Source organism: Erythrolamprus reginae, chromosome 6 (genome assembly GCF_031021105.1).
Source record: "Erythrolamprus reginae isolate rEryReg1 chromosome 6, rEryReg1.hap1, whole genome shotgun sequence".
Lineage (NCBI taxonomy): Eukaryota > Metazoa > Chordata > Lepidosauria > Squamata > Dipsadidae > Erythrolamprus > Erythrolamprus reginae.
The window spans coordinates 86461270-86605448 of record NC_091955.1 but is presented as its reverse complement, the minus strand read 5'-3'; the positions used below and the strand labels follow the sequence as shown (position 1 = coordinate 86605448).

At 41.8% G+C, this 144179-nt stretch overlaps 2 protein-coding genes across 8 annotated transcripts; one reads left to right on the top strand and one right to left on the bottom strand.

Moving 5' to 3' along the window:
- Positions 1 to 27309: 27309 nt before the first annotated feature.
- MGST1 (microsomal glutathione S-transferase 1) lies at positions 27310 to 41440 on the bottom strand. Of its 2 annotated transcripts, none has more exons than XM_070754308.1 (4): positions 41150 to 41440; positions 34573 to 34712; positions 32590 to 32684; positions 27310 to 29818 (listed from the first exon to the last, which is right to left on the bottom strand). In XM_070754308.1, exons 2-4 carry the CDS (start codon positions 34696 to 34698, stop codon positions 29569 to 29571), a joined length of 471 nt encoding a protein of 156 aa, XP_070610409.1. In that variant the 5' UTR covers positions 34699 to 34712; positions 41150 to 41440; the 3' UTR covers positions 27310 to 29568. The 2 variants fall into 2 exon arrangements, with proteins under 2 accessions (XP_070610409.1, XP_070610410.1); XM_070754309.1 differs by having other exon boundaries at positions 41154 to 41436.
- Positions 41441 to 78207: 36767 nt separating this feature from the next.
- On the top strand, positions 78208 to 131698 carry SLC15A5 (solute carrier family 15 member 5). Of its 6 annotated transcripts, none has more exons than XM_070754305.1 (11): positions 78208 to 78226; positions 78724 to 78762; positions 80499 to 81038; positions 81986 to 82208; positions 96563 to 96732; positions 102293 to 102513; positions 104983 to 105169; positions 113067 to 113255; positions 115493 to 115624; positions 127083 to 127191; positions 129896 to 131698. In XM_070754305.1, exons 3-11 carry the CDS (start codon positions 80672 to 80674, stop codon positions 130041 to 130043), a joined length of 1746 nt encoding a protein of 581 aa, XP_070610406.1. In that variant the 5' UTR covers positions 78208 to 78226; positions 78724 to 78762; positions 80499 to 80671; the 3' UTR covers positions 130044 to 131698. The 6 variants fall into 6 exon arrangements, with proteins under 6 accessions (XP_070610406.1, XP_070610408.1, XP_070610402.1 ...); XM_070754301.1 differs by lacking the exon at positions 78208 to 78226 and adding an exon at positions 80238 to 80345 and having other exon boundaries at positions 78365 to 78762; XM_070754303.1 differs by lacking the exons at positions 78208 to 78226; positions 78724 to 78762 and adding exons at positions 78774 to 78864; positions 80238 to 80345.
- Positions 131699 to 144179: the final 12481 nt, after the last annotated feature.

Sequence of the window (144179 nt, the reverse complement as noted above, 5' to 3'; positions counted from 1 at the left end):
GGGTCAAATAAGCAATGAAGAAGCGATATTAATAAAAATCTTAGGATACAAGCAACAAGTTACAGTCATACAGTCAACATGGGAGGAAATGGGTGATAGGAAAGATGAGAAAAACTAGTAGAATAGAAGTGCAGATTTAGTAGAAAGTCTGACAGTGTAGAGGGAATTATTTGTTTAGTAGAGTGATGGCGTTCGGAAAATACTGTTCTTGTGTCTAGTTGTCTTGGTGTGCACTGCTCTGTAGCGACGTTTTGAGGGTAGGAGTTGAAACAGTTGAAATAAATAAATGTTCATCAAGATCACTTAATAAAAGTGATAAACGTTTCCTTTCTCCAGTGATGTCCGAGTGTAGGAGGCAGTGCTCATCTTGGTAACTTATCTAAGGAAGCCAAAAATGTCCGAAGACGTTTTGGAGGTCATGTGGCCAGCACTCCAACACCACAGAGTGTGTGTGTGTGTGTGAGAGAGAAAGAGAGAGAGAGAGAGAGAGATTGGTGGGTTGTAGAAGTGACCAAGTGCACAGCTCTCCGGCGTTGAGGGAGGAAGAGTAGGGAAACCGCTTTCTTTGAGGTGAAGCCCCACCCTAACACTATACTAATGCTGAGATAAAGTTCTGCCTTTGTAAGATCACGTTTGGAACATTGCATTCAATTATTTGTTTGTTTGTTTATTCAAACACCCCTGCCCCCCAGATTTCCATTTTCTCTAGAATGGTGCTTGCCTCTCAGTGATGGGCTCCTACAGGTATGGTCAGATAGGCAGAACCGGTGGAATTTTGTTTTGGTTTGTTTGTTTGTTTGTTTGTTTGTTTATTCTTTGTTTCTTTCTTTTTTCTTTCTTTTTTCTTTCTTTTTTTCTTTCTTTCTTTCTTTCTTTTTTTCTTTCTTTCTTTCTTTCTTTTTTCTTTCTTTCTTTCTTTCTTTTTTTATTTATTTATTTTTTCTTTCTTTCTTTCTTTCTTTCTTTCTTTCTTTATTTATTTATTTATTTATTTAGTCCAATGCAAAATGAAAGTTAAAGAGAATAAAAACATGTAGTAGTAAGTATCAGGAAAAGGATAGAAGAAAAGATATGAGAATAGAATACGTCAATGAAGAATAGAGGGGAAAAATATATGAATGGAAGAAAAGATATATAAAATATAGGAGGGGCAATTGGACAGGGGATGGAAGGCAGCCTAGTGCACTTATGCTCGCCCCTTACTGACCTTTAGGAACTTGGAGAGGTCAATTGTGGATAGTCTAAGGGAAAAATGTTGGGGGTTGACACCACCGAGTTCTGTAATGAGTTCCACGCTTCAACAACTCGATTGCTAAAGTCACATTTTTTACAGTCAAGTTTGGAGCGGTTGATATTAAGTTTGAACCTGTTGCGTGCTCTTGTTGAGATCCTACAAAGAGCACAGAGAAGAGCAACGCACTGCTACAGCTGGTGATCAGCAGAAGTCGCTTGCAGTACTACACTCTAACACTGCACCACTTGAGACTCTTTTGTAATCTGTTAAGAAAGTATAATTCCAAGTTCAACCAAAATACGAAGAGCATCCCAGCTTGCCTTCTAAAGTAGGTAGGAATCTCTATTGGGCAGCAGTAACACAGGAAAGTGCTGGAGGATTTGCTAGTGGCATCATGTTAGAACTGCGAAAATAGTGAACCATCTCTGTGTTTTACCAAGAAATCACATGGGAAATCAAGGTACAAAGATTGAGGGTGTTTGTGGATGGTGGATCTCTCAAATCAGATGGCACTAAACATATTACTGAAGAATAGCTGAGGATCTTTTTATGGCATGACTACATAGATTCTGGATATTCAGTTTATTTTATTTTATCTGTTTGTTTGTTTGTTTGTTTGTCAATCAAGTATAGGATGATAGTTTATAGAAACATAACATAGAAGGTAATGATAAAGGAAGACAAATAGGACAGTAGGACAGGTTACTTAACCAATAACATTTTAAAGATAAATTATGAACAATTTGATTAGTATTAATTATATATTGTTTTTATCATTGCTGTAAGCCGCCCTGAGTCTATGGAGGGGGGTGGCATGCAAATCTAATAAATAATAATAATAATAATAATAATAATAATAATAATAATAATAATAGAGATATTGTAATATTGATTGATCTAAGGCAATTGAAAGCAAAACAAATATGCATATAAATTAAATAACTGGAATTCTTTTTTAAAATATCATAAATAGCCACTCCAAGTCTTCAGAGAGGGGCGGCATACAAATCTAATAAATAATAATAATAATAAAATAATCATCATCATCTGTAATAGCCGTAAAATTGACCAAGTAGACGTTGTGTTTAATGGACTGTTCATATGTTTTGTTTTTAATCTATATATTTCAATAAAAACTATTTTTTTTTAAAAAAAAATGTAAAAAAGGACAGTAGGGCAGGGACGGTAGGCACAATGGTGCGCTTATGCATGCCCCCTTATAGACCTCTAAAAAAGAGGAGAGGTCAATCTAAGGCTGAAGATTTTGGGTTGAAGATATTGTTCAGTTGTTGGTATTGTGTAGGAAAATAAAATCTGTACCTGAAACGATAGAATTACAACAAGAAGCTGAAGACGTCTGAACAGAGGACTGCTTGAGACAGCAAAAGATTAGACGAATTTTAAGCATTTCTGAATTGAAAGGGATTGAAATGTGGCACTTTTTAATCAAACAATCGAAGTTTACTACTCTGGAGACAAAAATAAATAAATAAATAATGCTTTCAGAGTTAGAAAAGATGCAGCAAAAATAGTACACCGGCACAATGCAGTCGTTGACCAAATAACATTAATTAGACATCATGGATAACCCTTAACGTGATGGTTATCTGAGTTTATGCCGCAGCCACTGATGCAGAAGAAGAAGAGGTTGACAAGTTTTATGATGAAGACTAATTTGAAACCGACAGAGCATGCAGGCAAGATGTGTTGTTTATGACCGGAGACTGGCATGTCAAAGTTGGAAATAGTTATGAGGAAAATGTTAGTTGGACAGTACAGTATAGGATCTGTGAACTCAGAAAGAGAGTCCAAGCTAGAATTGATAGGCAAAAAAAAAATAGGGAGAGAAAACAATAACTCCCTCAAGAAACAGTAGGCAGGTCAACATTTATTTATTTATTTATTTTATTTATTGGATTTGTATGCCGCCCCTCTCCAGAGACTCGGGGCGGCTAACAGCGACAATAAAACAGTGTACAATAGTAATTTGGTACTGATGATTAAAAATCAATTAATATAAAAACCAAACATACATACATACAACATCTAAGATACTTTAAAAGATATTCCTATTTACAACTCTAGTAATAGATGGAATTATGTTTAATCCAATTTTATTATGTTTACAAATCTCTCGAGGTGGCGAGAGTGTATTCAACACAACTTCCTCCTCCTATTTTCCTAATAATAATAATAATAATAATAATGTTCTGTCGGGCTCTCTGGTAGACTCCTCCCAAAAATTCACAAGTACAAATTTCAGACACACACATGTTTGAAAATTCCAAACAATGTTCTTTATAATGAAAATTCACTTAACCTAAGCCCTCTTTTGGTATAGCAAAGAGCACTCGTCTCCAAACAAACTGGTAATTTGTACAAGTCCCTTATCAGTTCTGTGATACTTAGCTTGCAGCTGTGAGGCAATTCACAGTCCTTCTTCTTTCACAAAGTGAAACCCACTTTGCTCTGGTTTAGTTTCAAAGCAGGGGAAAAATCAGCACACAAAAGGTCAAAGTCAGTAAAGCAGGCAGGAAACACAACGATCAGATAATCCTCCACAATGGCCAAACCCACAGGCTGCTATTTATAGCAGCCTCACTAATGACCACAGGCCTACCCAACCACAGGTGGCCTCATTTTCTTTGATAATAATCTCTCAGTTGTTGTTGCCTATGCATCGCTCTCCACATGCGTGGCTGTATCATTAACTCTTGTTCCGAATCCAAGGAGGAGCTAGATAATTGATCTCCTTCTGAGCTGTCTGCCACTCTCTCCTCCTCCCTGTCACTCATGTCTTCTTGGTCAGAGGAGCCTTCATCAGCAGATTCCACCGGGGGCAAAACAGGCCTGCAGCATGTGGATGTCTCCCCCACATCCACAGTCCTTGGGGCAGGAGCTGGGCCAGAGCTAACCACAACAAATAATAATGACAGTAATAATAATAATAATAATAATAATAATAATAATTCTGTGAGGTGAATTGGGCTGAGAGAGGATGACTGTCCCAAAGTCACCCAGCTGACTTTCATGCCTATGGGGAAACTAGAAATTATTATTATTATTATTTATTATTATTTATTAGATTTGTATGCCGCCCCTCTCCGAAGACTCGGGGCGGCTCACAACATAATAATAATACAACGCATTACAAATCCAATAATAAAAATTAAAACCAATATAAAAACATTTATAGCATAGCCAATATTATAATAAAATCGCCAACTACACAATCATACACATTCAACCCAATCCATCATACAGTAGAGGTCGAAAAGATAACAAAGGGGGGTGATTATCCCCATGCCTGGCGACAGAGGTGAGTCTTCAGCATTTTACAGAAGGCGAGGAGGTTGGGGGCAATTCGAATCTCTGGAGGGAATTGATTCCAGAGGCCCGGGGCCACCACAGAGAAGGCTCTTCCCCTGGGCCCCGCTAACCGACATTGTTTAGTCGACGGGACCCGGAGAAGGCCAACTCTGTGGGACCTAATCGGCCACTGGGATTCATGCAGCAGAAGGCAGTCCTGGAGGTATTCTGGTCCAAAATCATGGTCTCCTGGTGATTGGCCCAAAGTCACTCAACTGGCTTTCATGCCTAAAGGGTGACTTGAACTCACAGTCTCTTGCTTTCTAGCCCATTGCCTTAACCACTAGACCAAAGTGGCTCTTAAAATCAATGAAAAGCAAGTGATGACACTGGTGAATATTTATTTTATTTATTTAGTTATTAGATTTGTATGCAGCCCCTCTCCGTAGACTCGGGGCGGCTCACAACAATAACAAAGACAATGTAAGAACAAATCTAATAATTTAAAAAACACCAAAAAACCCATTATTAAAAGCAAACATACACACAAACATACCATGTATAAACTGTATAGGCCCGGGGGAGATGTCTCAGTTCCCCCATGCCTGACGGCAGAGATGGGTCTTAAGAACTTTACGAAAGGCAAGGAGGGTGGGGGCAGTTCTAATCTCCGGGGGCAGCTGGTTCCAGAGGGTCGGGGCCGCCACAGAGAAGGCTCTTCCCCTGGGTCCCGCCAAACAACATTGTTTAGTCGACGGGACCCGGAGAAGGCCAACTCTGTGGGACCTAACCGGTCGCTGGGATTCGTGCGGCAGAAGGCTGTCCCGGAGAATATCAAAGGTCTTGCTAAGAAGTAGGGATTCTACAGGGATGCGACATCCATATCTGCATAACATGGCGTCCCCCCCAAAAAGCTTTGATCCTTTTGTGTATACACACTTGCACAAAGCTACCTAGGTGATTTTCCCCTCCCCAGTCTGTCTTTCATGTGTAATGGAAGACTGGTGAAGCCTATCAATCTTTTATGCAACCCTTCTCCCCTATTCTCCCTCCCCCTCCCATTTATACTGATGCTTTATAGCCATTCTTGCTTTGCAATACAAATGACATAATTACTCTGTTTTGTCTGGAGGCGGTCCAGTTTCTGAGTTCATTTTTTAAATGCAAATATTTTAAGTATTTTATCCTAAAATGGCAAATGCAAAAAGGGTAGTTGGAGACTAAGATGGACAACCTATCGCCCCAAATAAATACGGTGCAAGTAATGGAACTTGCATTCCAATAGCATATGGCAAGTTAAATTGATTACTTATTGAAATATGTTAACATAGTATAATGGGGAAGTGCCAAAGTCAAGATGGGCAATAATCTTGCATGAATCACTGGGAAAAAACTGACCAGTTTTATTAATAACAAATAATGAAGCAATAAAGTATCTTGTTTCTCGGGAGTTATACAGGAACTAATATACAGCCACCTAGAAATTTACACACCGTACTTTTAAACGGTCCTTGGCCAGATAATTCTTAGAGCCCACACATGCTCTCAATTGGCAAAGCTGGCAAAATTAGAACTTCTGGAGAAAAAAGATGTATTTCAAGTCTTTCCGGTTTAAAGATTGGGCTTTAAACTTCCCAGTCCAGAAAACACTGAGACATTTAGAAAAAAAGCCAGTTGAAATAAGATCAGTGCTACTGCTAGCAGGCTGGTTTTTAGTTTTTTTTAATATTATCATTGTTGATTTGTCAATTATAATCGTAGTTATTTATTTATTTTATTTATTTATTTATTTTGTCCAATACATGTACAGATTGAAGAGAAAGATACGTTCCAACTTCGAATGAGAGCATGTATATTTATTTATTTATTTTATTTATTTTTTTATTTTTTTATTTTTTTATTTATTTTGTCCAATACAAAACACACATTGAAGAGAAAGATATGTAATAATACAAGTAAAGAAAAGAATAAAAGAAAAGATATAAAAGTATAGGTGAACACATTTGAAAGGAAGAAAAGATAAATGAGATAAGGAGAGACAATTGGACAGGGGACGGAAGGCACACTGGTGCACTTATGCACGCCCCTTACTGACCTCTAAGGAACCAGGAGAGGTCAATCGTGGATAGTCTAAGGGAAAAATGTTTGGGGTTAGGGGTTGACACTACTGAGTCAGGTAATGAGTTCCACGCTTCGACAACTTATGATTTGTTTTTACATGTTGTGAGCCGCCCCGAGTCTTCGGAGAGGGGCGGCATACAAATCTAAGTAATAAATAAATAAATAAATAAATAAATAAATAAACTCGGTTGCTGAGGTCATATTTTTTACAGTCAAGTTTGGAGCGGTTAATATTAAGTTTGAATCTGTTGCGTGCTCTTGTGTTGTTGCGATTGAAGCTGAAATAGTCATTGACAGGTAGAACGTTGCAGCATATGATCTTGTGGGCAATACTTAGATCGTGTTTTAGGCGACGTAGTTCTAAGCTTTCTAGACCTAGGATTGATAGTCTGCTTTCGTAGGGTATTCTGTTTCGAGTGGAGGAGTGAAGGGCTCTTCTGGTGAAGTATCTTTGGACATTTTCAATGGTGTTGATGTCCGAGATGTGGTATGGGTTCCAGACAGATGAACTGTATTCAAGGATGGGTCTGGCAAAAGTTTTGTAGGCTCTGAGTAGCATGAGATTGCCAGAGCAGAAGCTGCGTAAGATCTTCTAAACACCTCTCTGTTTTTACATCTCAGGATAGGAGGTAAGCAAATGAATGAAAACCGGATTTTATCTGTAACTAGAATGGATTACTTTGGGGAGAAAATGCTAAATCTGTTTTCAGAAGATTCTATAGTGAACTTCTTGTAGATCCCTATCTACAGGCTCAAGTCGACCTGGCCACAAAATCCACCGAGAGAAAGAAGAGTAGGGTCCAAAGTTAGTCCCTTTAAGCCATCTCCAGTCAATCTCAAAAAATTATTTCAATCTTGGCCAAGATAGCAATAGCACTTAGACTTACATACCACCCCATAGCATTTTATAGCACTTTCTGAACAATTTATAAATATCAGCATATCGTCCCCCACAATCTGGGTCATCATTTTAATGACTTTAGAAAGGATGGAAGACTGAGTCAACTTTGAGCAGGGTAGGATCGAAATCCTGGCTGTGGGCAAAGTTAGCCCGAAATACTATTTTTTTAACCACTGTGCCACCATGGCTAGATTTGTTTCTTGACTGTTCTGCCGGCGTGTTTCAACCGCCCGTAATTACAGAGTAATTAGTCCAAGAAGACACATACCACACCAATAACTGGGAAATTGAGTCCAATTCTAAAGTCCAGAGAGTCCACACACAATCTTGAACAGCACAAAAACCACGATCTTGACGAAACAATGAATCCGATAAACTGCCATGAGGCTAAAACACCAGGCTGCATGTTTATCTGTAGCACTAATTACAGCAGCCCCACCCAACCACAGGTGGCCTCATTTTCTCTTGGAATAATCCTTCAGTTGTTGTCTCCTATGCATCACTCTACGCATGCGTGGATGTGTCATTAATTCTTGTTCAGAATCCAGGGATGATACAGATGATTGATCTCCTCCTGGGCTGTCTGCCAAACTCCCCTCTTCCCTGTCACTCACAACATTGACCAAGCATCACAATTCCAGTCCAGTCTCAAATTTGGTCCTCTCTGAAGTTGGCTGTTTGCTAACTAGACAACATCAACAGTTATCAGTGCCGAGGTGGTTTCCTCCTCCTGGTTTGAACCAGTCGGCCCAAACTGGTAGCGACCCAGTGGTGATGTCACAATGATGTCATGGAACCGATTTAGTTGGGGCCAGTTCGTGGGCACTACCATCTCTTTTATTTTTGAATTTTTAAAAGTTTGTTTTCAATTAAAAAAAATAAAATTTGGTGAGTGTGCAGATTTTTCGGCACTGCCCATGTGTCAGCATCTTGTTTTTGGCTTTTAAAAAAAATCAGTTATTTGCCACTATACATTAGCTTCTTGGGAGGAAGTGAACCAGCAGTGAGGTAAGTTAGAACCCACCCCTAGATCAGTGATAGAACAATGCTTGAAGTTCTCCCTGCCTATCAATCTTTGTGGGCTTATAATCTAAGTCCCCCAAATTATGATGTTTAGTTGTCATAGTTAACCCAACTTTCTCCCTTTCCATGACCTGCAGAATTCTAAGCTTACTATGTGAGCTGGGTTTGAACAACACAGAAGGCTAATACAGTGGAGCTGCCCAGTGGAGCTTAGGATCAAACGAACCCAAGGAATAAATAAGGTAGTAGAATACATCATCACCATCTTCATCATCATCATAACACTTGAAAGGGACCTTGGAGGTCTTCTAGTCCAACCCCTTGCTTAGGCAAGAAACTGCCTAAACAGTTTTCTACCCTACTTCAGAAAAATGGTTATCCAACATCTTCTTAAAAACGTTTACTATTGGAGTATTCAAAAATTCTGGAGGCAAGCTGTTCCACTGGTTAATTGTTCTGTCAGGATTATCAGATTCCTTTCATTTCCTCCATGCCCATTTTAATGATTCTTCAAATTATCAATGTTTAGTTTGAGCATAGGGAATCTGTGACCACCCAAATATTATTCAACCATTACTTTCAGCATTCTTCCTCATTACTCATACTGGCCAGGATTTGTAAAATTTTTGTATCAGCATCATCTACAAGTCCACAAATTCCCCAATCCATCTTTAATTTCTTCTCAAGATTCCTCTAAATAAAATTTGGGCAGAAACGTAAAGCTAGTCCTTACAGGACCTTCCATCACCGAAAGGTAAAAATGCCATCATTATAGCCCAGAATTGTGGTCTTCTATGGTTGTCCCTATTTGAATAACAAATGCCTTTGAATATTTCAAACGCTTAAACGATTAGGTGAAGCTACAAATAACTTGTCTCCTCTCCCCAAGATAAATATTTATGGCATTTTTGAGTTGAAAAGCGACCTGACAATTTATGGATTTGTGATGTTCTCGAACGAAATCTGCAAAATTGGCCTGACAAATCCCTAATCCATTTATCCATAAAATTCAAACTTTACTTGACTGCTCTTAAAGAACTGTGCATAAGTTATCAGTTGCTTCAGGTGTGATTGAAACGCTGATAGCAGAAGGCAGCCTGGGAAAAAAAACACCTCAATATTGTTGGAGAAACGTTTGCAAGACTCACAATGTAGCCACGTTTGATTTAACTTAATGCTGCATTTTGGATCAAAAATTAGGTTTCAATAAGGTCGTTCGTGCAGGCAACGGCGATTGTAAACCCTGCTATCCTTTGACTGCCCGGTAAGGTAGGGTTGTTAATCGATAGGAAGTGGGGTGGGAGTGGCAACAGCCTGGTCAATGTTTTGGCCTCAGGGCCACTGGCCTGAATCCTTTGTGAAAAAGCGGGCATTTTTTACTCAGTTCTCAGAATGTGTTAAATTAGAAATAGCAGCATTTTGCTTGAGTCAGGTAAGTTACCAACAGCTTACAACTGGGACTTGTTACAAAAACAATACAGTGCTTCAGAACATTTCATCAGTATTCAGGCGCTAGCTTGCTGGCCATGCTCAAAGTTGCCACTCCACTCCCTTGCACATATTTTCCAGCCTTCTACAAAAGACAGTTCACATTACAAAGCTACACAAGGATTCCTACTTGGAAAAAAAATGGAGTGTGTGAGATGCTCTCTCAGAGCAGAGCAATCGCAATTAATGGGGAAACTTCAGAGAAGTAAACAATGCCACAAAGTCATCCCTTCCTTCTAAGACCTTTTTGAACCCAGAATCGTAGTAGCCAATCAGTTATACCTTGCCTCTATGAGGTGAAGAAACTCAACAAGGAGAAGTCCCATAACTCCACGGGGCAGATCTGTAGCGATGGGTAGAGGACTAATTGTCAAGACCTACATAGTCAACCAACCAAGGCAGGGAGAACCATGTGGATTTCAGGAAGACCTCACAAATGCTGGGGTGAAAATGTGTTGGGGGGGAAAAAACAAACCACGAGTAAATTGCCAGGCTGACTTATAAGATAGCAACAAAGTTGAAATCTTTTTGAATGCCATCTTTCCATCTGGATTAGGCTTGCCTTTCTTTCTCTATTGTAAATGAACTCTTATTTCTCCATCTTTTTTCTTACAGTCTCTCACCCAATGAATGACTCCTTTCAGAAATACTATTCCACCAGTGATGGGCTGCTGCCCACATGGGAGAGGGGGAGACCCAGTGGGAATAGCAAGATCATCATCATCATCATCATCATCAAAAATATTATTATTATTATTATTATTATTATTATTATTATTATTATTATTATGTCACTATAACACAGCAAACGAGATCACTATGCTGGATTTCGTATTTCATCACCAGTTGGGCGCTTCCCAAGCACCTAGGACTGCGTGATGTAGCGGCGAATTATGTTTGCCGATCCCAGTAAAGTGGCCTTTTGCAATTGACAGATGGAGATTTTGTCAATTCCGATGGTTTTCAAATGTCCGCTGAGATCCTTTGGTACTGCGCCCAGCGTGCCAAGTACCACTGGGACCACTTTCACTGGCTTATGCCAGAGTCGTTGCAGGTCGATTTTTAGATCTTCGTATTTCACTAATTTCTCTAGGTGTTTCTCCTCAATTCTGCTGTCTCCTGGGATTGCGATATCGATGATCCATACTTTCTTTTTCTCCACGATCACAATGTCTGGTGTGTTATGCTTCAGAATTCCGTCAGTCTGAAGTCGGAAGTCCCACAGTAGTTTTGCTTGCTCATTTTCGACCACTTTTTCGGGCTTATGATCCCACCAGTTCTTTGCCACTGGTAAATGGTAGTTCCAGCACAAGTTCCAGTGGATCATCTGTGCCACAGCATCATGTCTATGCTTGTAGTCAGTCTGTGCAATCTTTTTGCAGCAGCAAAAATTATTATTATTATTATTATTATTATTATTATTATTATTATTATTATTATTATATTATTATTAAGATTTGTATGCCGCCCCACCGAGGACTTATGCACTATGTATTGAATACTTAATAGGGTTTTTTTATTGTACTTCCTTCTCTAGTACCATAGTGTGATCCTTAATTACTTTTAAAATAGAAAATAATTAAATAGTATGTTTTTACCCATAAACGCTTTAATCATTTTAATCATTCTCTAGAACTGAACTTTTATAGCAATGGAAGAAAATTGAGCTACTTGCCTAATCAGTTATCATACTGCACCTTGGGGGTCCAGTGCAAAACCTTAAAATGTTACTGTGCTCCTCAACAAATGATGCTGTCTATCATTTGTCCTTTTGGTGGTTATTCAAATAATGTGACTGACATGGTCCATCTAGTCTGCCCTTATACTATTTCTTGTATTTTATCTTAGGATGGATATATGTTTATCCCAGGCATGTTTAAATTCAGTTACTGTGGATTTACCAACCATGTCTGCTGGAAGTTTGTTCCAAGCATCTACTACTCTTCCAGTAAAGTAATATTTTCTCATGCTACTTCTAATCTTTCCCCCAACTAACCTCAGATTGTGTCCCCTTGTTCTTGTGTTCACTTTCCTATTAAAAACACTTCCCTCCTGATCCTTATTTAACCCTTTAACATATTTAAATGTTTCGATCATGTCCCCCTTTCCCTTCTGTCCTCCAGACCAGCGTTTCCCAACCAGTGTGCATGGTCAGGTGTGCCGCGAAACTCCTAGGGAAGCTCCAGCTGGGCGGGGTGCTGCCGGTGCCTCCGACCTGGAGCTCCCACTCGCAGTTGCCCCCCGGCTACTGCCGGCGCTCTCCTGCTGGGCCCCAAAGAAAGAAGGCGGGGAAAAAGGAGAGCTCCATTCTTCGCACCGGCAGCAAGAGGAGGAGGGCGCCATTAGCAGCGGCACCAGGTAGTAGCCGGGGGATGGCGGTGGCAAGAGCTCCAGGGTGGAGGCACCAGCAGCGCCCCGCCCAGCTGGAGCTTCCCTGGCGGGGGCGGCAACCAATATCCTTTGGGGACCGGAGGGAAGGCACTGGCAGTGGGAGCAGGAGGGTGCCGGGCCACACACGCCTGCGCCAGCGCACCCCAAAATGCCCCCCTGCGCACCCTTTTCCAAGGGCGCACACGAAGTCGCGGCCGCCCCCCCCTGCACCTCTAGCCCCCTCGCGCCCCGGCTACTTGCTGCTGCCTTCGCCGAAAGCGCTTTTGTCCCGGGCTCTCAGCGAGGGGGCTGCAGGAGAGGCGGCGAAGGTGATCTCTCTCGTTCTCCGGAGGCTGGCGAAAGTGATTTTCAATGTCGGGCGGGCGGGCCGGCGTGCACTCTCCCCCTCCCCCTGCCACATTCAAAGTAAGCCGGCGAAGGTTTTACTTACTTTGAATGTTCCGGGCGGGCTGGCAGGGGGATGGGGAGAGAGCGCGCACCGGCCCGCACGCCCAACATTGAAAATCACTTTCGCCAGCCTCCGGAGAACAAGAGAGTCAGAGCGACAGAGCAAGATAGAAAGTGAGAAAGAGAGAGAGAGACAAAGAGGGGGTAGAGAAAGAGATAGCAAGAGAGAGAGAATGAGAGAGAGAAAGAGTGTGAGAGAAAACAAGAGAAAGTGAGAGAGAGAAAGGGGGAGAGAAAGCGATAGCAAGAGAGAGAACGAGAGAAAGAAAACAAGAGAGAAAGCAAGAGAGAGAGAAAGAAAACAAGAGAGAAAGTGTGAGAGAGAAAGCAGGAGAGAGAGAGAAAGAAAACAAGAGAGGGAAAGTGAGAAAAAGAGAGAGGAGCAAGAGGGGGAGATATAGAGAAAGAGGGGGAGAGAGAAAGAGAAAGAAAGAGAGATGAGAGAGGAAGGAAGAGAGTGAGAGAGAGGAAGAAAGCAAGAGAGAAAGAAAGAGAAAGAAAGATGAGTGAAGAAGGAAGAGAGTGTGAGAGAGAGAAAAAAGCAAGAGAGAGATAGCAAGAGACAGAGAGAGAGAGCAAGGGAGAGAGAAAGACAAAGAGGGAAGGAGGGAGAGAGTGAGCAAAAAAGAGAGGAAGAAAGAAAGAGGGATGGAGAGAGAGAAAGAAGGGAAGGAAGAGAATGAGGGAGGGAGAAATAGAGCGAAAGGGAGGAAGAGAGAGATTTTTTTGTCCAAACCTTTCTTTAGCCGCCCCCCCCCCCCCCCCCGTTCAATGTTCCCCAGGATTTTGAAAATATGAATAATGTGCCGCGGCTCAAAAAAAAGGTTGGGAAACACTGCTCCAGACTATACAGATTGAGTTCATGAAGTCTTTCCTGATAAGTTTTATGCTTAAGACCTTCCACCATTTTTGTAGCCTGTCTTTGGACCCGTTCAATACATTATACATATCTAAAATAGCATAAAAGTGTGGCAGGCCAAAGACCTCAACTAAAATGGATTCGGCCTGACACATTCAACTTTTGGGTGGTGAAGAAGGTTCCAGCATTTTGCAACAACATCACACCTGAAAGAGGCCCGAATTTACGCAAAGTGCAGATTTTCGTTCCGAGCACAAATTCTCCCTTTTCTTAATAAAATTATATGTTGTCCCAGAGAGTTGTCTGCTCATAATTTTTCATAATACAATTCATGTCTGCCCTCCGTCAGCCTGTGTGAGCCACTCAATTCATTTCTAGGGCCTACCCCCCCCCCCCCCGCCGTTTCTTTTCCTCGGCACCAGAAGTGCTTCTCTTCGAAGCGATAACCCCTTTTGGGTGAGATCGCTCTGAAAGCTAATTCTCCCTTTTGATTGTGAATAATGAATAGCGGGAGAAGAAGGAGGGGCGAGCACTTGTGTGTCATTTTCTTTCTTTCTTTTTTGTAGAAAATGTTCCTTCCAATTGCCATTCTCATTAAGAAAATTACTACAAGGGTAGGCTTGTAAAAGAGCGTATGTGTCACCAATACTCAAAGTGAGTAATAAAGAGAGAAACTGAAGGGCTCCGGTAGCTGTTCATCAAAACATTTAAGCACAGGCGTAATTTTCATCAACAGCCCCAATGAACAAGATGGCAGCCAGTCTCATGGAAAATCCAGAACTTTCCACCACTGGAACGATGCTAAATTTCAGGCCGGAAACAGCAGAAGGGAATGGCTGAAAGAAAGAAGAGTTTCTTCAAGGTTCCTTATTCTCACCTCCTATATCTTTTTTTTTCTTTTTAAAAAAATAATGTTTATTAAATATTTACATTTTTAAAAGGGGAGGGAACGAAGTAACAAATACATAGTATATTGTATAATTGACAAATCGTAATAACAAATATGTGTATTTGGTCATCAAAATAAGATAAAAAGAATATATAGAGTAAGAAAATGAAAGAAAAGACACAAAAGGGATAAAGAGGGGAATACCCTATTTCTTTAAGACGTTTGCTTTTGAAGTTCCTTTCAAAGAAGAAAAACTTCAGATCGTGCAGAATGCAGCTGCGAGAGCAATCATGGGCTTCCCAAGGTATGCCCATGTTACACCAACACTCCACAGTCTGCATTGGTTGCCCATCAATTTCCAATCACAATTCAAAGTGTTGGTTATGACCTATAAAGCCCTTCATGGCATCGGACCAGAATATCTCCAGGACCGCCTTCTGCCGCACAAATCCCAGCGACTGATTAGGTCCCACAGAGTTGGCCTTCTCCGGGTCCCGTCGACTAAACAATGTCGTTTGGCGAGTCCCAGGGGAAGAGCCTTCTGTGTGGCGGCCCCGACTCTCTGGAACCAGCTCCCCCCTGAGATTAGAACTGCCCCCACCCTCCTTGCCTTTCGTAAACTCCTTAAAACCCACCTCTGCCATCAGGCATGGGGGAACTGAGATAACTTCCCCAGGCCTATATTGTTTATGTATGGTACGTTGTGCACATGTTTTTTAAATTATGGGGTTTTAGTTTTAATTATTAGATTTGTATTGTACATTGTTTTTCTATTACTGTTGTGAGCCGTCCCGAATACAACATAGTATACAGAACTAAAGAAAACAAATACACGATTCCACATACTAGATACAAATATTTAATATTAGGTTGCTCGATAGAGATAATCAACAATATGGTTGACAAATTATGTCTTTTATAGAATAATTATATGCACATAAAGAAAATATTAATGGATGATAAGCAAATAACTATGTGCTTATATCGAACATCACTGAAATTGAATGCTCTATATGTTCTATGGGTTTATAAGCTGATTTGTCTATCTACTTTCTTCATTTTTCTTCCTTTTCTTTCTCTGTATGTTTTGTTTGTTTAGATTGTTTTTTATATGTAGAAACTTAATAAAGATTATTTAAAAAATAGAATAGAATAGAATTGAGGGGTTGAGCGAAGGATGAGTCATCTTTGAGCCGCTCAGTATCAAACTCCTAGCAGTAATTGAATGCCTGGGGAGGGCAAAAACAGCTTCCCCTGCCTCCTGGAGGCCCTCTGGAGACTGGAAACAACTGGGGAAACCAGAAATTGTCTGTTTCCCAACTTCCAGTGGGCCCAGTAGGCTCGTGTTTCACCCTCCCCAGGCTCCATAGGCTTCCCTGGAGCCAGGGGAGGGTAAAAATGCCCTCCCCCATCCCCCAGAGACTCTCTGGAAGCCAAAAATGCCCTCCCAGAGCCTCTGTATGAGCCAAAAATCAGCTGGCTGGCACATACATGCACGTTGGAGCTGAGCTAGGGCAACGGCTTGCGTGCCGGCAGATATTGCTCCGCATACCTCCTGTGGCACCCATGCCATAGGTTCACCATCACTGCACTATATCATTTCAGACAGGTGTTCTGTTCTCAAAAACCTCCAGTGATGAAGAACCTACAACTTTTGAAGGCAAGTTGTTCTACTGATTAACTGTCCTCAATGTTAGGAAGTTTCTCCTTAATTCTATGTTGCTTCTCTCTTTGAGTAGTTTCCATCCATTGTTGGGGTATTTCCCCCCCCCCCCCCCCCCGTTTTCTGATGCTTTGGAAAATAGGTTGACCCGTCCCCCTCTCCTTTGTGGCACCCTTCAAATATTGGGACACCGCTATCATCATGCAGGGTGCGTTCCAAAAGTAATGCAATATTTTTTTTTAAAAAAAGTAATTTATTGAACAGATTTGTACAAACACTTAAAATTCCTCAAAGTACTGTCCTTGGGCCTCTACACATTTTTTCCAGCAACTCTGCCATGACCGGTACACGCCCTGGAAGGTGTCTTCAGGGACCTCTTGCAAGGTCTTCATCACGGCTGACTGGATCTTTTCTATGGATGAAAAACACACCTTGCCACAACACGCTACGAGTCCGTGAGTTCCTGGCCAAACACCAGGTGCCAACGCTGCCCCACCCCCCTATAGTCCTGACATCGCCCCAGGAGATTTCTTTTTGTTCCCAGCCATGAAAGGAACCTGTTTTTCATCCATAGAAGAGATCCAATCAGCCGTAACAAAGACCTTGCGAGAGGTCCCCGAAGATGCCTTCCAGGGCACATACAGGTCATGGCAGAGTCACTGGAAAAAATGTGTAGAGGCCCAAGGACAGTACTTTGAAGGATTTTAAGTGTTTGTGCAAATCTGTTCAATAAATTACTTTAAATAAATAATGGCATTACTTTTGGAACGCACCCTGTATCATATCATATCATATCATTTGAGAGGCTGTCATACAGAAAGTTAAAAGAATGGTGGTGGTGATTAAAACAGGCAAGATTTTAGATTGCCCATGTTTAGCTATGACAAACCAAATTATCCCATGATTTTGCCATTCAAAAATACAGGAATTCCAGGTCCTTTTCTATTATTCCAAGTCATTGGGATGAGCAGCCTTGATTATCTGCCCTCCCATTCATCTTCATGGAAGGGAAATATTTGTAAAACTGAAAAGAAAAGGCGGTAACAGGGGGGGGGGGACTTTTCTTGGCTCCTGCCCCAGTTTACTCTGAATCCAGCAGCATTCACATAATTGGGAGCATATTAAAAAAAAAAAAGTATGGCATGTTTGGAAACAAATTTCGCATATTATCCTTTCGTTGAAAACAAACTGGGAAAGAACATTTTCACAAATTTATCTGAAAGAGGAGATTGATAGCACAGAGTGTTTTATTTAGACATTGCATGTTGAATTTCTGTTGCTAACCACTCAAGTGGTTCTTAAGTGTTCTAGGCTACATTAATAGAGGGATATAATCAAGATCACGAGACGTGTTAATACCACTTTATAATGCCTTGGTATGTCTACACTTGGAATACTGCATCCAGTTTTGGTCTCCACGATGTAATAAAGATGTGGAGACTCTAGAAAGAGTGCAGAGAAGAGCAACAAAGATGATTAAGGGGACTGGAGGCTAAAACATATATAGAACCTGTTGTGGTTAGCTCTGGCCCAGCTCCTGCCCCAAGGACTGTGGATGTGGGGGAGACATCCACATGCTGCAGGCCTGTTTTGCCCCCGGTGGAATCTGATGATGAAGGCTCCTCTGACCAAGAAGACATGAGTGACAGGGAGGAGGAGAGTGTGGCAGACAGCTCAGAAGGAGATCAATTATCTAGCTCCTCCTTGGATTCGGAACAAGAGTTAATGATACAGCCACGCATGCGGAGAGCGATGCGGAGAGCGATGCATAGGCAACAACAAATGAGAGATTATTATCAAAGAAAATGAGGCCACCTGTGGTTGGGTGGGGCTGTGGTAATTAGTGAGGCTGCTATAAATAGCAGCCCGTGGGTTTGGCCATTGTGGAGGATTATCTGATCGTTGTGTTTCGTGCCTGCTTTACTGACTTTGACCTTTTGTGTGCTGATTTTTCCCCGCTTTGAAACTAAACCAGAGCAAAGTGTGTTTCACTTTGTGAAAGAAGAAGGACTGTGAATTGCCTCAGAGCTGCAAGCTAAGTATCACAGAACTGATAAGGGACTTGTACAAATTACCAGTTTGTTTGGAGACCAGTGCTCTTTGCTATACCAAAAGAGGGCTTAGTTTAAGTGAATTTTCATTATAAAGAACATTGTTTTGAATTTTCAAATGTGTGTGTGTCTGAAATTTGTACCTGTGAATTTTTGGGAGGAGTCTACCAGAGAGCCCGACAGAACAAGAACCGTTGCTGGAACTGGGTATGTCTAGTTTAATGAAAAGAAGGACTAGTATCAGTGGGACAGCTTGCCTCCAGAAGTTGTGAATGCTCCAACACTGGAAGTTTTTAAGATGATGTTGCATAACCATTTGTCTGAAGTGGTGTAGGGTTTCCTGCCTAAGCAGGAGGTTGGACTAAAAGACCTCCAAGGTCTCTTCCAACTCTGTTGTTGTTGCTATTGTTGTTATTTGAGTCATGCCTTATTTTAGGATCTTTCTTGACACATTTAAGTGAATTCACCATAGATGTTAAGGGAATTGGGCTCTCCCCAGTGGTGATCGCATGACGTGGGATTGGCTGCAACCATTTTAAATAGATGCTGGATGCGAAACTCTACCCTACACTACACTTCTGTCTTCTTCTTCTTCTTCTTCTTCTTCTTCTTCTTCTTCTTCTTCTTCTTCTTCTTCTTCTTCTTTTTCTTCTCTTCCCATCCCTTCTACTCTACTTCTGTTCTGTTCTTCTCTACTTCTGTTCTCCTATTCTACTCTACTCTCCACTCCACTCCATTCTAATACAGTCCAAAGATGGGACCTTTCATGTACTTGGAATCCAAGACCCAGATTCTGTTATTCAGCATATGTTGCTCTCCCCCAAATTATTTTTATTTATTTTTATTTTTTATTTATTTATTTTGTCCAATACAAATTGAAAGTTGAAGAGAATAGAAACATGTAGTAGTAAATATCAGGGAAGGGATAGAAGAAGAGATATGAGAATAGAATACATCAATGAAGAGTAGAGGAAAGGATATATGAATGGGAGAAAAGATATATAAAATATAGGAGAGACAATTGGACAGGGGACGGAAGGCACACTAGTGCACTTATGCTTGCCCCTTACTGACCTCTAAGGAATCTGGAGAGGTCAACCGTGGAAAGTCTAAGGGGAAAAGGTTGGGGGTTGACACCACGGAGTCTGGTAATGAGTTCCACACTTCAACAACTCGATTGCTAAAGTCATATTTTTTACAGTCAAGTTTGGAGCGGTTGATATTAAGTTTGAACCTGTTGCGTGCTCGTGTTATTGCGGTTGAAGCTGAAGTAGTTGTTGACAGGCAGGATGTTGCAGCATATGATCTTGAGTCCACAGAGGTCCAGTTGGATTCTCTGTAGGAGAAATTGGGGGAACGGGAGACCTACTCATGTTTCCCACTTTAGGCAGCAAGAGGTTTTGGTGGGAGGATCAGTTTTTTGAAACTCCAAACAAATTAGAGACCCAGTTTGGAAGACTCTCTTTCTCCTTTCCTGTGAAAACAGAGGAGATTTTGAACGCTTTATTTCCAGGCAGATGGGAATAAAATGCCTTTTAAGTAATTGAGCCTCACCGTGAGAATTAAAAATAACTTTTCCATATGTCCCTGCCTCAAAGCAAAGTAATGCTAAATACATGTGAAAAAGTTCAGATAGGAACCGCCAATGATTAAAAATGTTGTCCCTTGGGTTGCTACTCGGGAAGGGAGGACAGAGATAAAGTAGCAGGCAAAAGGAGATGAAATACAAATAGGGATACGCTGGTGGTGTCCAAATGAGAAACAGGACTTTAAACGGAGTTGCATCGTTAGCAATTTCAACATCAAGTTTGTGCAAACTGGACTCTCTATTGCTTAGCTCGTGCAGGTAGCCCTCGATTTTCAACAGGTTTATGGTGACTGTTCAAAGTTCCAACAGCATTGGAAAATGTGACTTATGACCATTTTTCACAGTTGCAACTTTTGCAACATCCCATGTAACCAAAATTCAGATGCTTGGCCACCGGTTCATATTTATGACCGTTGCTGTGTCCCAAGGTCTTGGGGTCACTTTTTGCCAACTTCTGAAAGCAAAGTCAACGGGGAAGGCAGATTCACTTAGCCAAGTTATGACAGAGCCATGGTTGCCAGTGGTGAGAATGCAGTATTGCAGGTTAACTCACTGCTCATTCTTGCAAACTAACTCTGCCGACTGCCAGGAGTTCGATTCTGACTGGCTCGGAGTTGTCTCAGCCTTCCATCCTTCCAAGGTCAGTAAAATGAGAGCCCAGATTGTTGACTGACTCTGTAAATCACTAGTAGAGAGGGTTGTGAAGCACTATGAAGCAGTATAGAAGTCTAAATTGCATTGCTATTACTAACTTTAAAAGTTGAGAAAATAGAAATTTATTGCTGGTTCTGGTAGTAACACAATCAATTTTCTCCATTTTGGCATGTGAAGCTATCACAAAAGTCAGGAAAATCAAGCCAGGTGACATTTTAGGAGCTATAAATCCCCCACTGCTGTGTGATTCACTTAACAACTGTGGCAAGCAAGGTCGTAGAATGGGGCAAAATTCATTTAACAAATGTCTCGCTTAAAATGGTGGTCATAACTCATCCTGAGTTACTGGCTGTCCTAAGTTCAAGGGATTGAGCAGCAAAGAAGTCAAATAAATAAATAAGTGAGTAAGTAAGTAAGTAAATGATAGATAGATAGATAGATAGATAGATAGATAGATAGATAGATAGATGATAGATAGATAGATAGATAGATGATAGAGATAGATAGATTAGATAGATAGATAGATAGATAGATAGATAGATAGATAGATAGATAGATAGATAGATAGATATAGAGATGCTAGAGATAGATAGATAGACAGACAGACAGACAGAGACAGACAGACAGACAGACAGACAGACAGACTCTAGGACTGCTTGTAATCTGGGATCCAGGAGCTGTCAGTAATCATCCTTTTATCTCAAACGATCCCACCAAAACATCAAAAATAATGGAAGACGGTGTTTGGGGACCAGATGTTTTGCTCATAATACCTGCTGTTCAAAACTGCATCGGTTCTATTACTGAAGTTATGAAGTCTTCCTAAGTTCTTTGGGGATTATTTGGCTGGTGGAGTCCTTCATGCTCTTTGAAACTCGGTAGCTTTCTTGCAGATGTTTCATTACCTAGCTAGGTAACATCATCAGTTGGTTAATGAAATATCAATAAGAAAACCATCAACCTTAGAGCACACCAAGGGCCCCACGGTTCAACCGCGAGCAACAAATATTCTCATTAAGTTTCAGAAATTCATGGGTTGCTAATAAAAAAAACAACAATAATATGTAAGCAATGTACAGATAGACCAGGACTTGGGATCAGAATTTCCATTGCCAAGCAGTGTGGTTGTGCTTGATTTTATGACCTTGGTTTGCCACGGTTGTTAAGTGAATCACTGCAATTGTTAAGCGAAACCCATGATCCTTAAAAGGATTTGACTTCTCCTATTGACTTCGCTTGTGGGAAGCTGGCTGGGGAGACCCCACCCACTCCCAAATGGCAATTACGTGACCTTGAGATGTTGCAACTATCATAAATGCCTACAGGATGCCAAGTGCTCAAATTTTGATGATGTGACCATGGGGATGTGGTGGACTGACGTGCAAGGACTAGTCATAAAACACTTTTAAAGAAGCACTGTAACTTCAAAAGGGAACTAAACCAATGATTGTAAGTTCAGGACTACCTGTATAGCCTTCTTCAACTTGATGCCATCTATGGGTAAATTTAGATTAGATTACTAGAGTTGGAAGGGAGTCTGCGGAGAGGGGCGGCATACAAATCCAAATAATAATAATAATAATAATAATAATAATAATAATAATAATAATAATAATAATAATAATAATGAGGGACCTTGTAGATCAGGGACCCCGGGTTCGCCTGGTACACCAGTGGCGGCCCTATTTGGACAGGGAGTCTTTGCTCACGGTCACTCATGCCCTTATCACCTTGAGGTTCGACTACTGCAATGCTCTCTACATGGGGCTACCTTTGAAGAGTGTTCGGAAACTTCAACTTGTCCAAAATGCAGCCGTGCAAGCAGTCTTGGGCCTTCCAAGAAATGCCCACATCTCACCATCACTCCGCGGACTGCATTGGCTACCGGTCAGTTTCCGGGCACAATTCAAAGTGTTGGTTATGACCTATAAAGCCCTACATGGCACAGGACCTGATTATCTCCGAGACCGCCTTCTGCTGCATGAATCCCAGCGAACGGTGAGGTCCCACAGAGTTGGCCTACTTAGGGTCCCATCGACCAAACAATGTAGGTTGGCGGGACCTAGGGGTAGAGCCTTCTCTGTGGGAGCCCCGGCCCTCTGGAATCAACTCTCCCCAGAGATTCGCACTGCCCCCTCCCTCCTTGCCTTCCGAAAGAGCCTAAAAACTCATCTTTGCCGCCAGGCTTGGGACTTTTAGATCTTTCCCTGACCACTGAATGCCTTAAGTATAATTGCTGAATGTTTGGTTAATAAGTTATTTTTTTTTTGGGGGGGGGGGTGTTAATTTTCTGTTTTGTTTTTAAATTGTAGTATTAATTGGATCATATTATTGTTGTTTTTATATATGCTGTTATATATGTTGTTTTTATATAGTCCTCAGAGAGGGGCGGCATACAAATCCAATAAAATAAATAAATAAATAAAATAAATAAATCTAGTCCAACCCCTGCTCAAGCAGGAGTCCCTACACCATTTTAGACAAATGTCCGTTCAATCTCCTCTGGAAAGTCTCAAGCGTTGTAGCCTTCACAACTTCAGCAGGCACGTTGTTCCACTGGTTGATCGCTCTCACTGCCAGAAAGTTCCTCCTTATTTCCAGGTTGAATCTCTCCTTGGTCAGCTTCCATCCATTATTCCTTGTTTGGCTTTCTGGTGTCTTGGAAAACAGCCTGGCCCCCTCCTCTGTGTGGCAGCCCCTCAAGTATTGGAAGACTGCTGTCACGTCTCCCCTGGTCCTTCTCTTTGCTAGACTTGCCATGCTCAGTTCCTGCAACCACTCTTTGTATGTTTTAATTTCAAGTCCCCTCCTCTGTACTTTCTCTAGAGTTTCAATGTCTTTTTTTTGTAGTGTGGCGACCAAAACTGGATGCAATACTTTAGGTGTGGTCTAACTAAGGCTTTATAGAGTAGTATTAGTACCTCCCTAATCCTAGATTAATGCAATTTAGGATTGCATTAATTAGATAGGGACACTCGGAGCCCCTAAATGTCATCTCGGTTGATTTTTGTGATAGCTTCACCTACCAAAATGGAGAAAATCGACTGTTATTACCACAACCATCAACAGCTCTATATTTTCTCAAAACATTTCTAGTTTTTTTTGTTTTGTTTTTTCTTTTACGAATTGCAATTTCTGGAACAACTTGAGCCACGTTACTATATTGTCCACAACCCTCAAAGTTCTGGGTGCAGGATTGGAAACCCAAACCTATTTTATCCCACAATCTGGATATAGGCGGCTTTTGTGTCTGCAAAACACGAAAAGCCAAAGAGAGACATCTAGTGGCAGCTCTCAATCATTTAACAAAAAGTAGCATCAGAGTTTCTAAAAAGCGAACGAGAATCGGCAGATGTTTTGTTGTGTTTAGGAACAATGGAAAAACGATGCGATTTTTGAGCAGCTAATAACATTTCTAAAAATATAGTTTCAAAAAGAGCTTTGCATTAACTTTACATTGCATTCCAGCTGATCTGGAATCAGCTCCCCCGAGATTCACAATGCCCCCACCCTTCTTGCCTTCCTCAAGGGTCTGAAGATGCAATTGTACCCATAGGCCTGGGGACATTAGCCATCAGCCTCTGCCGATGAATGGAATGTATGTTCAGTTTGTTAGAAGTGACTGGGTTTTTAATTAAATTGGGGTTTTAGATTGTTAGTTGTATATTATAATAATATATAATATATAATATATAATATATAATATATAATATATAATATATAATATATAATATATAATAATAATAATAATAATAATAATAATAATATGATGATGATGATGATGATGATGATGATGGTGATGATGATGATAATGATAATAATCTTCTGGAACTTGTGCCAGAATTACCAACTTCCAGCGGCAAAGAAATGCTGGGATCATAAGCCCGAAAAAGTGATTGAAGTTCCAGTGGATCATCTGTGCCACAGCATCGTGTCTATGCTTGTAGTCAGTCTGTGCAATTTTTTTTTGCAGCAGCAGCTGAGAATGTGATTGATTGTTTCATGTTTCTTTTATTATTATTATCATTCATTATCATCATCATAATTCTTGGCTAGATAGCTAGAGATATAACAAGCAGGAAGAGGGAGATTGTGATCCCGCTGTATAGAGCGCTGGTGAGACCCCATTTGGAATACTGTGTTCAGTTCTGGAGACCTCACCTACAAAAAGATATTGATAAAATTGAACGGGTCCAAAGACAGGCTACAAAAATGGTGGAAGGTCTCAAGCATAAAACTTATTAGGAACGACTTAATGAATTCAATCTGTATAGTCCGGAGGACAGAAGAGAAAGGGGGGACATGATCGAAACGTTTAAATGTGTTCAAGGGTTAAATAAGGTTCAGGAGGGAAGTGTTTTTAACAGGAAAATGAACACAAGAACAAGGGGGCACAATCTGAGGTTAGTTGGGGGAAAGATCAGAAGCAACATGAGAAAATATTTTACTGAAAGAGTAGTAGATGCTTGGAACAAACTTCCAGCAAATGTGGTTCGTACATCCCCAGTAACTGAATTTAAACATACCTGGGATAAACATATATCCATCCTAAGATAAAATACAGGAAATAGTAGAAGGGCAGACTAGATGGATCATGAGATCTTTTTCTGCTGTCAATCTTCTGTTTCTCTCGCTATTATTATCATTATTATCATTATTATTATTTGTCTATGGAGATTCTGTCATTATCCCAGGTCATGGTTGTCCCAATGGTGAAGTTAAACTTCCTGAAAGAATATGGTTTCAAATGTTAACTTTAAAACCGTATGTATTCAAAAGTTTTGGAATCAGTCTATTTATTTATTTAATGTATATGCTGTACTTAGATTTATAAAAAATTAGGATCTATCAAGTCTGGATTAATGTAAAAAAAAATAGTGTGAGCTTGGAAATATTTATTTTATTTTATTTATTATTTGGATTTGTATGCCGCCCCTCTCCGAAGACTCGGGGCGGCATACAAATCCATATAGTGTGGGATCACAAATAGTGCGATCTTTGATGTCAGATACAAAATGTTGTGTACTCTCAGCTTTTGAACTAAGTCTTTTATTGCTGGAATAGTAAGATAAGGCAATATACAATATGCCATGTGGTCGAAGTACTGTACATCAATGTGTTGCTTTAGTAATTGAGTTCGTGACAGCTGTCACGACCAGAAGAGGTTGTGACAGCTGTCAGCCTGGATAGCTTCAAGGCAGGATTAGACAGATTCATGGATGCCAAGTGTATCGGTGGTTATTGAAATGGATGTCCAAGTGCCGCCTCTATGTTGGTTGAGGCAGGCAGGATTCCCTTGAGTACCATTTGTTGGGAAATGGACGGTTTTGCCTTCTCTTTCTGCTCAAGATCCCCACGGACAATTGGTGGGCCAGATCCCCATGGACAATTGGTGGGCCACTGTGTGACAGAATGCTGGACTCAATTGGCTTTGGCCTGATTCAGCTTGGCTTGTCTTATGTTCTTGAGTTGTAGTAAAAGTACAGTAATACCTCGTCTTACGAACTTAATTGGTTCCGGAAGTAGGTTCGTAAGGCGAAAGGTTCGCAAGACGAAACATTGCTTCCCATAGGAAACAATGTAGAAGAGATTAATGCGTGCAAAAGGGTGAGTGGAAATCACAAAATGACGCTCCACTAAGCGCTGCTGCCCGGCTGTCACCTTTTAAAACAGCCAGGGGGCTTCTCGGGGTCCTCCCGAACCCGAACCCCACCTCCTTTTCAGCCTCCAGATCGGCCGAAAACACCGCTGATTGCAAAAACGGCGCTCCGCCGGACACCACCGCCTGGCTGTAACTTTCTGAAACAGCCGGGCGCTTCTCAGCGGTCTCCGGAACCCGAACCCGAACTTCCGGGTTCGGCGTTCTGGAAAACGCCGAGAAGCCCCCCGGCTGTTTCAGAAGGTGACAGCCGGGCGGCGGCGCTTCTCGGCGGCTTCCCGAACCCGAACCCGAAAAGTTTGGGTTCGGGTGGACGCCAAGAAGCCCCCCGGCTGTTTTAAAAGGTGACAGCCGGGCGGCGGCACCCAGCGGAGTGCCATTTTGCGATCTGCGGTGGGTTCGTAAGCCGAAAAAAGTTCGTAAGAGGCAAAAAATTTCCGAACCCCAGGTTCGTATCACGAGGTACCACTGTATATTTTATTCAGTTATAACTTATGTGTAGCTTGCCCAGCACTGATTGACAATCAACTTCACCAGCTGTTGTGCACATTCAACTTTGTACAGAACAAAGTATTCAATGGGAATATTTCATTCATTCAAATCTAGGATGTGTTATTTGAGTGTTCCCTCTATTTTTTTTGAGCAGTATATTATGGTCATGTATGATTCTTTTAGTATATACATGTGAAGGATACAATTGCCTTTTCTGTTTTATAAGAAATATAAACAACAAGAGCTGCTAAGACACAGCAAGGCCACATAAAAATGTTCTCTTTTGTATAGGTTACATTAGACTAAGAGAAATTTCATTCCCAGTTTTACTCCATTTATTCCAGCACTTGGTTAAAAACACCTATTTGTATCAAAGTCTATTTTGCAACGAGGACTGGCATTGCTTGCAGTACCTTATTATGAAGGTAAATATTCTTCAAAGGACTTGATGCTCTGAGTCCCTGATTCTTTGTGACATCTTATTTGCTGACTGTAGTCAAGGAGGAGGGGAAAAAAAGAAACAGCCACAAAAATCCCAAGTTTTTTTTTCCTGCTGTTGTCTTTATTATTTACGCTTCAAAAAGATACATACCAAAATAGCATATGTAGAAAATTACTATTCATATGCTCTCAAAAGATAGCACAGCGCACATTAAAAAATGTAAAGCTTGCGTGAGCTTAAGACAACATGTGAAGGAGAAAAGGAGGAATAAAGGAAGTTTGCTCACAAGGTTCAAATCTTAACAAACAAATGAGAACAGAAACCGGCTTCAATTTAACCGAAGTATTTGGAATGCTGATAGAACACGAGGAACGTCAAATCCGGTGAAACATTCAAAGCTCATCCTCTCTGTGCAAAATCTGTGAATTGGTTTAGAGATTCTAGGCTCTGGCCTTTGGGCACCCAAAAACATAAAACAGGGGTGGGGAATCCATGGCTCTTCAGAAGGGGTGGAAGTATTATTCAGAACCATAGGCTCAAATTTACTATTCAGGAGCCCAACAAAGAACTCAACTCAGGATGAAAGTGAGAACCTAGCAGGGCTAAAGAGTTGGAACTAAGACGTGCTTTGTGAGCTTCAAAGGCACTGTTAACTTCCCAGACCTACACTCCTAGGACCTACCAAAATGTATGGCTTTCTGGATATTGTTGAATTTCCAATATTCATTGGTTAGCACAGCTAATCAGAGTTGTATTCCAAGGCCATCTGGAAGACCGTACCTCAACTACTCAAGATGGACCATAGAGTAAGCCATATTTGCTTCCTATATGTTCTGCATTATCACAGAACTAATGCAGTGTCTCAAAAATTGGAAACTAAGGAATACAATAATCCTAGAAAAACCAATACCCCAGAAAGAGATTCTACTATCATTTATTGTAGGCAAAATTCCAGGTCTTAGAAAGTCCTTTCTCTCCTAACACTGACACAAATAAGAAAGTTTTGTAAGCAAATCCAAGAAAGATTTACTGCAAGGGTCCTCAAACTCAGCAACTTTAAGACTTGTGGACTTCAATTCCCAGAATTATGGGAGTTGAAGTCCAAGTTGTCCACAAGTCTTAAAGTTTCCAAGTTGGAAGACCTCTGACTTAATGGATCAAACCAGATCCAGTTTGCCCTCGGGTTGTTGTTTTTTGCCAACAGCCATCAAACTGATGTAACTGGAAGGGCAAAGAGGGCTACCATTCTTTGTACTTGTCTTCTCCAGCTTGCAATTCTCTAAATGTGGTCTACACCAGTTGTGACTACCAAGCCAGAACCACAGATAATGATCCCAAGTTATCAGGATGGGCCTGAGTTGGAAAACCCTGGTTTATTGTCAGTCTCTGCATTCGAAACTTTCAAAGAAAACTGCCCCCATGTGTGTCGTGGCTCGCAACCTTGTTCGAAAAATAGGAAACATGAATATTAGACAACAGAGGATAAAGAGGCAACCGGCTTTAGTGAATTTGAAAGAAAAAAAAGGCCAACACTTTGGAGAGAAAGCCAAATGTTTTGTGTACATAACGGCCTCAGATTTAATCACTCACACTCAATTTCTCACCTATTAAGGGAGAGGAAGGAATGAGACAAATAATATAACCTTTGCCTTATGCATGACTTTTTATGCAAACAGAGGTTGTGCATAGGACATAAAGTATTTGCATTACCGTTAAGTGATGCTCCGTTAAGAGGAACTATCAGGGACCCTGGAGAAACGATTCCAGCATATAATGGCAAAAGGAGTTCCAGAGCTGAGGTCTAGAAGGCAGGTGAAAGACCCAACATCCCAGGAGGCACAAGGAAGCATTAGAAAGTTGGGAAGCAGATATGAAGGAGTTTCTCCGGGGAAGAATTAATGGCGGAGTCCTTGTTGAGCTTGGTTGTTTGCAAGTGTTTCATTACCCAATTAGGTAACATTATCAATGCTAGCAAGTGTGGGGCTTGCTCCATTCACATGCAGTAGTTTGTCCTGCCAGTTTTGGTTGGGTTGTGCTTTTTCTCTTTGGTAATTCCTTGATTTGGGCAGATTTATTTATTTGTCATGTTAATATGTCCTTGATAGCTTCTCGAATCAAGGAACGACCAAGATGAAAACTCCCACCAGAAAGCAACACAGGGAGAAAAGTCCACACTCGTTAGCATCAATGATGTTATGTAGTTGGATAATGTAACATTTGCAAAAAAAACCAAACAAGTTCAGAAAGTGCCATGGACTCCATAGTTCAACTCAGAGCTAAATACATTCTCTTCCATTTTTTTTGGATAAGGCACTCCCCAAAGTACAACAGGCTGAAAATAGTGCTCACTTTCTTTTCTAAGACACGGTGAACACAGTCATTATAACCCTGTACATCATTGAAAAGGTGACCAAGTAACCAGCCATCCAAGCCAAACCTCTACAAGGCTGGGGAAGAGGTACCAGGTAAGCAATGGTGTGGAAGATCCTAGAACCAGTAAAAATTCGGAAGTGCAGCAAAGCAGTAGAGAGGTTCACACCACTCAGAGAGTAGAAGAACCCCGCAAAGAGGAATGGAATAATGTTCTCCAAGTCGTTGAGATGGGTTCTAGGGAAAGAAAGGAGATTCACAGCGTTAGAGGCTTCCTCGTATTTGATACCAACAAAATGTCCTTATGAATAGAATAGAATAGATTTTTTTATTGGCCAAGTGTGATTGGACACACAAGGAATTTGTCTTGGTGCATATGCTCTCAGCGTACATAAAAGAAAATATACATTTGTCAAGAATCATATGGTACAACACTTAATGATTGTCATAGGGGTCAAATAAGCAATGAAGCAATATTAATAAAAATCTTAGGATATAAGCAACAAGTTACAGTCGTGCAGTCAACATGGGAGGAAATGGGTGATAGGAATGATGAGAAAAACTAGTAGAATAGAAGTGCAGATTTAGTAGAAAGTCTGACAGTGTTGAGGGAATTATTTGTTTAGTAGAGTGATGGCGTTCGGGAAAAAACTGTTCTTGTGTCTAGTTGTCTTGGTGTGCAGTGCTCTGTAGCGACATTTTGAGGATAGGAGTTGAAACAATTTGTGTCCAGGATGTGAGGGGTCAGTAAATATTTTCCCCGCCCTCTTTTTGACTCATGCAGTATACAGGTCCTTAATGGAAGGCAGGTTGGCAGCAATTGTTTTTTCTGCAGTTCTGATTTTCCTCTGAAGTCTGTGTCGGTCCTGTTGGGTTGCAGCACCAAACCAGACAGTTATAGAGGTGCAGATGAGACTCAATGATTCCTCTGTAGAACTGTATCAGCAGCTCCTTGGGCAGTTTGAGCTTCCTGAGCTGGCGCAGAAGGAACATTCCTTGTTATGCTTTTTTGATGATGTTTTTGATGTTACGTGACCATTTTAGGTCTTAAAATTTGATAGAACCTAGAAATTTGAAGGTCTCTACTGTTGATACTGTGTTGTCTAGTATTGTGAGAGGTGGAAGGGTTTCTCTTAAAATGTACCACCATTTCTACGGATTTGAATGAAGGCCAATATGTGTCCCAGGATAATGTTGCAGGATCATATCTGGATCTAGTCTTCTGAGCTTTCAGACTTGAGCTGGAGATGCTCCCTTTGAATTCTGAGAAACATGGCAATTGCACCAAACTCAGTTTGTGATTGCAAGGCCTGCTCCATTGCAAACCCTTGAAGGTGTCCCTCAGCATTGAATTTAGAGACATCTTGAAAAACCCGTGCTCAAGATATGGTAGTTCACAACCAGTGGTGGAATCCAGTGAAGGGTTGCAATTTCTTTTACTACCACACTGGGCGTGGCTTATTTTGTGGGTGTGGCTTGCCGGCCACGTGACCAGATGGGAGTGGCTTGATTATGTGACTAGGGAATGGTGGCTTGAAGGTCATGTGACTGGCATAAAGGTGGCCAACTTGACGTCACTCACGCCAAGGGTTAGGGTGCCTGGCCTGTCCTCACCTCAAAGAGATACAATTTCCCTCTCTATTTACTATTACTGAACATCCAAAATATACTATTTAATTCTATGTATATATGCCATATGTGTACATACATATTACACACAGGCACACAAAAATACATTATCTACTATATAAACTGTTTGTGTTATACTCCCACGCATGCATACACAGCTCTTTGAAATTATACACATTCAACCTCATTTATTGTGATAGGAAAAACACCCAGAGCTCAGAAGGGAAATAAAGAAAAAAAAATTCTATCGGTTCTGCATACTTGACTGTACCCGTAGGAGCCCATCACTGGTGAAATCCTTTTTTTTTACTACTGGTTCTGTGGGCGTGGCTTGGTGGGCGTGGCAGGGGAAGCATACTGTAAAATCTCTCCATTCCCTCCCAACTCCTGGGCGAAGGATACTGCAAAATCTCTCCATTCCCTCCCCATTCTGGGGCCAGCCAGAGGTGATACTTGCTGGTTCTCTGAACTACTCAAAATTTCCACTATTGTTTCTCCAGAACCTGTCAAAATCTGCTGGTTTTCACCCCCGTTCAAAATTCTACACGTCCATTCTGCAAACTCTTGGGAAAATTGTGGAGATAACTTTTCCTTAATGGCAAGGGGCCAGAGTCACTGAATAGGAGCTGTAACATTCCAAATGACCATTAGGGGGTCACAAAGAGCTGCTGCTACCATCTAGTGGCGGCATTGGTTTTTGCAGCCCAGATTTGCTAGTCCTGGCCTAAAGACAGTCCTGATCATAGGACTTCCCCACTGGTCACAGCTGTTCTTGAACTCACATTAATCTTCAAAAGAAAAATGGCTGATTTATTTTGTTTAGATTAAGGTCCCTCTATTCATGAGGTCATAAATATATCCAAATAAAAACACGAGCTTCATTTTTTTTCTATCTGAGTTAAAACAAGACAATCCCAGGATCAACCTTGGGATAATTTATCCTTCCCTCCAATTCATTTGTTTGTTACAAAAAGGGGAAGCAGCAAATTATATTCAAAAAATCAGCACTGGAAGAATAGCATGGCCAATTCATGCTCCTGGCCATTTCTGCTGTGAATTAGATGGCATATTAACTGCGGGAATTAAACATGCAAACTTCAGATGCTGCAATAGCACAGGCCATCATAAATCCAGCCAGGAGAGACAGTAGGGTGTGGAAGCAAATAGTCACGGAACATTTTGTTGACCCCTACAGAGGATCATCAAAGAAACGAGAGAGATATTAATGGAGCGAGGGACGGCGCTACCAGTATTTTTTTTCTAAGCCAGCGACTGAAAATAAAGTGCAGGCACTTTGGCGAGAGCCTTTTATGCTCTACCGTCCCATGTATTTTTTTTGTCTTTGTGTGTGTATCCTTGGTAAGAAGCTCCAGAATTACCTGCGTATACGTTCCACATCAGGATCGGTCCTTAGAAACTTTTTCGCGTTTTCTCCTTTTCCAAACGATGATGTATCTTCAGGATTAGCAAATGCCTATTTGGGAGGAAGATGAGAATACGTGACAAGGTACCATGCCAGAGTTGGCTGTGGTGGCACAGTGGTTAGAATCAGTTTTGCAGTATTGAATGAAATGCCACTCTGGTTTACTCCTACCCGTACTATTCCCATTCTTTTCTTTAATCACAAAAACCAGTAATACACAACAAACGAGATTGATATGTTGGATTTTGTATCACAGTATCACAGATTGAACACTTCCCAAGTGCCTAGGACTGTATAATGTATTTTCTTATGATGCACGCAGATTCATTCATTTCATTCATTCCATTCATTTCATTCATTCCATTCATTCATTCATTTCATTCATTTCATTTCATTCATTCATTTCATTCATTCATTCATTCGATTTTTATGCCGCCCTTCTCCTTAGACTCAGGGCGGCTTACATGTTAGCAATAGCACTTTTTAACAGAACCAACATTATTATTATTAATTATTATTATTAATTATTATTATTATTATTATTATTATTATTATTATTATTTATTAGATTTGTATGCAGCCCCTCTCCGAAGACTCCAACATATTGCCCCCACAATCCGGGCCCTCATTTTACCCACCTCGGAAGGATGGAAGGCTGAGTCAACCTTGAGCTGGTGATGAGATTTGAACCACTGACCTACAGATCTACAATGCAGTACAGCACTCTACCTGCTGCGCCACCCCTTTTGCAACCGACAGATCATGATTTTATTTTCAAATGCCAGCTGGGGTCTTTTGGCACAGCACCCAGTGTGCCGATTACCACTGGGACCACCCACTGCTTTATGCCAGTCATTGTAGTTCGATTTTGACATCCCGATATCGGCTAAGTTTTTCTTGCTGTTCTTAATCAGTTCGGCTGTCACCTGCTATGGCGAAATCAATGATCCACACTATATGCACTATTCTTAGTAATGCTATAGTTTTTAACTAATGAACTGACATTCTACCCATTCCTTTGCATCCTAATACTTTTTCAGATCTTTGGTTATTATCATTACCATAATTAGCATACTTAACAAGGATGCCAATAGAAGTGAATCTACCATGGATGCTTGATTTAACTTATTCTTAACTTATTTTCATATTATTACATTTATATTACACTCACAGAGAATCATGATTCAACTGTGGTGGTGAACCTGCACTATTTTGAATGATGCTTTAATAAAATATGTTTTATTAAAATTTATTAAAACCTAATGTTAGTCCATAATAAATTACAAACTCAAAGATATGATGTTTAGTCTAGTGATGGTAAACCTATGGTATGTATAATATTGTTTTTTATTACTGTTGTGAGCCGCCCCGAGTCTTCAGAGAGGGGCAGCATACAAATCTAATAAATTATTATTATTATTATTATTATTATTATTATTATTATTATTATTATTACTATGTGTATTTGAGGGCACATGAGGCATTGCCTTATGTCAGCTCATTTTTCAGCCTTCTTTTTGGCCGTTTTTGCTCTCGCCAGGCTTCAGGAAAGGCTCCTGGTGGCAAAAAACAGCCCAACGGGCAAACCGGAAGTTCGTTTCTGAACTTCCCATTGGGCTATTTTTTGCCATTCCCAGGCTTCAGGAGTCAGAGGCTTCAGTAATGCCTGTGCGTCTGTGCGTGTGTGAGCAGCACAGGGTGGGTTGTGTGCATGTGAAGGGAAGGACATGTGTGTGTTTGTGTGTATACACTAGTGCGCGAGTACCCTTTTGGCATGCAAGCCAAAAAGGTTTAGCCATCACTGTATAGATTAACCTGGAGTGTTTCAGATAGGTTTGTAAGCACAACTCCCATCAATCCTGGCTTATCACGGTCCTGCAAAGTGTCGCGCTAACACGTCTCACTCCATACATTGTAACTCCAACCTTCCGTCTCTCACCTTTTTCTTCATTCGGGTGAACCCCGTGATGGCGCTCATGAGCATCATTTTCACTACAACAACGACTGCATATCTTATAAATGCCATGGTGACTTCAAGATCCAGGACTTCATGGATGTTTTTCATCTTGGCACAATTTTCTGCCAAAGACCAGAAACACAAAGTGAAAGAAAGAATTAAACATCATGTACTGTAGTACATTCAAGTTGTAGCTCTCCAGTGTATGCAACGTGAACCTAAAACTACGGACATAAACTGAGTTGATCTGGAGGTTTTTAAGAAAAGATCGGGCAACCATTTGTTTGAAATGATACAGCTTGTCCTCGATTTACAACCATAATTGAGCCCAACATTTCTTTGGCTAGGTGAGACATTTGTTAAGTGGGGTTTGCCATAGTTTACGGCCTTTTGGCACTGCTACTAAGTGAACGACTAGGATTGCTAAGTTCGCAACATGGTTATTAACTGACTTTCCTTGTCAGAAAGTCACAAAAGGGATTTTCCATGATCCTGGGAGACTGCAACCGTCATAAAAAAAAAGTCAATTGTTTCCATGCTAGGATCCCCGGGCCGCAGAGATTCGGGGATCCCCCACAGGTGAAGGGGAACTTCATGCCGCCGGCATCATTGACCCTGTCCCTCTCCAAGACCCCTGTTATTCTGTTATCATATAAATGTAAGACTTTATCTTTTATTATCATTAAGCAAACATGATGGTTAAGCATTGTTTACTAGAGGGTGATTTTGCTGGAAAAAGGAGGTAAAGTTTCTGGTAAAAACATCCTAAACTAAAAAGCCATAAAAGACAAGGTTTATCTGCATTGCTACTTCTGCCACATGGTAGATATAAGGGAACTTATTTTGGATTACTAGCCAGAACCGGAAAGGGTATCTACAAGCAGTAATTTTTTGTATGTGCATGGAAAAAGAATAGGAAATCACTGAACACTCATACAAATAGCCTATGAGTTTTGCTTATCTAAAATTAAATGGCATCTAATTTAGATTTGCTTTTTGATCCTCATCTCACTTAAGCCAAACTCAAGTTAAACAGAACAGAAGAGAATAGAATTCTTTATTGGCCAAGTGTGATTGGACACACAAGGAATTTGTCTTTGGTGCACATGCCCTCAGTGTACATAAAAGAAAATATAGGTTCGTCGTCAAGAATCACGAGGTACAACAGTTAATGATTGTCACAGAATAGAAATAAGCAATCAGGAAACAATTAATATTAACATAAAGCATGAGGATACAAGCAAGAAGTTACAGACATACAGTCATAAGTGGGAGGAGATGAGTGAGGGAATTGTTTAGCAGAGTGATGGCGTTCGGGGGGGAAATGACCTTGTGTCTAATTGTTCTGGTGTGCAATGCTCCATAGCATCGTTTTAAGGGTAGGAGCGGAAACAATTTATGTCCAGAATGTGAGGTGTCCCGTTGACAAAACAATGTCTGGTGGGACCCAGGGGAAGAGCCTTCTCTGTGGCGGCCCCGGCCCTCTGGAATCAATTCCCCCCAGAGATTAGGATTGCCCCCACCCTTCTTGCCTTTCACAAACTTCTGAAAACCCACCTATGTTGCCAGGCCTGGGGAAACTGTCATTCCCCCAGCTGTTTCATTTTATGTATGGTCTGTTTGGATTGTATGACTGTATTATAATGGTTTTTTATAATTGTTTTTAATTATTTAAATTTAATTTACATGCTGTTTTTTGCCACTGTTGTTAGCCGCCCCGAGTCTGCGGAGAGGGGCGGCATACAAATCCAATGGATGGATGGATGGACGGACGGAGAGAGAGAGAGACAGACAGACAGACACACAGACAGACCAGACCAGACCAGACCAGACCGACCGACCGACCGACCGACCGACCGACCGACAGACCAGACCAGACAGACAGATAGACAGACAAACAAACAAACAAACAATATTAGATTTCCCTATATGATAACTCATGAGGAAAGCAGGAACCGGAGGAGTCCCGGCAGATGCGGTGAGCTCTTTTATCCTCGCACTGGAGCGGACCCCGACCTCCTACCGAGAGCGGCCGACCACAGAAACCATACAAACACTCCAGTGCAGTTACTGTGGCATACCGTGTTGCCATAAAGCAAGCAATTAGGGGTCTGTAGAGTGGGTCTGGGTGTTTAGGTCAGGCCAGGGTCTGGGTCTTTACAGTATTGGGTAGAACTGAGAGAATTATATTAGTCCGGCCCTCTAAAACCATCCCAATTTCTCATGCAGCCCCATGGCAAAATTAATTGCCCACGCTTGCTCTAGTGTGTGCCGCTAATTAAAGTGATTGCGCTGAATTCTGTCTTCCTGCCTTAATGAGTTAATCCTGATTCTAAGCCTTTGTCTTTCCTATCCTGGGGTTAAATCCTGTCAGGGAAGAGGAAAAGAGGAGTTCTTGGTGAGTTATTTTCAGCTGGTTTTTTTAGTATCTGCTTCATGGTCAAGCTTTGTAATCGCTGTAACAGTCATTAATGGCTTTTGGCTGTTGTGAGGGTTTGGTTTTTTGCTTTTTTTAACTGTTGATTTTGCTTTGGGATTTTAATTTCTTAAGGAGGGAAGGGCTTTTGGCACTGCTTTAGTGGTTCCTGGCACCGTCCTTTTGGTATGTACTTCCCAAAGAACCAATCCAATAACCAGACAGAAAGCTACTCCTCCCCTTTTTGGCTAGAAAATTATTTTACACAAAACCACTTTGTGATTTCGTCAGCTTCTTCTGTGATGTAAAGCCAGCTACTGTGGCCTGTAATTATTTTCTTCTCCTCACATTAGATAACACAATTTAAAATATATTTTACTTCATCCTCTCACTATTCCTGGCTCAACGGATGCTGCAATTGAATTTGCAAGGATGACAAAATCTGTATCTCGATTGCATGTTGAAGCTGGACCTCACTTTGGGTCAAAAGTGAACTAACAACTTGTGCAAATATGAATTCCCAATACCTTGACCTCCCTCCACCCATTTCTACACTCAAGGGCAATGTGAACCATCAATTGAGGTTGAAGCAGTTTGAGAGGGCATGGTCAACATCGCAACACTATGGGTGTATCCTGCACTCTGCGGGAGACCCCAAATCCCAGCTGTTTGGAGACCCGGAACTGGATTGGAACCAGGTGAGATACACCCTGGAGGGGCACTGAATAAGAGAGGCACCAATTGGTGATCTGGTTGGGCTTGAAAACCCCTTCAGGGAGCCAGACTCTCGACCAGCAGCTGTGAAAGATGATTCTGAAAGCTGAGTGTTTGGGCGATTTAATGACAAAGAAATTTAACATTCAAAAGTAGACAAGAATTATAGGAACAAGTTTAAAAGCCCAAATTTGAGGATGTCTTTAAAATTGGACTTGTTGAAAGTTAAAGAGACTATTTTTTTTAAGTTAAGGAAGAAAAGTTAAGTTTGAGGGGGAAAAAGAAGTTATTTCTATTTACATAGAAAATAAAAGAAAGAAAAACAAAAAGTTAAGAGAAGGGGTTGGAAGGGGAAAACCTACAAGAAGTGGAATTTTTGAGGGACCAAAAGAGAATGGATGAAAAGGAAAAAGTCAATAGAAGGGGGGGGGGAATTACTGAAATTGATGGAATGTTGTAAGAGCTGTATAATTATCATTTTTAAATGTCATTATTTAAGATTATATACTTTATAAATTGGATTTTTTGTTGTAGAGATTTTATATAATTAGGGGTTCTTTTTTCTTTGTTATTGTATACTGAAAGATGGAAGTGTAGTGATGAAATTAGAATTTGTTTACATATGGAGAATATCCATATATATAAATATGGAGAATATCCATATATATAAATATGGAGAATATCCATATATATAAATATGGATAAGGGAAAAGACAGAAGTTTAAGAGTAGCACCAATGAATTACTCATCTGTTAACTATAAAATGGATTAGAGATACTCAGGGAAAGATAAGAGGGAGGAAGAAGAAGTAGAAAGGAAGGGGGAGAGAGAGGAGGGAAGTAGGAAGACGGAGAGAGGGTAGAGGAAAAAGAGGTAGAGGAAGGGGAGTCGTATGAAATATAGAAGGAAAACAGATGGGAGACAAAAATATAAGAGGTGCAAATTTAGGATATTTGTTTATGGAATTTTGGACAGAAATGTATAATTACGTATGTTTTGATATTATGGTATATGTATGGATGTTTATATAAAGATGATGAAAATTTTTAAAACAAATCTTTTTAAAAAAGCGGTTTGACAGGTGGGCGAGGAATCTGCCTGCTTTCCAAGAGCACTAAGCAAAAACTACCTTTGGCTTTAAATCAAAGTAAGTTGATTGCTTAATCTCTGTACAAATGCCACTTGCATTTCACAATCATATCAGGTTTGATTTACTATCCAGTAATTAAGCTTGAGTTGGATTTTGAACTATGGCCAACTTGTGCAATCCTCCAGTGAGATGAAATAGGGTGCAAACCCTCATTTTCTGCCAGCACCTTCTGGAAAAAAAAAACCACACAACCCACCCTCTCTTCCTCCCCTATGGAAGCCATGCCACAAATCAGGGTTTCAAGGAGCTAAGCAGAGTCCTGAAGTCCTTGATCAGCTCTCCCTTAGCTTGGTTGCTTGCATGCAGAAGTTCCATTCTCAGATAGCCCTCAACTTACAATGGTTTGTTTTGCAACTGTTAAAAAGTTATAGCGGCACTGAAATATGTGAATTACGGCCACTTTTTCAGTTACAATCTTTGCAGTGTCCCCGTGATCATGTGATCAAAATCCAGACCAGTATTGGGTTCCTACCTGTACAGGCCATGCTGTACCTCCGGGAAGGAAAATTGAGCTATGCGCACGTGTCCCTAGCGCACGAGCGAGATTTTGCTTCTGGCATGTGCAGGAAGCAAAACCTTGGGAGGAAATGCGCATGAGAGCATGATTTCGGTGATTTTTTGCTTCTGCACATGCGCAGAAGCAAAAAAATAGTAGGAATCTTGCTCACATGCACATCCATGCATGTGCAGAAGCAAAATCTTGCATGGACGCATGCAGGCGCGGACTGGGGTTGCAGAGCTTTGCGGGAAGCACATCAGTAGCAGCAAGAGCCACAACCCTTCACTGATCCAGATGCTTGGCAACTGGTTCCATATTTGTGACGGTTGCTGTTTGCCAATGTCCCCTTTTGTGACCTTCAGCCAAACAAAATCAACAGGGAAGCCAAACTCACTTAATGACCAGGTTGCTAACTGAATCAACCGCAGGGATTCATTAGAAGGAGGGCAAAACTAAAACTCAGAGCCAGGGGGGGTGCCCTGGTTAGAGTGCAGCACTGCAGGCTACTTCAGCTAAGTGCTAGCTATAGTTCAGCAGTTCAAATCTCTCCAGTTCAAAGCTCAAGGCTGACTCAGCCTTCCATCCTTTGCAGGTGGGTCAAATGAGGACCCCGATTGTTGGGGGCAATTTGCTGATTCTGTAAACCGCTTAGAGAGGGCTGTAAAAGCACTATATAACTCTAAGTGCTATTGCTGTTTAACAAAGGTAGAGAATTATTTCCTCTAGATCAAAAGTCACCAACCGTTTGGCCCTCAGGGATCACTATACAGTATTCATAATGTAGGACCCCAGGACCACTAATACCAAAGATAGATACTATTTAGTGCAATAAAGAATGCAAATAATATTCCTGTGGACCACCAAAATTTTCTCACAGGCCACCAGTTGATGACCCCTGAGAGTAGATCACATCCTGATGGTGAGGGCAAGGTTTGTTCCCCAGCACCCATGACGGTCCCCTAATATGAATAGGATAGGATTAGGAATAGAATAGAATAGAATAGAATCCTTTATTGGCCAAGTATGATTGAACACACAAGGAATTTGTCTTTGGTGCATATGCTCTCAGTGTACATAAAAGAAAAATATACATATGTCAAGAATCATGAGGTAAAACACTTAATGATTGTCATAGGATACAAATAAGCAATGAAGAAACAATCAATATTAATAAAAATCATAAGAATACAAGCAACAAGTTACAGTCACACAGCCCTAAGTGGGAGGAAATGGGTGGTAGGAATGATGAGAAAAAACTAGCAGAAATAGAAGTGCAGACTTAGTAAAAAGTTTGCGAGCAAAATCCGTGGGGACCTTGGGTCACCCGGGTCAGAGTTGTGTCACGGGTGCTCGCCAAGGCCTTGCCGGTTCAGCCCTGACCTACAGAAACCGCAAAGCGCCAGCGTTGCTCGCGCGTCTCCATGCTGTGCAACTGAGCGGGTTTTCCACAGCCCCAAACGGGAGGCGTGAGGAGAGATTTTTTTAAGGGGAAAACCGTCCAGTTTTCACTCAACTGTCTCTCTCTCTCACACGCACACACACATACACACCACCCTCCCTTGTAGGAACTCGCGCTAAGCAAGCGGGCCGCAACTTTTGCAAAAAGCGCTTCTTCGCCTTCGCGGCGCAGCGGTCGAAAAGGAACCGCGCGCCTTGCCCCCAAAACGGGCCTCTCTTTTTTTTTCAGGCGCGCGGCCTTCAGACGCCTGCCCGCCCACCCAGGGATCCACTCGAGCCCTGCACCCGAAGAAAGAGAGAGAGAGATCACGTCCTGCCTTACCGACCTACGCCGGGCTGCTTCTGCTCCTTTGCACGCCTCTGCTTTCTGCCGACCCGTCGGTTGCTGGAAAACCTTCCCGCCCGCCAAACCGCACTTTTTGCTCAGCCCGGGCAAAGCGGAAAAACTCGCTCCTCCCTCTGGGCTTTGGGTTGTTTGCAGTGTGCAAAGTGCAAGGGTTTGCTCGCGCTTTCTCAAGCCAAGCTGCTTGCAACACGCGTGGCCCCGCCTGGGGCTTTTGCCTCTTTCGCCGCCCGCCCACCAGGCCCTGCAGCGGAACTTGCTTCCTTAATCAGAATAGAGCTGGGAAGGGATTTTTAATGAAGGGTCCAAAGACGGACTACAAAAATGGTGGAAGGTCTTAAGCATAAAACTTATCGGGAAAGACTTCATGAACTCAATAGTTTGGAGGACAGAAGGGAAAGGGGGAACATGATCAAAACATGTCAAAGGGTTCAGGAGGGAAGTGTTTTAAATAGGAAAGTGAACACAAGAACAAGGGGACACAATCTGAGGTTGTTGGAAAGATCAGAAGCAACCTGAGGAAAAATATTTTACTGAAAGAGTAGTAGACGCTTGGAACAAAGTTCCAGCAGATGTGGTTGGTAAATCCACAGTAACTGAATTTAAACATGCCTGGGATAAACATAGATCCATCCTAAGATAAAATACAGGAAATAGTATAAGAGCAGACTAGATGGACCACAAGGTCTTTTCCTGTCATCAATCTTCTATGTTTAGTTTAGATTAGATTAGATGACTAGACTTCGAAGGGACCTTGGAGGTCTTCTAGTCCATCCCCCTGCGCCAGCAATTTGTGACAAGCGGCTGTTAGGTCCCTTTCTTAAAAACTACTCCAGGGATGAAGCGCCCTCAACTTCTGAATGCAGCCAAGGGAGCTTTGGGATCATGGCTCAGTTTATCTTCAGTTATGCTGGTTTAAGCAACTGACATTCTTAATTTTCGGCTCTATAAACGATGATTGGGTATGTATGGTCTGGTGTGCCTGTATGGAGGTTTTTAGATGGTTTTATATTGACTCTATTGTTTACATTGTTATATAGAAAGAATCAACCTATTCTCCAAAGCACCTGAGGATAGAACAAGAAGCAATGGATAGAAACTAAACAAGGAGGGAAGCAACTTAGAACTAAGGAGAAATTTCCTGGCACTCAGAAAGGTTAATCAGTGGAACAGCTTGCCTTCAGAAATTGTGAATGCTCCAACACTGGAAGTTTTAAAGAAGAGTAGTGTAGGGTTTCCTGCCTAAGCAGGGGGTTTGACTAGAAGACCTCCAAGGTCCTTTCCAACTCTGTTATTATTGTTTCTATTGTAAGCCACTCTGAGTCCTTCGGGAATGGGCGGCATACAAATTTAATAAATAAATAAGGTGTAGGGGTTTTGTGCAAAGAGTTGCTTAAACCAGTTGTGTTTGTGGGGATTCTCATGCAGGTCATGGTTGGTCCCAAAGGTGCTTTTTCAAGAGTCAACTGATTCTTTCTGATTTTTTTTTTCCTTTCAAGGAGCTGCTTGGATGTCTGTAGAGATTCAACCCTTTGGATGGTGCAGGAGTAGGAATGGATTGAGGGCCTGTATGCTGCACGAGACAAAAAGGGGGCTGTGAAAATATTTACAGACCCCCTTCACATCCTGGACACAACCTGCTTTAACTCCTACTACACTGCGCACCAGGACAACTAGGCACAGGACCAGGTTTTTCCCCGAACGCCTGCCTTCCCTCTGCTAAACAAATCATTCCTACAACACTGTCAAACTATTTCCTAAGTCTGCATTCACCAATATTAATCTTCTCATCTTCCCATCGCTTCTCTCCTCTCACTAATGACTGTAGGACTGGAACTTTGTGGCTTGCATCCTTACAATTTATATTGACTGGTTCCTAATATGATTGGATTGCTTATTTGTACCCGGACTATCATTAGAATAGAATAGAATAGAATAGAATAGAATAGAATTTTATTGGCCAAGTGTGATTGGACACACAAGGAATTTGTCTTGGTGCATATGCTCTCAGCGTACATAAAATAAAATATACATTTGTCAAGAATCATGTGGTACAACACTTAATGATTGTCATAGGGGTCAAATAAGCAATGAAGAAGCAATATTAATAAAAATCTTAGGATATAAGCAACAAGTTACAGTCATACAGTCAACATGGGAGGAAATGGGTGATAGGAATGATGAGAAAAACTAGTAGAATTGAAGTGCAGATTTAGTAGAAAGGTTAGGTCTTGTACCTTATGATTCTTGATGAATTTATCTTTTTTTTAAATGTACACTGAGAGCATATGCACCAAAGACAAATTCCATGTATGTCCAATCACATTATTTATTTGTTTGTTTGTTTGTTTAATGTTATTGTTTTTTCAAGTACATATTGGTGGTATACAAAGATATAACAATCAAATCCCAGTAAGGGTATGGCTAGCTGATGAGGCCAGAACAAAGCCGAAATAGTGCTATCCTAGTCTCCCTTAATTTTAAAAATTCAGCAAAAACATGTGATACATACAGAATATAGTTTGAATAAATTAACCGCCTTTGAAATGGCCCTGGGTTGGGCCTAGAGGCAAAAAGGAACTGTGACTTTCCTTCAATATACCAGGGTGATCCGACAGAAAAAACATATAGCCCCTCCCTGGTACAAAATTGAAGGGGATCAGATCCTGTGGCCTAGAGGTTAATTCTCTGCCTTACAAGGCAGAAGCTACAGGATCAAATCCCAGTAAGGGTATGGCTAGCTGATGACGCCAGAACAAGGCCGAAATAGTGCTATCCTAGTCTCCCTTAATTTTAAAAATTCACCAAAAACATGTGATACAGATATAACAATGTTTATACACAGGGATGGGCTGCTGTCTGGACGGGGCGGAACGCAGTGGGGTAGCAAAATTGGAGCTCCACCCCAGAGCATCCAATTTACACTAAAAGACGTTGAAAGAAAATGCAGGGGATCCTGTAAAAGCCATGCTCACAGTGTGGTAGTAAAAATTTTGGTAGCCCTTCACTGTTTATATACATGATACAAGTAAAAGAGAAACAGGACAGGGGATGGAAGGCACACTGGTACACTTATGCACGCCCCTCACTGACCTCTTAGGAATCAGGTGAGGTCAACAGTGGATAGTCTAAGGGTAAAGTTTTTGGGATTAGGTGATGATACTACAGAGTCAGGTAGTGAGTTCCATGCATCAACTACTCGGTTACTATTTGGCCAATAAAGTATTCCATTCCAGATTCTCCCCATTGAATGGTGCCGGAGTTCAAATGGATTTCCAAAGCGGAAAAATAATTGCAGACTACAGGAACCAGGATCACCACTCAGGTGATCCTGAGGACACAGGTAAACCTCCAAGTGCTTTGACCCTCTGAAAAGGATGCAAATGGCCAGCTGTCTGCAAGGAGTATAAATCCTTCCATTCCCCACCACATTATCTACAATAGATTTCTCCCCTTTTCTAAGAGGTCTGTAAGGGGCGTGCATAAGTGAACCTTTGTGCGTACTATTCCGGTCCAAATGTCTTTTTTATCTTTTCTATCTCTATACTTATATTATGTTAAACATAGTACAATACAATACTATATTTTTATGACAAATAGATAAAATAAATAAATCCTGTCAGAGGTGAAGAAGAAGCTTCTTGGATGAGAAGCAAAACTTGTTTAAAACCAAGAGAAAACAAGAAAGTCCAGTTGCCTCCAGAAAAAAAAAAAGCACCTTTGGGACCTACCAGGACGCCCTGATTGAGCTAGAAGGGAAATTTGATGGCTGTGAATAAGTCTTTTTTAATAATGCAGAAGCTATCTGGTATGGTTGTTTATGTGCCTGTGGAGATTTTCAATCACCCTGGCTGTAGTTGTCCCAAGGGTGCTTTTTTCTTTTTTTCCCAAAGGCACATGGACTTTCTTGTTGTTTTCATTTGAAAACTCTTGTGACATGTTTCCAAAGCAGCGATCTCCAACCTTGGCAACTTTAAGACTTGTGGACTTCAACTCCCAGAATTCCTCAGCCTGCTGGCTGAGGAATTCTGGGAGTTGAAGTCCACAAGTCTTTAAAGTTGCCAAGGTTGGACACCCCTGTTCCAAAGGACAAAACCCCCATGAAAATCCAGTTGAAAAAAGCATCCTGGAGTTGTTTATGCAACTTAGTGGGTTTAACCTGCCTATGGTCCCTGTCACGTTTTAGTTTTGTTCTTTGGAATTTGTAATTGTTGTTTGACAAATAAGTAAAAAAGAATGTCTGCCCCAGGTGAGCAGTTCATTAGAAAACAGTGGAGAGATAATGATAATTCCCTTTCTCTTTCTTTTCTTTCTTTCCTTCCTTCCTCCTTCCTTCCTCCTTCCTTCCTCCTTCCTTCCTTCCTCCTTCCTTCCTCCTTCCTTCCTCCTTCCTTCCTCCCTCCCTCCCTCCATCCTTCCTTCCTCCTTCCTTCCTCCCTCCCTCCCTCCCTCCCTCCCTCCTTCCTTCCTTCCTTCCTTTCTCTTTCTTTCTTTCTTTCTTTCTTTCTTTCTTTCTTTCTTTCTTTCTTTCTTTCTTTCTTTCTTTCTTTCTTTCTTTCTGAGACCCTGTTTATTACGTTTTAAACGGGAGAGCAGCCAAGATATCAGAGAAGGGAGATCCATATAAAGCGAGATCCAGACATTTTAAACCCACATTAATGGGGTTTACACTACAATGGGGTTTAACACAACAACCCTGTTCACTTAACAGGCAGTGTCTAAATATTAACTCATACTCTGCTGTCTCAATGACACTGCTGTAAGAGGACAGATTATTTAAACAAGGCGCAGAGAGCAGTTTGCTTATGTAATACTTAGATTACATTGACAGTTGTGTAATAGTATTCTTGCTTCACCCACTTTTAAAATCCCTTGATTTACTCTGGCTCAGTTTCTTAAGGCCTGTAGATTAATAAAGTTTTACATTCTTCTTTTACTCCCTTTTCAATATTTCTACTTGAACCACGTCGATGGGTGAAGGTTTACAAAAATGAAAAATGTCAAGGAAAATTTCTTAAAACAACTGCCCAGAAGGCCCGGTGCCAAATAGAGTTGCATCATTATTATTATTATTATTATTATTATTATTATTATTATTATTTATTAGATTTGTATGCCGCCCCTCTCCATAGACTCGGGGCGGCTCACAACAGTGATAAAAACAATACATGGTAACAAATCTAATAATTAAAATCTAAAATAACGATTTTACATTAAAAAGTCTAAAAAGAAAAAAAACCCAATAGATAAAATACATACACACAGTCATATCATGTACAAATATTCACAGTGACTAGGTAGTTTTACATTGTTAAAGTTATATAATTCTTCGCTGTGCAATTTGGATATCTGACAAAATCAATATGGAAGCCAAATTCACTTAACAACCGTGTTACTAACTTAAAAAGTGCAGTGACTCAGTTAACAACCCTGGAGAAAAAAAGTCATACAAGATATCTTTAGAATAGTGTCAAATAGGGAAAAAGACCAGCTCCTCTTAGTTGTCCACTTTCCTTACATACATCTCTGATCACACCTAAAAAAAGGATCAATTGACGTTTCGTCCAAATTCCTGACTTCGAAAAAGGAAAATAGAAGTTGATGTGGCTTTGAAAAGAAAAGAAAAAACGCATGCATCTATTAGCTTCCATCTGTTTGATTTTAGAAACTCTCATTTAATTTATAAATTTAAATAGAAATTCAATGCGGTTTATGTTGACGGAAATGTCTGGGAGTTTAAGGGCACCAGATTAGGAAGTCTTGTTATATTCCAGTAGATCCATGTGAGTTACATGCCTAGCCACAATTCCCTGGATTTAAGTCATGTTCCACACTGCAAAACCTCATTCAGTCACAATCTATTGCTACAGCTGCCTCTCTGCAGATCTTTGTGAATGATTAAAAAATAGAGGGACCCTCAGTTCTTTCGCCCCCATTTTCCACCCACCCACCGCTAGCTAAGCCCATTAATTAAGCAATCAGCATGACTAATCAAAACCATTTATCAAAGATTATGACTGGGTCTTCCTAATTGGATTTTAATGGGCATTGCTCCTTGCAACAACAACAAAAAAAATTGTTCTCTATTGATAGCGTTATCTAGATCACCACACAACTGCTTGTGAGAACAAAGAATTTCAGACAATTTGCCTACAATCAAGCAGTTCCGGTGTTATCTCTCGCCCTGTCAACCTGCAATCTTAATTAAACATCGTTCTCATCCTATTGCTAGTTGGGCCACAGTTGCAGCTTCAGTAGCCTCTTCTGTTCTGGGATTTCTTACAGAAATTTAGCTACATTATTGTTCTGCTGTATGGCATTTAATCCTGCTGTTCTCCTCGGGTCCTTAGACCCAAAATGAAATTGTAAAAAATTATAATAAATTTTCCCTGCATATCTGAAACTTGAAATTACTTGACTTTGTCTCATTTGAGGGGGGTTTTCTAAGGGGTTTGGGTTTGGGGGGTTTTTTTGGTTGTTTAGTTTTTGCTGGGCAAAAATACTTATACAGTGATGCCTCATCTTACAAACGCCTCGTCATACAAACTTTTCGAGATACAAACCTGGGGTTTAAGATTTTTTTGCCTCTTCTTACAAACTATTTTCACCTTACAAACCCACCGTCACCGCTGGAATGCCCCGTCTCTGGACTTCCGTTGCCAGCGAAGCACCCGTTTTTCCCCTCCCAGCAAGGGGAGCCTCAGTGAAATCGCAGCATCGCAAAAACACAGAGGTCCGGAGGTGGGGTTTTGAGGACTTCGGTGTTTTTCCGATGCTGCGATTTCACTGATGCTCCCTTCGCTGGGAAACCCCACCTCTGGACTTCTGTTGCCGGCGAAGCGCTCGTTTTTGCGATGCTGGCAGTGCAAAAACGGGTGCTTCGTATGGCAAAAGGGATGAATTTTGGGCTTGCACGCATTAATCTCTTTTCCATTGATTCCTATGGGAAACATTGTTTTGTCTTACAAACTTTTCACCTTAAGAACCTCATCCAGGAACCAATTAAGTTTGTAAGACAAGGTATCACTGTACTTGTACTCTTCCTGGTCCTTTTAGACCCGGAGTAAAAAAAGGTTGGTTTTAATTCAATTCAATTTATTAGATTTGTATGCCGCCCCTCTCCGAAGACTACTGGAAGTGTTTTTTTGAATATTTTTTTCACTAGTATACTAATTTGAACATTTCTGAACATAATGAAATGAAAAATGAAATGAAAAAATTGATGCTTATTTGCTTATTTTGCTCAGAAAAGGACCTTCCCCACCCCCCACCAGGCTAATCTATATAAATTGAAAAAATTGCACACAGATGGTGGTGGGGCTTTTCTGAGCAAAATAAACAAATAAGCATCTCCAGGACCGCCTTCTGCCGCATGAATCCCAACGACCAGTTAGGTCCCACAGAGTTGGTCTTCTCCGGGTCCTGTCGACTAAATAATGCCGTCTGGCGGGACCCAGGGGAAGAGCCTTCTCTGTGGCGGCCCTGACCCTCTGGAACCAGCTCCCCCCGAGATCAGAATTGCCCCCACCCTCCTCGCCTTTCGTGAGCTCCTTAAAACCCACCTCTGTCGGCAGGCATGGGGGAATTGAGATATTCCTTTCCCCCCAGGCCTATACAATTTATGCATGGTATGTTTGTGTGTATGCTTGGTTTTAATAAAGGTTTTTAGTTATTTTAAATATTAGATTTGTTATACGCTGTTTTATTATTGTTGTTAGCCGCCTCGAGTCTACGGAGAGGGATGGCATACAAATCTAATAAATAAAATAAAATAAAATAATTTTTTAATTTCATTTTTCATTTCATTGTGTTCAGAAATGTTTAAATTAGTATACTAGTGAAACAGGTATCCAAAAAAACACTTCCAGTAGTTAAACCAACCTTTTTTTACTCCGGGTCTAAAAGGACCCGAGGACCAAAAGTATACAGTAAATGCGAGGAGAACAGCAGGGTTAACAGCCTCACTGTTCTGCAGATATGTAGATTTTCAATTCCCAGAATTCCATAACCAATTTCCCCATCCTGGAAAACTCTAGGAATTAATGTTCTTATAGCAGAAATAGAGAAGATTGGTGTGGCTCGTGGGCTATACCTCCATATCCGTAAATAAATACAGATAGTTCTCAACTTATGACCAACTCGCTTAGTGACTGTTTAAAGTTGCAACACATCTCCCGCTGCTATTTACAACTCGATTCTGAAGTTTGGTCAGCCAACCCCTCCGGACAGTCACAAGACCACAAGTCAGGTGTTCAACAACTGGCTGCCTTTATGGCCATTTGCAGCATTTGAGTCCCGGTGCCGCAGTGGTTAGAGTGTTGTACTGCAGGCTACTTCTGCTGCCTGCCGGCTGCCTGCAATTTTGCAGTTCACATCTCAACTGGTTCAAAATTGACTCAGCCTTCCATCCTTCCGAGGTGGGTAAAATGAGGAGCTAGATTGTTGGGGGCAATATGCTGACTCTGTAAACCGCTTAGGGCTGTAAAGCACTGTAAAGCGGACACATATCTGAGTGCTATTTCGCTATTGGTATCCTGCCATCACATGACTTGATTTTCATTGGTTTGGCCAAATAAAGGTATTTACTTCCTTGTTTTTGCAAAAGTGGTCCATATCAAACCGTTGTTCAGTTTGATGACTGTGGCGTTCACTTAACAACCATTGCAAAAAAGGTCACAAAAACAAATCGGTCACGTGGGTGACCCCATTTATTGATCATCACAACTTACAACCATGATGGGCAAGCTCCATTACAAGGGCTACTTGTATCAGTGTCATTTCCTATAGGTGGAGTTCTCAGCATAAAATTTCTCTAACGTCCCTGTAGAGCAGTGGTTCTCAACCTTTCTAAGGCGGCGACCCCTTAATACAGTTCCTTGTGTTGTGGTGACCCCAAACCATAAGTCCAGCGCCAATTCTCCCAACAGAGCTTTGAGCTGATTGGCTGGAAGGTCAGAGAGACATCCCCATTGTAAACACCTGATTGGTCGGATTGTAAAAATATGTTCCAAGATGCCAGAATAGAAGCTTTAGTTCCTAATGCCAGGGAAATTTGTCTTTTCCCAGGGTCTCAGGTGACCCCCGTGAAATGGTCATTTGACCCCCAAAGGGGTCCCGACCCCCAGGTTGAGAACAATTGATGTAGAGTGAAACTACAGCTCTACTTATTTGAAAGAGAGCAAATATATTATTTTTATTCAGCTGATTGATTTCCTAGCTACTGTAAAATGAAATATATGTTGATGCCAGAGCTGATACTTTTTTTACCCTGCGATTCTAAAACTTAACAAACTTGTGGGTTTTAACATTAATATACAGTGGTACCTCAACTTAAGAACTTAATTTGTTCCATGACCGGGTTCTTAAGTAGAAAAGTTTGTAAGAAGAAGCAATTTTTCCCATAGGAATCAATGTAAAAGCAAATAATGCGTGCAAATCCATTAGGAAAGAAATAAAAGCTTGAAATTTGGGTGGGAGGAGGAAGAAGAAGAAGAGGAGGAGGATAGTCGCTGCCGAAGGAAGAAAGTGAGGGGAATCAAAAAAATCCAAAACTTTAAGGTTTTAAAAAAAAAAAGAGGGACTCCGAGACAGCGAGGAGGAGCATGCGCCTCAGATACACCCAGCGCGAGGCTGCCTCCCATACACTGCGCCAGAGAGAGAAACCCAGGGAGAATGGCAGGAAACTGGCCGGGCCTTCATGCCGCTCTCAAATTTCGTGGGAAATTTTTCTGGGATCGGGTTCTTAAGTAGAAAATGGTTCTTAAGAAGAGGCAAAAAAATCTTGAACACCCGGGCCTTATCTAGAAAAGTTCTTAAGTAGAGACGTTCTTAGGTAGAGGTACCACTGTATCTGCCGTTCCTCAAACAGCCTTAAGTTTTGCAACTGTTTGGCTTGGCTGGACACATTTACGCGGTTTCTCTCTTGCAAGCCCCGTTCGCCAGCCTCTACCCCGTAGTGGTTCACCGATCTCGTAGATTCTCATTACACACTTGCATGCACAACCACATCTGCCTGTAAAAGCTCCGCATACAGATGGCCGGACACTCCGAGACCCCATAAAAAAAGCCCCTTCCACAAACAGGGTGCTAAAGAGCAGGAGACAGGCAGAAGAGGGAGAAAGGGTTGGAAGATTTATCTCAGACAGCTATTAACACGGAATATATTAATCCATTGTAGCCTCCTCCTCCCAGGGCCCAGCAACCTCTGTAGCCAACTGTGGGGCATGATAATAATTAGAATCTGCTTAGCCAGCAAAGGCAGAGATAGCTTAAAAGTGCAAGTATCTGTCTTCCCATCCTCACACACACACACAAGCGCTCCAAAGATCCTTTTCACCCTGAACTTTTCTGCTGGCTTGCAGGAATGTGTCTTGTCCTTTCTCGAACAGTTACCAGGTTGACTCGTTCGGCAGAGATTTCCTGCTGCCGTGTATCTATTGCTCCTAATGATTTTATGGGCCTGTGCTAGATATTAGTAGCCATGGGGGATATTCACTCTGCTCCCCCCCCCCCTCGTCCCCTCCTGCGCTTAAAAGAAGCTCCATGCGCTGCAAAACTTGCTTCTTTGGAATGACCCTACAAACGCTGAGCCAGAAGCAGAGATTCAGCTGTTTGTTGATTGATTGATTGATTGATTGATTGATTGATTGATTGTTAGAGTTGAAAGGGGCCATGAAGACCATCAAGTTCAATCCCCTGCCCAAGCAGCAACCCTATAGTACACCAGTCAAGTGGCAGTTCAATCTTCTCTTAAAAATGTCCAGAGTGTTGGAGTTCACAACGTCCGCTGGTAGGTTGTTCCATTGGTTGATCGCTCTGACCATCAGGAAGTTCCTCCTTATCTCCATGTTGAATCTCTCTTTGGTCATCTTCCTGCCGTTGTTCCTCGTCCGGCTCCCTAGTGCCCTGAAGAATAAAGTGATCCCCTCGTCTCTGTGACATCCCCTCGTATACTTGTAGACTGCTATCATGTCCGCTCTGGCCCTCCTTTTCTCTAGGCTATCCATGCCCAATTCCCCCAATCTCTCTTCGTAAATCTTGGTTTCCAGTCCCTTAATCATCTTGGTTGCTCTTTTTTGCATCTTCTTCAGGGTTTCAATGTCTCTTTTGAAGTGTGGTGACCAGAACTGAATACAGTACTCCAGGTGTGATCGGACCAGGGCGTAGTAGAGTGGTATTAAGACTTCCCTGGTCTTGGAGTGTATTCCCCTGCTGATGCAGCTTAGGATTGTGTTGGCTTTTTTAGCTGCTGCTGCTGTACAACATTTCAGCGTTGGAAAAAAGTGACACATGCCCGTTTTTTGCCCTTATGATTGCCATTTGATCGGCATTCCCCTGTGGTCGGTCCCGTGAACAAAATTCAGATTATTGGCAATTGACTCGTATTTATGATGGTTACAAGTGTCCTGGGATCATGTAATCCTGTTTGGCAACAAGGAAAGTCTATGGGGAAGCGAGATTCACTTAACAACCGTTGATTCCCTTAATAGCATTTGCAAGAAAAGTAATAAAATGGATCAGAATTCATTTACCGAATGTCTCACTTAGTGACAGAAATTTCAGACTCAATCGTGGTTGTCAGTTGAGGACTACTTGCATACGGTACCATAGTGCTTTGTAGCACTCGCTGTGGACATTTTACAATATGAGTATTTATTTAGTTATTGGATTTATTTATCTATCTATCTATCTGTCTATCTATCTATCTATCTATCTATCTATCTATCTATCTATCTATCTACCTATCTATTTATTAGATTTGTATGCCGCCCCTCTCCGTAGACTCGGGGTGGCTCACAGCAATAATAAACAATATATAACAAATCTAATAATTTAAAAGAAACACTAAAAACCCCATTATTAAAAGCAAACATACACACAAGCATACCATACATAAACTGTATAGGCCCGGGGGAGATTTTTCAATTCCCCCATGCCTGACAGCAAAGGTGGGTTTTAAGGAGTTTACGAAAGGTGAGGAGGGGGGGGGCAGTTCTAATCTCTGGGGGGAGCTGGTTCCAGAGGGTCGGGGCCGCCACAGAGAAGGCTCTTCCCTTGGGTCATTGTTTATTTGACGGGATCCGGAGAAGGCCAACTCTATGGGACCTAATTGGTCGCTGGGATTCGTGCGGCAGAAGGCAGTCCTGGAGATTTATATGCCGCCCCTCTCCAATAGGCAAATTTCCCTATTGCCCCCAACAATCTGGGTCTTTGTATTACCAACTTCAGAAGGATAGAAGAATGTAGTCAGGATCGAACACCAGGTTCTGGACAGAGATTGCTTGCAATACTGCAGTTTAATTAACTATACCACTAGGGCTCATAACAATTACACTGTCAGTCCGAAGCCATCGTTTTGAGTTGGAGACTTTGGCCTGCCACAAGTAGAATAGTACTGTGGGAATTGGAGAGGGGAAAATACTAGCCACAATTCTTTCCAGAAGTTTCAAGGTCATCCTTTGTTCAGCACCAGCCGGAAGTACAGTGGATGTTGAGAGAACCGGAGTGGTCCATATCATGAACTTGTGGGTGTGAGGACAAGGGATGAACCTTAACCTGGGTGGAGAACTGTAGGAAAAGTTAGTTTTGGGTTGCCTACAGTTCACAGCCAACATGACTCTGTTAATAAATTGGAACCTGGAAGAAGGCCAAGGTTTGGACTCTGATTTATTTGGAATGCTGATTGGAATGCTGACATTTTCCCATCATGCCATACTCATTTGTTGTGCCAATGTGTTTTGGGGAGCTGCACAATGTCTCGTCACGCATTCAAGCTCAAGCTCACCCATTCAGGCTGACAATGAGGAAAGTGATGTTTCTTTATTTCTTACCATAAACAAACTGCACTCTTGAATGAGCACAATTGGGTGAGATGGGTTGGCATAAAATCACCCAACCATCTTTCAAGCTAAGATGGGACTGGAATGATTGGCCCAAAACAATAAGTTATCTGTCAAGTTAAGGTGGGACTAGAATTCAACGTCTCCTGATGATTGGCCCAAAGACATTGAGCTATCTGTCACGTTAAGGTGGGACTAGAACTCACTGTCTCCTGCTGATTGGCCCAAAGACATGCAGCTTTCTTTCAAACTAAGGTGGGACTAGAATTCACCGTCTCCTGCTGATTGGCCCAAAGACATGCAGCTTTCTTTCAAACTAAGGTGGGACTAGAATTCACCGTCTCCTGCTGATTGGCCCAAAGACATGCAGCTTTCTTTCAAACTAAGGTGGGACTAGAATTCACCGTCTCCTGCTGATTGGCCCAAAGACATGCAGCTTTCTTTCAAACTAAGGTGGGACTAGAATTCACCGTCTCCTGCTGATTGGCCCAAAGACATGCAGCTATCTTTCAAACTAAGGTGGGACTAGAATTTACCGTCTCCTGGTGATTGGCCCAAAGACATTGAGTTATCTGTCAAGTTAAGATGGGACCAGAATTCACCGTCTCCTGCTGATTGGTCCAAAGACATGCAGCTTTCTTTCAAACTAAGGTGGGACTAGAATTCACCCGTCTTCTGCTGATTGGTCCAAAGACATGCAGCTCAGAGATGGATTCCTACCGGTTTGGACTGGTTCTATGGAACCAGTAGTATCTTGGCGGCCTGGGTCACTGGAACTGGCAGCAAACCCAGGACTGCCACACCCCCAAACTGGCTCTCTTGGTGCCACCATGGGTGTCACCATCTTCCTTTTTAGCACTGCGTTTTTTAGCACTGTCAATGCGCACGGCCAAGGCACACCACAGGCAGAATGCATCAAGGAGTGAACAAAACCAGAACCCACCCCTGATCCTGCTACTTTCAAGTCTAAGATGGAACTAGAACTTGTCTCCTGGTAGTCCCTATTTAGAGCAGGTGCACACTGTCAGATTATGTATTACCAATCACAGCCCGCGTGAGCTACAAATAGATCTAATCCGGAGGCGACGGATAAAAGTTACAGAAAAGGCTTCAAAACGAAGTTACTTTTATTAATAGAAAACAATAAAATCAGTTATGCCTGATCACAGGCTGTTACTGCACGTCTACATAGCTAGAGAGTTAAAAACAAGATGGAGATTCTCTCCTTCATCAGGAGGAGAGGAAGTGATGCTGGCTATCTAGACAGGATTTACATCACAGTGGGCGGAGCTAAATTAACATACAGAGAGTTAACTATTTTATTACTGAATGTCTCTGCGGCTGGCAATACACAGCGTGACACACACTCTGTTTTTAATGTCTTGGATATGACTGGGTGCTCATTTGTTTATATAAATATATTCCTCAGCTTGCCATCCACAGACCAACAACAACCTTCTTCCTGAAAGATATCCCACATTCCGAGTAAGATCGGCCTGTCTGTTCAATTCACACAACTGTAGACTAAGTCCCCTCCTGTGAGTCAACAAAGGTACCAAAATGCTTCCGCTTTGTAAGAATGTCGTAAGACATCTTGTACTCTCAATGCAGGGTTAACTAATCAGGCTAACCTTCCAAGAAAATTATCTTTCCTGGATCTGGAGTTGAGAGGGATTATCTAAATAAATACCAAAAGAACAAGGTTTCCAGTTGAGAAACTCAGATAAGTATGTCAGTCCCTGGAGGATCTATTCTCCAGGGAGAACAATTGTGTAGTAGGGCTTTGGGGTGAAAGAGATCTTGTAATCTTGCATTGCATCAGTGAGCTCGAATTTCAGGTGCTGAAATATGTGTTAAGAAAACAAAATAATAGTTAAGACATTTCAACCGGTTTATGAATCCGACGTGGATTTCAGCAGGTTCTGACCGGACCTGGAGAACTGGTAGCAGAAATATTGAGTAGTTTGGAGAACCGGTAAATGGTCCTATCCCCATCTATTCTCTGCCTCCTGAGTCCCAGCTGATTGGGAGGAAATGGGGATTTTGCAGTATAACCCCTCCCCTGGAGAGGAGAGGGAATGGGGATTTTGCAGTATCCTTCCCCTGCCACGCCCACCAAACCAGAGTGGGTCTTCTCTGGATCCCGTCAACTAAACAATGCCGCTTGGCGGGACCCAGGGGAAGAGCCTTCTCTGTGGCGGCCCCGGCCCTCTGGAACCAACTCCCCCCAGAGATTAGAATTGCCCCCACCCTCCTTGCCTTTCGTAAGCTACTTAAAACCCACCTCTGCCGCCAGGCATGGGGGAATTAAGATTTCCTTTCCCCCCTAGGCCTTTACAATTTTATGCATGGTATGTTTGTATGTATGTTTGGTTTTTTATATTAAGGGGTTTTTAATCGTTTTTAGTATTGGATTATTATTGTACGCTGTTTTTATGATTGCTGTTAGCCGCCCCGAGTCTTCAGAGAGGGGCAGCATATAAATCCAATAAATAAATAAATAAATAAATAAATAAAGCCACACCCACCAAGCCAAACCCACAGAACCGGTAGTAAATTGTAAATTCCAGACATGGAGAAAGATGTTAACTCCATAGACTCTTAGCAGTGTTATTCACCTAGTTGTAAAACCCACTTGGTCTTCTGTTCTAGGGTTTTGCAAAGCCATTTACTTCCTGTTATTACTTACACAGAACTCCAATTTATTGGCTGGATACACCCTGTGCTTTAAGCCATGCTTTGTTTTAACCTTGGTTTCTGGCATAAATCACCATGGTTGACTTCCCATATTAAATAAAGCCAACAAGTATGGTTTACAACTTTATGGCTGGATTCCCGCACAGTGCAAAACTGGCATGGATGGGAGCCGGTCTTAATAATTGTAAAAAAAAATACCCCTCCCAAAGGGCTTTAGAAAGGGAAAGAAATACAACATAAAAGAATATAAATGAAGTATAATATATTATTGTAGCAATTAACAGTTGTAATTCTATATAGACTAATGTAGATGTTAGTCGTTTAGTCTAGATATTTACATGGTGAAACGTAAACATTTAGGAAACATACGTAATTCATGTATACAACTACAGTGATACCTCTACCTAAGAACGCCTCTACTTACGAACTTTTCTAGATAAGAACCGGGTGTTCAAGATTTTTTGGCCTCTTCTCAAGAACCATTTTCCACTTACAAACCTGAGCCTCTGAAACTTTAACTGGAAAAGACAGAGAGAAGCCTCTGTGGGGCCTCTCTAGGAATCTCCTGGGAGGAAAGAGGGCTGGAAAAGATGGGGAGAAGCCTCCGTGGGGCCTCTCTAGGAATATCCTGGGAGGAAACGGCCTTCACCCCTCCCTGTGGTTTCCCCAATCGCACGCATTATTTGCTCTTACATTGATTCCCATAGGAGAAATTGCTTCTTCTTACAAACTTTTCTAATTAAGAACCTGGTCACGGAACGAATTATGTTCGTAAGTAGAAGTACCACTGTACTTTTTCTAGTAATATATTGTATTTGGAATAATTGAGTTTAATATTTCTTCATACTTCTCCATCCAGAATCTACATTGATTGGTCACCTGCTCAATCATAGGTCATCAATCCATTGAGTGAATGGGGCAGCCATACATTTACCTTTCTAATGTGGTAATATCGGTTCATTTAGCCTTAGCAAGGGCAGGGAAAATCCATTTACATTGTCCAGTTGTTAAATTCCATGTGGTTCATTGGAATTCCAGATTCCATGTAGTTAGTTCAAGGCAGCAGGGAAATCTACTTACCTTCCCTACTGGTTCGTAGGTGTATGCTTTTTCACCCTCTATGCATGCCCAGAAGACTGTGCAAGTACAGAGGGTTAAAAAAGAGAGAAAATGGTGACATCTGGACAGGTATAGTTATAGTTATAGTTTATTAGATTTGTATGCCGCCCCTCTCCGAAGACTCAGGGCGGCTCACAACATAATAGTGATACAATACATTACAAATCTAATAGTAAAAGTTAAATCAGTTTGAAAACATTAATACATATTAAAATCCCTAACTATACAATCATACACATTCAACCTAATCCATCATACAGTGAGGCCGAAAACATAATAAAAAGGGGGAGAAGGTGGTAATTATCCCCACGCCTGGCGACAAAGGTGGGTCTTTCGAATTTTACGGAAGGCGAGGAGGGTGGGGGCTATTCGAATCTCTAGAGGGAGTTGATTCCAGAGGGCCGGGGCCGCCACAGAGAAGGCTCTTCCCCTAGGTCCCACCAGCCGACATTGTTTGGTCAATGGGACCTGGAGAAGGCCAACTCTGTGGGACCTAACTGGTCGCTGGGATTCGTGCAGCAGAAGGCGGTCCCGGAGATATTCTGATCCGATGCCATGTAGGGCTTTATAGGTCATAACCAACACTTTGAATTGTAACCGGAAACTGATCGGCAGCCAATGTAGGCCGTGGAGTTTTGGCGAAATGTGGGCAGATCTTGGAAACCCCCACGATGGCACTCGTGGCCGCGTTTTGCACGATCTGAAGTTTCCGAACACTTTTCAAAGGAAGCCCCATGAAGAGAGTGTAGAGGTAGGCGGAGCCTTGCGCAGTCACCACTACCAGTACACCTGAACCAGGCTGAACCGGTAGGAGTGATGGACTCCTGCAGGTAAGGTCAGGTACGCAGAACCGGTAGAAAAAAAATGATTTTTTTTCCCCTTCTGGGCTCCGGATATGTTTTTCCTATCAGAGTAAATGAGGTTGAATGTGTATAATTTTTGAAGAGCTCTCTCTCTCTCTCTCTGTGTGTGTGTATACATACACATACAGTTTATATAATAGATAATGTATATTTTTGTGTGCCTGTGTGTAATATGTATGTACACATATGGCATATATACATAGAATTAAGTAGTATATTATGTATTTTCAGTAATAGTAAATAAATAAATAAATAACCCTCACCTAAACCCTTGACATGAGTGACATCAAGTTGACCACCTTTTAAGCCAGTCACATGCCATTTAAGCCAACCCCCCTGGTCACATGATCATCAAGCCACTCCCACCTGGTCACATGGCAAGCCACACCCCCAAATAAGCCACGCCCCACAGTGTGGTGGTAAAAAAATTGCAGCTCTTCACTCACTGGTAGCATTTCCCCCCTGGTTCAAGGGAATATCATCCCCTGAAAATGTTCGTTTTTACCACTACTTTCTCTCATGCCTGTTACGTATAGGACATTGTAAAAAACACACATTATAAACAATCATTATCTTTATTAGATCTCCAATAAAATTCTTTCTTAGGCAATCCTTTTAATGCAAATGTATCGGTATACCATAAAGAACCAATTGTATAACTTTGATTCTCAGGTTATTTTTTTCAATCTAACCCAAGGATTGCAAAACATAATTTTAATAGTTTAATTATTTCTTGGAAGCAAAAAAAAACCACAAGCCAGAACAAGCTAGCTAGTATGCTCCTGGCTGACTATTGGCAATTGTTAGCAGAAAACAAGTCACTGAGCATGTTCTCCATGCTTAGCAAGCAAGAACGAGACATGTGCAGGAGGGTGGTAGCTGTCCGTGATGTCACTGAGGAGCAGTTTTCCATAACTTGTCCTACTTTACTGTAGCCAAAATCCATGTGGGATAGACTTTGGAAGAAGTTTTGGGTTTGGTCTTGGTCTTGGTCTTGGTCTTGGTCTTGGTCTTGGTCTTCTTCTTCTTCTTCTTCTTCTTCTTCTTCTCCTTCTCCTCCTTCTCCTCCTCCTCCTCTTCCTATTCCTCCTCTTCTTCCTCTTGTCCTTCTTCTCTTTCTCTTCCTCTTCCTCTTCTTCCTCCTCCTCCTCCTCCTCCTCCTCTCCTCTTCCTTCTCCTCCACCTCCTCATCTTCTTCCCGTTCTCTTTCTCTTCCTCCTCCTCCTCTTCTTCTTCCTCCTCCTCCTCTTCTTCTTCTCCTCTTCCTTCTCCTCCACCTCCTCATCTTCTTCCCCTTCTCTTTCTCTTCCTCCTCCTCCACTTCTTCCTCCCCCTCATCTTCCTCTTCCCCTTCTCTTCCTCTTCCTCCTCCTCCTCTTCTTCTTCCTCCTACTCTTCTTCTCCTCCTCTTCCTTCTCCTCCACCTCCCCATCTTCTTCCCCTTCTCTTTCTCTTCCTCCTCCTCTACTTCTTCTTCTTCCTCCTCCTCCTCGTCTTCTTCTCCTCTTCCTTCTCCTCCACCTCCTCATCTTCTTCCCCTTCTCTTTCCCTTCCTCCTCCTCCTCTTCTTCTTCCTCCTCCTCCTCTTCTTCTCCTCTTCCTTCTCCTCCACCTCCTCATCTTCTTCCCCTTCTCTTTCCCTTCCTCCTCCTCCTCTTCTTCTTCCTCCTCCTCCTCTTCTTCTCCTCTTCCTTCTCCTCCACCTCCTCATCTTCTTCTCCTTCTCTTTCTCTTCCTCCTCCTCCTCTTCTTCCTCCCCCTCATCTTCTTCCTCTTCCCCTTCTTTTTCTCCTCCTCCCTCACCACTTCCTGAATTCTCTCCAATCTTCAGCATTTTGCCTGAATGGGGTTTCACAGGGCAGAGGAAAAAAATGATGTAATCTATAATAATCAACCAAGAGATGAAACTCTTTTTAAGGACAATCAGTCCCTTTTGCCAACTCAGTATACAAAGGTGAATAATTAAAATGAAAACAAATATAAAATAAAACCATTTTTTTAGCCGCTTCCATCTGCAGCCTTTGGAAAAATAACAGATGAGTGAGAAACCGCTATCTTATCTTTTTACGTGGAAGGAAGTAAAGTTTTCTGCTGTGAGGATGATTGCAGGAATCACAAAGTCCTCGATTCTAAACACTGAGCCAATTTGCTGAAAAAGGAGATAAGGTTGGTGTTCTTCTCGGGCTCTCTGGTAGACTCCTCCCAAAAATTCACAGGTACAAATTTCAGACACACACACGTTTGAAAATTCAAAACAATGTTCTTTATAATGAAAAGTCACTTAAACCAAGCCCTCTTTTGGTATAGCAAAGAGCTCTGGTCTCCAAACAAGCTGGTAATTTGTACAAGTCCCTTATCAGTTCTGTGATACTTAGCTTGCAGCTGTGAGGCAATTCACAGTCCTTCTTCTTTCACAAAGTGAAACACACTTTGCTCTGGTTTAGTTTCAAAGCGGGGAAAAATCAGCACACAAAAGGTCAAAGTCAGCAAAGCAGGCACGAAACACAATGATCAGATAATCCTCCACAATGGCCAAACTCACAGGCTGCTATTTATAGCAGCCTCACTAATTACCACAGCCCCACCCAACCACAGGTGGCCTCATTTTCTTTGATAATAATCTCTCAGTTGTTGTTGCCTATGCATCGCTCTCCACATGCGTGGCTGTATCATTAACTCTTGTTCTGAATCCAAGGAGGAGCTAGACAATTGATCTCCTTCTGAGCTGTCTGCCACACTCTCCTCCTCCCTGTCACTCATGTCTTCTTAGTGAGAGGAGCCTTCATCAGCAGATTCCACTGGGGGCAAAACAGGCCTGCAGCAGGTGGATGTCTCCCCCACATCCACAGTCCTTGGGGCAGGAGCTGGGCCAGAGCTAACCACAACAGTTGGGGTTTTTGTTTTTTGCCTTGGGAATGTTTCATTCCCTGGATAGGATTTCCCAAGTTTAAGGTTTCCCTGTGGGATATTTTAAAGAAAAGTAGAAAAAGGGTATATGCACAAGCAAATATAGCAACATTACTGGCTTTGCATTTTCCTTCCATTGCAGGATTTCCATAAATAATGCTGGATGTGTTTTGCAAAAATAATTCTGATCCTGTAAAAGCGCAGAAGTGGTACTTGGAATGCGGTCAGAAAAAATGGTTTGAAGATTTACAGTTTTGGTGCTGTCAGAAGCTTTATTCTCATCTCTGTGAGTGATGGAAACCAGGCTAAACAATCTGAATTATGCAAACTAGAGGAACAGCAGAAGCCTTCCCTGGACCCAGCAGTACTTAACAACTATCGTCCAGTCTCCAACCTTCCCTTCATGGGGAAGGTTGTCGAGAAGGTGGTGGCACTCCAGCTCCAGCGGTCCTTGGAAGAAGCCGATTATCTAGGTCCCCGGCAGTCGGGCTTCAGGCCCGGTTACAGCACGGAAACCGCTTTGGTCGCGTTGATGGATGATCTCTGGCGGGCCCGGGACAGGGGTTTATCCTCTGTCCTGGTGCTCCTCGACCTCTCAGCGGCTTTCGATACCATCGACCATGGTATCCTTCTGCACCGGTTGGAGGGGTTGGGGGTGGGAGGCACTGTGCTTCAGTGGTTCTCCTCCTACCTCTCTGGCCGGTCGCAGTCGGTGTTAGTGGGGGGTCAGAGGTCGACTCCGAGGTCTCTCCCTTGTGGGGTGCCTCAGGGGTCGGTCCTCTCCCCCTTGCTATTTAACATCTACATGAAACCGCTGGGTGAGATCATCCAAGGACATGGGGTGAGGTATCATCAATATGCCGATGATACCCAGCTTTACATCTCCACCCCATGCCCAGTCAACGAAGCGGCGGAAGTGATGTGCCGGTGCCTGGAGGCTGTTGGGGCCTGGATGGGTGTCAACAGACTCAAACTCAACCCGGATAAGACGGAGTGGCTGTGGGTTTTGCCTCCCAAGGACAATCCCATCTGTCCGTCCATTACCCTGGGGGGGGAATCATTGACCCCCTCAGAGAGGGTCCGCAACTTGGGCGTCCTCCTCGATCCACAGCTGACATTAGAGAACCATCTTTCGGCTGTGGCGAGGGGGGCGTTTGCCCAGGTTCGCCTGGTGCACCAGTTGCGGCCCTATCTGGACCGGGACTCATTGCTCACAGTCACTCATGCCCTCATCACCTCGAGGTTCGACTACTGTAATGCTCTCTACATGGGGCTACCTTTGAAAAGTGTTCGGAAACTTCAGATCGTGCAGAATGCAGCTGCGAGAGCAGTCATGGGCTTACCCAGGTATGCCCATGTTTCACCATCACTCCGCAGTCTGCATTGGTTGCCGATCAGTTTCCGGTCACAATTCAAAGTGTTGGTTATGACCTTTAAAGCCCTTCATGGCACTGGACCAGAATATCTCCGAGACCGCCTTCTGCCGCACGAATCCCAGCGACCGATTAGGTCCCACAGAGTGGGCCTCCTCCGGGTCCCGTCAACTAAACAATGCCGGTTGGCGGGCCCCAGGGGGAGAGCCTTCTCTGTGGCGGCACCGGCCCTCTGGAACCAACTCCCCCCGGAGATCAGAACTGCCCCTACTCTTCCTGCCTTCCGTAAACTCCTTAAAACCCACCTTTGCCGTCGGGCATGGGGAAACTAAACATCTCCCCCTGGGCACGTTGAAGTTATATATGGTATGCCTGTATGTGTGTATGTTAGTATTGGGGATTTTCTTAAACTTATAATATTTTAATTAATTGGATTGTATTGGATTGTTTTTCACTTGTTGTGAGCCGCCCCGAGTCTTCGGAGAGGGGCGGCATACAAATCCAAATAATAAATAAATAAATAAATAAATAAATAAATATAGGCAGTCCTCAACTTACGGCCGCAATTGAGCCCAAACTTTATGTTGCTAAGTGAGACATATCCCATTGTGCCACTTTTCTTGCCACAGTTATTAAGCCATCCCTGCAGTTGTTAAGTTAGTAACACGGGAGTTTAATTGAATTTGCCTTCCCCGTTGACTTTGCTTGTCAGAAGGTCATAAGAGGCGATCGCCATGACCATGTGTTCTGTCTGGGTCACTCCGGAAGCTATGACCAACCCAACAAGATAAGCCAGACACACCGGTTGAATCCAAACAGTTTTATAATAGTAAAGAGAAAAGAAGCCAACAGAAAATGTCCTTACAGATCAGGAAAACAGTGGAACTCCAAATAGATACACGAAGGCAATTGTTCATACAGAAACACAGGACCCTTAATGCCAGACGAGGCTGTTGTTAACAGACACAAACCTCCCACTGGTCTTCAAGGCTGCTGGGCCACGAGCCAGGAACAAAAACGCTGAGAGAAAATGCAGAGAACTCCAACTCCCCTTTGATAACACTCCACGCTGCCGGAATGGTTCTCATGCCTTATAAACCCTTCCCTGCTAATGAGGACCACACCCAACCCCCTGGTGTTTCTCATTCAACGCTGATAATATCTACGCAGCTGATTTCTCCTTTGAGCTATGCGTCTCTGTTGCATACTAATGATAGCTTGTGCGTCATCATCCAGGGACTCCAATGAATCACAGCTACTTGCTGGAGATAGCCCTTCCCCAGGACTCCCAGGCCTTGCATCACCTTCACTTTCGTGACTGCTGCCTGCACTGTCTGACTGCGAAGAACTCTCCTCTCCGCTCTCAGCTTCCCCCGGGCATGGAGCCAGCAGAGACGCAGCTGGTCTTTGATCTGCCTCAGGCTGAACCACAACACCATGTAATGGTCATAAATATGAGTCAATTGCCAAGTGTCTGAATGTTGATGATATAATCATGGGGATGTTGCAACGGTCGTAAGCGTGGGGATAAAAATGGTCCTCGGTTGCTTTTTTTCCCCCCAGTGATGTTGTAACTTAGGTCATGAAATAAACTTGTTTGAAGAGCCGAGGTGGCGCAGCAGGTAGAGTGCAGTACTGCAGGCCACTAAAGCTGACTGTAGATCTGCAGGTCAGCGGTTCAAATCTCATCACTGGCTCAAGGTTGACTCAGCCTTCCATCCTTCCGAGGTGGGTAAAGTGAGGACCCGGATTGTGGGGGTAATATGCTGGCTCTATTAAAAAGTTATTAAAAATTGCTAACATGTTGTTAACCACCCTGAGTCTAAGGAGAAGGGCGGCATAAAAAAATGGAATGAATGAATGAATGGAATGGAATGGAATGGAATGAATGAATGAATGGAATGAATGAATGAATGAATGAATGAATGAATGAATGAATGGAATGAATGAATGAATGAAATGAATGAGTGAGTGAATGAATGGAATGAATGAATGAATGACTGGATGGATGGATGGATGGATGGATGGATGGAATGAATGAATGAATAAATAAATAAATAAATAAATAAATTTGATGCAGTAATGGGCTGCTGCCCCCACAAAAGGGGGGGAACACAGTGGGGGTAGTAATTTTTTGTGCTATTTATTGAATAGTTAAACGTTTTTTTTAAATTGTCCTTCCTTCCCTAGTACCTTAGTATGATCCTTAATTACTTTTAAAATAGGAAATAATTAAATAGTATGTTTTTACCCATAAACGCTTTAATCATTTCAATCATCATCTAGAACTGAACTTTTATAGCAATTTTTTTTTTAAATGAGCTACTTGTCTAATCTGTTATCATACTGAACCTTGTGGGCTCAGTGCAAAACCTTAAAATGTTACTGTGCTCCTCAACAAATGATGCTGTCTATCGTTTGTCCTTTTTGTGGCTATTCAAATAATGGGACTTAATCAACTGAAAAAAAGGTCCAAGCATCTATTTAAAAACTTATCTTGGCCGGTAAGCCACTCCCACCCAGTCACATGACCTTTAAGCCACCCCGGGTGACATGATTGTCAAGCCACTCTCATCTGGTCACATGACCACCGAGCCACACCCACAAAATAAGCCACGCCCACAGTGCAGCAGTAACCATCACTGAGTTGAGGGCTGCTTGAACATGAACAGTACGCAGCCTTCCAGATGCTGAATTTGGACAACTGCAGTGGTGAATTTGGGTGAACTCACCCCATCATCCTTTTTTCCTTCCTTCTGAGATGCTGCCAGTTTCATTGCCATCTTTTCTGGGGGCCAACCTTGGTGCAGGCAGTTTAGGCATTATTTATAATTAACACAGAGCTGCTTTATCTCAAATGCATTTGGCCCAAGGTCAGTATAAAAATTTGGCGCGGTGGAGAGAAATGATGGATTGCTAATTACTTTGAATGAGGTCTTCTTCCAGGCTCGCTTGCCTTGCCGGGTCACTTATTATTATTACTACTTCCTACTTATCACTTATTATGTTTATATGGGAAGGGAAGGAGAAAGAAGCGGAGGTGGCGGCATTCAATTAATTCCTCCAAAGCGATTTGTATTTCTAACAGGCTACTTGACTGACAGCTGTAAAGGCTGCATCTTTCCCTGTTGTGCAACACATTTACAGGTGATGTTGTCCTTGAAGATGGTCCGGAAACTTCAGTTAGTCCAAAGCGTTGCAGCTGTCTGGAACTGGAGATTCAGTTCTTGGAAGATTGCAATAGATTCCCTTTTAAATTGAATGGGTCCAAAGAAGGGCTACAAGAATGGTGGAAGGTCTTAAGCATAAAATGTATCAGGAAAGACTTCATGAACTCAATATACAGTGGTACCTCTACTTAAGAACTTAATTCGTTCCATGACCAGGTTCTTAAGTAGAAAAATTTGCAAGTAGAAGCAATTTTTTCCCATAGGAATCAATGTAAAAGCAAATAATGCGTGCAAACCTATTAGGAAAGAAATAAAAGCTTGGAATTTGGGTGGGAGGAGGAGGAAGAAGAGGAGGAGGACAGTCGCTGCCGAAGGAAGAAGGTAAAGTGAGGGGAATTTTTTTTAAAAGCCAAAACTTTAAGGCTTTTTTTTTTTTTAAAGGGACTTTGAGGCGGCGAGGAGGAGCACGTACCTCCCATACACCCGGTGTGAGGCTGCCTCCCATACACTGCGCCAGAGAGAGAAACCCAGGGGGAATGGCAGGAAACTGGCCGGGCCTTCGTGCTGCTCTCAAATTTCCTGGGAAACTTTTCCGGGCTGGGGTTCTTAAGTAGAAAATGGTTCTTAAGTAGAGGCAAAAAAATCCAGAACACCCGGTTGTTATCTAGAAGGCATTCTTAGGTAGAGGTACCACTGTGCAGTAATTCTGCATTACACGAAGGAATTATATTTGTGAATATGAGCATTTTGTATTGTCATTTATCTAATCTGGTTATCTGGTTGATATTTATCTAATCTGGTATATTCTCCTGCTTGAGCAGAGGGCTGAACTAGAAGACCTCCAAGGTCCTTTCCAGCTCCTATCCCATCCCATCCCCTTTACTTAGGTGATAAATATATTCCCCATCACGTATTCTCATTCACAAATGTACAATTAGGTACATTTCCTATTCAATCGAAGATTGGGCTGCCTGCTACTTCCTTCCACGCTCATCCTGTTCTGTCAGCCCCGAGCACCACAAATGGAGGAGAGCATTTCAGGCACCACTCTGTCAATGAAGTGGTATATAATGATAGTAATCGTGATGATAATCATTTTTGCGACAGCCGTTTTAATGCTTTTTTTTTCCTCAAAGCCCCACAAATGCTGCTGAAGGACATCTTCATGGTTTTTTTTAAAAAGAAAAACTAGAAGGGATTAGAATTCCTTCTCTGGGGGTGGGGGGGGGTGCGTTAAAATAAATTTGTGCCTTTAACTATTTTTAAAATATTTCTTGGATTACCTATTTCGGATAGAATGCTTCCCCAAAAGGCAGGAGTAGATAAATACAGAGGTGGGCTGCTAGGGAGGGGGATGAGTTCCACGCTTCGACAACTCGATTGCTAAAGTCATATTTTATACAGTCAAGCTTGGAGCAATTATTATTAAGTTTGAATTTGTTGCGTGCTCTTGTGTTGTTGCGGTTGAAGCTGAAATAGTCATTGACAGGCAGGACGTTGCAGCATATGATTTTGTGGGCAATATCTAGATCATGTTTTAGGTGTCGTAGTTCTAAGCTTTCTAGACTCAGGATTGATAACAAAAAAACCTCCTAAAAACAGTTCAGAATTATCTAAAACCAACCGTTAAACAATTCAAACATTTCAGAAAAAATCATGCATTGCCCAGGCCTGCCATAAAAGCCAGGTCTTAATGGAAGGCCAGTAGGGTTGGGGCAATCCAGACCTCAGGAGGCAGCTGGTTCCAAAAGGCAGGAGTCAGGGGTGGGCAGCAGGTAGGACGGGGTGGAACACAGTTCCACCGGTGAAAATGAAGATGCTGTGCAGTTCCAGCTGATTGGCGGCTGTCACTTCCTGGATTACTGGTCTCGCCTCGCCTTTTTTTCCTGCTGCTGCTGCTGCTGTGTCTGTGCTCCTTGCTTTTTTCCTCTTTCCTCCTTCCTGGCCTTGGACGAGCCTCTCTCTCTCCTGCCTGGCTCCCCTCCAGCCTCACATGGCCACCTCCCGCCTGAGGTGCAAGCAGAAGGCGTGGGTGGAAGCGGCACTGGCAGCATTTATGCTTCTGGCAGCACCTATTCGCCTAGCTACCCACCCTGAGATGGATGGGCAACCCAAGAAGGAGAGCATGGGAAACACGAAGCAAATTGTCACCCCTGCGAGCGACACTGGTAAAGTAAGACCAGGACTTAACAGTTCACTTGAATAATGAACATGTTTATGTTTACGTGAAAGGACCGCCCTTTGCTTGCAGCGCCGCTGCGGTGTCCTTTTTCGTAAAAATAACAATGTTTATTTTTGCGTGAAGACTTCCCTTTGAAGGAGCTGGGGAATCCCTCCCACGAAGAGGGAATCCATGGAATTCCATGGAATCCAGGAAGTGATCACCTTGGCGTGCTTAGCAACTTGCTGGTGACGTCAAAGCTCTGCCCCTGGAATCTCTTCATGGGAGGGATTCCCTGTTCGGGTTCAAGTTCGGGTTCTGTTCGGGTTCAGCTGAATTTTGCGTAAAGTTTGTCCGAACTTGCCGAACCCGAACACCGTTGGGTTTGCCCATCACTAGTGGGTATATATATATACACACACATAGTAAAATACATGATGAAGGTTATAGAGGAGATACTCATAGTAAAATATATCTAAGAAAGAATAGAATAGAAGATACAGTTGTACCTCGTGATACGAACCCCTCGTCATACGAACAATCTGAGATATGAACCCAGGGTTCGGAAATTTTTTGCCTCTTCTTCCGAACTTTTTCCGTCTTATGAACCTGCCGCCCGAACGCCGAACCCGGAAGTTCAGCAAAAGTTCAGGTTTGGATGGCTGCTGAGAAGCCCCGCCACCCGGTTGTTGCTTTTTGAAACAGCCGGGGGACTTCTTGGCATCCTCCCGAACCCAAACGCCAAACCCAAACTTTTGCCGAACTTCTGGGTTCGGCGTTCGGGAGACCGCCAAGAAGCCTCACCACCCGGCTGTCGCCTTTTGAAACAGGTGGGGGGCTTCTCGGCATTCTCCCGAATGCCAAACCTGGAAGTTCAGCAAAAATTCAAGGTCAGCGTTTGGGTTCAGGAGGACACTGGGAAGCCCCGCCACCCGGCTGTTAGCTTTTCAAAAGAGCCGCGGAGCAGTCGGGCCGGACAGGAGGCTGGAAAGGAGGAGGAGAATCCCAATAGAGAATTCCATGGGCAGAGCTTTGACGTCACGAAGATGTCCTTCCTGGAGTCCACGTTTCGGCCGGCCAGGAAGGATGAAGGCTAAATGAATTCTATCCAGATCATTTTGAAGTTAAATCAAATTGCGCAAGGATAAGCTAGCCACCCTTGAAACCAATATTCTGCTTTAAGCTGGAGAGCTGAACTGCTATCTACCTTAACTGGCAAAGTTGGGTCCGTATTAAAATGTGTTGCCTCTGTGTGTTCAGAGGTGTCATTAGTAAAACCGTCTACATTAGCAGCCTCTGACGGAGCCCAATTATACTGTCAGGCTTCCCCTGAGAAAAACCAGTCAAAGACAATCAGCGCGTTTCAGAAGTGTTAAACGCTTTGCAGAACTGCACATAATCAGCAAAGGGGGAGGGGGGGAATGGGGAGGGGGAGGAGAAAGAAACCCTTGTAGTTGTATAGTTCCTTTAGCAACGAGGACACATTGGAAGCTGCTGTACCCCAAACCCAGTGATGGGCTGCTGCCTCTATGGGGGGACGGGGACAGACGATGCAGTGGGCGTAGTAAGTTTATTGATTGATTGATTGATTGATTGATTGATTGATTGATTGGATTTGCATGCCGCCCCTCTCTGTAGACTCGGGGCGGCTAACAACAGTAATAAAAAACAGCATGTAAATCCAATACTAAAACAACTAAAAAACCCTTATTGTAAAACTAAACATACATACAAACAAATATACCATGCATAAATTGTAAAGGCCTAGGGGGAAAGAATATCTCAGTTCCCCCATGCCTGATGGCAGAGGTGGGTTTTAAGAAGCTTACGAAAGGTGAGGAGGGTGGGGACAATTCTAATCTCCGGGGGGAGATGGTTCCAGAGAGCTGGGGCTGCCACAGAGAAGGCTCTTCCCCTGGGTCCCGCCAAATGACATTGTTTAGTTGACGGGACCCGGAGAAGACCCACTCTGTGGGACCAAACTGGTCGCTGGGATTCGTGCAGCAGAAGGCGGTCCCTGAGATAATCTGGTCCGGTGCCATGAAGGGCTTTATAGGTCATAACCAACACTTTGAATTGTGACCGGAAATTGATCAGCAACCAATGCATATGCTCTCAGCATACATAAAATAAAATATACATTTGTCAACCTAATCCATCATACAGTGAGGCTGAAAACATAATAAAAAGGGGGAGAAGGTGGTAATTATCCCCACTCCTGGCGACAAAGGTGGGTCTTCAGAATTTTACGGAAGGCGAGGAGGGTGGGGGCTATTCGAATCTCTGGAGGGAGTTGATTCCAGAGGGCCGGGGCCGCCACAGAGAAGGCTTTTCCCCTAGGTCCCGCCAGCCGACATTGTTTGGTCAACGGGACCTGGAGAAGGCCAACTCTGTGGGACCAAACTGGTCGCTGGGATTCGTGCAGCAGAAGGCGGTCCCTGAGATAATCTGGTCCGGTGCCATGAAGGGCTTTATAGGTCACAACCAACACTTTGAATTGTGACCGGAAACTGATCGGCAACCAATGCAGACTGCGGAGTGTTGGTGTTACATGGGCATTTTTGGGAAAGTTTATGCACTATTTATGGAATACTTAATAGTTTTTTCCCATTGTCCTTCCTTCTTTAGCACCTTAGTTTGATCCTTAATTAATTTTTTAAAAGGAAATAATTAAGTAGCATGTTTTTACCCATAAACTTTTTAATCATTTTAATCATTATCTAGAACCGAACATTTATGAGCAATTAAAGAAAATTGAGCTACTTGCCTAATGTGTTATTATACTGAACCTTGTGGGTTCGGTACAAAACCTTAATATGTTACTGTGCTCCTCAACAAGAGGATTGCGAGAGGAACCATGGGCTTTCCCAGATATGCCCATGTCTCGTCAACACTGGCTGCCGATCAGTTTCCGGTTTCAATTCAAAGTGTTGGTTATGGTTATGACCTGTAAAGCCCTACATGGCATCGGACCAGAATACCTCCAGGACTGCCTTCTGCCGCACGAATCCCAGCGACCAATTAGGTCCCACAGAGTTGGTCTTCTCCGGGTCCCGTCGACTAAACAATGCCGTCTGGCAGGACCCAGGTGAAGAGCCTTCTCTGTGGCGGCCCTGGCCTTCTGGAATCAACTTCCCCTGGAGATCAGGACTGCCCCCACTCTCCTTGCCTTTCATAAACTTTTGAAAACCAACCTATGTCACCAGGCATGGGGAAATTAGCACACCCCTTAGCTATTGAGGTTTATGCATGGTTTGTTTGGTTTGTATGATTGGTTTTTATAAGGGTTTTTAAACTGTTTTTAAATATGGGATTTGTATTCATTGTATTGTTTTCCTTGTTGTGAGTTGTTCCGAGTCCTCAGAGAGGGGCGGCATACAAATCTAATGTAATAATAATAATAATAATAATAATAATAATAATAATAACAACAACAACAACAACAACAAATAATAATAATAATAATAATAATAATAATAATAATAATAATAATAATAATAATGCTACCTATCATTTGTCCTTTGGGGGGCTATTCAAATAATGTGACTTAATCAACTGGAAAAGAGTCCAAAGACCTATTTGAAAACTTATCTTGGTCAGTAAGCCACTTCCACCCAGTCACATGACCTTTAAGCCCACTCCCCCCAGTCACATGGTCCACAAGCCACACCCACACAATAAGCTACACCCACAGTGATAGTAAAAAAATTTGCAGCCCTTCACTGCCCAAAGCCTTTTTTATTTCTATAATGTGGCCCCTCTCTACATGGGCTGCCTGCACGTATTGTCATGCAGCTGGGAGTTAAGCATTGCAAGGCTGCATCTGGAGACAAGGCAACTAGTTACATCTACATCTTCCAGCTGATATCAGTTCAATTACAGATGCATCATGTTCCCCCTATGAAGCATATTTTCTCAATAAATAAACCCCTCTCGGAGAACCTGAATGGCTTGAAACCAGCTCAGTTTCACCCCATTTCTCCTTGGGAAACATAATGGCTGGATGGAGAGCAGTTAATCTCATTTGAGAACACGGGAGCAGACATTACTCTAAAACAGACTTAAAAGTTGAGTCGTAATTTCTATTTAAACTACCTCTTTATAAAATGTGTATTGGGGAATTCACTGTGGGGAAGAACACAGTTTATTGTGTGAAGTAACTTAAAAATAGCAGAATTAGAGTCAGGACAAATCAGGAAGAAGCGGTGACAGCTGTTTTTCTTTTTTTTTCAGAAGAAGTGATAGTATAATTCAGTGGTGGGCTCCAAAAATGTTAGCAAGGGGTTCTCTGCATGGTTGCTGGGTGGGCGTGGCCATGGTAGGCGTGGCCTAGTCACCCTCCTGCACCATGGCGGGGGGATGTATTTACCAGGGGCAGATTGCTACTATTTCTGCTACTGGTGTGCAGTGTGCTCTGGCAGGAGGAAAAGCATGTAGGATGCTTGGCTGCATAGCTAGAGGTATAACAAGCAGGAAGAGGGAGATTGTGATCCCGCTGTATAGAGCGCTGGTGAGACCACATTTGGAATACTGTGTCCAGTTCTGGAGACCTCACCTACAAAAAGATATGGACAAAATTGAATGAGTCCAAAGACGGGCTACAAGACTGGTGGAAGGTCTTAAGCATAAAACGTATCAGGAAAGACTTCATGAACTCAATCTGTATAGTCTGGAGGACAGAAGAAAAAGGGGGGACATGACTGAAACATTTAAATATGTCAAAGGGTTAAATAAGGTCCAGGAGGGAAGTGTTTTTAATAGGAAAGTGAACACAAGAACAAGGGGACACAATCTGAAGTTAGTTGGGGGAAAGATCAAAAGCAACATGAGAAAATATCATTTTACTAAAAGAGTAGTAGATCCTTGGAACAAACTTCCAGCAGACGTGGTAGATAAATCCACAGTAACTGAATTTAAACATGCCTGGGATAAATATATATCCATCCTATGATAAAATACAGAAAATAGTATAAGGGCAGACTAGATGGCTCATGAGGTCTTTTTCTGCCATCAGTCTTCTATGTTTCTATGTTTCTATTAAGTGTCTGGAGGTTAAATCATATAATGAAGAGTTGAGGGAGCTAGGCACTTGTCTTTCAGAGTATAAAACACACCTTAGTTTTGGGAGAAGAAAATAGGGGGGGAAATAATTTGCCTACCAGGCATTCATCTGACTAGTCTTTGTGCTTTGTTCATTCAAACACTTTTCACACACACACAAACAAACATATATGTACATAAACACACACATTTGCACTGTCCCCACCCTCCTCGTCTTCCATAAAAGTTTAAAGACCTATCTGTGCCACCAAGCTTGGGGCCATTAGACCCTAGCCCCCTGGTCGACGAGTGTAGTGTGTCTTGCTGTGTGAATGGGAATGAATGATTTTAAATGTTTTTTAATTATATTAATTGGATTTTTAGGTATGTACAGTGATACCTTGTCTTACGAACCCCTCATCATACAAACTTTTCGAGATACGAACCCGGGGTTTAAGATTTTTTTCTTCTTCTGAACTATTTTCACCTTACGAACCGAAGTCGACGCCCCTGGGATGCCCCACCTCCAGACTTCTGTTGCCAGCGAAGCGCCCGTTTTTGTGCTGCTGGGATTCCCCTGCAGCATCGCAAAAACACGGAAGTCCAGAGGGAGGGAAGCCTCGGGGGAATCCCAGCAGCGCAAAAACAGGTGCTTCGCTGGCAACGGAAGTCCGGAGGTGGGGGTTTCCCAGCGAGGGGAGCCTCAGCGAAATCGCAGCATCACAAAAATCCGGAAATCCGGAGGTGGGGTTTCTCATGGAGGGGAGCCTCAGGGGAATCCCAGCAGTGCAAAAACGGGCGCTTCGGCCAGCAAAAGGGGTGAGTTTTGGGCTTGCATGCATTAATCAGTTTTCCATTGATTCCTATGGGAAGCATTGTTTTGTCTTGCTAACTTTTCACCTTACGAACCTCGTCCCGGAACCAATTAAGTTTGTAAGAAAAGGTATCACTGTATATTGTTTTGATATGTTGTGAGCCACCCCGAGTCCTCGGAGAGGGACGGAGTACAAATCCAATAAATAAATAAATATACATATAAGTGGGCTATCACTCATCCACATAGCAATAGCTACTTGTAAAAACAAACTCAATCCAATAACATTAATTGTAACTGAATTCAGATTCATTCGAGTTTGCAGTCCTAGCATACCTCAATGACAGCTGGAGAACCTCTTCTGAAATCCAGTGTCTTTGGACCAGAGGCATATCTCTTTTGAGAAAACAGCAAAGAACGTACACTGAGATGCAATTTGGTATCTCTGTACAGAGGTCATTTCACCTGGTCAAGATAGTGGAAATAATTCTGCAAACAACTTTTAGCACATAGCCCTTAGCCCAGGAAGAACGGCTATATTTTCAGACAAAACTCTGATCAGCATATCTGGGAGGTGAAATAGGGAGAAACAGAGGGGTTGTCCCTACTCTAGCAGACAAACTCTTCAGTCTATCATATTCTTAGTGCCAGGAATATAAAATGTGCAAGGATACTTATAGATGGCCCATGAGAGTTCAGTATATTTAATATTCACTAAACTCTTCCTTTGCTTTTCCACCAAGGTGCCCGTGACTTTCCTAACCTTATGTTAAGCTTCACAACCATCCTGTAAAATAGATTCAGTTGAAAGATACTTTGAGTCTGGATGAAAATCAATCAACGAGTTCTGCAGATGAACAGTGGGACTAGAAGCTGGCTCCCTAGATATTCTTTTGCAAGAATTGATGTTCTTTATACTACTACCACATAAAGGCCTCTTGCAAGTACAGTGGTACCTCTATTTACGAAATTAATTTGTTCCGTGATCAGGTTCTTAAGTAGAAAAGTTTGTAAGATGAAGCAATTTTTCCCATAGAAATCAATGTAAAAGCAAATAATGTGTGCGATTGGGGAAACCACAGGGAGGGTGGAGGCCCTGTTTCCTCCCAGGAGATTCCTAGAGAGGCCCCACAGAGGTTTCTCCCTGCCTTTTCCGGCCCTGTTTCCTCCCAGGAGATTCCTAGAGAGGCCCCACAGAGGCTTCTCCCCATCTTTTCTAGCCCTGTTTCCTGCCAGGAGATTCCAAGAGAGGCCCCAGAGAAGCTTCTCCCCGCCTTTTCCGGCCCTGTTTCCTCCCAGGAGATTCCCAGAGAGGCCCCACGGAGGCTTCTCCCCATCTTTTCCGTCCCTGTTTCCTGCCAGGAGATTCCCAGAGAGGCCCCAGAGATGCGTCTCTCCGCCTTTTCCGGCCCTGTTTCCTCCCAGGAGATTCCCAGAGAGGCCCCAAGGAGGCTTCTCCCCATCTTTTCTGGCCCTGTTTCCTCCCAGGAGATTCCCAGAGAGGCTTCTCCCCACATTTTCCGGGTCTGTTTCCTCCCAGGGGATTCCTAGAGAGGCCGCACAGAGGCTTCTCCCTGCCTTTTCTGGTTACAGTTTTGGAGACTCAGGTTTTGGTAACGTGGAAGGCTCAGATTCCTCATCCCGATGTTATCTACACAACTGCAATCCAGGAGTTTATCCATGTAATCTTCTCACTGAGCTAACAATTCCTAGGTGCCACTGGTAAGGCTTACTGCCATCCTTTCATGCTAGAGATTGCTAACTCAACAATTACCGGTAAGTTAATGAAGTTATCTTCATTGTCAGGAAGCATCTTCCTAAAGTTTTAGATTGGGTCTTTCTCAGCTTCAGCTAAAGATGCCATGGATCAAATCTGGAACTTCTTAGCAGAGCATGTTTACCATGGGAGTACAGCGGTACCTCTACCTACAAACGCCTCTACTTACGAACATTTCTAGGTAAGAACCGAGTGTTCAAGATTTTTTTGCCTCTTCTCAAGAACCATTTTCCACTTACAAACCCAAGCCCCTGAAACTGTAACCGGAAAGGGTGGGGAGAAACCTCCACAGGGCCTCTCCAGAAATCTCCTGGGAGAAAACAGGGCCAGAAAAGGTGGGGAGAAGCCTCCGTGGGGCCTCTCTAGGAATCTCCTGGGAGGAAACAGGGCCAGAAAAGATGGGGAGAAGCCTCCGGGAGGCTTCTCGAGGAATGTCCGATATTGTTCTATGTACAATGCTTTTTTTATTGATCGTATATAATATTCTGATTTTCTGAGATGAGGGATTTGGAGTTTTCCATGAGCTATACCCTATAATCATCACAATTATGACAAATCACGGCTTGAAATATCTTACCTTGCTTGTTATGAGTCTCATATGTTAAGTTTCTCCTTTTAAGTTACATTTATTTATTTATTTATTTATTTATTTATTTATTTTATTATTTAGATTTGTATGCCGCCCCTCTCTGCAGACTCGGGGCGGCTCACAGCAAGATACAACAATTCATGACAAATCTAAATATAATTTAAAATATTTTTAAAAACCCATTAACTAAACAAACATACACACAAACATACCATGCATAAATTGTACATGCCCGGGGGAGGTGATTCAGTTCCCCCATGCCTGACGACAAAGGTGGGTTTTAAGGAGTTTATGAAAGGCAGGGAGAGTAGGGGCAGTTCTAATCTCTGGGTGGAGTTGGTTCCAGAGAGTTGGGGCCACCACAGAGAAGGCTCTTCCCCTGGGGCCTGCCAACCGACATTGTTTAGTTGACGGGACCCGGAGAAGGCCCACTCTATGGGACCTAATTGGTGGCTGGGATTCGTGTGGCAGAAGGCGGTTTCGGAGATATTCTGGTCCAGTGCCATGAAGGGCTTTAAAGGTCATAACCAACACTTTGAATTGTGACCGGAAATTGATCGGCAGCCAATGCAGACTGCGGAGTGTTGGTGAAACATGGGCATACCTAGGTAAGCCCATGACTGCTCTCGCAGCTGCATTCTGCACGATCTGAAGTTTCCGAACACTTTTCAAAGGTAGCCCCATGTAGAGACCATTACAGTAGTCGAACCTCGAGGTGATGAGGGCATGAGTGACTGTGAGCAATGAGTCCCGGTCCAGATAGGGCCGCAACTGGTGCACCAGGCGAACCTGGGCGAATGCCCCCCTCGCCACAGCTGAAAGATGGTTCTCTAATGTGAGCTGTGGATCGAAGAGGACGCCCAAGTTGTGGACCCTCTCCGAGGGGGTCAATAATTCCCCCCCAGGGTGATGGACGGACAGATGGGATTGTCCTTGGGAGGCAAAACCCACAGCCACTCCGTCTTATCCGGGTTGAGTTTGAGTCTGTTGACACCCATCCAGACCCCAACATTACTGAAAGGAATAAATGTTTGCACGATAATCTAACTTTTCGAGTTTCACCCATATGCTAAGTCACAGAAAATAGAATAATAGAATTGGAAGGAACTTTGGTGGTCTTCTAGTTTAATGGCTAAACTCACAAGACAACCCGAAGCAACCCTATTGTGTCCTCCAGTAATCAGAAAGGAAGTTTATAGTGCGTGCATCTTCCACACTTATTTCCACACTTTTCCCCCTTTTAGTTTACACTGTTCTTCCAAGAATATTACCTAACACCTGAAACTCTTGTTCCTGGAAACACAATAAATCATGCAAATATATCCTGTTCCAAATTATTTAAAAATATACATGCTCTAAATCTGAAAAAATCCCTTTTGTTGGTTGGTTTTGCTTTCTAATATTCCAACTGTCTACTATAGTCTTTCACAACACTTTCTAGTAGTGTCGTCTGTAGAACATTTCCTTCTGTTGACCTAAATAGGCTAAATGTGTAAAATGTAAATTCTTGGGGGAACTAAGCGACTCTCCATCTTTGATGACTGTGTTCTGACCTTTGCATATTTATCTAGAAGAATGTCGTGTTGTGAACAACGGGATCTACTTACAAGTAAGTGTGCCTAAGATTTCTCCCATGGAGCTAAGTGGCTTCAGGGTTGGGCCTCAGAACATACTCAGCAGCAGCTGGCTACAGAGTAGAGAAGACAGGTAAGTCAACCATAGTCACCCTAAATTGAATTGGATTGTCATTTCTACCATTCCAGAGTAGATTTTCTGGCTGGCAGTAATGACAATTATTGTCTACCCTGTGAAGAGGAGACTGAGTTAGAGTAGACTGCTTGCAATATTAAGGGTAGAAGTTACCCAGGCACATTTGTGTGATTAATAAACTGGGCTATCAATCAAGCACAGAAATCAGTCAAATTGGTGGGATTTAGAGAGTGCTCTAAACAAAAACCAAACAACCCCGCCTTATGTTTTAGCCACAATCAGATAAATAAATGAGCAGATTGTGTTTATTATTCAAAAAGTGTTAACTTTTATGAAAAACCATCACCAGGAGTTTACAAATATTTCTTGACTGCATAAAATGCAAGAGTTTAAATGTCCAGCGTTGGGGTTTAATGTTATAGTTCAAATTAATTCCAGCTGAAGACACAAATCAAAGATTTGAAAAAATCAGGAGACCTGTGTTTTTCTCACAGGGAGAATTCTCATTCTTAAGAGGGAAGGCAGATTAAGAGGTGAGTTTGAAGATGATTCAATCTGTTTTAGCATGAAATAAATTTACCAGGTTTGTGAGTAGAAGTTGAAGATGAGAGAAGTTAAAAATATGCTATACTGAGGTGGGTTCTTTATTTTTTTTATTTTAGAATAACTCTTGAATTTAGCCAGCCATTTTGATTTGTAAATCATGGTTTGTCTTTTTACCTGCATGTGTATGCTGCCTATTTATTTATTATTTATTTATTTATTTATTTATTGGATTTGTATGCCGCCCCTCTGCATAGACTCGGGGCGGCTAACAACAGTAATAAAAAACAGCATGCAAATCCAATACTAAAACAACTAAAAAACCCTTATTGTAGAACTAAAAATACATACAAATAAACATACCATGCATAAATTGTAAAGGCCTAGGGGGAAAGAATATCTCAGTTCCCCCATGTCTGACGGCAGAGGTGGGCTTTAAGGAGCTTATGAAAGGCGAGGAGGGTGGGGGCACTTCTAATCTCCAGGGGGAGTTGGTTTCAGAGGGCCGGGGCCGCCACAGAGAAGGCTCTTCCCCTGGGCCCCCCAAACGACATTGTTTAGTTGACGGGACCCAGAGAAGGCCCACTCTGTGGGACCTAACTGGTCACTGGGATTCGTGCAGCAGAAGGCTTTGCATTGCTGGCTGGCTGTGTTATGATTGAACCTGTTGCACAAACCCCTTGGCCTATGCAGGGGACTAATGTATGGCTTTGTGTGAACTCAGCCAATTATGGTTTATTTTAAAATCCATGACTCCCTAAGCAGCAGTTTTAAAAATGTGAATTCAGCCACTAGGAACTTTGAACTTGTTCTCTTGTTTCACCTTAAGAGACGTTTGCTTGCTGCCTTGTAATAAATAGACAAAGTGAACGATTTGAAAGGTTACAAACAGGTAACAGCTCTGCAGTTTTTCTTAATCTTGGCTACTCTAAGATGTGTGGACTTCAACACTCAAAATTCATGCACATTTGCAGATGGGGCTTTGTTCACTTGTGCTACCTGGTTCTTGGTGGGACCCAGACCATTTCCCAGAGGTTAGAGATACCTGTGATAATAATCTCTCTGTTTAAATTGCAGACGGACACCATAGATTTTAGCTATAAGAATTTTTTTTCTGGAAACCTTGCAAACGAGGTTGAGATTAGAACAAAGTTGCAAGAGAGAAATATGTAAATATTTTGGTTTGGAGATATCCCAAACTTTTCATTAGCACTTTGCAATTATTTGGAAGAAGGCTTGTTGATGGAGATCCTACTTACCACACTTTAAATCTAGCGGAATTTTTTTTTTCTAATTAACTTTCTTATCTGAATTTAACTAAGAAAATAGCAAATGTAATAATGATAAGCTGTTGTTCATCCTGTAATGTGTATCCATCACATCTTTATCTGTTTACTTCCAGTTTCAGTTGTGGTTGCTTAATTAAAGCATTGGAATATTAGCCTCATGTTATTTTTTTTTTCAGTCCTAATACTTGAATTTTGCCGAGGAATTTTATCTGTAACAGACAGATAAAGTTTGCTGCACATTGTATTGGATTCACATAATTTTAATCTGCATTTGCGGTCTGGAGGTAGGTGGAAAAAGAGGGCACAGATCATGCTTGTCATCTAACAAGCTAATTAAGTTTTGTGTGTGGGGTGTGTTTTTTTTATTTCTACAAACGTTGTGCCATCCTATAAAATTAATACCAATGTTTTGAATCTGCTTTTTTTTTTTTAAACAGAATGAAAATAGGATTTGCGCTGAAAATTGTGGCCCAGGATGGAATCTAACACAAATCTCTCACATAGGTGTTAATTATAGAAGAGGGTAAACTGAAGCTCGCACACACAAACACACACATATACACACACACTGACGCACACGTTCCATTGCTCACAGCAACCACAGCAAATCATGCCTCTCTTAGACTTAAGACTTGGACAGGACGAACGACTTCTGAACCACAATCACCTTTCCAAGATAGAAAGAAGAGCAGCCAATCCCCTCGGCCCGGCTAGTTCAAAGTTTGAGAAAGAATTCCAGGCGATGGTTTGCTTACTGCTGGTGGAACTGTGTGAAAAATTCACTTTCTACGGGATCGTCTGCAACATGATTCTTTTCTGCACCCTCAAGCTTGGCTATCACAATTACCAAGCCGCCATGCTCAACGTTTGCTTTGCTGGTGCGTGTACGGTGGCCCCAGTTCTGGTGGGCTGGCTGGCTGAGCACCCAGTGGGACGCATCAGACTGGTGTACCTGTGCGCCTTGCTGCATTTTATTGGTAGGTACCACTTTCTTGGGGCACCTTATGGTAGCTGGCAGTTATTTCCAAATGTAGACGGTGGGCAAATGATGGGTTTATGAAATCTGTAGCAAATTGGGCATTTGAGAAATCGATGTGAGGCAGGTTTTGAAATACAGTGGTACCTCTACTTACGAACTTAATTCGTTCCGTGACCAGGTTCTTAAGTAGAAAAGTTTGTAAGAAGAAGCCATTTTCCCCATAGGAATCAATGTAAAAGCAAATAAGGCATGCGATTGGGAAAACCACAGGGAGGGTGGTGGCCTAGGGGGGAAGGGAAAATTTCAATTCCCCCATGCCTGACGACAGAGGTGGGTTTTAAGGAGCTTGCAAAAGGCAAGGAGGGTGGGGGCAACTCTGATATCTGGGGGGAGTTGGTTCCAGAGAGTCGGGGCCGCCACAGAGAAGGTTCTTCCCCTGGGTCCCGCCAGATGACATTGTTTAGTCGACAGTACCCGGAGAAGGCCAACTCTGTGGGACCTAACTGGTCACTGGGATTTGTGCGGCAGAAGACTTGATAGACTGGAACATTTGTTAAGCAAATCTGGCTTCCCCCATTGATGTTCCTCATCAAAAATTGACTGGGGAGATTACCAATACCAATCACATGACCTGGGGATGTAAATTATAAATTTGTAAATGCATGCCAGTTACCAAATGCTCAAATTTTAATCATATGATCGCTTAGGGAGTCTAACAATTGTAAGTGTGAGGACCAGTTGTAAATAACTTTTTAAAGTGTCGTAACCTTGAATGGTGTATAAACAAATGTTTGTAAGTCAAGGGCCGCCTTAGTTCTTTTATAAGAGTCACCACGATCTGCTTCCAAAATTTATAAGGCTTCAAAAAAAAATGTGTTCCTTCAAAACTTCCCAAAAATGACATGTCTATTTTATGCTTTCAGATGTTCATCTTTCTTTCTGCAGGTACAGCCCTGTTACCTGTGGTGGCCTTCCCTTTTGAGGATTTTTTCATAGATAAGCACTACGTCCTCCACACTTTGGCTAAAAAGAAGCAGGAAGCCCTCTTCTTCATCGCATTGTTGGCCACCTGCCTTGGCTCTGGAGGAATAAGAGCCTTTGTCAGCCCTTTAAGTGTTTATAACCCCGATGAACATAAACCAAAGGAGCTTCTGTCCTTCTTCAACTGGTCAGTGTCATGTGCTGGTAATATAAGTGGTCATCTGTGGGAGGGGTAGCATTTTTTATTTCATTTCATTTTATTTATTTATTCATTTGTCCAATACACAAATACATAGGAAGAAAAATAGACATGTGATAATATAAAGAAGGGTGAAAGTGGACTTAGAGGAGAGGATTTATGAAAGGAAGAGAATATATAAGATAGGTCAAAGAAAGGAAAGACAATTGGACAGGGGACGAAAGGCACTTACTGGCCTCTTAGGAACCTGGAGAGGTCAATCGTGGAGAGTCTAAGGGAGAAATGTTGGGGGGTTAGGGGTTGACACAATTGAGTCCAGTAATGAGTTCCATGCTTCGATAACTCGATTGTTGAAATCATACTTTTTACAGTCAAGTTTGGAGCGGTTCGTATTAAGTTTGAATCTGTTGCGTGTTCTTGTGTTGTTGCGGTTGAAGCTGAAGTAGTCATTGACCGATAGGACGTTGCAGCATATGATCTTGTGGACAATACTCAAATCATGTTTTAGGCACCGTTGTTCTAAGCTTTCTAGGCCCAGGATTGTTTGTAAGTCTATTTTCGTATTTTGGATAAATCCGAATGTGCTTTGTTTGTTGCAAGCTATGGAATTTGATGCCAAGGTTTCACTTGCGTTGTTAATTATCAAAGAGGGCAAACAGTAAGGTCCAACGATCACTGATGAGCCCATTTATCAAAGAATCCTAGATATGGAAAGACCCGCAAAGGTCATCTAGTTCAAACTCCTCTTGGTTCAGGTTCCTTTAAAACACTTTAGACAGGTCTGTTTGAAGATCTCCAATAATAAGTGCAGTGATGGCCTAGTGGTGAAGACACTCACCTCGCACTCAGAAGGTCGAGAGTTCAATCCTAAATAGTAGCAGATGTTTCTCTATCAGGGTGCAAAGAGAAAATATCTGCTGTGAATTCCACACGGTGTCAGGAAGGGCATCTGGCCAATAAACGCTCAGCTCCATCTAATTGCCCCAGCTCTACCTGGAATTAGAGGATTACAAGCAGTGGAAGGCTGCAAAAAAATTTACTACCACGCTATGAGCATGGCTTATTTTGTGGGTGTGGCTTGCTGGCCATGTGACCAGGTGGGAGTGGCTTAAAGGTCATGTGTTACACCAACACTCCGCAGTCTGCATTGGTTGCTGATCAATTTCCGGTCACAATTCAAAGTGTTGGTTATGACCTATAAAGCCCTTCATGGCATCGGACCAGAATATCTCCGGGACCGCCTTCTGCTGCACGAATCCCAGCGACCAGTTAGGTCCCACAGAGTTGGCCTTCTCTGGGTCCCGTTGACTAAACAATGTCGTTTGGCAGGTCCCAGGGGAAGAGCCTTCTCTGTGGCGGCCCCAACTCTCTGGAACCAGCTCTCCTTGGAGATTAGAACTGCCCCCACCCTCCTTGCCTTTCGTAAACTCCTTAAAACCCACCTTTGTCATCAGGCATGGGGGAATTGAGATATCTCCCTCGGGCCTATACAATTTATGTATGGTATGTTTGTGTGTATGTCTGCTTAATAACAGGTTTTTTTAAATGTTTTTAAATTATGGCTGCATAGCTAGAGGTATAACAAGCAGGAAGAGGGAGATTATGATCCCGCTATATAGAATGCTGGTGAGACCACATTTGGAATACTGTGTTCAGTTCTGGGGTCCTTACCTACAAAAAGATATTGACAAAATTGAACGGGTCCAAAGACGGGCTACAAGAATGATGGAAGGTCTTAAGCATAAAACGTATCAGGAAAGACTTAATGAACTCAATCTGTATAGTCTGGAGGACAGAAGGAAAAGGGGGGACATGATTGAAACATTTAAATATATTAAAGGGTTAAATAAGGTCCAGGAGGGAAGTGTTTTTAATAGGAAAGTGAACACAAGAACAAGGGGACACAATCTGAAGTTAGTTGGGGGAAAGATCAAAAGCAACATGAGAAAATATTATTTTACTGAAAGAGTAGATCATTGGAACAAACTTCCAGCAGACGTGGTAGATAAATCCACAGTAACTGAATTTAAACATGCCTGAGATAAACATATATCCATCCTAAGATAAAATACAGAAAATAGTATAAGGGCAGACTAGATGGACCATGAGGTCTTTTTCTGCCATCAGACTTCTATGTTTCTATGTTTCTATTAGATTTGTCATGAATTGTTTTATTGCTTTTGTGAGCCTCCCCGAGTCTACGGGGAGGGGCAGCATACAAATCTAATAAATAATAATAATAATAATAATAATAATAATAATAATAATAATAATGTGAGTGGCTTAAAGGTGGCCAACTTGATGTCGCTCACGTCAAGGGTTTAAGTTGGGGTTAGGGTGCCTGGCCTCTCCTCGCCTCAAAGAGATACAATTTCCATCACTATTACTGAACATCCAAAATATATTATTTAATTCTATGTATAAATGCCATATGTAGGTGCACCCTTCAGTAACGTTTGCAGTTATTGAGTTCATGAATGTTAATTATCTTCTAGACCAAGGAAAAGAAATAGGAGTTTGTATAACTGTATGCCCATCCTTGTTTTTCTGGCTTGGATATGTTGGAAACAGTCCAGGTTTTTCTAAAATAAACGAGAGAGAGGGAGGGAAATATTTACTCAATTGGACAGGAAACCTGATGATTCTTCCTAACTGGGAAGTACCTTTTCTTCTCTTCTGGAGCTAATGAAGATCTTTATTTTTATCCCCTTTCATTAGGAGTCTTGTTAACAAAGGCAAGTTCTCACTTCAGAGTAGCCTCTCAGGATATTGTTGGGGTGTAAATCAAAAACTGTTTTGTTTTGTTTTTTCTTCCTTGGGTGCTTTTCTTTTTTAAGCACACAAATCGGAGGCAACTTGATAAATTTTCCCATCAGTGAGAGATAGCAATTGAGGAGAGCCAGATGTGCTGCCAAGAGCCGTACCAGAATAGCAACTTCAGCATCAGGGGGGAAAAATGCACATTAGAAGAGTGACAGAATAGCACGGTTGGAAGGGACCTTGGAGGTCTTCTAGTCCAACCCACTGCTCAGGCAGGAAACCCCATATCTGTGGTGGTGAACCTATGTCACGTATGCCAGAGGTGGTATACATACAGGGTTGGGCAGCAGGCAGGATGGGGTGGAACGCAGTTCCACCGTCGGAAATGAAGATGCGTGCGCAGCTCCAGCTGATCGGTGGCTGTCACTTCCTGGGTTATCGGTCTCAGCTCTGCTGCTGCTGCTGCTACATCTGCACTCCTTGCTTTTTTCCTCTTTCCTACTTCCTGGCCTCGGACGAGCTTCCCTCTCTCCTGCCCGGCCACCTCCTGCCTGAGGTGCAAGCAGAAGGCGTGGGTGGAAGTGGCGCTGGCAGCATTTATGCTTCTGGCAGCACCCATTCGCCTAGCTACACAGCCTGAGGCGGGGAGGTGACCCAGGAAGGAGAGCGCGGGAAACGTGAAGCAAATTGTCACCCCAGCGAGTGACACTGGTAAGGTTGTAAGTCGAGGACTTAACAGTTCACTTGAACGATGATGATCGTTCAAGCCACTCCCACCTGGTCACATGGCCGGCAAGCCGCTCCTACCCAGTCACATGCACATTAATCCACACCCACAAAATAAGCCACACCCACAGTGTGGCAGTAAAAATTTTGGCTGCCCATTACTGCATACGGAACCGCCTTCTACTGCACGAATCCAAGCGGCCTATAAGGTCCCACAGAGTTGGCCTTTTCCGGGTCCTGTCAACCAAACAATGTCATTTGGCGGGGCTCAGGGGAAGAGTTCAAACATTATGATGTCAAAAAAGTCAACTGTTTCCATTAGTTTGTCCACCCCCTGTATGTTTTTATATGTATGTCTACGGAGAGGGGCGGCATACAAATCTAAATAATAATAATAATAATAATAATAATAATAATAATAATAATAATAATAATAACCGAATTCTGAAGCATAACACACCAGACATCCTGATTGTGGAGAAAAAGAAAGTATGGATCATCAACATCGCAATCCCAGGGGACAGCAGAATTGAGGAGAAGCAGCTAGAGAAATTAGTGAAATATGATGATCTAAAAATCGAGCTGCAACGACTCTGGCATAAGCCAGTGAAAGTGGTCCCAGTGGTACTTGGCACGCTCAGTGCAGTGCCAAAGGATCTCAGCGGACATTTGAAAACCATCGGAATTGACAAAATCTCCATCTGTCAATTGCAAAAGGCCGCTTTACTGGGATCGGCAAACATAATTCGCCACTACATCACGCAGTCCTAGGTGCTTGGGAAGCACCTGACTGGTGATGAAATACGAAAGCCAGCATAGTGATCTCGTTTGCTGTGTTGTATTGACATAATAATAATAATAATAATAATAATAATAATAATAATAATAATAATCCAAAGTGCAGACTCTGTAAAGAAACAGATGAAACAATCGATCACATACTCAGCTGCTGCAAAAAAGATTGCACAGATTGACTACAAGCATAGACATGATGCTGTGGCACAGATGATCCACTGGAACTTGTGCCGGAACTACCATTTACCAGTGGCAAAGAACTGGTGGGATCATAAGCCTGAAAAAGTAGTAGAAAATGAGCAAACAAAACTACTGTGGGACTTCCGACTTCAGACTGACCGAATTCTGAAGCATAGCACACCAGACATTGTGATCGTGGAGAAAAAGAAAGTATGGATCATCGACATCGCAATCCCAGGGGACAGCAGAATTGAGGAGAAGCAGCTAGAGAAATTAGTGAAATACGAAGATCTAAAAATCGAGCTGCAACGACTCTGGCAAAAGCCAGTGAAAGTGGTCCCAGTGGTACTTGGCACGCTGGGCGCAGTGCCAAAGGATCTCAGCGGACATTTGAAAACCATTGGAATTGACAAAATCTCCATCTGTCAATTGCAAAAGGCCGCTTTACTGGGATCGGCAAACATAAGTCGCCGCTACATCATGCAGTCCTAGGTGCTTGGGAAGCGCCCGACTGGTGATGAAATACGAAATCCAGCATAGTGATCTCGTTTCCTGTGTTGTATTGAAATAATAATAATAATAATAATAATAATAATAATAGTAATAGTAGTAGTAATAATAATAATAATAGTAGTAGTAGTAGTAGTAATAATAATAATAGTAGTAGTAGTAGTAATAATAATAATAATAATAATAATAGTAGTAGTAGTAGTAGTAATAATAATAATAGTAGTAATAGTAATAGTAGTAGTAATAGTAGTAGTAGTAGTAATAATAATAATAATAATAATAATAATAATAATAATAATAATAATGTTTTGCATGAGTTTCAGAAATGGAGGGCTGTCACAAAGGAAAATTTCTCTCCTCGGGTGTAGATTATCCTTTAACAAAATTCAGGAGTTCATCTCAATAACATGGGAAAACAGCAGCACTGTTCCTACAGTAGTTTCAGATGTGCCCCAGTCTCATCCCTGAGCTCTTTACCATTGTGAATTTAGGAGAGGAACACAGAAACTTAGAAAATGTGCTTTAAGGACGCTGAATGCCTTTTATTATTGAGAATTAAAGCTTCAGTGAGAATGTGCTACTTTTTGTTTCCTTGGAGAATGGTTTTACTGAGTTTAGCTTCTTTATTCTTCTCCACCATCCCTCCCAATTATTTTGACACCTTTTCTTTTGGAAGAACTCGTCCCTAAATATTGCAGCTTTACCGAAGGGAAAAATATTGTTTGGTTCTTCCCAGCAAATTCTTCCTCCTTGACCTACGCGAAAGAGAGAGGGAGAATGAAAGGGAAAAGGCTTCCTTTTTAAAAATTCAATTCTGGGTTTTAATCCTTAATTAGCAACATCATTTTGATTAAATAAGGCTCCGGAGAATTAAGGCTGCAGATCCATCTAAATGGTTGCTCGGGAGAATTTATTGTTCTGCAGTCCTAGTAATTCAGGAGAAGGTGGGTTATTTAATCAAAGTGACATTTCCTAGCGTTGATTACAAAAGAAAAGATTAATTTTTATAAAATAGATCCTTGAGGTAATCTGAGAAGGGTGTTGCAGGAGTTTAGACTAGTTGGAGAAAGTCAGGTGAGAAAATTGTTTCTCTAAAGATGGATGGATGAGTACAGAGGGAAGGAAGGAAGAAGAAGGAGGGTGAGAGAGCTGCCCCGAGTCTGCGGAGAGGGGCGGCATACAAATCCAACAAATAATAATAATAATAATAATAATAATAATAATAATAATAATAATAATGGAGGGAGAATGGGAGGGAGGGAGAAAGCTGGAGGGAGGTGGGAGGGAAGAAAGGAAGGAAGGAAGGAAATGAAGGAAGGAAAGGAAAGAAAGGGAAGAAAGAAAGAAAGAAAGAACGAGATAAAGAAAGAAAGAAAGAAAGAAAGAAAGAAAGAAAGAGGAAGGAAGGAAGGAATTGAAGGAAGGAAAGGAGAGAAAGGAAAGAAAGAAAGAAAGAAAGAAAGAAAGAAAGAAAGAAAATACCCTTGTAATACAGGTAGTCCTTGACTTATAACCACAACTGAGACCAGAACATCTGTGGCTACACAATGCAATCATTAAGTGACTTCTGGCCAATTTTATGGTCTTTTCTCTGTGATCATTAAGCAAATCTCACAAAGCAAATCCAATCTTCTCCCACTGACTTTGCTTGTCAGAAGCACCTTGGGAAGGCCGAAAAATGGTGATCGTGCAACCCCAGGATGCTGCAATTGTCATAAATACATGCCAATTGCCAAGGCTCCAAATTATGATCGCGTGGCTGCAGGGACACTCTTAAGAACTGTAAGTGCAAAGACTTGGTGTCCCAAGGTCACCCAGATGGTTTTGTGCCTAAATTGGGAATAGAACTCATGGTCTCCAGATAGCTAACTTGGTACCTTAATCACAATACCAATCTATTTGTCTTCATAGTAATAAAACTAGCCAAAGACAGCTGTATATTTCACCCCACTCCATCCTTGTAATCTCTTCCTGACTCCATAGTTGCTGATAGGCATCTCTTTCATTGGGGTTCAAACAGGGCGGTCCACCAGCATCTTCTCTGTGGCTCCTGGGATCGCTTTCTATTTTGGGTGGCCCTCTGAATTGAGACCTCCTTTGCATTTTGGAAGGTGTTGCAGATGCTTGCATTACTGTCCAGGAACCGCTCTGTCAAAATGGTCCTTCGCCCTGATCTCCTCCTTGTATTGCTCCCCTGAAATTGACACGAGGAGGTAGATTGCCCCAAACCAGAGGTGGGTTCCTCCCAGTTTGGACCAGTTCGCCTGAACCGGTAACGACCCACTGGTGACATTACAATGACATCCAGCACCGCTCCAGTCGGTGCCAATCCATAGGTGCCAACTTCTTTTTAAAAAAATATTGTTTTGAATATTTTTTACAATTTTTTTTTTCTTCTGAGCATGTACAGAAGCTGAGATTCGGCACTGTGCATGCAATGACCATCTTGTTTTCATCTTTCTTTCTTTCTTTTTCTTTCTTTTTCTTTCTTTCTTTCTTTCTTTTTCTTTCTTTCTTTTTTTGAATTTTTAAAAAATTTCTTCTGAGAATATACAGAAGCTGAGATTCGGCACTGTGCATGCGATGACCATCTTGTTTTAATCTTTCTTTCTTTCTTTCTTTCTTTCTTTCTTCTCTCATTATTATTATTATTATTATTATTATTATTATTATTATTATTATTATTATCATCATCATCATCATCATCATCAGCCCTGGAGATAACAAATGGTCTCCAAAACTGTTAGTTTCCAATAGAGCTATCCTCCATGAAAGTATACAACCCCTTTTAAAAACTATCCCCATTAGTTGGCCATAAGTATGTCTTGGGTAATGAATTCCACAGATTAATTATAGCCCGTGTGAGAAGTATTGCACCTAAATCTATTTCCAGTCAGCTTCACTGGCCATAAATGATGTAAGTTTATTTAGGGAAGATCATCTCTCCACAAACCATTTACAGAGCTTTGGAATCCTTCCTGGGAGCTGATTAAAGTTGAAAACATAAGGAAAGGAGAGTCGAAGAAGAGTGAGGAACTTTAGTTTAGTGCAATCTGTGAATCTAACCATTGTGGGGGGGGGGGTTTCTCCTTCTCCTTTAACCTGGTACTACCATTGGCTCCTTCCCCCTCTCTCTTTATTTCTTGGAGGGGGGTCTCTAAATGAGAGGTAGGAGGGGTGGAGATCCAGCCTATGTTGAATTGGAGGTGTTTTAAGAAAACATGTAATTGCTTTGAGTTTTGGGGGCCCCTGCACTGCAAGGCACTATTAATTTAACTTCTTATCTTCTGAGGTCCCTATTCTGGGTATATATCTTAATTGCTCGCAGCTTCACTTGGAGACATCATTATTTCCTTCTAACCAAGCAACAACCGGATAATAGCTGGGATGTGAATATATATGGTATTAATTGGAACAAAAGAAGCCCCCTGTTAGAAAATAAGAGCAGATCAAATGTTCAGCTAGCGGGAAATCAACAGTTCTAAAAAAGTTGTGCTTTGTGTGAGTTGCTAGCTTACTCCTCTCAATCTGGTACCCAATTGAGATTCCTTATGGCCTACCTTAGCGAATGGATTTGTTTTTGTGTTTGTGTGTGTGTATGTGTGCCGTAACACTACAACTTTTAGTTTAGTAGCAGATAAACAGAAAAATGGTACAAACCAGCAGCGGTTGAATACATAAATTGAATACAGTCTTGTTAAAAGAAATTAGACACTCAGTTTTTCCTCTTTTTTTCTGACTATAGGTCAATGATGGCGAACCTTTTTAGCCTCTATTTCAAGCTGTTTTGCTGTCATCAGCTAGCCATAATCTTACTCTGGAGTCTGTCTGTAAGGCAGTAGGTTTAACCTACTCAAACTATTCAACTATTCAAAGTGTTGGTTAGGACCTATAAAGCCCTTCATGGCATCGGACCAGAATATCTCCGGGACCGCCTTCTGCCACACGAATCCCAGCGACCAGTTAGGTCCCACAGAGTTGGCCTTCTCCGGGTCCTGTCGACTAAACAATGTCATTTGGCGGCCCCCAGGGGAAGAGCCTTCTCTGTGGCGGCCCCAACCCTATGGAACCAACTCCTCCCAGATATCAGAGTTGCCCCCACCCTCCTTGCCTTTTGTAAGCTCTTAAAAACCCACCTCTGTCGTCAGGCATGGGGGAATTGAAATATTCCCTTCCCCATGGCTTATAAAATTTATGTATGGTATGACTGTATGTATGACTGATCTCTTAAGTTGGGGTTTTTAGATTTTTTAATATTAGATTTGTTTACGTTGTCTTTTTATTGTTGTTAGCCGCCCCGAGTCTGCGGAGAGGGGCGGCATACAAAACAAATAAACAAATAAACAAATAAACAAATAAACAAATAAACAAATAAACAAATAAACAAATAAACAAATAAACAAATAAACAAATAAACAAATAAACAAATAAACAAATAAACAAATAAACAAATAAACAAATAAACAAATAAACAAATAAACAAATAAACAAATGAACAAATGAACAAATGAACAAATGAACAAATAAACAAATAAACAAATAAACAAATAAACAAATAAACAAATAAACAAATAAACAAATAAACAAATAAACAAACTTCTTTTTTTTAAAAGTAATTTTTATTGAATATATCTATTAAAAACACAACACAAACACAACATGTAAAAGCAGTAGCTTTAACCTCTAAGGGTATGGCTAGCAGGGTGATTCAACATATTTTTGCTGATAACAAAAAGGAAGGGAGACTAGTATAGATTTATTTCAAGCTATTTTGCTCTCATCAGCTAGTTATACCCTTACTGGGATTTGGCTGGAGAATTCTGAGAATTGAAGTCCACCCGTCTTAAACTGGCCAAGGTTGAAAAACACTGTCTGGATCTTCCACTTTTTTCACAATATATGACTGAAAACTGCTCTGGAACAAAGATGATCCCTTTTTGATTCTGGCCCACAACGTTTTTTTCCTTTACCACCTTCTCTTCTATGGTTAGTGAATTTTAATTTCTGCTCTTGCTAAAGGTAGATAATATACTAATCAAGATAGTAAACGAAAGAGCACTTTACCTGTGCTTCTAAAATACCTGTGTAACAATTCTATATTTTAATGCTTATCTGAGCTACTCATTCCCCATTATCTGTAAGTGGAAATGTTCGGTGAGTTAACAAATCCCTATCTTTGTGAGATTGAAAGTTTGAGTAAATGAATCCATAATCTGAGAGGGAGAATTTGTAACTCCTCGTGTAATAGTACATAAATCTGCTCTATGTGGGTCTCACACCTCTGGGACAATCTAGACTTGCGTGTACGTGTAAACTGAGGAAACCCCAAAGAGTGATAATTCAAGAGCAGGATGGAATCTATGCGTGCAGATGGACTGAGATTCAATTCATGACTTCTCCAGGTAAAACTGGGAAATGACCTCCTCTGAAACCTTGTGCTTTTCTTTGCCAGGTAACATGGAACAAAGCTAAAGTACACAATTGCAATTCTTCATAAAGTAAATTTGCAGTGGCCTAGCCATTCTGCAGATTTATATTGCACCATTATTTATTCTGTGCAGATTGAGAGAGAGAGAGAGAGAGAGACGTACAGCAAGAGTTCTACAGGTGTTTATTCAAACCCCCAAAACCGGTACTCAGAAAGTATTCCAATTACTCATTACCAGACTCCGTGGTGTCAACCCCAACCTTTTTTATTTATTTATTTATTTATTTATTCATTTGTCCAATACACAAATACATAGGAAGAAAGATAGACGTGTGATAATATAAAGGAGGGTGAAAGTGAACTTAGAGGAGAGGATATAAGAAAGGAAGAGAATATATAGGATAGTTGAAAGAAAAGAAAGACAATTGGATAGGGGACGAAAGGCACACCAGTGCACTTATGTACGCCCCTTACTGGCCTCTTAGGAACCTGGAGAGGTCAATCGTGGAGAGTCTAAGGGAGAAATGTTGGGGGTTAGGGGTTGACGCTATTGAGTCCGGTAATGAGTTCCACGCTTCGACAACTCGATTGTTAAAGTCATATTTTTTACAGTCAAGTTTGGAGCGGTTAATATTAAGTTTGAATCTTTTGCGTGCTCTTGTGTTGTTGTGGTTGAAGCTGAAGTAGTGATTGACCGGTAGGACGTTGCAGCATATGATCTTGTGGGCAATACTTAAATCGTGTTTTAGTTCTAAGCTTTCAAGACCCAGGATTGTTAGTCTATTTTCATAGGGTATTCTGTTTCGAGTGGAGGAGTGAAGGGCTCTTCTGGTGAAATATCTTTGGACGTTTTCAAGGGTGTTGATGTCCGAGATGTGGTATGGGTTCCAGACAGATGAGCTGTATTCAAGGTTGGGTCTGGCAAAAGTTTTGTAGGCTCTTGTGAGTAGTGTGAGATTGCCGGAGCAGAAGCTATGTAGGATCCTGGCTTTTACTTGATGTGAAGTTTGTCCCACATAGAGTTGGTTGCAGTGGTTACCGTTCGCTTTATTTCTACTTCTAAATTCACTCCAGTTGGATCTATCATTATTCCCTTCTTCAACTGCTGTCTGTATTCTCTTTGGCCCATTAGGCAGTTATATGCCCTGACTCAGCCACTGTCATTCTGTTCTAACAAGATGAAAGATAGTTTAGTTCACTGTTAATACCCACTGGGAGATTCCGCCAGTCTCTCGTCTTCAGCATACAAAGATTTTGTCTTGACCTTTGGAGTCCCTGAAATGCTCTTGATCTAAAATTACTGGGGTTTTAAAAACCACTTTTGAATTATGTCTGTCATTGTGATTTAAACAAAAAATCCAACAGAGGTCCAATGAAGGCCACCTGGCAAAAATCCTTGGTGGAGAAATTGTCATGTTAAAATTGTACCGGGCTTGCTCCCCGCCAGGATAGAATAGGGCAGTGATGGCGAACCTATGGCATGGGTGCCATAGAAACATAGAAACATAGAAGACTGACATCAGAAAAAGACCTCATGGTCCATCTAGTCTGCCCTTATACTATTTCCTGTATTTTATCTTACAATCGATATATGTTTATCCCAGGCATGTTTAAATTCAGTGACTGTGGATTTACCAACCACGTCTGCTGGAAGTTTGTTCCAAGGATCTACTACTTTTTCAGTGAAATAATATTTTCTCACGTTGCTTTTGATCTTTCCCCCAACTAACTTCAGATTGTGTCCCCTTGTTCTTGCGTTCACTTTCCTATTAAAAACACTTCCCTCCTGAACCTTATTTAACCCTTTAACATATTTAAATGTTTCGATCATGTCCCCCCTTTCCCTTCTATCCTCCAGACTATACAGATTGAGTTCATGAAGTCTTTCCTGATACGTTTTATGCTTAAGACCTTCCACCATTCTTGTAGCCCGTCTTTGGACCCGTTCAATTTTGTCAATATCTCTTTGTAGGTGAGGTCTCCAGAACTGAACACAGTATTCCAAATGTGGTCTCACCAGCGCTCTTTATAAGGGGATCACAATCTCCCTCTTCCTGCTTGTTATACCTCTAGCTATGCAGCCAAGCATCCTACTTGCTTTAGCACAGGTGGCACACAGAGCCATATCTGCTGGCACGCGAGCCTTTGCCCTAGCTCAGCTCCAATGTGCATGAGTGTACTGGCCAGCTGATTTTTGGCTTGCCCGGAGGCTCTAGGAGGATGTTTTTGGCTTCCAGAGAGTCTCCGAGGGGATGAGGGATGGCATTTTTGCCTCTGGAGCCTGAGGAGGGCGAAAAAACAGCCCTACCAGGCCCACCAGAGTTAAAGAAATGGGCTGTTACAGGCCTCCACAGAGCCTCCAGTGAGAGGGGGAGGCCATTTTGGCTGTCTCTGGGCACTGAATTATGGATGTGGGCACTCGCGCATGCATAATAGTACACGCACATGTGCTTTCAGGAGGAAAAAAAGGTTCACCATCACTGGAATAGGGAATACCACTTACTACCATAATTGAGCCCCAAATGTATGTTGTTAACAGTAGTGGGTTCCTACCAATACTGTCGAAACCATCGTACTTGTAGCTGAAATGGAGTTGCATGCGCAGCTCCATGTCTCTGGTGTGCACGCATCTGAGCAAGACTTCTCTGTGGCTGCTCTGACTCTCTGGAACCAGCTTCCTCCCAATATCCAGACCATCCCCACCCTACTGGCCTTCCGGAAAGTTGTAAATACCTGGCTTTCTACAATGGTCTGGGGCCATGGATCTGATCGTTTACCATCGGGATCCAGCCATAAATGTCATGCATAGTGTTTTAACTGTTGGTTTTAAATTATTTTTAAATTGTTCTATTAGAAATTTTAATATTACACAGTATGTTTTATTTATTTTTTTGTGAGCTGCCCAGAGTCCCCAGGGCAGTGTTTTTCAACCTTTTTTCTTCGTGGGAACCCTTTGATGTTGCACATGCAGGGAGGGGGGCGTTCAGTCGCTGGCGCCCATAATGAGAGACCCCCCCATCTCTCTTTCTTCATTCTGGCTGGAGAGGAGAAAGGGAGCCACTCCTCCGCTTCGGCCGCTGGGGGGTTTCCATTAACCGTTGGCTGCTGAGGGAGACCCTGGCGAAGGAGGAGGAAGAGGAGGAGTAAGAAGAGGTGAAGGAGGGACTGTGGAGAAACGAACTGGCGGGGGCATGAAAGCACAGACCTGAGGCGGACGGGGTGGCAAGGGTTGCTGCTGAGTGATACGGTCCTGGTTGGGGTTTTTTCTCATTAAGTCACGGACCCCCTGGCTGGCTCTTGCGGAACTGTTGGGTTCCGTGGAACCCCGGTTGAAAAACACTGTCCTCGGGAGTTGGGCCGCATACAAATTTAATGAATGAATAAATAAATCGCCTAAAACATGATCTGAGCATTGCCCACAAGATCATATGCTGCAACGTCCTACCGGTCAATGACTACATCAGCTTCAACCGCAATAACACAAGAGCACGCAACAGATTCAAACTTAATACGAACCGCGCCAAACTTGACTGTAAAAATATGATTTCAACAATCGAGTTATCGAAGCTTGGAACTCACTACCGGACTCAGTAGTGTCAACCCCTAACCCCAAACATTTCTCCCTTAGACTCTCCACGATTGACCTCTCCAGGTTCCTAAGAGGCCAGTAAGGGGTGTACATAAGTGCACTGGTGTGCCTTTCGTCCCCTGTCCAACTGTCTTTCCTTTTTTTTCACCTATCTTATATATTCTCTTCCTTTCATATATCCTCTCCTCTAAGTTCACCTTCACCCTCTTTTTATATTATCACATGTCTATTTTCTTCCTATGTATTTATGTATTGGACAAATGAATAAATAAATAAATAAAATAAGTAAGTAAGCAAGTAAATGTTCTTTTTCATCTGTCTAAAAATAATAATTGCTGCCGTTTCCTCCTACAGGTTTTATTGGTTGGTCAGTCTCAGTTCTGCTATTGTCTTCATCAGCATTTCATACATCCAGCAATCGGTGGCCCAAAACCTGGGTTTTCTTATTCCGTTCGTTTCCGTCCTTATGGGACTGATCGCAATTCACATGGCACGTAGTGAAATGATTTACCAGCCCCCCAGAGGTAAGCAGTTACATTATATGCCTAATTAAATTAAGTGGGAGAACCTCCTAGGTTTTTAAAATTGGCCATCTAAGATTGTCTAGTTTGGATTCTCTGAACACCTAAAGCTGCACATATAGATCACAAGTTACACTGGCCTTGATTAGGATATACAGGTTCATTACAACAGTTCATTTAGTAACCATTTGAACAATGGCACTGGAAAAGGTGATCATTAGTGATGGGTGAACCCAACGGTGTTCGGGTTTGGCAAGTTCGTATGAAATTAACGCAAAATTCAGCCGAACCTGAACCGAACTCGAACCCGAACGGGGAATCCCTCCCACTAAGAGATTCTTGGGGTGGAGCTTTGACGTCACCGGCAGGTTGCTAAGGATGTCAAGGTGATCACTTCCTGGATTCCATGGAATCCAGGAAGTGATCACCTTGGCGTCCTTAGCAACCTGCCGGTGATGTCAAAGCTCCGAATGCCAAACACGACCCCGAACTTTGCCCGAAGTTTGAAAAAGTTTCGGGTTCGTGTTCGGCATACCGAACACCGCAAAATTCTGTACGGACCCGAATTGTGCGGGTTCAGTTCGCCCATCACTAGTGATCATTTTTCACATGGTCACTTCAGGATCCCCTTGATCACATGATCAAAATTCAGGTGCTTGGCAACTGACCCATAATTTATGATGGTTCCAGTGCCCCAGGATCATGTGATCAACTTTTGCAATCTTTGTATAAGCAAAGTCAATGGGAATCCAGATTCACTTAACAACTGTGTTACTAGCAGTAGCACTAGCACTTAGACTTACTATATTTTTTGGGATATAAGACGCACCTAAATTTTAGAGGTGGAAAATAAGGAAAAATGTATTCGGAACCAAATGGTGCAGTAATATATTATTTAATAAAATACCATTGTAGCAGAATACTTTTTATAGACATGTATACTTTTTACAAACATGTACACTTTTTACAAAGTTCAAACTTGACAGCTTTAAGACTAATGGACTTCAACTCCCAGAATTTCTTTTTCAATCATGCTAGCTCAGGAATGGGAATTGAAGTCTACAAGTCTTAAACTTGCCAAGTTTGAAGATCCTTGCATCCCTAATCCCCCAATAATCTGGGTCCTCACTTTATTCACCTTGGAAGGATAGAAGGCTGAGTCAACCTTGAGCTGATGAGGATCAAATTGCTTCCAGTCGGCAGAATTAACCTGCAATATTGTATTCTAACCATTGCACCACTGTTACTCTTAGCAACTGCAGTGATTCACACAACAACTTTGGCAAGAAAAGCCGTAAAATAGGATAAAATTAAATTAACTAATGTTTCGCTTAGCAACAGAAATTTTGGGCTCATTTGTGGTCGTAAATTGAGGATTATCTGAACCTTGAAATGTGATGAAGTAAAAATAAATAGGGAAAATTAGAATGCCTTCATTGCTAAGCAGAATGGAATGGAGAATGGGGTGTGGAAGAATAGAGTGGAGTGAAGAGTGGAGAGGAGTGGAGGAGAGTGGAGTGGAGTGGAGTGGAGTGGAGTGGAGTGGAAGGGAAGGGAAGGGAAGGGAAGGGAAGGGAAGGGAAGGGAAGGGAAGGGAAGGGAAGAGAAGAGAGACGGGGATGGAATAAAATATGGAATGGAATGGAAGAGGAGAGGAGGAGGAGAAGGAGGAGGAGGAGTGGAGAGGAGAGGAGCAGAGAGGAGAAGAGAGGAGAAGAGAAGAGAAGAATTGGACAGGACCTTGGAGGTCTTCTAGTCCAACCCACTGCTTAGGTAGGAAATGCTACATCGGAATGGACAAAATCTCCATCTGTCAATTGCAAAAGGCCGCTTTACTGGGATCGGCAAACATAATTCGCTGCTACATCACGCAGTCCTAGCTGCTTGGGAAGCGCCCGACTGGTGATGCAATACGAAATCCAGCATAGTGATCTCGTTTGCTGCGTTGTATTGACATAATAATAATAATAATAATAGCTTAATAATAATGTATTAGATTTGAATGCCGCCCCTCTCCAAGGACTCGGAGCGGCTCACAAAAGGATAATACACAGGTCTACACGTCTGTAAAGGGCATGCATAAAGTGCACCATTGTGTCTACCATCCCTGTCCTATTGTCCTCTTTCATCATTACTTTTTACTTATGTTATGTTTATACAAACAACTTTCCTGTGTATGTTTGACAAATCAATAAATAATCTTTCCAGCAGGGCTGCTAAAGTTTCTAAATAGCTGGATTTAAATCTTTATTTTAACTTCTTCCAATCAGATGACTTGGCTAGAATTCCCTCTCAAGCCAATAATTCAAGTCCATAAGTGACCTTAAAGAAATTGCCAAGTTCTATTTTAAAGAACTCTTCCCACACCACCTTCTCTCTCTCTCATATGTGGGCCCAGCATATGTCAAGCAAGGATTTCATTTGCATCTCTTTGCTCGGCTATAATTTTGACAATTGGCAGTTGACCAAAGATTGAGGTAGGGTTGGGGAGAATCATCTAGAGAGCCATATCGCCTTTTAAACTTCTGTAATTAACTGGCATAGATTAACTCAAGGTCAGAGGAGGACGTGGGAGCCAAGATTTAAAGGGGGGAAAGGTGCAAAGGTAGGGAAGGAATATTGCTTATAAAACATACTTTAGTCAATTTGTGTGGTTTTGTTCCAACATTCCATTATGCATTATGGGTCCTTTTGGAGATACAGATAGTCATGGCCTTATTGCAGATAGTCCTTGACTTATGACCACTTAGGAGACTTTTCCTAAGCTATTTTTGAACAGAATAACAGAATTGAAAGGGACCTTGTAGGTCATCTAGTCCCACCACCCTGCCCAAGCACCAGTGATGACGAACCTTTTTTGGTTTGTGGGCCAAATAATAATAATAATAATAATAATAATAATAATAATAATAATAATAATAAATTTATTGTCATTGTCAAGCAACGAATTGTCATTGGCAACGAAAGTCGTGTGACACCCAGAGACCAGTCCCACCATACATAAAATCAGAATAGGTAAATTTAAAAATAGAATAAAAAGTAGAATAAAATGTCCCACCCACTAGGAAATTCCCCACCCTGAACCACTCAACCATCTACATGACAAACCGAGTAATATTGTCCAACAGTTCACTGATGGTGACCCTTTAGTTTGTTGTTAAGTGCGAGTATAGCTCTTAAAAAAGTGTGTTTGTGTGTTTATGTACCTGCATGCATGTTGGATTCCACTTGTGGCCTGTTGCATTCCACTTGTGAAGACCATGTGAAGGCCATGTAGAGTTGGCAGTGATGGCAAACCTATGGCATGGGCGCCACAGGTGGCATGCGGAGCCATATCTGCTGGTACACGAGCCGTTGCCCTAGCTCAGCTCCAACGCATATGTGTGTGGCAGCCAGCTGAGTTTTGGCACAAACGGAGGCTCTGGGAGGGTGTTTTTGGCTTTCAGGGAGCCTCCAGGGGGATGAGGGAGGGTGTTTTTAACCCTCCTTCAGCTCCAGGGAAGCCTTTGAAGCCTGCGGAGGGTGAAACACGAGCCTACAGGGCCCACCAGAAGATGGGAAACAGGCCATTTCCGGCCTCCAGGGAGCCTCCAGGGTGCAGGGGAAGCTGTTTTCGCCCTCCCCAGGCATTGAATTATGGGTGTGGGTACTCATTCTTTCACATGCTCTTTCAGCACTGGAGGGAAAAAAGGTTCGCCATCACTGCTATATAGAGAGTGGAATTGAATAGGGGAGAGGAGGGGAGAAGAGGAGCCGAAAGGGACCTTGGAGGTCTTCTAGTCCAGCCCCCTGCTCAAGCAGGAGAACCTATACAATCTAAGACAAGTGACTGTCCAGTCGCTTCTTAAAAACCTCCAATGATGGAAGAGCACCCACAATTTCTGGAGGCAGGCTGTTGTTCCACTGGTTAGTTGTCCTCACTGTTAGACAAAGTTTCTCCTTAATTCCAAGTTGCTTCCCACTCTGATCAGTTTCCAAACATTATTTCTGCCCTGCCCTCTGGTGCTTTGGAGAATAATTTGACCCCCCTCTTGTTTGTGGCAGCCCCCCAAACTTTAAAGCAGCAGATCATGGATACAGTTAATTTATTTTTATTTATTTATTTTGTCCAATACACAATAATACACAATGAAGGTTATATTTATGCATGGTATGTCTGTATGTATGTTTGGTTTTTTATATTAATGGGTTTTTAATCATTTTTAGTATTGGATTATTACTGTACACTGTTTTATTATTGCTGTTAGCCGCCCCGAGTCTCCGGAGAGGGGCGGCATACAAATCCAATAAATAATAATAATAATAATAATAATAATATAGAGGATATAGTAGAGAAGAAATACGAGATATAGGAGAGACTATAGGACAGGGGACGGAAGGCACTCTAGTTTGCTTATGTACGCTCCTTACTGACCTCTTAGGAATCCGGAGAGGTCAACCGTGGATAGTCTAAGGGTAAAATGTTGGTGGTTAGGGGATGATACTACAGAGTCTGGTAAAGGTTAGGGTTAGGGTCTACAAACAACTGCTGTAAGAGTGGGTCTCACTCTATAGTACATTTAGTAAAATGCAGGTTTTTTCTCTCCTATTATAATAATAATTAATAATAATTTATTGGACTTGTATGCCACCCCTCTCCGAAGACTCGGGGCGGCTCACAACAATAATAAAACAATATAGCAGTAAAACAAATCCAATATTAAAAAACATACGGTATATAAAACCCCAGAAATTTAAACCGTATAGCATATACATACCAAACATAAAATATAAAAGCCTGGGGGAGGATGTCTTAGTTCCTCCATGCCTGGCGATATAGGTGGGTCTTAAGTAATTTACGAAAGACAAGGAGGGTGGTGGCTGTTCTAATCTCTGGGGGGAATTGATTCCAGAGGGCCAGGGCCGCCACAGAGAAGGCTCTTCCCCTGTTGCCCGCCAAATGACATTGTTTGGTCGACGGGACCTGGAGAAGGCCAACTCTGTGGGACCTTATCGGCCGCTGGGATTCGTGCGGTAGAAGGCGGTTCCGGAGGTATTCTGGTCCACTGCCATGTAGGGCTTTAAAGGTCATTACCAACACTTTGAATTGTGACCGGAAACCGATTGGCAGCCAATGTAGGCCACGGAGTGTTGCAGAAACGTGGGTGAATCTAGGGAGCCCCACGATAGCTCTCGCGGCCGCATTCTGCACAATCTGAAGTTTCCGAACACTTTTCAAGGGTAGCCCCATGTAGAGAGCATTGCAGTAATTGAACCTCGAGTTGATGAGGGCATGAGTGACTGTGAGCAATGACTCCCTGTCCAAGTAGGGCCGCAACTGGTGCACCAGGCGAACCTGGGCAAATGCCCTCCTATTACTTTAATCCTTTGAATTGTTAAGTTGGATATTTGTGGTGAAGAGGGATTTCTAGACAACTGGAGCCACAAACCCTGACCTAGTTTCTTCACCAGTTGAAATCTGCCAAAAATGTTCAGAGAGGAATGCCAGTTGCTATACAGCAGGCAGATTCGGTCTTGTAAAGTCTGTGTTGCAAGATTATTAACTCCCCTGTCTTGTTCTCAGGTAGTTGCCTATTGACAGTCTGTGGCATAATCATCAATGCATTGAAAGTGTGTTGCGTGCAATGCCGCTACTTCAGTGGGAACGTGGCAAACTGGCTGGACCACGCCAAGGAAAACTATGGAGGCCACTACACCGAAACACAAGTGGAAAACACAAAATTGCTCATCCGCCTCTTTCCTTTATTCGCCTTCCAGATCCTTTACAGATCGTGTGTGATGCAAGTGAGTTCATTATGGTTTTGTTTTAAACTCGCTTCGCTTTGGTTCAGACGCACACTCTCCTCTCTTTAATCTTAGCATGCAACACGTGCCTTATAAACATACAATATAAAGACTCACACAACATAAAACAAGTGTTTTATGTATTGTGCCCACCACCAGACAAACATTCATACCCCATCACCAAATCAAGGGTGTTTCTTGTATTTTAACCCAAGAGCAAAGTATCTATTTACATATTATAAAGTGATTCCAATGTGTTTCTTGCAGCTTGGTCTTGGATTCTGCTCGCCATATTTATTTATTTGTTTGTTTATTTATTTAGATTTGATTTGATTTGATTTGATTTGATTTGATTTGATTGGCGCCCCTCTCCGTAGACTCGGGGCGGCTAACAACAATAATGAAACAACATATGACAAATCTAATATTTAAAAAACCCTTATTTAAAAAACCAAACATACACACAAGCATACCATGCATAAATTGTATAGGCCTAGGGGGAAGGGAATATCTCAGTTCCCCCATGCCTGACGACAAAGGTGGGTTTTAAGGAGCTTACGAAAGGTGAGAAGGGTGGGGGCAATTCTGATCTCTGGGGAGAGTTGGTTCCAGAGGGTTGGGGCCGCCACAGAGAAGGCTCTTTCCCTGGGTCCTGCCAAATGACATTTTTTAATCAACGGGACCTGGAGAAGGCCAACTTTGTGGGACCTAACTGGTCGCTGGGATTCGTGCGGCAGAAGGCGGTCGCAGAGATATTCTGGTCCGATGCCATGAAGGGCTTTATAGGTCATAACCAACACTTTGAATTGTGACCGGAAACTGATCGGCAACCAATGCAGACTGCGGAGTGTTGGTGTAACATGGGCATATTTAGGGAAGTCCATGATTGCTCTCGCAGCTGCATTCTGCACGATCTGAAGTTTCCGAACACTTTTCAGAGGTAGCCCCATGTAGAGAGCGTTACAGTAGTTGAGTCTCAAGGTGATAAGGGCATGAGTGACTGTGAGCAGTGACCCCTGGTCCAAATAAGGCCACAACTGGTGCACCAGGAGAACCTGGGCAAATGCCCCCCTTGCCACAGCTGAAAGATGTTTCTCTAATGTGAGCTGTGGATCCTCTTACTTTGTCCCATCTACCCATCAGTTGTCGCAAGTCAGTTTCATTAATGCAACACATGCCTTCAAAAAATGGAGCTAGTAATCATTTAGCTAGTAAAAGTTTAGTGATTACTAAAAACATCAGTAAACAGTAGAAATGTAGCAAGACCACTTTCAAACTACCTTTTTGTGATCTGTATATGTAGACATGTATGTTTTGTGTTGTTTTTTCTTTAATAAAAATTTAATTTTTTTAAAAAAAAATGGAGCTAAAATGGAGCCAAAAAACCCATTATTTTCTGGAGTGAAAGGAATAGCAATAGCATTTAGACTTATATACCACTTCACCGTGCTTCACAGCCCTCTCTAAGTGGTTTACAGAAAGCACATATTGCCCCCAACAATTTGGGTCCTCATTTTACCCACTTTGGAAGGATGGAAGGATGAGTCAACCTTGACCCTGGTGAGATTCAATTGGCCAACCTGCTGGCAGCTGGTGATCAGCAGAAATAGCCTGCAGCACTATGCTCTAACCACTGCACCATCTGGTCATCAACCAGGCTAAAGCAATGCTGGGTTGCTGCCAGTTCAGATCAGTTCGTCCCTACCGGTGGCAGAAATTTGCCCCCGCTTGCTGATGGCCAGCTGGCCACACCCCCAAAGCAGTTCTCCACTCACCGTTCCTTGAAAGAGACTGACAAAGAACCTTCTGCACATGTGCAGAGGGTCATTTGCATGATGTATTGCATGCCTGGGAGTGAGCAAATTTAGTGCATGCACGTGCAACGTCCTGCCTGTCGGCGACTACTTCAGCTTCAACCAGAACAACACAAGAGCACACAACAGATTTAAACTTAATATTAACCGCTCCAAACTTGACTGTAAAAAATATGACTTCAGTAACCGAGTTGTCAAAGCGTGGAACTCATTACCGGACTCCATAGTGTCATCCCCAAACCCCCAACACTTTACCCTTAGATTATCTACGGTTGACCTATCCAGATTCCTAAGAGGTCAGTAAGGGTCGAGTACAAGTGCACTAGAGTGCCTTCCGTCCCCTGTCCTATTGCTCTCCTATATCTCCTATACCTTTCTTCTATTCCTATATCTCTTCTTCTATTCTTTCATTGATATGTTCTATTACTATATCTTCTTTTCTAATCTTTCTTAGATATATTTTACTATGAGTATCTCCTCTGTAACCTTCATCATGTATTTTACTATGTGTATATAGATATATACCCACTAAAACCCTCATTGTGTATTGGACAAAATAAATAAATAAATAAAATAAAAAATAAATAAATAAACCGGTAGGGAAAAGGTAAGTAGAAACCATCCCAGGACTAAAGCATTTCTTTTTCCTATTCAGATCCCATCCGGATATAACATCCAGACAATGAATTCCAATCTGAATTGGAACGGATTCCTTTTGCCGATCGCGGCCCTGAATTTAATCAGCATTTTCCCATTTTTAATTCTGGCGCCCCTACTGGAGTGTGTCAATGCTTGTTTGTTGAACGCCAAAACGAGTGGATGGTACCCTATGATCTGTATTGGTGAGTATTAAAAAGAAAAGTGGTGCAAATTATTACAGGCAGGACTTGACCTATGACCACAAGACCACAGGCAGTCCTTGTGAGCCATAAATTACTGTTGCAGAGCAAGACAGTTGTTAAGTGAGTTTTGACCCATTTTACGATCTTTCTTGCCACAGTTGTTAAGTGAATCACTGCAGTCCAGTATTGGGTTCCTCTCTGGAGGGGGGAGGGTGGCGCACCTATAGCGGAAATGGATCTGTGTGCGCAGCTCTGGGGGACCAGCAGGCAGGTGCGCATGTTGGAGTGAGATTTGGCTTCTGCGCATGCACACAAGAAGCAAAATGAACATAAAAAGCATACATGTACGCAAAATATTGTGATGCACACGCAGCACACCAGTAGAAAATGGTAAGCAACCCACTCCTGGACCCATTAAAGAAAAATGCAAACAATGCTTATACAGTTTTTATGAAAGAAAACCTATTGCTTTTGAGAATACTAACATCCAAATAGTAATAATATAGGTAATAATGAGGTGACGGTGACTCTTGAGTAATATTAGTATTTGTGCATTAGTAGCTGTGCATCTTTAGGGGAGTTTCATTATTAAGTAACCTTGGTGCTGAACAATGTATATTTCACATTAAGGAAGTGTTACAATTATTTTATTTATTGTGCACGTATTTGGTCAATTTTTTTTAAAGGGCTCATGGCCATTTGTAAAGTAGCTGATGAAGTGCAGAAATATCACTCCACTTTATACCATTGTTTGCAAATTCAAAATGGAATAATCCAAGTAAGAAGGTGCCCTTTTATGGCCCAAAGCCAGCAATAAAACATTCAGAAGTTAATTGCAATCTCATAAATCAGATCAGGGTCTTATGAGAAACCAATTGACGTATGAGGTCCCAAACCCAGAGTCCGCTTTCCACAAGTGCATAACATTACCATTAAAAAAAAAAACACTTTTGACTGAGCAGGGATCTCAGACTGGATAGAGATGGTAAAAGGTCAGAAATCAAATCTATAATACTCTGGCAGATGCAAAATGAAAACAAGGTACTTCAGCATCTGTCCACATAGGTGACAGAATTCTTTTATTCTTAATTGTCCAAGTGTGATTGGACAAACAAGGAATTTGTCTTTGGTTCAGATGCTCTTAGTGTACATAAAAGAAAATATACTTTTTTTATTATTATTATTATTTTTAATTTATTTTGTCCAATACACAATACTGTGGATCTTACCTCCCAAGGACAACTCCATCTGTCCGTCCATTACCCTGGGGGGAAAATCACTGGCCCCCTCAGAGAAGGTTCGCAACTTGGGCGTCCTCCTCGACCCACAGCTCACATTAGAGAAACATCTTTCAGCTGTGGCGAGGGGGACGTTCGCCCAGGTTCGCCTTGTGCACCAGTTGCAATCCTACTTGGACCGGGAGTCACTGCTCACAGTCACTCATGCCCTCATCACCTCGAGGCTCGACTACTGTAACGCTCTCTACATGGGGCTACCTTTGAAAAATGTTTGGAAACTTCAGATCATTCAGAATGCAGCTGCGAGAGCAATCATGGGCTTTCCCAAATATGCCCATGTTACACCAACACTCCGCAGTCTGCATTGGTTGCCGATCAGTTTCCGGTCACAGTTCAAAGTGTTGGTTATGACCTGTAAAGCCCTTCATGGCACCGGACCATATTACCTCAGGGACCGCCTTCTGCTGCACGAATTCCAGCGACCAGTTAGGTCCCACAGAGTGAATCTTCTCCAGGTCTCGTCAACTAAGCAATGTCGCCTGGCGGGACCCAGGGGAAGAGCCTTCTCTGTGGCGGCCCCAGCCCTCTGGAACCAACTCCCCCCAGAGATTAGAACTGCCCCCACCCTCCTTGCCTTTCGTAAACAACTTAAAACCCACCTCTGCCGCCAGGCATGGGGGAATTGAGATCCTCTTTCCCCCAAAGCCTTTACAATTCTATGCATGGTATGTATGTATGTATGTTTTGTTTTTATATTAATGGATTTTTAATCATTTCTAATACCAAATTACTATTGTACACTGTTTTATTGTCGCTGTTAGCCGCCCCAAGTCTCCGGAGAGGGGCGGCATACAAATCCAATAAATAAATAAATAAATACATATTGAAGAGGATAGACATGAAGTATTATACTTATGCTGCAATGTCCTACCTGTCAATGACTACTTCAGCTTCAACCGCAACAACACAATTGTCTTTCCTTTATCTCATATATGAATATATATTTTCTTCCTTTCATATATCTTCTCCTCTATTTTATATTTTTCTTTATATATATTACCTCATGTCTATTCTCTTCTATATGTATTGTGTATTGGACAAAATAAATAAATAAAATAAAAATATAAAGAAAAGATATAAAAGTAGAGGAGAAGCTATATGAAAGGAAGAAAAGATATATGAGATATGAGATAAGGAAAGACAATTGGGCAGGGGACGAAAGCCAGGCTAGTGCACTTATGTACGCCCCTTAGTGACCTCTTAGGAACCTGGAGAGGTCAATCGTGGATAGTCTAAGGGAGAAATGTTGGGGGTTAGGGGTTGACACTACTGAGTCCGGTAATGAGTTCCACGCTTCGACAACTCGATTGTTAAAGTCATATTTTTTACAGTCAAGCTTGGCGTGATTAATATTAAGTTTGAATTTGTTGCGTGCTCTTGTGTTGTTGCGGTTTTGTCAAGAATCATGAGGTACAACACTGAACGATTGTCATAAGGGTCAAATAAGCAATGAGGAAACAGGAGGCTGTTTCCCAACTTCTGGTAGGCCCAGTAGGGTCGTGTTTTGCCCACTCCAGGCTCCAAAGGCTTCCCTGGAGCTAGGAGAGGGTAATAACACCCTCCCCACCCACCGGAGGCTCTCTGGAAACTGAAAATGCCCTTCCAGAACCTTTCTGTGAGGCAAAAAGCAGCTGGTCAGTCCACACATGCATGTTGAAGCTGAGCTAGGGCAATTGCTCGTGTGCCAACAGATATAGCTCAACATGCCACCTGTGGCACCCACGCCATAGGTTCACCATCACTGTAATAGACCCTTCGTTAGGGTTCCAAATAGCTTCTGAATGTAAATCAGAGCCTGAGGCATAGCATTCCTCAAAGTTCCAATGTATTAACAGAGCCATGTTGGCACATCTGTGAGAAAAGGAGCCGGGGTGGCGCAGCAGGTAGAGTGCTGTACTGCAGGCCCCTGAAGCTGACTGTAGATCTGAAGGTCAGTGGTTCAAATCTCAACATGGGCTCAAGGTTGACTCAGCCTTCCATCCTTCCGAGGTGGGTAAAATGAGAACCCGGATTGTGGGGGCAATATGCTGGCTCTGTTAAAAAGTGCTATTGCTAACATGTTGTAAGCCGCCCTGAGTCTAAGGAGAAGGGCGGCATAAAAATTGAATAAATAAAATAATAAATAAATAAACTTGAATCTAAAGCTACGAGGGTTTCTCCACCCAGTTTAAAGTTCATTCCCTTGCTCCCACACCCACAAGTTCATCATGTTGACCAGTCGTCCTTTGCCAATATGTCCGCTACTCCCATCAACTTCCTGGCAGGTGCTGAACAAAAGATGACCTTGAGAAACTAGAAGGAATGTGTTATGGCTACATCTCTACATCCCTCGTGCAACAATCCCTCCCAAGTTCCCACAGAAATAATACATCCTAAAGATATAAAGAGTGGCAGGCCAAAGTCTCCAAGTCAACGATGGCTTCGGCCTAACACCCTTGGTGATCTAGGTCTTAACATAGAAACATAGACCAGTGATTTTCAACCTTTTTTGAGCCGCGGCACATTTTTTACATTTACAAAATCCTGGGGCACACCACAAACCCAAATGACACAAAATGACACTCTAAGACACTCTTCTCTCTTTTTCCATCCCTGTCTCCTCCTCCACTTGTGTGTGTGTGTGTGTGTACACACTCTTGAACCATTTCCAAAACCAAGTGAGGGCTGGGGTTTTTTTCTCTATTATTCTTTGGGTGCTTTTTATCATATGCTTTAAATCAAGAGTCACTTCTCTCTCTCTCTTTTGTTTCTCTCTCTTTCCTGTCATTCTCTGCCTCAATCATTTTCTCATTTCTCTTTTTTCCTCCCCTTTTTGCTCATTTCTCTCTCTCTCTCTCTCCCCCTTAGAAACATAGAAACATAGAAGACTGACGGCAGAAAAAGACCCCATGGTCCATCTAGTCTGCCCTTTTACTATTTCCCTTCCTCTCCTTTTCTCTCTCTCTTGCTTTCTTTCTCTCGCACTCTTTCTTTCTTTCTCTCTCTCTCTCTTTCTCTCTCTTGCTCTCAGCAAAAAGTTGCAAAACAGGAACCTGAGCTTCTTTCTTCACGGCACACCTGACCATGTCTCGCGGCACACTAGTGTGCCGTGGCACACTGGTTGAAAAACACTGACATAGACCATTAACCACTGAGCCACCGCTTCCCTTTGAAAAGACCAATGCAAAACAGGCATTAAACTGTTCATCTTTTGCCTGTTATCCATCACCATATTGCTATCTTCTCCAACCATCAGCCCAACCATTTCTCTGACCTGTTTTTGCTACCCATTGCAAGATTCAGTCCCGATCCCCTACATTCAGATTCGGGCTATTTGCTGAAATTCTCCTTTGGGGGATCTGCTTCTCTCATTCCCAGTGGCAGTACTGCCTGCTTGTGAAGTAGAACAGAAGCTCCCAGTTTCTGCTTTGGAGATCACTTCCCGTTTGCATGAACTGGACCTTTGGAGTGCTCACACCCAACTTGAGCTTCCTCCCATCCCGCAGTGCATCTTAAAGCGTCAACATTTCCCGTATCCCCTACATTTAATTTGGCAAGCTCATAGCATGCGGCACAGCTAGTGCCGAAAAGACAGGAAATATTAATCTGATTAGAATTAGCCTAATTAAGTTTGTTGTTAAGCTTTGCGCAAAGAAGAAGCACATGAAACAGCAGGTGGCAATTACTCAGGATTTAAAATAAAATAATGTCTCCGCCGAGCTGCAGAAAAGAAGATTTGGAGAACGACGCTGACAATTCTTTCAGTTACAAGTTGATCTAGAGCAGGGGTGTCAAACTCAATTTCATTGAGGGCCTCAGCAGGGCTGTGGTTGACCTCAGGGGCTGGGGGGCATGGCCATCTCAGGGACCCCCTTCTGTCGCATGAATCCCAGTGACCAGTTAGGTCCCACAGAGTGGGTCTTCTCCGGGTCCCGTCAACTAAAAATTGCCGCTTGGCGGGACCCAGGGGAAGAGCCTTCTCTGTGGTGGCCCCGGCCCTCTGGAACCAACTCCCCCCAGAGATTAGAATTGCCCCCACCCTCCTTGCCTTTCGCAAGCTACTTAAAACCCACCTCTGCCGCCAGGCATGTGGGAATTAAGATTCCTTCTCCCCCTAGGCCTTTACAATTGTATGTATGGTATGTTTGTATGTATGTTTGGTTTTTTATATTAAGGGGTTTTTTTATTTGCTTTTAGTATTGGATTATTACTGCATATTGTTTATGATTGCTGTTAGCCGCCCCGAGTTTTCGGAGAGGGGCGGCATATAAATCCAATAAAACTAAACTAAACTAAACATTTGGGTGGGTGTGGCCGACTGGGTGGGTGTGGCTAACTAGGTAAGAGTGGCCAACTGGGTAGGCATGGCCAACTTGATACCACTCCCCAAATTTCTGGCATGCTTCCTATTCACATTGGGTTGACCAGGCCAGTCCCTTACATTTTACAGAACAGCCCGCGGGCCAGATCCAACCACATTGCAGGCCAGATCTGGCCTGTGGGCCTTGACTTTGACACTCCTGGCTTAGAGTCTAATGAAAGATTTTGTCAGCGTTCTAAATAGCATCTGAGAAATAAAACAAGTCCCAGTCCATTTCTCTCAATCAGAGCTTGATTTATTAACAGAACCATGTTAGCTACGCCATTGTCATTCTGATTCTGAGTACTTAGAAACATAGAAGACTGACGGCAGAAAAAGACCTCATGGTCCATCTAGTCTGCCCTTATACTATTTCCTGTATTTTATCTTACAATGGATATATGTTTATCGCAGGCATGTTTAAATTCAGTTTCTGTGGATTTACCAATCACGTCTGCTGGAAGTTTGTTCCAAGGATCTACTACTCTTTCAGTGAAATAATATTTTCTCACATTGCTTTTGATCTTTCCCCCAACTAACCTCAGATTGCGTCCCCTTGTTCTTGTGTTCACTTTCCTATTAAAAACACTTCCCTCCTGGACCTTATTTAACCCTTTAACATATTTAAATGTTTCGATCATGTCCCCCTTTTCCTTCTGTCCTCCAGCCTATACAGATTGAGTTAATTAAGTCTTTCCTGATACGTTTTATGCTTAAGACCTTCCACCATTCTTGTAGCCCGTCTTTGGACCCATTCAATTTTATCCATATCTTTTTGTAGGTGAGGTCTCCAGAATCCCACCTAGGATAAGGTTCATCTTACATCCCCCACACCCACAAGTTCATCACGAGAGCCAGTTTGTATGCAGGAGCTTATGAACTTCCTCTTCTTTTCAGTTGAGGCAGAACAAACGGTGGCCTTGGCATGGAGAAAGGAATCTTTGGAATCTTTCCCCTCTAACTACTCACTACCCCTCCCATCCCCCCTTGTGTTGTGTCAGGCTGAACTCTCTAAACTCTACATGAAGACTCAGGCCTGACGGATTTGGTGTTTCACTTGGTATCACGAAAGAGATACTAGATGTCCAGATTTTTCTTCCTTTGGTTTCATTGATCCAGTACACGATGTTATATTTGCGTGTAAATGAAGAGGTGAGTCACAGCAACAGTTCAGCATTTTTATTTTCTCCTAGCTGACGGTAATACGGTATGCCGGCAGGCTGCAGGGAAGCCGCTTTTAGGGGCTTCCTTGTAGCCGGCTAGCCACTGACAGGGGTTTAAAACTCCCACTCCGAGATTGAAAGTCCCACAAGATCTTCATCATCTCATTTTACATTATTATTATTATTATTATTATTATTATTATTATTATTATTATTATTTCTTTTATTCATTAAAACATGAAATTCAATCAACTGAACATTTAAAAAAATCGGCACAAATACCATTGACTGGTACTAAGGGTTGATAGAGGTTGCTGCCAGCATCCTAGGTACCAACCAGTAATGGGCCCACTGGTGGGCAGGACCTGGATATCTGCGGGACCGCCTTCTGCCGCACAAATCCCAGCGACCGGTTAGGTCCCACAGAGTTGGCCTTCTCCAGCTCCCGTCGACTAAACAATGTCGTCTGGCGGGACCCAGGGGAAGAGCCTTCTCTGTGGTGGCTCTGACCCTCTGGAACCAGCTCCTCCCAGAGATTAGGATTGCCCCCACCCTTCTTGCCTTTCGTAAACTCCTTAAAACCCACCTCTGCCGTCAGGCATGGGGGAATTGAAACATCTCCCCCTTGCCCATGTAGTTTTGGTGTATGATTGATTGTGTGCTTGTCTTTTATATATTGGGGTTTCTTTTTTGGACTTTTTAACCTAAAACTGTAATTTAGATTGCTAAATATCAGGTTTGTTACTATGTACTGTTTTTACCATTGTTGTGAGCCGCCCCGAGTCTGCGGAGAGGGGCGGCATATAAATCCAATAAATCTAATCTAATCTGGAATAGTCGGAAACGCCGCTCCGGTGGCAGAAACCACGGGTGTGCATGCACCATTCACGCACAACCGGAGCAATTCCGGTAAAAAAAATTACCGTTTTCAACTTGAGGTCTAGGAAAACACGACTCCATCTTTTCCCCACCAAAAAGTTTTGGGGAAAATGCTTGGCATTTTAAAAAGGTCAGTTTTCACTGAGCATGGCATGCACAAGCTTTATTACACTTTATAATGTATATAAAATTAATTGTTCTTTGTGTTTGACCCTCAGTTGTAGGTAACTCCTCTGCGACTCTTTCCATGGTTGTGGCTGGTTTCTTCGAGCTATTTCGGAAGCATTTCCCTCTGGTTGAGCAGACCCTTTCAGGAAAAGCTCTCCTGGTTTCATCCATGCCGTGTCTCCATCTGGCCCCACAATACCTCTTGCTTGGCATAGCTGAAACTCTGGTGACACCCACCTGTAAGAGCCCCTTTTTTCATTTCCTCACCAGAATAGAGTAGGGCAGGGCAGGGCAGGGCAGGGCAGGGCAGGGCAGAACAGAACAGAACAGAAGAGAACAGAACAGAACAGAATTCTTTATTGGCCAAGTGTGATTGGACACAAAAGGGATTTGTCTTTGGTGTATATTCAAAGTGTTGGTCATCACCTATAAAGCCCTTCATGGCACCGGACCAGGGTATCTACGAGATCGCCTTCCGCCGCACGAATCCCAGCGACCGGTTAGGTCCCACAGAGTGGGCCTCCTCCGGGTCCCATCAACAAAACAATGTCGTTTGGCAAGGCCCAGGGGAAAATCCTTCTCTGTGGCAGCCCCGGCCCTCTGGAACCAACTCCCCCCGGAGATTAGAATTGCCCCCACCCTCCTCGCCTTTCGTAAGCTCCTTAAAACCCACCTCTGCCGTCAGGCATGGGGGAACTGAGATATTCTTTCCCCCTAGGCCTTTACAGTTCATTTATGGTATGTTTGTATGTATGTATGTTTGGTTTTACAATAAGGGTTTTTTAGTTGTTTTAGTATTGGATTTACATGCTGTTTTTTGTTATTGTTGTTAGCCGCCCCGAGTCTACGGAGAGGGGCGTCATACAAATCCAATAAATAAATAAATGAATGAATAAATAAATAAATAAACAAACTCTCTTTCTTTTTTTTAACTTTTAAAAGCTTTTATTAGAAGTTCATAAAAGCAAACAAAAGTACATACAAAAAAATAGAGAGATATCTTAAATCTCTCTTCCCTTACTTTATATACAATTATATATAGTATGCGGTTTTTCATATCGGTATTTTTCTTGCTCTTCTAAGGTAACTCTATGTTCATATATAAATAAAAAATAAACTTAAATTCATAATTTGTATTAAGAAAAAGAAGGAAGAAGAAAAAACAAAAAGAAAACATAATTAAACAATTGTATATATTCTCAGTTTACATAAGGAGAATAAAATACATTCACCAAGAACAAAAAGATGCAACACCTAGTGATAATCAAGGTTACTAATAAGCTATCAAATTGTACTAGGAAACAAATAAAACCAATATAGAATATATTTGTAAAAACTTTGAGGAATAGGTGAAAATGTTTGTAAAAATAAACTTTTATTAAAAAATAAATATAATTTAATTTAATTTATTAGATTTGTATGCTGCCCCTCTCCGTGGACTTGGAGTGGCTCTAATTATTATAAAAAATAAGCCACTTTTTTCTGTGCGGTAATAACTTCAAACCTTCTCTAAATGAATGGTTGTAAGTCAAGGACTACCTGTATGGGCAGAGAAGCTTTAAGGGGTCCTTTCATTTATGACCCGGGGTTTACTGAGGTCAGGCACGGTCAAGGCTAGAAGGTGACTGCTCACAGTCACTCATGCCCTCATCACCTCGAGGTTCAACTACTGTAATGCTCTCTACATGGGGCTACCTTTGAAAAGTGTTCGGAAACTTCAGATCGTGCAGAATGCAGCTGCGAGAGCAATCATGGGCTTCCCTAAATATGCCCATGTCACACCAACACTCCGCAGTCTGCATTGGTTGCCGATCAGTTTCCGGTCACAATTCAAAGTGTTGGTTATGACCTATAAAGCCCTTCATGGCACCGGACCAGAATATCTCTGGGACCGCCTTCTGCCGCACGAATCCCAGTGACCGGTTAGGTCCCACAGAGTTGGCCTTCTCCGGGTCCCCCCAACTAAACAATGTCGTTTGGCGGGACCTAGGGGAAGAGCCTTCTCTGTGGCGGCCCCGATCCTTTGGAACCAACTCCCCCCAGATATCAGAGTTGCCCCCACCCTCCTTGCCTTTCGTAAAGCTCTTAAGACTCATCTCTGTCGTCAGGCATGGGGGAACTGACACATCTCCCCCGGGCCTATACAGTTTATACATGGAATGTTTGTGTGTGTGTTTGCTTTTAATAATGGGGTTTTTAGTGTTTTTAAATTATTAGATTTGTTTTTTACACTGTTCTTGTTATTGTTGTGAGCCCCCCCCCCCGAGTCTACGGAGAGGGGCGGCATACAAATCTAATAAATAATAATAATAATAATAATAATAATAATAATAATAATAATGTCAAGGATGCTGTGGAAGGTCACTTCCTTCCCATATCCCAATCCACCTCCCTAACTGCTGGTTGTAGCCTGTCTCTCTCTCCATCCCCCAGGGTAGTTCTCCTCCATAATTATTCTTTCTCTTCCATTGCAAAGGTGTCTTCATTACCTTCCGATTTCTGCCAGGCCAAATTCGTGGGGTTGCCATGCAAATCTTGACTTTCTTCAACGGAGCCGGTTGCATCATGGGTGCCTTCCTTATCAAAACAACTTACATTGGCTCACAAGGTAAGGTATCCCATGAATTTAGACCCTGTCTGGATTTCGCTATTCTTCTCTACCTTTTTTTTTTCATATGATTTTCTTACATGGGGAATCACCCTTTAATGAATGCTAAGTTAAAAGCCACACTGCTTAGAGTGCAGTACTGCAAGGTACTTCTGCTGATCACCGACTGCCAGCAGTTTGGCAGTTCGAATCTCAGTAGGCTCAAGGTTGACTCAGCCTTCAATCCTTCCGAGGTCGGTAAAATGAGGAACCAGATTCAGATTGATTGATAGCTGAGAGAGAGAGACTTGAACCTGATTGGACAAGCACTTTAACCACTGCGCCACATTGTCTGTATTTGTAATCACCTCTTAATTAACTCTCATCACCAAAGACTAACTCTAGCTCTCAAATCAAGGTGGGGAAATGTTCAAAACCTTCCACATGGTTTTTCTGTCCTCTTTCTCATTTACCATCTGTTCTGTCGGGCTCTCTGGCAGACTCCTGCCAAAAATTCACAGGTACAAATTTCAGACACACACACGTTTGAAAATTCAAAACAATGTTCTTTATAATGAAAAGTCACTTAAACTAAGCCCTCTTTTGGTATAGCCAAGAGCACTCATCTCCAAACAAACCGGTAATTTGTACAAGTCCCTTATCAGTTCTGTGATACTTAGCTTGCAGCTGTGAGGCAATTCACAGTCCTTCTTCTTTCACAAAGTGAAACACACTTTGGTCTGGTTTAGTTTCAAAGCAGGGAAAAAGCAGCACACAAAAGGTCAAAGTCAGTAAAGCAGTCATGAAACACAACGATCAGATAATCCTCCACAATGGCCAAACCCACAGGCTGCTATTTATAGCAGCCTCACTAATTACTACAGCCCCACCCAACCACAGGTGGCCTCATTTTCTTTGATAATAATCTCTCAGTTGTTGTTGCCTATGCATTGCTCTCCGCATGCGTGGCTGTATCATTAACTCTTGTTCCGAATCCAAGGAGGAGCTCGATAATTGATCTCCTTCTGAGCTGTCTGCCACACTCTCCTCCTCCCTGTCACTCAGGTCTTCTTGGTCAGAGGAGCCTTCATCAGCAGATTCCACCGGGGGCAAAACAGGCCTGCAGCATGTGGATGTCTCTCCCACATCCACAGTCCTTGGGGCAGGAGCTGGGCCAGAGCTAACCACAACACCATCACTTTTATCTTCTTCTATGACTGCCTAGCTGATTATCCCATTATGAAAGGAAGATAAATAACAAGATTGATAATCAAAAGCTGACTATCAGATGTGAATGTTCAATAAAATTCCTATAATGGTCTGTTGGTAATTCACCCCAAAATGTTTTCTGCAGCCAAAATGAAGATAGGTGTTTTTTTCTTTCTTTTCTAAGTAGCTATTCTTATCTTCTTCCTATTGACCATTGACATCCATTAGAGATGTGTAGCAAAGTCTAAGAACCTGCGATGAATTGATTTTTTCATGATTAAGATGGGTCACTAAGCTACGGCTGTATTCCTCATAATGTAATGAATCATTCCACTTTTGAAAGGGAGAATAATTAATAGGAGCTGTTACCGAACTCCTTTTTAAAATTTCTCCTCTGAAAATGAATTAAAAGCCCTTACATTACATTACCAGAGCATAGGGTGGGTGGAACTTTTTTAAAAATTGCATTTAAGCTTTTTGTTTTTAAATGCTGATGCCATATTTCAAAATACTTTCTCCAGAAGGACTTGCATTAAGTACATAAGACGATCCATTTCTAAAATTGTTATAAATAAATATAATCTCTTTAAAAAGAGATTGGACAACCATTTGTATGAAATGGTATAAGGTTTGCTTCCTGATCAAGAGGTTGGGCTAGAAGACCTCCAAGGTCCCTTTTAACTATGTTATTCTGTTAATAATTTTAAAAGAGCAGCATACAATGCAGTCAAACCAAGAAATAAACACAAAATTGACCACAGCAAAAAAAAAGTGAGAAAATATATTAAGAACAAAAGCAAGCTTTTGTTTAAAATAGTCTGATTTATCCTAGGACAGCCTGAAATAAAATTTCAGAATAACAGAATTCAGATAATTGTTGAATGCAAATAGGAATAGAAACAAATATTATTGTTAAAGACCTTGTCAGCTGGAAAAATAAATATGTATTGGTATATCATAAAGGATTAAAAAAGAGATATTTAAAATTATTGAAGAGTTAAAATGACAGAAGGGAAAGTGGGGACATGATCGAAACATTTAAATATGTTCAAGGGTTAAATAAGGTTCAGGAGGGAAGTGTTTTTAATAGGAAAGTGAACACAAGAACAAAGGGGCACAATCTGAAGTTAGTTGGGGGAAAGATCAAAAGCAACATGAGAAAATATTATTTTACTGAAAGAGTAGTAGATCCTTGGAACAAACTTCCAGCAGACGTGGTTGGTAAATCCACAGTCACTGAATTTAAACATGCCTGGGATAAACATAGATCCATCCTAAGATAAAATACAGAAAATAGTATAAGGGCAGACTAGATGGATCATGAGGTCTTTTTCTGCCGTCAGTCTTCTATGTTTCCATGTATGATTTAAAGCTCCTCAGCCTCAGACAATCCTGCTTGAAAAAAAAGCTCCCCCAATCCCCCGCAACCTGTGTAAATTAAGGAGAGAAAATGTCTTTCTTTCCTAAATATATGCCTGCTTTGCATAACATATTCTACTTTTCACATAAATAAGAGATGCTACTGTCATCTTCTGGAGCTTTGTCTCCACCAAAATACTTATGTGAAATTCTGGAAGTTGTTAACCATGAAGTTGCAATTACAACATAACTTCGTCAACTGTCGTAAGAATAATATTTTTTTTTACATTTTTTTTAAAGAGTGGGGGAGGAAATCTAGATTCTATGCTTGGGAGAGGATTCTGTGATTTTAAAATAAATAACATTCACGTAACCAATATCTCATTTTCTGTTTCAAATGTTCTCTCTTCAAAATGTTTTCAGTCATGACAGCAACGAGAGGTACTTTGATTTCATTCACATAATTTTTTCTCATATATTCATGGTTAGTATTAATTCATCTTAAGTACAGGGCATGCTCAACATATTTATTTTGTTTTATTTATTTATTTGACTTCTATGCCTTTGGACTCAGGGCTGCTTACAACAATATAAAAATACAATACGTCAGTGAAAAAAGTCAAATGCTATTAAATACTAAAAACTATATTAAAAAACCCATTATAAAACTCACTGAGCACTCTAACCAAACAAACATGCATGCCAATCAATTGTAATTCGGCCATGACAGATGAGAGTTGATTCCATAGAGCCGGGGCAGCCACAGACAAGGCCCTCCTTCATGGTCCCGCCAACCTGCATTGCTTAGTCCAGTGTTTTTCAACCAGTGTGAAAAACTAGTGTGCCGTGAGACATGGTCAGGTGTGCCGCGAAGCTCAGAGAGAGAAAGAAAACAAGAGAGAGAGAGAGAGAAAGCAAGAGAGAGAGAGAGAAAGAAAACGAGAGAGAGAAAGAAAGAAAGAAAGAAAGAAAGAAAGAAAGAGAGAGAGAGAGAAAGAAAGAGAGAAAGAGAGAGAGAAAGAAAGAAAGAGAAAAAGAAAACAAGAGAGAGAGAGAAAGAAAGAAAGAAAAAGAGAGAAAGACAGAGAGAGAGAAAAAGAAAGAAAGAGAGAGAGAAAGAGAACAAGAGAGAGAAAGAAAGCAAGGGAGAGAGCAAGAGAGAGAGCAAGAGAGAGAAAAAAAGAAAGAGAAAGAGAGAAAGAGCGGGAGGGAAGGTGGGAGAGAGAAAGACATAGAGGGGGGGAGGGAGAAAGAGAGCAAAAAAGAGAGGAATGAAGGAACAGAGAAAGAAAGAGGGATGGAGAGAGAGAGAAAAAAAGAAGGGAGAGAAAGATGGAGGGAGAGAGAAATAGAGCGAAAGGGAGGAAGAGAGAAAAAAAAATTGTCCAAACTTTGTTTAGCCGCCCCGCCCCCCTCAATGTGCCCCAGGGTTTTGTAAATGTAAAAAATGTGCCATGGCTCAAAAAAGGTTGAAAATCACTGGCTTAGTCAATGGGACCTGGAGAAGGCCAACCAACCCTGTGTGATCTTATTGGTCTCTGGGAGGTATGTTTCAGGGGACGGACTCATAAATAGTCTGGTCCTAAGCCATGAAGGGCTTTGACCGGTTGTTTGGTGACCATTCAAAATTCCAATGCATTTATTTTACAGAGTTAGTAGGGACCTTGTAGGTTGATGGTTCACACTGTCAGAAAGTTCCTCCTTGTTTCTAGGTTGAATCTCTCCTTGACCCATTTCCGTCCATTATTCCTTGTCTGTCCTTCCAGTGCTTTGGACAATAGCTTTATTTATTTTATTATTTATTTATTAATCAGATTTGTATGCCGCCCCTCTCCGCAGACTCGGGGAGGCTCACAGCAATAATAATACAATGTAATTAAGTTTAAGTTAATTTAAAACCCCAATTTAAAAACCAATCATACATACTAACACACCATGCATAAATTTTATAAGCCTAGGGGGAGGGAAAGTCTCAATTCCCCCATGCCTGACGACAGAGGTGGGTTTTAAGGAGCTTACGAAAGGCAAGGAGGGTGGGGGCAACTCTGATATCTGGGGGGAGTTGGTTCCAAAGGGTCGGGGTCGCCACAGAGAAGGCTCTTCCCCTGGGTCCCGCTTGTTTTCCTCCTCTCTGTGGCAGACCCTCAAATATTGGAACACTGCTATCATCTCTCTCCTTGTCCTTCTCTTGGTTAGACTATGCCATGCCCAGTTCCTGCAACCTCTTTTCTTATGTTTTAGTCTCCAGTCCCCTGATCATCCTGGTTGCTCTCTTTTATTTTTTTCTAGAATCTAAACATCTTTGGGGATTGGTTCTTTATTTTTGACCATGGGGTTGCTGCAACAATCAGAAGAGTGAAAAAAATGGTCGTAAATCTCTTTTTTCAGAGTATTTTTTTTTATTTTTTTCTTCCACATCATATAATACAAAAAATCATATACTTTCTCTTTTGCTATAATAAAATAGTTTTTGACTAGTACACCTTATATACCGTAATCAAGTTATACATTCTTAAATCCCATCTATTTGATTTCGGTTTATTTCACCCTTTATTCCTTTCTTTCTAATTTCGTCATCCAGATAAATCTCAATTAATGTGTAATTAAGTCCATCATTAATATTCCTTAAACTATTTGTAAAATCTAAATCCTTCGGATTTTATAATCTTAATTTCAAAGCCGTAGTGCCTTCTTCCCTCTAGTAAAAATCTCAAAACAAACTAAAAACCCTTATATCTAAACTTACCAATATAAAAAATTATATACAGTACTTTATTGATTTAAAAAGCAAATAAATACAAACATTTAAATTCATTACTTATTATTATGCCATTATTATATTTCATCAAGCCCCTCTTGATAAGCTGAAATTAAGCAATAAAAACAAATACTTTGATTTACAAATCTATAAACCCCATTTAACACACTAGTCCAAATTAAACAAACCTTAGAAGTCGAAATTAAGCCTACTTGAGTCACCTTAATATATTTCAATTACTTATTTAGTTATAAATCCAAAATCATAAATCTACTACTGCTAAATGGATCAAGAAGTAACTACTAAGATTTTTTAAAAGCTATTATAAAATAATAAAAAATATTATAAATCCCTTTTTTCAATGATGTTATAACTTCAAACAGTCACTAAGTGATTTGTTTATTTATTTATTTATTTATTGATTGATTGATTGATTGATTGATTATTTGATTTGATTTGATTTGATTTGTATGCCGCCCCTCTCCGTAGACTCGGGGCGGCTAACAACAATAATGAAACAACATGTAACAAATCTAATATTTAAAATAATTTTTAAAACCCTTATTTAAAAAACCCAAACATGCACACAAGCATACCATGCATAAATTGTATAGGCCTAGGGGGAAGGGAATATCTCAGTTCCCCCATGCCTGACGACCAGGGTGAGTTTTAAGGAGCTTACGAAAGGCGACGAGGGTGGAGGCAATTCTTATCTCTGGGGTGAGTTGGTTCCAGAGGGTCGGGGCCGCCACAGAGAAGGCTCTTCCCCTGGGTCCCGCCAAACGACATTGTTTAGTCGACGGGACCCGGAGAAGACCAACTCTGTGGGACCTAACTGGTCGCTGTTGTAATGATGGGTTTTTTAAATGTTTTGTTTCTTTTTAAATATTGGATTTGTATATTGTTATGATTGTTGTGAGCCGCTCCAAGTCTCTGGAGAGGGTGGCATACAAATCTAATAAATTATTATTATTATTATTGTTAATAATAATTAAGTCAAAGGCTACCTGTAGTAAATTGTTCTACCCATAACTAGCCATGTGATCTTGAGCTGCTTTGATGGGCCCTAAAATGGTGTCTTGTGTAGCCTACGGATAGCCACCTCCAGAATATAGTTAAAATTGTCAATGTTTTTGCTTCTTCCTTTAAAAAAGATGTTCTGTATAGCAAACAATTGGTATAGTTACTCTCCCTTCCCAAAGACAATTTTATCTTCATTTTCACTTTGGATGCAGCGAGCTAGTCACATTTAGGAAATCAAGGTTGCCATGGATTTGATTTATTTATTATTTAGATTTATGGGCTGACAAATCGAAAAACTTGGGGGTGGTGTACAAAGCTACAGTAAAACAACATAAATGATAATGATGTCAACTTTTTCACCTTAGTACAGCAGTGAAAGTTGACCCAGGTTAACAATATTATGAAGCTTCCGTTTCTCCTTCCCCCCCCCCCCTTCTCAATTTTTGGATCCTTCACGGCGATGTGACAAATCCTGTCATCACCTAAAAGAATCGTAAGCTCATTCCTTAAAGCTGCTGTGGAAACCTTATAAAGCAAAAGTTGCCATGGTTAAAAGCAGTCAATAAATTATCGCAAAACTTGTTCTCCAAGGAGCCACAAGTGTAATTGAGATTATCAGATTAGTTGTATTGTTGTCAAAGAAAACTTGATTAACCATCTCATGTGGTCCCCAGGAGTGGAGTTCACTATGAGGCAGTATTTTATCTTAACTCCCAGTTTAGTGACAATGTGAGGATTATATTTATATTCATAGTTGTTAGGTGAAGCAGAGGTGAAGTCTACAGCCTTGTTTTTTATGAATGGAAGAACCCGTTCTTTTAAATTCCTTTCTCTGGTGTAGTGAATGTGAGTCTTCCCTTAAGGAAGTGGTGCGGGAATATCTTGGAATTTAACAGGTAGGCCTCATTTAGTGACTAGAGGTTGTGACAGCTGTCAGCCTTGATAGCTTCAAGGGAGGATTAGACAGATTCGTGGATGCCAAGTGTATCAGTGGTTATTGAAACTGATGTCCAAGTGTTGGTTGAGGCCGGCAGGATTCCCTTGGGTACCATTTGTTGGGGGTCAAGATAGTGATGGGCTACTGCCCCCAAGGGGTGGGGAACACATGGGGGTAGTATGTTTATGCACTATTTATTGAATACTTAATAGTTTTTTATTGTCTTTCCTTCTCTAGTAACTTAGTATGATCCTTAATTCCTTTTAAAATTGGAATAATTAAATAGTATGTTTTATCCATAAACACTTTAATCATTTTAATCATTTTCTAGAAAAGAACTTTTTTAGTAATTCAAGAAAATTGTGCTACTTGCCTAATCTGTTCTCATACTGAACCTTGAGGGTTCAGTACAAAACCTTAAAATGTTACTCAACAAATAATGCTGTCTATCATTTGTCCTTTTTGTGGCTATTCAAATAATGGGACTTAATCAACTGAAAAAGATTCCAAGCACCTATTTGAAAACTTATCTGGGTCGGTAAGCCACTCCCACCCAGTCACATGAACTTTAAGCCATGCCCGGTCACATGATTGTGAAGCCACTCCCATATGGTCACATGGCTGGGAAGCCACTCCTACCCAGTCATGTGACCATCAAGCCACACCCACAAAATAAGACACGCCCACAGTGTGGCAGTAAATTTTTTAGCAGCCCTTCACTGGATCAAGGGAAAGGGAGGGTTTAGCCTTCTCTTTCTGCTCAAGATCCCAATGTACAATTGGTGGGCCACTGTGGACTCGATGGACTTTGGTCCGATTCAGCATGGCTCTTCTTATGTTCCCATGTTCTTATAACTACCTCATTTAACAACCATTTGCAATAATAATTGAGTGGGGGGATTGTAAAAGTTACTTTGTGACCGGTCCTTGCATTTAAGACCTTTGGGTAGCTATATAAATTTGCTTAATAAATAAAGGAAAGTGACCGCTTCACTTAACGGTCTCATTGCGTTTATTAAATATTTGTTATCTCCTAGGTGACATTTTCCATCCAGTTTCTCCAAAAGAGTTAGTCCTCCATTTACAACCACAACTGTTTCCAAAATTACTGTTGCTACATAAGACTATTGTTAAATCGGTTTTGCCCCATTTTGCAACTTTCCTTGCCACTGTTGTTAACTGAATCCCTGCAAATGTTAAGTGACAATGTTATTAAGTGAATCGGGCTTCCTTATTGACTTTGCTTGTCAGAAGGTGGCAAAAGGAGATCTCGGGCACTGCAATCATCATAAATATGAGTCAGCTGCCAAGCATCTAAATTTTGATGACAGGGATGCTCCAATGGTCCTAAGAGTGATACAGTGGTCATACAGTGGTACCTCTACTTACGAACTTAATTTGTTCCGTGACCAGGTTCCTAAGTAGAAAGGTTTGTAAGAAGAAGCAATTTTTCCCATAGGAATCAATGTAAAAGCAAATAATGTGTGTGATTGGAGAAACCACAGGGAGGGTGGAGGCCCTGTTCCCTCCCAGGAGATTCCAAGAGGGGCCCCATGGAGACTTCTCCCCACCTTTCCCAGCCCTGTTTGCTCCCAGGAGATTCCTAGAGAAGCCCCTCGGAGGCTTCTCTCCACCTTTTCCGGCCCTGTTTCCTCCCAGGAGATTCCTAGAGAGGCCCCACGGAGGCTTCTTCCCACCTTTTTTGACCGTGTTTCCTCCCATGAGGTTCCTAGAGAGGCCCCACAGAGGCTTTTCCCTGTCTTTTCCGGTTACAGTTTTGGAGGCTCGGGTTGGTAAATGCAAAATGGTTCTTGAGAAGAGGCAAAAAAATCTTGAACATCCGGTTCCTATCTCGAAAAGTTTGTAAGTAGAGGTGTTCTTAGGTAGAGGTACCATTCTTCAGTCCCGTTGTAACTTCAAACCGTCACTTAACGAACAGGTGTAAATTGAGGATTAAGTGTATGTCACACAAATGGCCAGTTTTTAATCCGTTATTAAACAACTTTATCATGTTATGTATTACTGCAGTTACTTGGATAATATGCTATTTGGCTTCCTATATTACAGTGATGGTGAACCATTTTCTTTTTGCATGCCAAAAATGTACTAGCACACAACCCCTATGCATGCTGCAATGTGCATACGTGCATTCCCACACATGCAAATACACACACACCCATTGGGCCATTTTTTTGCCCTTACCACCATCCTGGTGCGCTGTGTGCACATCCTCCTGATGTATTTTATTTATCATTTGCATCCAGTTGTAGCATCTTGTTCATCCGGAGTTGTATTATACTAGCAAAGTGGATAAGATATTCACTTAGAGGCTTAAGTGATGCTAGTCACTTTTTCAAAATCACATCTCTGAAAGTGTGAATACGATAAAATAAGACTTTTTCAGAAGTTTGACGAGTGCAAACAGATGACAAGTGACAGTGATATTTTCAGTACGCATTGAGGAAGCTGGTTACTAAAGACTCTTGTGCATCCCTTGACATTTTAATGAGATATATAATAAATCTTATTCCTACCATCCCTCCCCGTTGTTTCACACAGAGAGAGAGAGAGTTATAGAAGTAACTTTTCCCAAAGTTGTGCTGTGAACTCATATACAGTGGTACCTCTACTTAAGAACGCCTCTACTTAAGAACCTTTCTAGATAAGAACCGGGTGTTCAAGATTTTTTTGCCTCTTCTCAAGAACCATTTTTTACTTAAGAACCCGAGCCTGGAAAAAATTCCCAGAAAATTTGAGAGCAGCACGAAGGACCGGCCAGTTTCCAGCCATTCCTCCAATAATCCCGGCCATCTGGGCTGCCAGAGGAGCATTTTGGTGGCGCTTAAGGAGGCTTTGTCAGTCCAGAGCAAACAAAGCATTTTCCTTTCTCTGGGTGCTTGGAGAGGGAATAAACTTCTGCCAGCGACCAGAGAAAAGAAACGCTCCCTTCGCTCTGGGCAGCCGAGGAGTCACCACAGTGAAGGAAAGGCGCCGGCTACAAAGTGAGCAAGCGAGAGGAGAGGGGAGCCCTTCAGCATGGGAAGGAAGAGGCAGCAGGCAGCAGCAGCCAGTGTATGGGAGGCAGTGTATGGGAGGCAGCCTCACGCCGGGTGTATTGGAGGTGCGTGCTCCTTCTCGCTGCCCCAGAGTCCCTCTATTTTTTTTAAGCCTTAAAGTTTTGAATTTTTTTTATTCCCCTCACCTTACCTTTTTCCTTTGGCAGCAACTCTCCTCCTCCTCTTCTTCCTCCTCCTCCTCCCACCCAAATTCTGGGCTTTTATTTTTTTTTCCTATTGGGTTTGCATGCATTATTTACTTTTCTATTGATTCCTATGGGAAAAAATAAGCAGGGGAAGGGGGATTGATCTTATTGCCCCATGCCCGGTGACATAAATGAGTCTTGAGACTCTTTCAAAAGGCTGGGAGGGTAGGGGCAATGTGAATCTCCAGAGGGAGCTGATTCCAGAGGGCCGGGGCCACCACAGAGAAGGCTCTTCCCCTGGGACCCGCCAGAAAACATTGTCTGGCCCGACAGGACCCAGAGAAGGCCAACTCTGTGGGACCTAACCGGTTACTGGAACTCATGTGGCAGGAGGCGGTTCCGTAAGTAATCTGCTCCGATGCCATGTAGGGCTTTATAGGTCATCAACAACACTTTGAATTTTGTCTGGAAATCAATTAGCAAACAGTGCAGTAGTAGAGGTACATTAAAGTTCCCAGAAGTTTAATAAATCTTTTCTACTCTTTTGATTTTTTTTTTTTTTTTGTAAGAGAGAAAGAGAGAAATGGACTATTGAAAATTGCCACGTTGCTGTTGAATTTGACAGGGCCATCCTAAAGAGCTTAAAGAATGTCAAAAATGAATTGGGGGCCTCCTGAAGGCTCTCAGCTGCCCACTACATCTCAGCATAAGAAGGCAATCATACTGAAACTGATCCATAATAGAACAATAATTCTGCAATTATGGGACTGGGCCAGAAAACCCCATTTACAAAACAGAGTCTGTATTAAAAATTAACTTCTAAGAAGAGAGGGGCAACTGTAACCCCTACTATGTGTTTAAATGTTTGTATGTTTGTGTAGGTGTTTTTTTATGAAAATTAATAAAGTTTTATTAAAAAAAACAAAACAGAGTTTGGAAATCTTTTTGTTGCATTTTGGATTTTCAGTTAATATATGTATATTCCTTCTAGGTGAATGGTTTCCAAACATCCTAAATGAGGGTAAATTTGAGAGGTTCTTCTTCTTCTTGGCTTCATTAATGATTATGAACACTTTGGGCTTCTGGATCATTTCACACAAGTAAGTCCTTAACTTTTCAGCTCTTGATACCTTCATCTTTCGTAGAGTCTGTCAGTAAATCGAAGAAATATCCTCCTAAGGCAGTGGTTCTCAACCTGGGGGTCGGGACCCCTTTGGGGGTCGAATGACCATTTCACAGAGGTCACCTAACACCATGGGAAAAGACAAATTTCCCATGGTTGTTAGGAACTAAAGCTTCTATTCTGGCGCCTTGGAACATATTTTTACAATCCAACCAATCAGAAACATAGAAACATAGAAGACTGACGGCAGAAAAAGACCTCATGGTCCATCTAGTCTGCCCTTATATTATTTCATATATTTTATCTTACAATGGATATATGTTTATCCCAGGCATGTTTAAATTCAGTGACTGTGGATTTATCAACCACGTCTGCTGGAAGTTTGTTCCAAGGATCTACTACTCTTTCAGTAAAATAATATTTTCTCACGTTGCTTTTGATCTTTCCCCCAACTAACTTCAGATTGTGTCCCCTTGTTCTTGTGTTCACTTTCCTATTAAAAACACTTCCCTCCTGGACCTTATTTAACCCTTTAACATATTTAAATGTTTCGATCGTGTCCCCCCCTTTTCCTTCTGTCCTCCAGACTATACAGATTGAGTTCATTAAGTCTTTCCTGATACGTTTTATGCTTAACAGGAAAGACTTAATGAACTCAATCAGGCATTTACAGTGGGGGCATCTCTCTGACCTTCCTGCCAATCAGCTTAAAGGTCTGTTGGGAGAATTGGCGCTGGACTTATGGTTGGGGGTCACTACAACATGAGGAATCGTATTAAGGGGTTGCGGCATTAGAAAGGTTGAGAACCACTGTTCTAGGGCTACTTCAAATGGTTCCTGTGCATATAACAGCCAGTAAATCTGATCTTGAGTTAGTCTCTCGATTTATGACCACAATTGATAAGTGAGACCATTGTTAAGGGAGCTTTGTCTACTCTGTGGTGGCCCCGGCCCTCTGGAATCAGCTTCCTCCAGAGATTTGCACTGCCCCCACCCTCCGTGCCTTCCACAAGAGTCTCAAGACTCACTTAAGTCACCAGCCTGGGACAATTAGATCTAGACCCTCTGACTACTAAATGTGATGTATGGTTGTGATTGAATTGGTTGATTGATTTTAATATATTGGGTTTTTAGCTTGTAGTTTTTAACACATTGTTTTATATTGCTTATATTGTATCTTGTGAGCCACCCCGAGTCTTCGGAGAAGGGCGGCATACAAATCTAATAAATAAGTAAATAAATAAATTTGGAAAGTATAAAGTTGTCCAGGCTGTGGGTTAACAGGTGACTCCGCCTCCCACTCTTAAATAATTTTCTTTTTTTTTCCTTTTTTTTCTTTTTTTAAATTAAAACATGTACATCGTATAATACAACATATGGTACAATACAAAACATAAAACACACAATACGAGAAAGAAAAAAAACAAAGCAAACAAACAAAAACTAAACAGGTAAAAGTATCGGCGAATGTACAGGGGAGTTGTATTGAAAACGAAAATTAGATCCAAATATATTTGCTCATTACCATGTTTCGAATAGTTTATCTAAAATGTTAAATGCCAGAGTTGAAATAAACACATTGCAGAGAAGTTAACAAATAATAATAAAAATTTCATGTTTAGTTATATATAAAGTCTCATGTTATTATATAAGATAATAGGTTACTTTATACCAGATTTGTAACAGTTCAAGGTTATATCTAACATTTCAATCTTGTAGCCTGTTGTTCTCGCTTTTGCTTCCTAGCCAATTATAAAAAGGGTCCCAACAATTATTGAACGTAGCCAACGATTCATTTCTAACTAGTAAAGTCAGTTTCGACATTTCTGCGCAGTATATTATTTTTTTAATTATTACCTCATTTGGGGGTAGCTCATCATTTTTCCACCACTGCGCATAGGCTAGTCTTGCTGCCGTTGTTAAGTGAATGATTAAGTGTACTTGGGGTTTCAGTACATTTTGTCTGATTATACCTAACAAAAAACATTCAGGAGTTTTGTCTAGTGATAGATTTAATATTTCGTCGATCCAAATTCCAATCTTATTCCAATATAATTTAGCTTTAGAACATTGCCACCATAGGTGGAAATAGGTGCCCAATTCTAGTTGACATTTCCAACAATTTGGTGAGAGTTTGTTATTTAATTTGGTTAGCTTAATTGGAGTAATATGCCATCGGTAAAACATTTTGACCAAGTTTTCTTTATAGGAAGTGGCAATAGTCAATTTATAGTTCCTAGTCCAGAGTATTTGCCATTCCTCCTCTTTAATCTCATTTTTAAGGTCCAGATTCCATTTCTTGACATTAATTTTTGTGTTAAAGTTGTCCAATTCATTGTAATTTAAGTAGCAGTAAAAAAAATTTGATTAGCTTATCTTGAGGGCCTGTACATAGCTTATCTAGCAGGGCATTTTTGCTTATCCCGGATTTTTTTTTGTCTTTGTTAAATTTAGTTTGAATCTGAAGGTATTCCCACCATTCCACTTTTTGACCCAGATTTTCTAGTTCTAGCCTTGTTTTAATTGCCCACATAACAGCCAGGATGAACCCTTGTTTTAATTTAGCAATTCTCCCTTTGTCTCTGATTTCCCCCCCCCTCACATCAGACTTCGAAGACCTTAAGCACATCCCTGTGTTTTATAGCACTGCAAAAGAGGCTTAATTTATTTTTGCTTTGCAGATATAATAATCTTCAGGAGGACTATGATGAAGGATTCAGAGGGAGCCTTCTTCAGGAGCAGCTTTTACAGCATGAGAAATCACTTAAATTTTATGATAGCATCCTGGTTTACCCGTCTCCCTTGTCCCGGATAGAAACTCTCCTGTGAACTTAACCCTCTGAAAAAGACTGGCTGAGAACTTGGGTCTACTCTGTCTTCAGACTATTGCCTGTCAGATTTTAATGATGTGTTCCTTTCTTTGTTTATGGATTGACTTAGCAATAGTGGGTTGTAGTTTGTCTTTTTCATGTCTGCTTCTCTCTGTGAAAATTAATTCTATAAGTTCAGGACTTAACACCTGAACGATTCTAAATCCATGCATCTCATTCCGTTTCCTATCTTGAAAAGCTGCGTGGGTGACAAAGCTTTTTAGTAAAACACCTTCATCCCCCCCCCCCCCCCCCGTTGCTATGCTCCATACCAAACATACCAGATGTGGTCTGCAAAAATCCAGACATTGGCATCTCAGTGTTACAGTCGTCTTGTTTCTCTTTGCTGCCATGTAGTGGTCATCTGGATAATTGCAGGCTGTACTTGGTAGTTCCGTATGTAGACCGTGAGTGGCGAGTTATGGCCCCTTTATGATTTGTGGACTTCAACTCTCAGAATTTCCAAACCAGCCTCTGGAATTCTGGGAGTTGAAGTCCACAAGTCATAAAAGGGGCCATATAGCTCCCCACCTCTGATGTAGAGATATACCTATCTCTAAAGCAGTGTTTCCCAACCTTGGCCACTTGAAGATATTTGGACTTCAACTCCCAGAATTCTGGGAGTTGAAGTCCAGATACCTTCAAATGGCCAAGGTTGGGAATCACTGCTCTAAAGGAAAAGTTGTACAGTCAGAGTTATATGAAAATTTACTAGATTCAAAGCCTTTTTAGAATGAACTTATAACATTTCTTATAACACTCACAACTTTCCCTTCCAAAGACTATTTTTTTTGAGAATGGATATAGCACTTAATGATGGGAGGAGATTGTCACTACTGGATTCCTTGAGCAGAAGGAGAAGATTCTTACTCCCTTTGTATATATTCCATCAGCCTGGAATATATCGATGTCTCAGTCCATCTCACAGTGACAAAGGGGGGGAGGGCAGAAAGATGTACTGTACATTCAACCAATCTTCAAGTGAATACGTGTGTAACTAGTGTAACTAATATACTAACATTCTCATGAGTTATTTACAAGAACCAAGTCCAGCTAACGCATAAGATCTTTGGAAAATCTTTTCTAAAGATCAACAGTTTTGCTTTGGAGAAAATTGTGAGGATCCCAAGGTTTCTAATCCAGCTACTACCTCCAGCTTTTATGCTTCTACCAAACTTTGGGTCTACCCTTATAGTTAATCTCTTGGCTTTGATTCGTGAGCTGAGGTTAAACTCTGCCTGCTACTCCATTCTCTGTTCAAACTCTATGGAGATTCAGCTGCTAGCGATTGAACTCCTGCATATTTCCAATGGTTCCTGACTCACCTGGCAGACCTCTGCTGGATAAAAACTAAGAAAATTGACCATGAACAATGGTTGTCAGCAGTGTGCAGGAACAAGTCTGGAATAATATATGGATCAATTTAGCTTGAAACTCCAAGTGCAGCACTTAGCCATTCTTTGTTCACTAACGTCAAGTTTAGCAATAATGCAAGGAGAATGTATTTGTACTAGCAAAGCAGCAGGAAGAAGAAAGGGCTACTAGGCCCTCCCCCTTGAAATAAATTGTGATGAGGACATGAATTTTTCCACCAACAATATCCCGTGAACAATCCTGGTTTGTCGTGTATGCTTTATTTGTTTGTTTGTTTCTTTCATGGGTAACTGAAGTTCTGATAACTTTCAAAAAAGTTGTTTCTGATAAAAGTGAAGGCGTGAGAAGTGGATGCCTTATTTATTTATTTATTGGGTTTATATGTTTATATGCATATAAAAAATCCCAGTATACAATATAAACATCTAAAAATCCAATTTATTAACTAATTACTAATTATTTTACTACCTTTACTTTACTAATTAATTTACTACCTCGACTTAAGAACTTAATTCATTCCATGACCAGGTTCTTAAGTAGAAACGTTCTTAAGTAGAAGCAATTTTTCCCATAGGAATCAATGTAAAAGCTGATAATGCGTGCAAACCCATTAGGAAAGAAATAAAAGCTTGGAAATTGGGTGAGGGGAGGAGGAAGAAGAGGAGGAGGAGGACAGTCGCTGCTGAAGGAAGAAGGTGAAGTGAGGGGAATCAAAAAAATCCAAAACTTTAAGGCTTAAAAAAAAAAGAGGGACTCTGAGGCAGCACCCAGAGAAAGGAAAGTGCTTTGTTAGTTCTGGACTGCCAAAGCCTCCTTAAGCGCCACCAAAAGGCTCCTCTGGCAGCCCAGAAAAGCCCGAGATGGCTGGGATTAAAGGGGGAATGGCAGGAAACTGGCTGGGCCTTCGTGCAGCTCTCAATTTTCCTGGGAAATTTTTCCAGGCTCGGTTTCTTAAGTAGAAAATGGTTCTTAAGTAGAAGCAAAAAAATCTTGAACACCCGGTTCTTATCTAGAAAAGTTCTTAAGTAGAGCCACAACTGTATTCTAAAAAAAAAACCCGGTACCATTAAAAACCACTCATTCCCATTTGAACAACAGGCACACAACACACTCATCCACTAAGGGGCTAAGGTCTGGTGGCATAGATGAGTCTTCAGACCAGCAGTGGGCTACAAGCCGGAATGCTAAATTGTGCTCACCGCCACGGCTTGTAAGTTCTTGCGGGATCAGCAAAATTTTGCTTCTGTACCTGTAGGGGTAGCAAAATTGCGCCTGTGTTTCAGCAAGGTTTTACCTGCGGCTCCGTGCGCGATTTTGCTACGTCCACAGGTGCAGCAGCGAAATCGCACTGGTCCCGCAAGAACTTACAAGCCGTGGTGGCGAGTGCAGTTTAGGGCTCCAGCTCATAGCCCACCGCTGCTTCAGACTCTTAAGCGAGAAGGATAGATAGATATATCTCTCTACCTATCATTTATTATTTACGTGACTAACTTTTTGGGTTTGCTTTTATGTTCCAGCCAATTGTACCATTTACTCCATATCTTATAGTATTCTGTTTCCTCTCTGTCATGGATTTCCATCGTTGATATATTCATTTCCTGTGGACTTCAAAATCCCCAAATCAGCTATGCCAACTGGTGAATTCTGGGAGTTAAAAGTCCACAAGTCTTAAAAGTTGCCGAACTTGGTCATTCAAGAATTAGACTATCTTTAGATCAAGATTTGATTGCTTAGATCAGGGGTCCCCAAACTTTTTACACAGGGGGCCAGTTCACTGTCCCTCGGACTGTTGAAGGGCCGGACTATATAAAACAACTATGAACAAATCCCTATGCCCACTGCACATACCTTGTTTTGAAGTAAAAAACAAAATGGGAACGTACTATTTAGAGGGGGGGAGAAGATCTGAAATTCATATATGTTTATGTTTTGTTTTTAATTTTCTTTTGTTGACATCTGATTGGCTATACAAGGTTTTCTTGCCTTATGAAAAATGTATAAAGAAAGAAGGAAGCACTTTGGCATAATGGTTAATAAGTTAGAAATATAATTGGTGTTGCACTTTTTGAAGGAACATTAAGGAGGGAATTTAATTAAAAGAAAATGAATGTAACTGGATGACAAAATTAGAAAAAAAAACCTTTTGCAACTTTTTTGATGATTGATATTAGTCACTAACAAAATACCGCATTTTATTCATGGAAAGTTAGATGGTACACTGTGTTGTTTGAATGTATGTTGAGAGAAAAATTTAAAAAAATTACCCCCCAAAAAAACAGTCCTTCCTTCCTCTGTCCCTCCATTTCATTCTTCCTTCCTTTCTTCCTTGTTCCCTCCATTTCTCCTTCCTTCCTTCTTTCCTTCCTTCCCTCCTTCATTCCTCTCCACTTCTCCTTCCCTCCCTCTCTCTCCCTTTTCTTTCTTTCTCTCTCTCTTTTCCCTGTGCTCTTGTCACTCACTGGCGGGCCGGATAAATGGCCTCAGTGGGCCGCATGTGGCCCGCGAGCCATAGTTTGGGGACCACTGGCTTAGATCGTCCCTCTGGGTCTACAGCAGCAACGTCAACCTTCTTTCACAACAGGTTCCGAATGTGTTAAACAAACCCGAAAGTAGATGTAATCCAGGCGACTTCATTTTAGGGTTTTTCAAATGTGAATAATTTCAGGACTGCGAGGCAAAGACAAAACACGTGGGGCATTGTTTCAGGTAGACAAGGGAGGAAGGGGGGGAGAGAAGCGGGAGGGGGAGTTCAGTACAGGGATTAAGCTATCCATCTGTTCAGTTTGCACTGTGATGAAGCACATGCTCTCCATTGCAATGAGATGTGTTAAAAGAGCATTTTTCATTTCCACTGCCTAGCAACAAAGTCATTCAGCACCTGCAATAGTTTAAACATTAAGCATAATTGGCTTTGCTTGACATAAATCTCTAGTTTTGTAAATAAGAACAGGATAGTCCTATCGTCATACCAATTAGCTGGAAGGAATGCTTGCTTCACAGGGGCCTGCTGCTTTTGGAGAAGAGGGATGGAGCGCTCTATCGCGCGCGCTCTCTCTAATTCCATGCTGTTCCATCACAAAAGGCAATCATAAATTCATTTACATCTAAAATTATAGAAACAGCAAAATACTATAATAAAATTTGACAGAGGCACGGCACTCATACAACCTGCTAACCGAATAGCAATCCGCCAATCTAGAATAAGTTCAGGTGTTGTGTGTAATATGTATGTCTGCCTGTCTGACTCTCTCTCTCTCTCTCTCTCTCTCTCTCTCTCTCTAATCTATCACCTATCTATCTATCTATCATCTATCTGTCTGTCTGTCTGTCTGTCTGTCTATCTATCTATCTATCTATCTATCTATCTATCTATTATATATCTATCATCTATCCATCTATCTATCTATCTATCTATCTATTATCTATCTATTTATCTATCTATCTATCTATCTGTCTGTCTGTCTGTCTGTCTGTCTGTGGATGTGGGGAGACTGTGGATGTGGGGGAGACATCCACATGCTGCAGGCCTGTTTTGCTCCCAGTGGAATCTGCTGATGAAGGCTCCTCTGACCAAGAAGACATGAGTGACAGGGAGGAGGAGAGTGTGGCAGACAGCTCAGAAGGAGACCTTGGATTTGGAACAAGACTTAATGATACAGCCATGCATGTGGAGAGTGATGCATAGGCAGCAACAACTGAGAGATAGTTATCAAAGAAAATGAGGCCACCTGTGGTTGGGTGGGGCTGTGGTAATTAGTGAGGCTGCTATAAGTAGCAGCCTGTGGGTTTGGCCATTGTGGAGGATTATCTGATCCTTGTGTTTCATGCCAGCTTTGCTGACTTTGACCTTTGCTGATTTTCCCCGCTTTGAAACTAAACCAGAACAAAGTGTGTTTCACTTTGTGAAAGAAGAAGGACTGTGAATAGCCTCACAGCTGCAAGCTAAGTATCTCAGAACTGATAAGGGACTTGTACAAATTACCAGTTTGTTTGGAGACCAGTGCTCTTTGCTGTTCAAAAAGAGTGCTTCGTTTATTTGTATTTTCGGTATAAAGAACATTGTTTTGAATTTTCAAACGTGTGTGGTTCTGAAATTTGTATCTGTGAATTTTCGGGAGGATTCTATCGGAGAGCTCAACAGAACAGATTCCTATGGGAAAAATTGCTTCTACTTAAGAACGTTTCTAGTTAAGAACCTGGTCACGGAATGAATTAAGTTCTTAAGTAGAGGTACCACTATATATATATTTGGAGAAGATGAAGGAAATCCAATCCAAGGAAGATACAGGAATCCAATCATTTGAGGAAATGTGTTTGGTGAGCGAGTCCAAACAGGCCCAAAAAAAAAAAAAAAGTTCCATCGTGAAATTGCATCTAATCTCTAGGGAAATAGTATCAGACCAAGAAAGATCTCAAACTCTGCAACAGCTCTTTCAGAACAATACAATCTGTTGAGATCCAGCTGTTCTGTCATCCACTTTCTGTGCTTTCTCATTATTTGAGTTCTCAATTTCAGATGTAAATGGAGGTCTTGCAAAACTGCAAGGCCTTTTGATATAATCCCGATCCAGGGAATAAGGATGTGCATTTTACATTGGCCGGGCAAAGCATTTGCAAGGGGAACGTGGCGTCCACAGAAAAAGTCTTTGCAAAACAGCACTTCAAAAGTGAAGTGATGCTTTCCCCCCAAGTCTGCTTTAAAAGTGAAAGGACGCAGCTGTGAATCCTTGCTTAGAGATTATTTTATTTATTTTTATTTATTTGTTTGTTTTGTCCAATACACAATGAGGGTTATAGAGGATATAATCAGGTAGAATGTATTAAAGGGGGAATAGAGGAGAAAATAAAGGAGTGAAATATAACTATGAGAGAATAGCAGAAAAAGATATAGGGGTAGAAGAGAAGATATAGGAGATACAGGAGAGACAATAGGACAGGGGATGGTAGGCACTCTGGTGCACTTATGTACGCTGCTTACTGACCTCTTAGGAACTTGGTGAGGTCAACCATGGATAGTCTAAGGGTAAAGTGTTGGGTATTAGGGGATGACACTACAGAGTCCGATAGTGAATTCCACGCTTCAACAACTCGATTACTAAAGTCGTATTTTTTACAGTCAAGTTTGGAGTGGTTAATATTAAGCTTGTATCTGTTGTGGGCTCTTGTGTTGTTGTGGTTGAAGCTGAAGTAGTCTTTGACAGGCAGGACGTTGCAGCATATGATCTTGTGGGCAAGATCATGTTTGAGGTGTCTTAGTTCTAAGCTTTCTAGACCCAGGATTGTAAGTCTAATTTCGTAGGGTGTTCTGTTACGGGTAGAGGAGTGAAGGGCTCTTCTGGTGAAGTATTTCTGGACATTTTCGAGGGTGTTGATGTCAGAAATGCGGTATAGGCTCCAAACAGATGAGCTATATTCTAGGATGGGTCTGGCGAAAGTTTTATAAGCTCTGGTAGTTATGTCTGGTGTTTCCAGCAGACCGGGAGAGTTTTTGCAGGCAGAATATCTTCGGGACCGCCTCCTGCCGCACGAATCCCAGCGACCGGTTAGGTCCCACAGAGTTGGCCTTCTCCGGGTCCCGTCGACTAAACAATGTCGTCTGGCGGGACCCAGGGGAAGAGCCTTCTCTGTGGGGGCCCCGACCCTCTGGAACCAACTCCCCCCTGAGATTAGGATTGCCCCCACCCTCCCTGCCTTTCGTAAACTCCTTAAGACCCACCTCTGCCATCAGGCATGGGGGAACTAAAATACCTCCCCCTTGCCCATGTTGTTTTGTTGATTGATTGACTGTGTGCCTGTTTTTTATATATACCGTTTTTATGAGATTACTAGTTTTAAATTGTAATTAGATTGGTGGGCATTGGATTTGGTATTATGTACTGTGCTGTTTTTTGTTATTGTTGTGAGCCGCCCCGAGTTTGCGGAGAGGGGCGGCATATAAATCCAATAAATCTAATCTAATCTAATCTAATCATGTGGAAGCCTCTTCAGAACTTTCCCATTGCCGGGAATTCTTTGGATTTTATAACTGTTCCATGGGATGAACATCTTAATTGAGCTGCCAGATCTGCAGAGGCGAAAAACCTCTGCCAATTTTAAAGTGCATTAAATAACAATTTCGCTCCTCACCCAAATTTCGAGCCATCCACCTCTTATTCAATTTCAAATGCTCGCCTCCACTCTGCCCTTCAAACTAGGTGAGCTTAATGGCATATTAAGGCTGTTCCACGATTGCCACGTTTACTTTGAAGTCTCGAAGAGGTCTCACCATAGCAAGCATGGCGTGAATACTAAGGCCCATGCCAACCGATAGTACAGTTATTCTATTTGTCCTTCAGTGGCTACATTAGCCAGATGAGGTGGGACAAATTATAATCAGCAAACTGGTTGATGTACCACCAGAATCTTGGCGCTGTCGTTTTAAACCAACCCATAAATTCACCTCTAAAAACATATTTGCATGCCAAAACGATGCAAAACAATGCAATATTACATGCCAAAACAACTAGTCCCAGAGACAGGTTTTTCCCTCTGTGCCATCACTCTGTCGATCACATTTCTGACTGATGTCTAAGTATATTTATCCATGCTGCTTTACTTTTATCCTTCTCATCTGTTCTTCTACCATCTCTTATTGGTATCGTTATTATAATTATTGTTACTTTGATATATGATTATTACTGTTTTGTTTTGCATGTACACTGAGAACCTGTATGCTGAAGACAAATTCCTTGTGTGTCCAATCACATTTGGCCAATAAAGAATTCTATTCTATTCTATTCTATTCTACCTATTCTATTATTCTATTCTATTCTATTATTCAATTTGGTTCGATTCGATTCTAGTCTAGTCTAGTCTATTATTCTATTCTACCTATTCTATTATTCTGCTCTGTTCTGTTCTGTTCTATTCTATTCTACTCTACTCTACTCTATACAGTATTTCTGTTTTTATTTGTATTTGATTCCATATCCTGGAGATCTAATGGCCATATCTAAATCCTAAATTCTTTCTGTGGCAAGGCTCATGTGGATAAATATTTACTTTAAAAAAATATTCATCAGTCTTTTTCTCTATTAGGTAGAACCAGTGATGGGCTACCAAAATTTTTACTAACCACACTGTGGGTGTGACTTATGCATTTTGTTTCAATATCTTTCAGTGCACATTGGGTGCTCTGGGGTGGAGCTCCAAATTTTGCTACCAGAACTGCGTTCTTGACCGTTCCCGTAAGAGCCCATCACTGGGTAGATCATGTTCTGCCTGACCGGCCTCAAGCAATGATTAATGGTCCAGAAAAGAAGGTCAAACACACACGTGGATAGTTAATCAGCAAACTTGTATTTAAACAGTAAAGAAAAAAGACTAAAGCAAATGGTCCTTACTTTCAGGAGAAACCAAGAGGATTCGTTGCAAAATTCAATCAGCTACAAAGTTCAGTAAAAAGCCAACCCATACAAAAGTCACAGAGCAGAAATAGTCCAAGAGTCTCTGAATATTCACAGCACAAAAGCAGCAGCTTGTCCCAGAGCGTTCAACTCCCCCAATGCTGAAGTACAATCCACGAGCAGGAACTTCAGAGCAGGAACAAACCACAAACCACCCAGATAATCAGCCACAGTTTGCCTTGGCCCCGTTCCCTTTTTATGCTGTTTAGCCCTCATTAAGGGAACCACACCCAGCCCAGGTGTGTTTCTCCTACTTCTTAAAGCGACCCCTTCTTTGTAAGGCCCTACGGCTGCGTAAATTGATGTATTGTCCTGCAGACGAGCTGAGAGAAGATAAACTGTCTGACGAATTGCCAGCCCCTTCCCCTGAACTGTCTGCCAATTCGTCCTGGCTCTCTGCCCCATCTTCCTGACTGCTGGCTACATCTTCCTGGCTGTCAGCTGCATCATCCTGGCTGTCAGCCAGGCTTTCACAGTCACTGTGTGCCGCGTCTCCCCCATCTGTGGGGGCAACAGCTGGCCCAGGCCCAAACACAACAGACCATATTCTACCTTTCATAAGCTGATCTTTCTTAAAATCACAGTCATTTTTATGCAATGCTCTTGTGATTGATAAATTGCCTAAACTACGATAGGTCGCCATAAGTGTTGGGCAAATATGCATAAGTTCTTTTTCTCACATTGCTGTTATGGTTCTCTAACAAAGCCCATCTTTTCCAGGTAGTACAGGCAACAATGATTGCAATTCAGATAGTCCTCAACTTACGACCACATTTGGGATCTGACTTTTTGTTCCTAAGCAAAGCAGTTATTAAGAAAGCTTTGCCTACAACATTTTGCCAAGGTTAAGCAAAGCATTGCACTTGTTAAGTGAATCATGCAGTTATTACGTCAATCCAGCTTCCCCCCATTGACTTTGCATGTCAGAAGCAGGCTGGAAATGGACACAAATTGGGATCACGTGATCCTGGGGATCATACAACCATCGTAAATATATGCCATTTGCTAAGTGCTCAAATGTTGATCGTGCGTTTGTGGAGATACTGCAGCAATCATTAAGTGTGAAGATTGGTTGCAAGTCCATTTTTTCAGCCGTAACTTTGAACAATTGCTAAATGAATGGTCCTAAGTTGGGGACTAACCGTAGATGGGTAGCAAAAAAAAAATACTCTCAAAGTAATTTCAATTAATTTCAATTGATTAATTCATTTAATTTCAACAGAAAAATAGACATAAACCTGAAATATATTCAAATATAAGTAGCTCGGGTTGGTAGTTGCCCTGTGGGTCACTTGTCAATTCAAAGTGCACTGACAGCATCTCCTCGAATGGTAACAACAGCTCTGCAACCAAATTGCCAAACTCGGAGCTCAGACCAACAGCCTAGGTACAAACCTGTACAGTGGTACCTCGAGATACGAGTTTAATTCGTTCCGGACCTGGGCTCTTAAGTCGAGCAGCTCTTATCTCGAACGACTTTTCCCCATAGGAATTAATGTAAATAATTTTAATTGGTTCCAGCCCTCAAAAAACTCACAAAGTTAGTCTAAATTATGCAGAAAGACATGTTTTTAATGAAGAAATGTACATGTACATATAAATGAATAATGAAGTTTCTTTCACTTAACTTGTAAACTTTCTTAAACTTTTAAATTTACATATGTTCAACTTCTCTGCCACCCAATCCTGTAGGACAGAGGTCTCCAACCCTTTTTGCACCAGGGACCGGCTTTAAGCGATCAAGAGAGGAATGGGTGAATGAATGGACGGAGGGTGGGAAGGAAGGAAGGAAAGAGGGAAGGGACAGGAACAGAGGAAGGAAGCAAGGAAACTTATGAAAGGGGAGAGTAAGAGAGGAATGAGTGAAGGGAGGGAGGGAGGGAGGGAAGAAGGTGGGAAGGAGAAAGAAAAGAAGAAATAGAGGAAGGGAAGGTAAAAGAGAGAAAGAAAAAGAGCAAGAAAGAAAGCAAGAAAGAAAAAAAGAAAGAAAGGGGGAAGGGACAGGAACAGAGGAAGGAAGCAAGGAAACTTATGAAAGGGGAGAGTAAGAGAGGAATGAGTGAAGGGAGGGAGGGAGGGAAGAAGGTGGGAAGGAGAAAGAAAAGAAGAAATAGAGGAAGGGAAGGTAAAAGAGAGAAAGAAAAAGAGCAAGAAAGAAAGCTGCAAGCACCCCCCCCCGAGCCCCCCAGGCCGGCTGCAACCTTTTAAAACACGCGCGCCGCTTCGCAGCTGTCTCCTGAAGCCGAACGCGGAAGTTAGCGTTTGGCTTCAGGAGACAGCTCCTTGGCGCTTGTATCTCGAATTTGGGCTTGTAAGTAGAACAAAAATATCTCTCCCCTCCCAGCTCTTATCTCGAGTTGCTCTTAAGTAGAGCAGCTCTTATATCGGGGTTCCACTGTATATTTAAATGAAGAAAAAATATAGCTTCTAGATCAGTGATGGCGAACCTACGGCACGGGTGCCACAGGTGGCACATGGAGCCATACTGTTGGCACGTGAGCTGTTGCCTTAACTCAGCTCCAATGTGCATGTATGTGCCAGCCAGCTGATTTTTGGCTCACACAGAGGCTCTGGTAGGGTGTTTTTGGCTTCCAGAGAGCCTCTGGGGGGGCATTTTTACCCTTCCTTGGCTTCAGGGAAGCCTTTGGAGCCTGGGGAAGGCAAAACCCAAGCCTACTGGGCCCACAAGAAGTTGGGAAACAGGCCATTTCTGGCCTCCAGAAGTAGTCCTGCACATTTTTGATGCCTTGAAAATGCCCCAGCTTTGCCGGTTAAACATGCGGAGGAGTGGCGAAGCTGTTTTCACCCTCCCCAGGCATTGAATTATGGGTGTGGGCACTCGCGCATGTACAATATTGCATGCCCAAGCTCTTTCAGCAAGGTTCGCCATCACTGTTCTAGATTCAACCGTCACCTCTAGACTATTAGAACATAGCCTTCCGCATGTTTAACCGGCAAAGCTGGGGCATTTTCAAGGCATCAAAAATGTGCAGGACTACTTCATTCTTAAGAAGGTAAACCTTCCGTTTCATCCTTAGCATCTTCTCCAATATAATAATAATAATGATGATGATGAAGAAGAAGAAGAAGAAGAAGAAGAAGAAGAAGAAGAAGAAGAAGAAGAAGAAGAAGAAGAAGAAGAATTTATTAGATTTGTATGCCACCCCTCTCCGGAGACTCGGGGCAGCTAACTCAACGTACATGAATGTGAGTTGCTACAAAGGAAGCATTGTTTCCCTCTTCTTATTTTGTTCAGGGGGGAAATGAAGAGAGAATGACAGCTGCACACACCTAGGTTTGATTTAAACAAATAATTGCAAAAGCAAAGGTAAGATCCGTGCCATTCTAACAAAGGTATCCGACTCATGGGAATTTTTTTTTAAAAAAAAAAATCATATTTAAAAAAAGAGAAAAAACCGTTCCATCATGAGTCCCAATTTAAATTCCACATCAAACTCCACGACACAGATTGGGAGTTAAATCTCAAAGCTTCTGGTGTAGGTCTCTGGCAGGTCACCCAAATCCAGTCACTCAAACATTTTGTTAGTGCCTTGCCTGCACTTACGTAAGTGATGCTGTTTGACACCTCAGAGACAATTTCTCGTGTTAGATGGTTTGCAAACGAGCACATGGTCCAGAATAATTAACAGTAGCACTTCAGTCCTTTTCTGACAGAGTTGTGTTTCTTGTGTATTTTGTGTTGGTCTGCCTCCTTAAACTGTAGCCAGCCATGCCTGAAAGACAAGAAAGAAAGAAGATGGACAAGTGTGTCATTGATCAAACCTCTTTTGCTGTAATTAGAAATGTACAGGGAATAAATTATTCTCACACTCAAGCTGTCCAGCCTTGCACAAATAACAACACAACTCAAGAAGCAATCTGTTCCTAGGGAGGGTGGACAGAATTTGCAACAAAATGTTTTTCTACCGCCTGATTAGCTTTCCTGGAGCTTATTAGATAAAATTTGCTCTGTCGAAAGAATCCAGAATAAAAGAATTGTTCCTTGGTTGTTGTTGTTTTAAAAAAAAAAACAACTCATGGAAGCTAGACAATTTCATCGATAAATGATCACAGATCATTTGATCTCCCCTAAAATTAGTGGATTTGAGAATATTCAAGTGGGTTGAACTAAAGGAGTAGCAAAACAACTCGATGACAATGGGAATGACTGCGGTTTTTTTTTAAATAAAGTATCTTTATTGTTTTCCAGAAATAAAAAAGAAGAAAAGGAAAAAAAAGTAAAAGAATAAGGAGTAAAAGCAGTATTTCTCACATGTTTTGTTCTAGTTTAACAGATCTTAATCCATTTCTATTACCTTTCTGATACATTTCTTTATATTTTGTATATTTACATTTAATTATCATAAATAAATTTTACTAATTGATATAGAAAGAGATACATTTGGAAGAAAAAGAGTAATGTCGGTTGGCGGGCCCCAGGGGAAGAGCCTTCTCTGTGGCGGCCCCGACCCTCTGGAACCAACTCCCCCCAGAGATTAGAACTGCCCCTACTCTCCTTGCCTTTCGTAAGCTCCTTAAGACCCACCTTTGTCGACAGGCATGGGGGAACTGAGACATCTCCCCCGGGCATATACAATTTATGAATGGTATGTCTGTATGTATGTTTGTTTAGAAAATGGGGTTTTTTAAATATTTTTAAACTGTAATTTAGATTTGTTGTAAATTGTTTCACTGTGTTGTGAGCCGCCCCGAGTCTGCGGAGAGGGGCGGCATACAAATCTAAATAATAAATAAATAAATAAATAAATAAATAAATAAATAAATAAAAGTCATACCTCCTAAGGTAATTATTATCCTTCTTTTGTATACTGATACTTTGTATTGTTACATTTTCAGCCTTTGTTTCGAATCCATTCGTGCCATTTTTCCCAAATTCGTTTAGATTTTTTTACTTTTAATCCCCTTAATTGAATTTGGCATTTCATCCATCTCAATACATTTATAAATTTTATCAATAACTAAGCTCTCTGATGGAGTTTGTTCATTTTTCCATGTTTGTGCTAATGAGATTCTGACTGCAGTGCTTATATGTGTTATGAGGAAGAGCGTTTGTTTAGTATAAGATCTTTTCCAAATTCCTAAGAGTAAACCTTCTGGTGTGTATTCTATCTTTTCTTTTAGAATTTCGGTGAGCCAATTATGAGTTGTTTTCCATATCCTTTGAATTTTGGGGCAGGACCACCACATATGAAAAAAGGAACCTTTTTGATTGCGTTTTTAAATACAGTGATACCTTGTCTTACAAACTTAATTGG

What these genes read in the sequence shown, in the direction of transcription:
- SLC15A5 (XM_070754305.1), top strand. Translation starts at nt 80,672, where the DNA reads ATGCCTCTCTTAGACTTAAGACTTGGACAGGACGAACGACTTCTGAAC. An exon ending in GATTTACCAGCCCCCCAGAG is followed by an intron (nt 96,733 to 102,292) that starts GTAAGCAGTTAC and finishes TCTTGTTCTCAG; the next exon opens with GTAGTTGCCTATTGACAGTC. An exon ending in AACTTACATTGGCTCACAAG is followed by an intron (nt 115,625 to 127,082) that starts GTAAGGTATCCC and finishes TATTCCTTCTAG; the next exon opens with GTGAATGGTTTCCAAACATC.
- MGST1 (XM_070754308.1), bottom strand. Translation starts at nt 34,698, where the DNA reads ATGAAAAACATCCATGAAGTCCTGGATCTTGAAGTCACCATGGCATTT. An exon ending in TCACCCGAATGAAGAAAAAG is followed by an intron (nt 32,685 to 34,572) that starts GTGAGAGACGGA and finishes CCTCCCAAATAG; the next exon opens with GCATTTGCTAATCCTGAAGA. An exon ending in GATGTGGAACGTATACGCAG is followed by an intron (nt 29,819 to 32,589) that starts GTAATTCTGGAG and finishes TTCTTTCCCTAG; the next exon opens with AACCCATCTCAACGACTTGG.